At 42.8% G+C, this 144,179-nt stretch overlaps 1 protein-coding gene across 2 annotated transcripts; it reads right to left on the bottom strand.

Annotated features, from left to right (window-relative positions):
* Nucleotides 1-23,574: 23,574 nt before the first annotated feature.
* Nucleotides 23,575-139,478, bottom strand: hivep3b (HIVEP zinc finger 3b). 2 transcript variants are annotated; one of them, XM_029738246.1, is made up of 8 exons: nt 139,219-139,478; nt 64,026-64,073; nt 48,877-53,580; nt 48,443-48,591; nt 30,950-31,125; nt 28,104-28,205; nt 25,796-26,433; nt 23,575-25,351 (listed from the first exon to the last, which is right to left on the bottom strand). In XM_029738246.1, exons 3-8 carry the CDS (start codon nt 53,167-53,169, stop codon nt 24,956-24,958), a joined length of 5,754 nt encoding a protein of 1,917 aa, XP_029594106.1. In that variant the 5' UTR covers nt 53,170-53,580; nt 64,026-64,073; nt 139,219-139,478; the 3' UTR covers nt 23,575-24,955. The 2 variants fall into 2 exon arrangements, with proteins under 2 accessions (XP_029594106.1, XP_029594105.1); XM_029738245.1 differs by lacking the exon at nt 64,026-64,073.
* Between the last annotated feature and the right edge of the window lie 4,701 nt (nt 139,479-144,179).

The following is a 144,179-nucleotide window of genomic DNA, read 5'->3' as shown; positions in this document are numbered from 1 at the left end:
AGGATGCACCTGCGCTCAATTTAGAGTCTCATAGCAAAGGGTCTGAGTACTTATGTAAATAAGGTTTCTGTTTTTTAATTGCAAAAAATTGCTAAAAACCTGTTTTTGATTTGTCGTTAAGGGGTATTGTGTGTAGATTGCTGGGGAAAATGTTATGTAATCCATTAGAATAATGCTGTAACCTATCAAAATGTGTAAAAAGTCAAGGGGTCTGAATACTTTCCAAAGGCACTGAACATTAAATGATTCAGACAAGATGTGTTTTGAGAACATGATGAGAAAATGGGGTGCAATGGAAATTGAACACCAGAATGGAAATAAGCTCTGGGCTTTGTTTTTTAATCCTCAATCATTTTTGATGTATTGAATGTTGTCTCCAGCTGGAGCAACTTACTACTTTTAATTATCCAATCAATTCAGTCAATTAATCTAAAGGATGTGGTTATGATGAACACTTCACCTAATAATGGTAATTGGGTTGAAGAGAGTTAAAGACAATAGATGTGAGGCTAAGGCCAAGGTACAATACTCGCAGTAAATCATGAGACAACCCTTATGACACACTACCTCAAAGTCAGCAAATGTACCACACAAAACATCTCATGCAATACAGAAGCAGTGTTTTGAAAATGAAGGCTACAGACCAACAGCAATATCTCTACTACCATTGCCAGCTATTATGTTGTCGTTGTTTTGACAATAGCACTGTCAAAGAAGTAGCTAAACTGTTTCCGGAATTACATTTGACCAATATATTTTTGGTGCAAAAAAATATCCCTTCGTCTCTTGTTCCGTGATGGCTGGCACTAGCCCATGCACAGATAAACCGACAGCTCTCTTCCCTGCCTGAGGGTAGTGGTGCCCCCAGTGCATTGTGCCACCCACACAGTGCCCGGTGAGTGACTGGCCCAGGAGCCAAGGGGGAATCTTACCACTGCCATGCAGATAGCCAAATGGTAGCACTTACTCATGCAAATGAACTGTGGCGTTAATTTCCCCACACACTCAGATTAGCCAGGTTAGTCAAGAGGGATTTTATCGCTAACTCAATAAAGTTGCTTAGGTGTTCGTTAAAGCCACCGGGGCATGGCCGATGAGTAGATGGTCAATTATCTGATAGGAAAATATGGCAAATGTGTATGTAAATGCTGCGTGGATACAGCTGTCAGTCATGAGCATCAGTGTGGGCTGTGATGAGCTCTGTCAGATTTAGATACTGGAGGCCACATGTCTCGACAACTCTCACACACACACACACACATCTAGAGTATGATGAATGAGAAAAAGAGTTGTGTGTTTTTTGTCCAGGCATATGTGCAAATCTGAATCTGTTTTACTTGTTTAATGTATGACCATAGGAGTCTCGGTGCTCTTCTGAACATTGCTGATCATTTATGATAATAATATACGTATAGTATACTGTGGTTCTTGTTGATGTGAATAAATGTATGTTATCTTTTCAAATTGTCTATTCTTCACCAGTACTGCATCTAGTATGCAGTCTGTTGACAAATATAACATGACATAACACACATACACATTCAGAGGAGCACATGGTCAGCCACAGTATAGTACAGAGATTCGAACCCGCAACCCTCTGCCTCTCTAACGTCTAGGCTACATACTGCCCCACCTATTTGTGCAAATATTCCTAGATATGTTCCCTGAGTCAAAGGGATGGCAACTCTCTGTGAGTACTACGTGTACTTTGTTTTGGTGAAATTGTGTGTGCCTGCTGGAAAATGACTTCGGTGAGACACCTTAAGATATAATCTAACAGAGTGCACGTTCTTTAAACTGGTACTTCTCCTACACAAGGATGCTTGGCATCTTTTGCATTAGACAAATTGTCCATGAAGACATGTATTATGCCACAACAGACAACATTTCCTGGGTAAACGAAACACACATAAATCAAGTATGACATTAACATTAATGAGACATAAACAATGTTTGGTACTATTCTAATTGTAGAATTTACAATCATGGAATAATAATGGGGTAAATCATGGGATCCAAATGCTAGACTGTTGGGAATGAGAAATTAACAGATTTATCTATCAGGATCTCATAGTATCAACTGTCAGAGCTAATCTGCCATATCTACCAGAGGAAACAAGTAAAAACACTTCCTCCTCTATTCCCCCCCCCCCAACAGATAAGTGGAACGTTTGACATGGTGATGAAATTCCCATACTACTGCACTATAGCCCATGATGGCGCCGGAGGGTAGGGCGGCCGTCTTATCGGCTCTCAACCAATCATGCTATTTTGTTAATTTTTTTGTACATAATGAAAAGAGCTTCTGGACATCAGAACTGGGATTATTCACCTCAAATTGGACGAGGAGTTCTTCAATGAGTTGGACGAGAAGGATATACTGCCGACCAGGCCCTGATCCCCGTGATTCACTGGAGAAGGAAACTGAGATTTGGAACAAAAGATCAGGGTGCCTTTTGAGGATTAGGCAACGAGTGGCTAATCTGCCCTTGCCTTCCGTTCTGCTAGCTAACGTTCAATAGTTGGAAAATAAATGTGATGAAGTGAAAGCAAGTATATCCTACCAACGGGACATTAAAAACTGTAATATCTTATGCTTCACTGAATCATGGTTGAACGATGGCATTAAGAACATACAGCTGGTGGGTTATACACTCTATCGGCAAGACAGAACAGCAGCCTCTGGTAAGACACGGGGCGGGGGCCTATGCATTTATCTAAACAACAGCTGGTGTACGATATCTAAGGAAGACTCAAAGTTTTGCTCGCCTGAGATAGAGAATCTCATAAGCTGTAGACCACACCATCTTAATCCAAGATGGCGTAGCAGATCAGACGTCTTTGTCTTTGTCCTGTCGTGTCCCTTGTATATATCATTTTACATATTTTTCTTCGCATATCTTTTAAAAATATTTTCCTAAACCTCAACTTCTAAATATTCTCCTGCAACCCGCCACACCCAATGTGGCGTGGATCTGTTTTTTTTTCTAAAGTATTTCTATTTACTTCAGATCTGGAATCCCTCAACTGAAGCTAGCCAGCTAACTACCTACCAGCTATCAGTCAGTAAACCATTGCTAGTGGTCATCAGCTAACCTTTAGCTTGGAAAGCTCTTGCCAGTTCGAACAACGTGACTGAAACCAGAGCATAACGGACCTATTATATTTTATTTTTTTCCCCCCATATCCCCGGATTCCTACCGCAAACTCGGAACATTTTCATCTGGATCTTCGCAACTCCTGTGCTACCACCGAAGCCCACTCCTGGGCTACAATATCCAGACCCCTTCTACTGCTGGTACGGGGCATGGAACCCCGCCGATCCTCTATGACTGGAATACCGACATAATCTGCCCGAGGATTCCAACAGGCCCCTCAGGCGCGACGTCCTCTGAAGGCCCATTCTGCTAACCGCGGTCTACTAGCTACCTAGAGCTACTTGGAACCCTACTAATTCCACGACTGGTCTATCGACGTCACCGCATGAAGAGGCAAAAACAGACTTACCCCCATCGCGACGTCCCCCAAAGGCTAACTTGCTAGCACCGGTCTGTTAACTGCTAGCTTGCATGCCCCGGTCTGCTAACTGCTAGCTTGCCTGCCCCGGTCTGCTAACTGCTAGCTTTTTTAGCCATGGCCTGCTAACTGTCTGAATCGGCGTGTCCCCAGTCAGCCCAACCACTCACTGGACCCATATGTTCACTTAGCTACGCATGCCTCTAATATCAATATGCGTCGTCCATTACTGTCCTGGTCAGTGATTACTGTCTTATTTTACTGTAGAGCCTCTAGCCCTGCTCAATATGCCTTAACCAACCATGTTGTTCCACCTCCTACATATGCGATGACATCACCTGGTTTAAACGTCTCTAGAGACTCTCTCTCATCATTACTCAATGCCTAGGTTTACCTCCAATGTACTCACATCCTACCTTACCTTTGTCTGTACACTATGCCTTGAATCTATGCTATCATGCCCAGAAACCTGCTCCTTTTACTCTCTGTTCCGAACGTGTTAGACGGCCAGTTCGTATAGCCTTTAGCCGTACCCTTATCCTACTTCTCCTCTGTTCCTCTGGTGATGTGGAGGTTAATCCAGGTCCTGCAGTGCCTAGCTCCACTCCCACTCCCCAGGTGCTCTCATTTCTTGACTTCTGTAAATGTAAAAGCCTTGTTTTCATGCATGTTAACATTAGAAGCCTACTCCCTAAGTTTATTTTACTCACTGCTTTAGCACACTCTGCCAACCCGGATGTCTTAGCCATGTCTGAATTCTGGCTTAGAAAAACCACCAAAAACCCTGAAATTCCATCGCTAATTATAACATTTTCCCCAAGATAGAACTGCCAAAGGGGGCGGTGTTGCAATCTACTGCAAAGATAGCCTGCAGAGTTCTGTATTACTATCCAAGTCTGTACCCAAACAATTCGAGCTTCTACTTCTAAAAATTCACCTTTCCAGAAACAAGTCTCTCACTGTTGCCGCTTTTTATAGACCTCCCTCTGCCCCCAGCTGTGCCCTCGATACCATATGTGAATTGATTGCCCCCATCTACTGAGCTTGTGCTACTAGATGACCTAAACTGGGACATGCTTAACACCCCGGCCATCCTACAATCTAAGCTTGATGCCCTCAATCTCACACAAATTATCAGTGAACCTACCAGGTACAACCACAAATTCGTAAACACGGGCACCCTCATAGATGTCATCCTAACTAACTCGCCCTCCAAATACACCTCTGCGGTTTTCAATCAAGATCTCAGCAATCACTGCCTCATTGCCTGCATCCGTAATGGGTCTGCGACCAAACAATCACCCCTCATCACTGTCAAACGCTCCCTAAAACACTTCTGCGAGCAGGCCTTTCTAATCGACCTGGCCGGGGTATCCTGGAATGACATTGACCTCATCCCGTCAATAGATGATGTTTCTTTAAAAGTGCCTTCCTCACCATCTTAAATAAGCATGCCCCACTCAAACAATGTAGAACTAGGAATATATATAGTCCTTGGTTCACTCCAGACCTGTCTGCCCTTGATCAGCACAAAAACATCCTGTGGTGTTCTGCATTAGCATCGAATAGCCCCCGTGATATGCAACTTTTCAGGGAAGTTAGGAACAAATATACACAGGCAGTTAGAAAAGCTAAAGCTATCTTTTTCAAACAGAAATTTGCATCCTGTAGTACTAACTCAAAAAAGTTCTGGGACACTAAAGTCCATGGAGAATAAGAGCACCTCCTCCCAGCTGCCCACTGCTCCGAGGCTAGGAAATACTGTTACCACCGATAAATCCACTATAATTGAGAATTTCAATAAGCATTTCTCTACGGCTGGCCATGCTTTCCACCTGGCTACCCCTACCCCGGTCAACTGCCCAGCACCCTCCACAGCAACCCGCCAATGCCCCCACCATTTCTCCTTCACCCAAATCCAGATAGCTGATGTTCTGAAAGAGCTGCAAAATCTGGACCCATACAAATCAGCCGGGCTAGACAATCTGGACCCTTTCTTTCTAAAATGATCTGCCGAAATTGTTGCAACCCCTATTACTAGCCTGTTCAACCTCTCTTTCGTATCGTCTGAGATACCCAAAGATAGAAAAGCTGCCGCAGTCATCCCCCTCTTCAAAGGGGGTGACACTCTAGACCCAAACTGCTACAGACCTATATCTATCCTACCCTGTCTTTCGAAGGTCTTCGAAAGCCAAGTTAACAAACAGATTACCGACCATTTCAAATCCCACCGTACCTTCTCCGCTATGCAATCTGGTTTCAGAGCTGGTCATGGGTGCACCTCAGCCACGCTCAAGGTCCTAAATGACATCATAACCGCCATCGATAAGAGACATTACTGTGCAGCCGTATTCATCGACCTGGCCAAGGCTTTCAACCACCACATTCTTATTGGCAGACTCGACAGCCTTGGTTTCTCAAATGATTGCCTCGCCTGGTTTACCAACTACTTCTCTGATAGAGTTCAGTGTGTCAAATCGGAGGGCTTATTGTCCGGACCTCTGGCAGTCTCTATGGGTGTGCCACAGGGTTCAACTCTCGGGCCGACTCTCTTCTCTGTATACATCAATGATGTTGCTCTTGCTGCTGGTGATTCTCTGATCCACCTCTACGCAGACGACACCATACTGTATACGTCTGGCCCCTCTTTGGACACTGTGTTAACTAACCTCCAGACGAGCTTCAATGCCTTAAACGCAAGTAAAACTAAATGCATGCTATTCAATCGATCACTGCCCGCATCTTCTCGCCCGTCCAGCATCACTACTCTGGACAGCTCTGACTTAGAATATGTGGACAACTACAAATACCTGGTTGTCTGGTTAGACTGTAAACTCTCCTTCCAGACTCACATTAAGCATCTCCAATCCAAAATTAAATCTAGAATCGGCTTCCTATATCGCAACAAAGCATCCTACACTCATGCTGCCACACATACCCTCGTAAAACTGACCATCCTACCGATCCTCGACTTCGGTGATGTCATCTATAAAATATCCTCCAACACTCTACTCAACAAACTGGATGCAGTCTATCACAGTGCCATCCATTTTGTCACCAAATCCCCATACACTACCGACCATTGTGACCTGTACACTCTTGTTGGTTGGCCCTCGCTTCATACTCGTCGCCAAACCAACTGGCTACAGGTTATCTACAAGTCTCTGCTAGGTAAAGCCCCGCCTTATCTCAGCTCACTGGTCACCATAGCAGCACCCACTTGTAGCATACGCTCCAGCAGGTATATCTCACTGGTCACCCCCAAAGCCAATTCCTCCTTTGGTTGTCTTTCCTTCCAGTTCTCTGCTGCCAATGACTGGAACGAATTCCAAAAATCGCTGAAGCTGGAGACTTCTTTAAACTTCACTAACTTTAAACATCAGCTATCTGAGAAGCTAACCGATCGCTGCAGCTGTACATAGCCCATCTGTAAATAGCCCACTCAATCGACCTACCTCATCCCCATATTGTTTTTATTTACTTTTCTGCTCTTTTGCACACCAGTATTTGTACTTGCACGTCATCATTTGCTCACCTATCACTCCAGTGCTAATTTGCTAAACTGTAATTACTTCGCTACTATGGCCTATTTATTGCCTTACCTCCTCATGCCATTTGCACACACTTTATATAGACTTTCTTTTTTCTATTGTATTATTGACTGTACGCTTGTTTATTCCATGTGTAACTCTGTGTTGTTGTTTGTGTCGCACTGCTTTGCTTTATCTTGGCCAGGTCGCAGTTGTAAATGAAAACTGGTTCTCAACTAGCTTACCTGGTTAATTTTTTTTATTTTTTTAAATAAAACATTCCTGGATCAGACAGGCATCATGCCCATAGGGGGGCACCAAGTCACATGCCCCCTCAGATTGTCCAGTTTTAAAATTTTCAGATGTCACATCTTTTACTAAACTTTTATTTTCTTAGTCAAAGTAAAGTGAAATAGGGTGGTCATAATTTTTCATAACAGTCATAATGCTTTTATTTTCTAAAAGTTATTTAAAATATGATTTAAAAAAAACATGACTAAAGAATTCATTACAACAAAGGATTTAAGAAACAAACTTTCAAACGAAAGGAAACTTCTTGGCAGAAAAAACTAATTTCAATAAATGTGGGTTTTGACACTCTTACGTAGATGTCATAACCAGCCATAAAATAATGCAATATCTGTCACAACAGGTGTAAATATATAGATCATGAGTGTTATGACCATATTATGACCGGTTATGACAAGTTATGTCAGTTGTTATTACATCTTATGACATGGTAATGCCGTGTCATAACGTGTTATGACACTGGGTGTCAAATAAAGTGTTACTAGAGATGCCTAGACAGGACACTAGATACTCTAGTACAGGGTTTCCTAAACTCGGTCCTAGGGTCCCCCGTTCAAATTCATTAAGTAGTGCATGAAGAAGATGTGGTAGTGGTCCTATACGCACTGATAGGCTTACCATGTGATTTGAACCAATAACACAGTCCCAATATCAGTACTGCCATACCAGCTCACTACACAGAGACATTGTCTGAGGTAAAGGGATTACATAACTTCACCAGGTGGTGTTGTCTCTTTTGGCTCTGGTTAGAGACACAGTCACACTCCCAATAAACCCTGTTCATATTTTCTAACCATCATCTGTGCATGTGGCCTATCTATGATTAGAGGTAGGGCATGTTAATATTTTATCTGAATTACTAATATTCGGCTCCCCTACTTCTTAATACATTTTAACACTTAATTTCCCTACAACTTCTGGGTGACTGCTTGTTCTCTGATAAAGCAGTACCTCTAGATGTCACTACTGATTCACATAGAGATAAGAGATGTTTGCACTTCACATTTCTAGCTACGTTTGCAATTTGTACAGCAGCAAGGGTCTGTCTGAGCTGGGCTGTTTTACTTCGAGAAGAGACACCTCATGGTTTGGCTTTTTTCTAAGTGCAGAAGCACAGTAGAGCAGAGGTCACTAGGGCTTCTCATCTACCTTGTCAAAAGGAGATTATGCTTGTCATCCCAGAGCCATAAAGAGCCTTCAAGATTTAAGTAACAGAATAATAAATCTCAGTATCTCTGTTAGTTTATGGGTAAAGTGCAGTGCACTAGAGCTGGGTGCCATCTCCAGTTATGTTTTATTATGTCACACTTTTCTATCACTCTGTCTAAAAATTAACACTTCCATCACTGTAGCAAATATCTAAATGCAGTAATTGCACTGATTTGTAAACTATTTATCATTACATGCTATTTTCAGGAATATAAAACAATGTTTATATTCACATAAAACTGTGCCTTGCCCACAATGGTGGAAAAAGTACCCAATTGTCCGACTTGAGTAAAAGTAAAGAAACGTACCTTAATAGAAAATGACTCAAGTCAAATTAAAAGTCACCCAGTAAAATAATACTTGAGGAAAAGTATTTGGTTGTCACGGTTGTCGTCAGTGAAAGAGGACCAAAACGCAGCAGGTACGTGTATACTCATCTTGAGAATTTAATAAGTACGAAATGAACACCAAAATAACAAACCAAGAAAAATGAACGAACTAACAACAACTAACAGTCTGGCCAAGCATAGGCTCAACACAGAACAATCACCCACAAATAACAACCACAAACACACCCTAATATATGGGACTCTCAATCAAAGGCAGATAGACAACACCTGCCTTCAACTGAGAGTCCCAACCCCAATCAACACAACATAGAAACACACTCACCAGACTAGACATAGAAATACATAAACATAGACTATAAACCAAAACCCCGGAAATACTAAATCAAACACCCTTTAACCAAACACACCACCCTGAACCACATAAAACAAATACCCTCTGTCACGTCCTGACCAAACTACAATACTAATTAACCCTTATACTGGCCAGGACGTGACATTGGTTTTAAATATTCTTAAAAAAGATATACTTAAGTATCAAAAGTAAATGTATTTTTCTAAAATGTACAAGAAAAATTATTTCTAATTGGTTATATTAAGCAAAGCAGATTGCCACGTTTGAATTTTTTTACTGATAGCCAGAAGCTCAATCCAATACTCAGAAATAATTATAAACAAAGCATGTGTTTAGTGAGTCCACCAGAACAGAGGCAGTAGGGACGACCAGAGGTGTTCTCTTGATAAGTGTGTGAATTAGACCATTTTCCTGTCCTGCTAAGTATTCAAAATGTAACGAGTACTTTTGGGTGTCAGGGAAAATGTATGGAGTAAAAAGTACATCATTTTCTTTAGGAATGTAGTGAAGTAAAAGTAAAATTTGTCAAAAATATAATAGCAAAGTAATGTACAGATACCCGAAAAAACATCTTAAGTAGTACTTGAAAGTATTTTTACTAAAGTACTTTACACCACTGCTTGCCCACCCAACCCCTGTTGTCCCTGTTAGCAGTTGATGTTACTCTTCATTAACACAAACCCCAAAGCAAATCAGGAGGAGGAAAATAGGTTTATTCAAAGAGGATAAATCATAGATGTTATGCTGAGAGGTAGATGGTCATTCTCCTCTGTCATCACTGATGCTCTCTCAGTGGTTCTCTTCAGTTGATCTCTCCAGTGGTTCTCTCCCCAGAACAAAGGGACAGCATGTGGTTTTATAACCCAGCCCTAACCTGTGGTTGACCAATTAGAATTCCTTGCAATAAAACTAGCCAATTGCCAAATAACAAGTATCCTATTTCAGAAGACATACTCCTCCCATGTCTCTGAACCATTGATCAATAATTCCCTATTACAGAAAAAACACTATTTCCATTGATCGTTAGTGCTCTATTGACTCTCGTCCTCTTGAAATCTCGTCCTCTTTCTCTGCGTTGTGTATTTATCTACGACATATTCTTACATCCCCAAGTGTATCCATCCACTCTTTATGATGGTCGTTCACAAATCTACATAGAGACATCAGTAGGGTTATCTACTCTTCAAACAGAATGCGGGCAGTCAGAGCACATCAAAGGGAAAAAAGTGGAATACCTTAGTGACTTGCACACAAAACATCTGGAGACACCCTATTTTGTAGGTTTCATGTCCCAAATAGAAGGGAGGAAGTGATTAGGAATTACTTCATACCTTCTCCACGGCAGTGTGCAGAGGAGGTGAAAGTTCAGAGACCGACAGGGAAGCAGGGGATGTTGGGTTGGGGAGATTATTAAAGATAAGTAATTGTGCATGGGGGTGTGGTAGCTAATTAAAAATAAAATACCAACAGCAAGGAACGAAGATTATTCAGAGACTCAGCCCTCTACTGTACTTTCTAAACAGAAGGGGGTTAGTGTATAAACTGCTTATCTTGCTTTTCCCTGACTTGCAGACACTCCATTGTTATTGATTTGAAGTCGGCTGCTGCCTTTTGGGATGTGTTGTGGTGTGTTGCTGCTGCTGCTATAGAGACTGAGAGGGGTTGTGCTCCTTATGGGATGAACTCATAACCTCTGTCTGCAGAGACGTCATGCCCCCTCAGATTTTTCATTTTAAATTCATTACTTCAATTACTCAACTTCATTTTTAAGCCCAAGTTTTATCATAATTATTTATAAAAAGATCTGTCAGCTGTATTTTGCGGAGGGGGAACACTGACTGGACCAGGCAAAGAGGGCCCATCCCCACTAGTAAGTGGTTCCTTCCAAGGTGCACCAAGCAACAAAGACACACAGCGTTTGATTTGATTTTAGCTGCCGGTGATGGGCTGTCTCTCAACCGTATCACTAGCTACAACCTCTCCCTCAACGTGATCAAGACAAAGGAGATGATTGTGGACTACAGAAAAAGGAGGACAGAGAACTCCCCCATTCTCATCGACGGGGCTGTAGTGGAGCAGGTTGAGAGCTTCAAGATCCTTGGTGTCCATATCACCAACAAACTATCTTGGTCCAAACATACCAAGACAGTCGTGAAGAGGGCACGACAACGTTTATTCCCCCTAAGGAGACTGAAATGATTTGGCATGGGTCCTCAGATCCTCAAAAGGTTCTACAGCTGCACCATCGAAAGCATCCTGACTGGTTGCATCACCGCCTGGTATGGCCTCCTACCGCAAAGCACTACAGAGGGTAATGCGTACGGCCCAGTACATCACTGGGGCCAAGCTTCCTGCCATCCAGGACCTTTATACCAGGTGGTGACCGTGGAAGGCCCAACAAATTGCCAAGGACTCCAGCCACCCTAGTCATAGATTGTGCTCTCTGCTACCGCACGGCAAGTGATACCGGAGCGCCAAGTCTAGGTCAAAAAGGCTTCTTAACAGCTTCTACCCCCAAGTCATAAGACTCTGGAACAGTTAATCAAATGGTTACCCGGACTATTTGTATTGTCCCCACACCGCATTTTACGCTGCTGCTATTCTCTGTTTCATACCCATATATAGGACTCTCAATCAGAGGCAACTAGAAAACACCTGCCTCCAATTGAGAGTCCAACCCCAATAAACTAGACATAGAAATACAAAAGACTAGAGACCACAGAAATACAAACCTAGAACATATCCCAAAAACCTGGAACTAACTAAACCAACACCCTACTAAATAAATCACCACCCCGAACCACATAAACAAAATACCCTCTGCCACGTCCTGACCAAACTACAATAACAAATAACCCTTATACTGGTCAGGACGTGACACAGAGACGCATACAAAGTTCTCCCTCACCCTCCATTTGGCATATCTGACCATAATTCTATCCTCCTGATTCCTGCTTACAAGCAAAAGTTCAAGCAGGAAGCAACAGTGACTACCTCAATATAAAAGTGGTCAGATGAAGCAGATGCTAAGCTACAGGACTGTTTTGCTAGCACAGACTGGAATATGTTCCGGGATTCTTCAGATGGCATTGAGGAGTACACCACATATGTCATTGGCTTCATCAATAAGTGCATCGAGGACGTCGTCCCCACAGTGACCGTACGTACATACCCCAACCAGAAGCCGTGGATTACAGGCAGCATCCGCACTGAGCTAAAGGCTAGAGCTGCCGATTTCAAGGAGCGGGACTCTAACCTGGAAGCTTATAAGAAATCCCGCTATGCCCTCCGACGAACCATCAGACAGGCAAAGCATCAATACAGGACTAAGATCGAATCTTACTACACCGGCTCTGACGCTCGTCAGATGTGGCAGGGCTTGCAAACCATTACAGACTACAAAGGGAGGAACAGCCGAGAGCTGCCCAGTGACACGAGCCTACCAGACTAGCTAAGTAACTTCTATGCTCACTTCGAGGCAAATAACACTGAAATGTGCATGAGAGCACCAGCTGTTCCGGAAGACTGTGTGATCACGCTCTCCGCAGCCGATGTGAGTAAGACCTTTAAACAGGTCAACGTTCACAAGCCCGCAGGGCCAGACGGATTACCAGGACGTGTCCTGCGATCATGCGCTGACCAACTGGCAAGTGTCTTCACTGACATTTTCAACCTCTCCCTGTCCAAGTCTGTAATAGCAACATGTTTTAAGCAGACCATCATATTGCCCGTGCCCAAGAACACTAAGGTAACGTGCCTAAATGACTACCGACCCGTAGCACTCACGTCTGTAGCCATGAAGTGTTTTGAAATGCTGGTCATGGCACACATCAACACCATCATCCCAGAAACCCTAGACCCACTCCAATTTGCATCCCGCCCCAACAGATGATGCAATCTCTATTGCACTCCACACTGTCCTTTCCCACCTGGACAAAAGGAACCTCTAAGTGAGAATGCTATTCATTGACTACAGATGGGCGACCTGGAGGGTGGTGGAGACAAGCACAAAGACAGGTGAAACAGATCAGGGTATGACAGATACAAAATTAAATAAAGCAACAAGTTACAACTTTTATCATTACAACCACAACAATTTCTTCATTCAATCAAAACAACTGCAACTGTCATTCAACACATCTAACACTACAGTCTTGGCGGCACCGGGAATCAAGATGCAAGGAGATCTGCAGGCTATTCCAAGAATGGGGGGCATTAAAAGGCACTGTTTTATGTGAATATAGTTTTATATAAATATGCTTTTACATTCCTGCATTTAACATGGAATGATAAATGGTTTACAAAACCAGTTCACAGCCACTGCACTTAGATATGCCTTTTTAAATGATTGCCATATCAGATATTAGCTACAGTGATGAAAGTGTTAATTTTTAGACAGTGATAGAAATGTATAATGCAGTATGACTGTGTTGACATAACAAAACACAAATGGAGATGGCACCCAGCTCTCGTGCACTGCACTTCACCCATAAACTAACAGAGATGCTGAGATGTATTATTCTGTTAAATCTTGAATGTTCTTTATGGCTCCGGGATGACAAGCATAATCTCCTTTTGACAAGGTAGATGAACCCTAGTGAGCTCTGCTCTACTGTGCTTCTGCACTTCGATAAAAATCTAACTATGAGGTGTCTCTTTCTAAGTAAAACAGCCCAGCTCAGACAGACCCATGCTGCTGTACAGATTGCAAACAAGGCAGCTAGAAATGTGAAGTGCAAACATCTCTTATCTCTATGTGAATCAGTAGTGACATCTAGAGGTACTGCTTTATCAGAGAACAAGCAGTCACCCAGAGGTTGTAGGTAAATGAAGTGTTAAAGTGTAGTAAGAAGTAGGGGAGTAGAATATTAATATATTAAAATTATAATAGTTCACCTAGTCTCAGTGTATGTGACAAAACAAGCAACAAGGGTACCATCTAAACCACTGTGAAATATATTTTTAATTAGCATGTCACGGTTGTCGTACGATGAAGGAGCGGACCAAAGTGCAGCGTGATTATCGTTCCACATTTTTATTATTAAACTGTGAAACTATGCAATAAATATAAATAAACTGAATAACAAAACAACAAACAGTGACGCAGAGTTGTAACACACACCAACTCAAAAACAATCTCCCACAAACCCAGGTGGGAAAAACACCTACTTAAGTATGATCTCCAATTAGAGACAACGATGACTGAATAATTGGAGATCATCCCAAACAAAACCCAACATAGAAATACAAAACTAGAACATGACAACATAGAAAAACTAAAATAGAAAAAAAACCTGTCACGCCCTGACCTACACTACCATAGAAAATAACAGCTTTCTATGGTCAGGAAGTGACATAGTGACATATTTTTCAGCTGTTTTAAACTAGTGTACAAAACCGAAAGTAAGCAAAAATGAAACTTAAGAATGGGAAGCACCTTTCTCCCTATCGAATCATACCTCTTGAGATGTCTGTATCCTCCTGACCAGTGGTTCTTTTTTTATGAAACTAAATATGTTTCTCTGCATCTCTGCTAAAATTTGGGTAAAAGATTTAAAGGAATGGGAGTCTTATTCAATACATGTAGTTATTGCTTGCTTTTCTAAAGTCTAGCAACCTTGCCAGCAGGCTTGCCAGCTACGATAGTTAGACAAGCTACTCTAACTTGATTGATAGCTTGAAATGTCTTGGTAGCTAGTTATGAGGTTGGGAACTTATCTAGCTGGCTAGCTAAAGCCAACTTCATAAAATTGCTAGGTGGCTAGTTTTACAGAGAAACAAAACATTTTTGTTTTATTTATTCATCAAAAAGAAATAAATAGGCTTCATAGCTTAATCAAATTAATTTGCAAACATACCTCCTGCCCATCACCAGCTGCTAAAACCAAATTAAACACTAAGTGTATATTTGTCTGTTTATTTTGATCCCCTTTAGCTTTTCCAGTAGCAGCAGCTACACTTGCTGGAGTCCACCAAAAAACACAAAACATGAAAAGCAACAAAACACTGATACACTGATAGACAAGGAAAGTCACACAAATGTAAAATACAACAATATACAAACAATGCAACTAAAACATTTTTTTTGTTAATGTGTGTCTGTGTGTCACCACCGTTCCATGAGTTGTTTTTTAATAAAAAAATGTAAAGGTCATTTTGCTCTTTGCTTGAGTAATTAAAGATGGAAGGGAGTTCCATGCGATCATGGCTCTGTATAAAACTGTGCGTTTCCGTGAATTCCCTTTTGGACTTGGGGACTGTGAAGAGACCCCTGGTGGCATGTCTTGTGGGGTATGTATGGGAGTCTGAGCTGTATGTTATTTGATTATGGAGAAAATCTGGAATTTTCAACCCTAATATTTCTCATAAAAACTAGGAGAAGCAGTTAATCTCTCGTCAACTCTCAACCAGGAAGACTGGCATGTATGTTGTTGATGTTAGTTCTGTATTCGCAGTTAAAGGCAAGGCGTGCTGCTGTGTTTTGTCACTCTCTCTCCTCCTCCACTGACAATACTGCATGCACTAGAGTGTCTAGCGTCTTGCCTAGGCATCTCTTTGCTCAGTGCCTGGTCCAGGCGGGATCATAAGGCCCAAGTGGATCAAATCAAATTGTATTTGTCACATGCGCCGAATAGAACAGGTGTAGACCTTACCGTGAAATTATTACTTACAAGCCCTTAACCAACAATGCAGTTCAAGAAAGAGTGAAGAAAATCTTTACTGAATAAAAAGTAACACAATAAAATAACAATAACGAGGGTACGTACAGGGGATACCAGTACCGAGTCAGTGTGCGGGGCTACAGGTTAATCAATGTAATTTGTACATGTGTAGATATGGGTAAAGTGACTATGCATAGATAATAGACCGCGCTTAGCAGCAGTGTAAAAACAAATTTATTTATTTATTTTTATTTCACCTTTATTTAACCAGGTAGGCAAGTTGAGAACAAGTTCTCATTTACAATTGCAACCTGGCCAAGATAAAGCAAAGCAGTTCGACAACATACAACGACACAGAGTTACACATGGAGTAGAACAACATACAATCAATGATGCAGTAGAAAAAAATAAGACTATATACAATGTGAGCAAATGATGTGAGATAAGGGAGGTAAAGGCAAAAAAATGCCATGGTGGAGGGGGGTGTCAATGGAGGGGGGTGTCAATGTAAATAGTCCGGGTGGCCATTTGATTAATTGTTCAGCAGTCTTATGGCTTGGGGGAGAGAGCAGTCTATGACAGTCTATGACTTGGGTGACTGGAGTCTTGACAATTTTCTGGGCCTTCCTCTGACACCACCAAGTACATAGGTCCTGGATGGCAGGAAGCTTGGCCCCAGTGATGTACTGGGCCGTACCCTCTGTAGCACCTTACCGTCAGATGCCAAGCAGTTGTCATACCAGATGGTGATGCAACCAGTCAGGATGCACTCGATGGTGCAGCTGTAGAACCTTTTGAGGATCTGGGGACCCATGCCAAATCTTTTCAGTCTTCTGAGGGGGAAAAGGTGTTGTCGTGCCCTCTTCACGACTGTCTTGTGTGTTTGGACCATGATAGTTCATGGTCCGGAGATGTTAATGGGGGCCTGTTCGGCCCAACTTTTCCTGTAGTCCACGATCAGCTCCTTTGTCTTGCTCAAATTGAGGGAGAAGTTGTTGTCCTGGTACCACACTGCCAGGTCTCTGACCTCCTCCCTATAGGCTGTCTCATCATTGTCGGTTATCAGGCCTACCAATGTTGTGTCGTCAGCAAACTTGATGGCGTTGGAGTCAGGTTTGACCACGCAGTCGTGGGTGAACAGGGAGTATAGGAGGGGACTAAGCATGCACCCCTGAGGGGCCTCAGTGTTGAGGATCAGCGTGGCAGATGTGTTGTTGCCTACCCTTACCATCTGGGGGCGGCCCATTAGGAAGTCCAGAATCCAGTTGCAGAGGGAGGTGTTTAGTCCCAGGGTCCTTAGCTTAGTGATGAGCTTTGTGGGCGCTATGGTGTTGAACGCTGAGCTGTAGTCAATGAACAGCATTCTCACATAGGTGTTCCTTTTGTCCAGGTGGGAAAGGGCAGTTTAGAGTGTGATTGAGATTGCGTCATCTGTGGATCTGCTGGTGCGGTATGCGAATTGGAGTGGGTCTAGGTTTTCCGGGATGATGGTGTTGATGTGAGCCATGACCAGCCTTTCAAAACACTTCATGGCTACCAACGTGAGTGCTACGGGCGGTAATAATTTAGGCAGGGAGGTTGCAGGATCGGATGGAAGACAGAGGCATCATACCCATAGGGGGCACAAGGGCATGTGCCCCCTCAGATTTGCCCTGTTTTTTTTTTACATTTTCAGATGTTAAATTAATTACTAAACAGAATTTCTAAGCCCACTTTTTTATCAGAGTTATTTATAAAAAAAGACCTGTCAGCGATATTTTGTGGTGGGGGCACACTGAATGGACCAGTCAGGAGGATACAGATAGCTCAAGAGGTTTAAATGTAATCTAGCACCTTATGATAATATTATATTTGTGTATTAATTCTAATTTTATTTATTTAACTGTTATTTAGTAAAGGGAAACCCATTGAGACCAGGGTCTTATTTTCAAAGGTGCCCTGAGCACAGCAATATAACTATACAACAGTACAAAATGATCACTCTAACAAAAAACTACAAGTTACAGTACAACTTTCAACATTGGGGCGGCAGGGTAGCCTAGTGGTTAGAGTGTTGGGCGAGTAACCGAAAGGTTGCAAGTTTGAATCCCCGAGCTGACAAGAGCTTTGTAAACAAAAAGGGAGTAATAAAGTGATCTACAAGACTTTAGTGAGGGCCAGCCGATCTTCTGATACAGGATGCAGTGATGAGTATTAAACCTGTCACCTGTGATAAAGCGAAGTGCGCTAAGGTAGACTACATCCAAGGGTTTTAGAGTGGTGTCTGCTGCATTTTTATAAATGGTGTCATCATAGTCCAAAACTGGCAGGAATGTTGATTGTACAATCTGCTTCTGCTGTTTAGAGAGAGGCAAGATCTATTTCTAAAAAAAGAAGCCCAATCTAAATCTTAGCTTTTTAACTAGCTCTTCCGTATGTGTTTTAAACGTTAGGTCTTTATCAATCCAAATGTCCAGATATTTATAGGCAGGAACCCGCTCGATGAGAGAACGATCCAATGAGTAAACATGTAGTTCATCAAATAAATGATTTTGTGAATTAAAGAACATACAGTATATTTCGTTTTGCCCACATTAAGTACACATTTTAAATCAACAAGGGCATTCTGTAATGTAACAAAATCAGATTGCAGCTCTAACATAGCTTGGTCAACAGTTGGTGCAATGGCATACATAACCGTATCGTCTGCATATGGATTAATATTACATTGGTCTATCTATATTAATAGATAGACCAATATTATTTATAGAAAAAGTAAAGAGAACAGGTCTCAAAACCGACCCCTGCAATATCATGATGCCATGATATGTGCCTGTGTTGATGATGTGTGGTATTATCCCATGTACTGTTGTAATTTGGATGTAATATCCTAGACATGTTTGTGCAGTATGAGAAGGCGTATGATATGATGTGGAAGGAGGGGTTTTTAATCAAGCTTGATATTATGGGGTAGGAGGAAGAACGTACAACTGGATAAAGGATTTCCTCTTTGGAAGGTCTATCCAGGTGAGGAAGTCTCTATCAGGCAGCTACCTGGTAGATAACGGTACACCACAGGGGAGCCTGATTAGTCCTCTGTTGTTCTCAATCATGATCAATAATGTTTACTCTCAGGTACTGACGGATATTGGGAGGACGTTATTTGCAGATGATGGGGCCTTATGGAAAAGGGGAAGAAATGTGCCATACATAGCCAGGAAGGTGCAGGAAGAAATTGATGAGGTAGAGTGGTGGGCATTAATGTGGGGATTCAGGTTCTCTGTAGAGAAAACTCAGACAGTGTTCTTTACCAGGAGGAAGGTGGGAGATGAGGTACAGTTGAAGTCAGAAGTTTACATACACTTAGGTTGGAGTCATAAAAACTTATTTTTCAACCACTCCACAAATTTCTTGTTAACAAACTATAGTTTTGGCAAGTCGGTTAGGACATCTACTTTGTGCATGACACGTAATTTTTCCAACAATTATTTACAGACAGATTATTTCACTTATCATTCACTATCACAATTCCAGTAGGACAGAAGTTTATATACACTAAGTTGACTGTGCCTTTAAACAGCTTGGAAAATTCTAGAAAATGATGGCTTTAGAGGCTTCTGATAGGCTAATCGACATAATTTGAGTCAATTGGAGGTGTACCTGTGGATTTATTTCAAGGCCTACCTTCAAACTCAGTGCCTCTTTGCTTCACATCATGGGAAATCAAAAGAAATCAGCCAAGACCTCAGAAGAAAATAGACCTCCACAAGTCTGGTTCATCATTGGGAGCAATTTCCATACACTTGAAGGTACCACGTTCATCTGTACAAACAATAGTATGCAAGTATAAACACCATGGACCATGCAGCCGTCATACCAGTCAGGAAGGAGACGCGTTGTCTCCTAGAGATTAACGTTCTTTGGTGCGAAAAGTGCAAATCAATCCCAGAACAACAGCAAAGGACCTTGTGAAGATGCTGGAAGAAACAGGTACAAAAGTATCTATATCCACAGTAAAACGAGTTCTATATCGACATAACCTGAAAGGCCGCTCAGCAAGGAAGAAGCCACTGCTCAAAAACCGCCATAAAAAGCCACACTACGGTTTGCAACTGCACTTGGGGACAAAGATGGTACTTTTTTGAGATATGTCCTCTGGTCTGATGAAACAAAAATAGAACTGTTTGGCCATAATGACCAATGTTATGTTTGGAGAAAAAAGGGGGATGCTTGCAAGCCCAAGAACACCATCCCAACCGTGAAGAACGGGGGTGGCAGCATCATGTTGTGGGGGTGCTTTGCTGCAGGAAGGACTGGTGCACTCAGTCAGGAATCTAAAGCTTGGTCGCAAATGGGTCTTCCAAATGGACAATGACCCCAAGCATACTTCCAAAGTTGTGGCAAAATGGCTTAAGGACAACAAAGTCAAGGTATTGGAGTGGCCATCACAAAGCCCTGACCTCAATCCTATTGAAAATGTGTGGGCAGAACTGAAAAAGTGTGTGCGAGCAAGGAGGCCTACAAATCTGACTCAGTTACACCAGCTCTGTCAGGAGGAATGGGCCAAAATTCACCCAACGTATTGTGGAAAGCTTGTGGAAGGCTACCCAAAACGTTTGACCCGAGTTAAACAATTTAAAGGCAATGCTACCAAATACTAATTGAGTGTATGTAAACTTCTGACCCACTGGGAATGTGATGAAAGAAATAAAAGCTGAAATAAATCATTCTTTCTACTATTATTCCGACATTTCACATTCTTATAATAGGTGGTGATCATAACTGACCAAATACAGGGACTTTTTACTAGGATTAAATGTCAGTAATTGTGAAAAACTGAGTGTAAATGTATTTGGCTAAGGTGTATGTAAACTTCCAACTTCAACTGTATACTTGATGTTATATAGGAGAAACTTGGAGAGGGTGGGGGCCTTCAGGTTCCTTGGGTTATACTTTGACACTAGACTGACCTGGGCAGAACACATTGAGAAAGTGGTGGGAAAGTGTAATAAGGTGCTAAATGTGATGCGCTGTCTGACGGGGAAGAGGTGGGGGGCTGGGCGTTCCTCATTGAGGACCATGTATGTTGCATTGATCCGATCTGTAAGACTATGGAAGTATAGCGTATGGTTCGGCAGCCCGGACATCATTGGAAAGGCTAGATGTCATACAGGGGCAAGGACTCAGAATATGTAGTGGGGCGTTTCGGACATCCCCAGTGGTTGCACTACAGGTTTGAGATGGGGGATATGCCATTGTAGATTAGGAGACAGCAGCTGGCAAATAATTATGGGGTGTCTAATCCTGCAAAAGGGATTTTAGAGGCAGGCATTTTACAGGCATGCCGGGAACATGAGTGAAGACAGAACATGAGCTTTGGGTGGGTTACTGGCCCAACGCTCTAACCACTAGGCTACCTGCCGCCCCCGTGTTCAGTCCTAACATCTTAACATGGTGTCAGAAATGAACGAACTTCGCCAAATATAGATTTGGAACAACATCAATGTTGACCGGAATGTTTATTTGGCAGAAAATAATGATGTAAAGTGAGATTAGAAAGTTTAAAGCTAGCTAACGGTTCCCTCTCGTCATGGTGGATTTCCACATAACACGATAATTCGGAGAGCCACTCTAACTTTGCCCTCATTTTGGTGCTAGGAACAGGCTAGGTATCAACAGTAAACCCACTAGGGGCCAGAAGCTATATTGAGCTTCGATTGGTCAACAGCGTCGCAATATCGCAGAGTATTTGTACATTCAGCTTTCCCCAACTTTTGTCCCACCCTGTTCACGCTCCCTCACCCATGGAAGTTAGGATTTGACATTTAGTGCCATTAAGTTTGCTGACGACATGACGTTGGTAGGCCTGATCACCGACAACGATGAGACTATAATAGGGAGGTCAGAGACTTGGAATTGTGGTGCCAGGACAACAACCTCTCCCTCAACGTGAGCAAGACAAAGGAGCTGATCGTGGACTACAGGAAACAAAGGGCCGGGCACACCCCCATCCACATCGACGGGGCTGTAGTGGAGCAGGTCGAGAGCTTCAAGTTCCTCAGTGTCCACAACACTAAGGTATTAACATGGTCCACACACACCAACAAAGTCGCGTAGAAGACACGACAACGCCTCTTCCCCCTTAGGAGTTTGAAAAGATTTGGCACGGACCCTCAGATCCTCAAAAAGTTATACATCTGCACCATTGAGACCATTTTGACTGGCTGCATCACCGCCTTGGTATGACAAATGCTTGGCATCCGACAGCAAGGCGCTACAGGAGGGTAGTGCATACGGCCCTACACATCCCGGACCTCTACACCAGGCGGTGCCAGAAGGCGGCCTTAAAAATTTGACTCCAGCCACCCAAATCATAGACTGTTCTCTCTATTACTGCATGGCAAGCGGTACCAATGCACCAAGTCTGGAACCAATAGGACCCTGAACAGCTTCTACCCCCAAGCAATAAGACTGCTAAATAGTTAACCAAATAGCTACCCAGACTATCTGCATTGACCTTTTTTGCAATAACTATTTTGCCTAATTAAATATGCTGATGCTACTGTTAATTATCTATCTTGTTGCCTAGTCACTTTACCCCTACCTACCCTCAGTGACCAGTTTATTAGGTACCCGGTTGGAACCCCTTTGTTTCCAGAGCAGCCTGAATTCTTCAGGGCATGGAAACATTGCTCAATTGGTATCAAGGGACCCAACAGAAAAACACCACCAGCATGTACCGTTGACACCAGGCAGGAGGGGCCAAATCCTGACTCTGCCATCAGCATGACACAACAGGAACCGGGATTTGTCGGACCAGGCGATTCCACTCCTCAATTATCCAGTGTTGGTGATCGCGCAACATACTGGAGACTATTCTTCTTGTTTTTAGCTGATAGGAGTGGAACCCGGTGTGGTCATCTGCTGCAATAGCCCATCTGTGACAAGGGCCGATGAGTTGTGTGTTCCGAAATGGCGTTCTGCACACCACTGTTGGACTGCGCCATTATTTGCCTGTTTGTTGCCCGCCTGTTAGCTTGCAAGATTCTTGCCATTCTCCTTTGACCTCTCATCAACGAGCTGTTTTCGCCCACAGACTGTATATTTTTTGTTTGTTGCACCATTCTCGGTGAACCCTAAACACTGTCGTGCGTGAAAAGCTTGTTTTGCCCATTCTAACATTCAACTGAACAGTAACTGAATACCTCAATGCCTGTCTGCCTGCTTTATATAGCAAGCCACAGTCACGTGACTCCCTGTCTGTAGGAGAGAACCATTTTCATGAACAGGGTGGTGTACCTAATAAACTCGCCTCTGAGTGTATATGTACGAATCTACCTCAAATACCTCGTACCCCTGAACATTGACTCAGGGCATATCATTACTCATTGTGTATTTATTCCTTGTGTTATAATTTGATTCTATTATTTTTCAATTTTTCTCACTACATTGTTGGGAAGGGCCCTTAAGTAAGTATTTCACTGTTAGTTTACACCTGTTGTTTACGAAGCAAGTGACAAATAACAATTTAATTGATTTTGTTGATTTTAACTCCAGTTGTTATTTTGTGGAATTCAAACAGAAGCATTCTATATGTATTAATCAATCAGTATTTTGGTTGATCTCAAAAACAAGAAAACAAAACAAGTAAAACAGCCTCACAGAAGTCTGGTGCACTTTTTATTGGTTCAGAGAAAAATAATGTCCTGTGTGAAAATCTTTAGGGCACTTGTTCCTCCTTGTACCATATCCAATCTTAAAAGAGACCTTCCTCTCCCTCTCAAGTCTTGAGAACATTATGAAAAAGACAGGCACATGACTAAATAAAAATGGCATGTTTTCTTTCCCTCCAAAAATGTAAAGTAAAAAAACTTAAGAATGACTTTCATAGTTTAACAAAATAATACATATGGAGCACTCTTCTCTGTACAGAGACATAACATAGACTTATCTTTTTATAAAAAAATATGACTTCAGTGCATTTTCTTTGCAAAGTGCTCACTGTTCCTTCAATATACCCCCTCATATACCATATTTTTAGAATACCCTGACATAAATGCAATGGCCTTAAAGGGATAGGTTGGTGTTTTGGCAATTCATTTTTATGTCTCTGCATCCAGTATGAAGGAAGGTAGAGGTACTCTAGTTCACGAGCCAATGCTAACTAGCTTAGTGCAAAGACTGGACGTCTTCGGGTACAGCTAATTAGCATTGGCTCACGAAACTACCTCTAACCCCAAACTATCCCTTTAAGGATACAAACAATCATCACGCCACACAGGAACCCCCTTCCTGGAAACACAGAGTGTATATCAAAACTTCACAGCCTTTTTTCTTTGTTGTCATCTCAAGACACAAACCCAGAAAGAAAAGGCACAGGTAACTACAGTTTGGGTAATAGTGGACAGAGACAAAACAACATATGAATTTATTGTTCATTAAAGATTTTGGTCATTTACAAATGTATTCATATTTATTTGACATATATATTTAAATATATATTAAGATAGCCGTATCAATAGAGATACAGAAGGTAAGATCAAGAGATTTAAAGAAATCGTCAAAAATAAAAAAAAGTGCATTTTATAACAAACCTGAATATTGCAGAAGAACTAACATTTAAGTTAACAATTGGATTGAAAACTGTATAAAAACAAAGCAATACAAAACCCAAAAACAAGAGTTTCAACCAAAAGCGTAAAGGATGCATGACGTAACAAAGGGTGGAAACTAAGTGCTCTGGCCTTGATTGGTTGAGTCTCCACCTTAGCTCCTTCCTCTACCAATTCTGAACCAGTCGCTCTGGACCGCAACCCTGGTGGCTCCTGCCTCTCAGACAGCTATCCAATCCTGTGTGTGGGAGGGGGGGACTGGCTGACTAGGGGGATGGTCCTGCCTGGCCGTGTGAGGGCCATCGTTTTCTGGTCTCTGCCTCAGACCTGTGGGAGTGGGAGGAGCTGTGTAAGCTGTCCTTTTGCATTGTGTTTATCATCCCTGGATCCATCCTACCCTGGTGCGAGGTGGAGGGTTTGAAACATATGGGTGGGGTTATACTGGCCCTGATTGGCTGGCTCCTACTACTTCCTGGCTGTCAGACCAGTGGTCCCCAGGAGTCCTGAGCCCTTGAGTTATGGGGGTCCTGCACCAGGGGGTTTCCCTCCTGGTCTGGCCCAGTAAAAGCCCCTCCATTGGGGTAGAGGAGGCCGAGGTGGGGATAGTGAGGTGGGAGCGGGGACGAGCCTGCACCATCTGAATGCCCCCAATGGGGATCATCAGGTAGGGCACCCTGGCCTGCTGGGAGTGCAGAGGCAGGTGGCTGAAGATGCGGTCCATGGACTGGGACTGGGCTTTAGGGCTGTCAGTGGGGGACAGATGGAAAGCTGGGGGGAATGACAGGCAGGGCTCTGGACCAATCTGCCCTTTACTTGGTGTTCCTATCCTCTCCTGTACGGGGAGAAAGTACCTCATCATTACTTCACACAGTATAACAAAACACAGAACATGTTTTCACATTGCCTTTGGCTAAACTGGGCTTCCAATGCAGGTTTTAAAACACAGGGGAGGGGAGCAAGCAAGACGTAACCACAGGCATTAAACACCATCAGCCGCGAGCCTTATGATAGGAAAAAAACTCTCAAAAGTACATTTACAAAGTGTTGCATAGTTATGTATTTAGGTCTCTGCTATTCTCATATAGTGAGTGTTAGCTTAGTACCAAAAGGGAAATTACTCTGCAATAAGATGTGTTTACTACTGACCATTACTGACAATGTAGTTATGTGGAGGGATGGCTAATTACATCTCATTTTGTAACTGATAAGAATAACTGTGAATTAAAATAACATGAAAAACTACAGGATCACCAAGTGAATTATATACATAACTTACCATTGAACCCATCTGTCTGCGATCGCTGGCCATCATACTGGGGATGTCCCATGGCAAATGACTGGGAGACCTGCGAGGTCCATGTTGCACCCCCAGGGACGAGGGAGAGGCCCGGGCCCACAACACCCGATACTGGCTAGGGGACAGAGGCCGCAGGGGGTACAGGGGGGATAGAGCTCTGATGGGGGATGGTTCTCTCTTGGAAGAGGGCGAGAGGTGTCGGTTGGGGGAGGCCAGCTCCAGTCTGGGGGAAAGGCTTCGGATGGGAGAGCAGCTCTCACTGCTAGGGGAAAAGGCCCTGGGGGAGGCGGCCCAGAACAGTGCCCTCCGGCTTTCTGGAGAGGAAGTACGCCTGCTGGGCCACAGTCTATGGGTGGCAGAGGGCTCCTGGCTGGGGCAGGGGCTGGGATCTGGCTGGGGTTCTGGGGCTGAGGGGTCAGGCGTGCCCTGCCGTCTTCTGCCGCTGGAGTGCCCCCATGTGGACAGACGGCGGTCGGGTGAGCAGAAGGAGGACGGCTCGTTGTGAGATGAGAACCCCTCTTCCTCATCCTCGTCATCGTCCTCCTCTGAATCATCCACGTCAGAGAACTGGTGCTCATCCTGGTCCTCCGAGCCAGATAAATGCTCTTCAATATCTCCTGATGAGAAAAGGGGGAAACTTACACTAAGCCTAATTCTCCAAACTCCAGTCCTCCAGGCTGCACCTAAATTAACACAGTTGTGTTCAGTAGTCACGAAATGGAAGAAAGCAGTCAGAAACAGAGTGAAACGGGGAGGTACTATCTGAACTTGTCCAATACGTAACGCTTGGTCTCAACTAGTTCCAGATTGAAAGGCAAGACTGAAAACCAGCAGACAATGCAGCTCTCCAGAAACTGAGTTCACCTAAGTCACTATGGACTTACAGTGAGCTCCAAAAGTATTGGGATACTGACACATTTGTTGTTGTTTTGGCTCTGTACTCCAGCACTTTGGATTGGACTACGAGCTTCAATAAAAATAGAATATGTTTCTAAACACTTCTACATAAATGTGGATGCTACCATGATTACAGATAGTCCTGAATGAATTGTGAATAATGAAGAGAAAGAGAAAGTTACAGACACACAAATATGCTAACCTTCCTTGCTATTGTAATGGTGAGAGGTTAGCATGTTTTTGGGGTATATTTGTGTGTCTAACTTTCTCACTGATCATTATTCACGATTCATTCAGGACTATCCCTAATAATGGTAACATCCACATTCATGTAGAAGTGTTTAGAAACTGCTATTCTTATTTACAATAAAAGTGACTCCAAAATGACACAATACATTATTTACCATTCATTCCTATTGGGCAAAAAAAATTCTGAACACAACCAAAATAAACAGAGAATGCATCCAACAGGTTTGTAGAGTCACAAGCCTGATGTAATCATTGCATGCTAGGTACATGGGACCAAATACTAAACTTTTGACTACTTTAAAATACATACCTTTGGTCCGCGAAAATGGGGGGGGACTATGTACAAAGGGTGCTGTAATTTCTAAACGGTTCACCCTATTTGGATGAAATGACCCTCAGATTAAAGCTGACAGTCTGCACTTTAACCTCATAGTCATTGTATCATTTCAAACCCAAAGTGATACAGAGCAAAAACATAAAAAAATTGGGCACTACACCCCAATACTTTTGGAGCTCACTGTATATAAACACACACTCATACACACAAATACATGAAATGGCCACAAGGACCAGGACAGGGCGACTTCCTACCCAACATAACATTCTATCAACCTGATGCTATTAATAGCGAGCAGACGGGTAAGGTTTGATTTAATGGAATCGTGCTGCTGTTCCCATTCATGGAGTCAAACAGCTGGCTTTTGAATGGAAGGGTTGTTTGAATGGGCTGTCCTTGGCTCAGTGTTGAGTGCAGTCTGCTACCGGGAGGGATGGAAAGAGGGATGGGTGGCATTGAGCCTGCACAGAGAGGGGGTGGATGTGAGTGTCTGGAATGCTGTTCTTTATAGGCCAGGACTGCCGCCTTGAAAATAACACTGTACATCTCTCCCATCCTGCACCAGAAACAGACTCTATGGAATGCATTTGGCCATGTATTCTTCATGTATTAATTTAATATTTTTCATTTCTCTTCAGCACAAGAGTAAGGAGAATAGCAACATATAGCCTTACATATCTGACATACATGTCACGCCCAGTTCTAGTTTCTTCAGAGGAGCTGATATAGCTACAAGGCTAGCTATCGTGTCTGGTTTGAGGAAAGATGTTTGATGAGTTAAGTTTCCTCCCTATGGTATTGTACCTGCTTCCTCGGTCTCCGGCTCGTCCAGTGAAGACCCAGACGTTCCCATTGACTGGCACTTCTTCCCATGAGCCTTGGACTTCATGTGCTTGGTAAGGTTCCCTATGAAGACAAGGAAAACAAGAACATAAGACTGAACCAGAGCACGGTAGATGAGGAATAATTGATGGTGGGGAGAGAGACCGGAGTACAACCAAATAGTCGAGCATAGCTAGGTTTGCAAAATTATGGGAACTTTCAATAAATTCCCAGTTTTTTCCAAAATCTCAGTTGGAAAATTCCCGGAATCAGGAGGGAATAAGCAGGAAATCCAGAAACCTCCAACCAGGATTTCTGTAAAACCAGGGAATTTATTGAAAGTTACCTGCATTTTGCAACCCTAAGTCCCAGTCGTTTTTAGACGGAACGTCACTGCCCGCCGATGGGGAAAATCACCTGTTGTTACCTAGGTTGGCTCACAGCAAAAACTTTACCTTTTTCAAACTGAATTTTCTTGTCAGCTTGTTTTAGTTAATTACAAAACTACATTTAAGAAAAATACAACATGTCTAAAGATTACTTTTCAACATTGCCTACTCCCAAGCATTCTCATTACTAAAAGTAATATTGTAGGGCTTCCCTCATGCCCCTTTTCATGACGCAGGAGGGCTTTTGCCTTCTGGTAGGCCGTCATTGTAAATAAGAATTTGTTCTTAACTGACTTGCCTAGTTAAATAAAGGTTACATAAATAAAACATTTGGGGAAAAAATGACGGTGCTAGCAGCCACGTGAGTGAGTGGTAGCTACCTACTGACCAGAACATTATAAGCTAGCAAAAACCAACATAAACAAACAGACTATACAGTTACAAGTAGTGAGTGGAGTTACAAACAGACTATACTAAACAAGTTAAATGTCTTAAACGTGATGAAATATTTTTCACACACACATAGCTACAGTGCATTCGGAAAGTATTCAGACCCCTTGACTTTTTCCAAATTTTATTTACATTACAGCCTTATTCTAAAATGGATTAAATTATCAATCTACACACAATACCCTTAACGACAAAGCGAAAATAGGTTGACTTTTTTTTTTGCAAATGTATTAAAAAAAATACGACCCTTTGCTATGAGACTTTGTATTGAGACCCTTTGCTATGAGCTTAGGTGCATTTTGTTTCCATTCATCATCCTTGAGATGTTTCTACAACTTGAACTTAAATTAAACTGATTGGACATGATTTGGAAAAGCACACACCTGTCTATATAAGGTCCCACAGTTGACAGTGCATGTCAGAGCAAAAACCAAACCATGAGGTCAAAGGAATTGGCCGTAGAGCTCCGAGACAGGATTGTGTTGAGGCACAGATCTGGGGAAGGGTACCAAAACATTTCTGCAGCATTGAAGGTCCCCAAGAACACAGTGGCCTCCATCATTCTTAAATGGAAGAAGTTTGGAACCACCAAGACTCTTTCTAGTACTGGCCGCCCAGCCAAACTGAGCAATCGGGAGAGAAGGGCTTTGGCAGGGAGGTGACCAAGAACCCGATGGTCACTCGGACAGAGCTCCTCTGTGGAGATGGGAGAATCTTCCAGAAGGACAACCATGCAGCACTCCACCAATCAGGCCTTTACGATAGAGTGGCCAGACGGAAGACACTCTTCAGTAAAAGGCACATGACAGCCCGCTTGGAATTTTCCAAAAGGCACTTAAATGACTCTCAGACCATGAGAAACAAGATTCTCTGGTTTGATGAAACCAAGATTGAACTCTTTGGCCTGAATGCCAAGTGTCATGTCTGGAGGAAACCTGGCACCATCCCTACAGTAAAGCATGGTGGTGGCAGCATCATGCTGTGGGGATGTTTTTCAGCGGCAGGGACTGGGAGACTAGTCAGGATCGAGGGAAAGATGAAAGGAGCAAAGTACAGAGAGATCCTTGATAAAAAACTGCTCCGGAGCATTCAGGACCTTAGACTGGGGCAAAGGTTCACCTTCCAAGAGGACAACAAACCTTAGCACACAGCCAAGACAACGCAGGAGTTGCTTCGCGACAAGTCTTTGAATGTCCTTGAGTGGCCCAGCCAAAGCCCGGACATGAACTCAATCGAACATCTCTGGAGAGACCTGGAAATAGCTGTGCAGCGACGCTCCCCATCCAACCTGATAGAGGTTGAGAGGATCTGAAGAGAAGAATGGGAGAAACTCCCCAAATACAGGTGTGCCAAGCTTGTAGCATCATACCCAAGAAGACTCAAGGCTATAATCGCTGCCAAAGGTGCTTCAACAAAGTACTGAGTAAAGGGTCTGAATACTTATGTAAATGTTATAACAGTTTTAATTTTATTTTATAAATTGTTTTTGCTTTGTCATTATGGGGTATTGTGTGTAGATTGATGAGGGGAATTTCTGAATACTAAATACTTTCTGAATGCACTGTACGTGTAGCCTACTTGGGAACCGGACCCCATATTTTTCACGCCAAATAGCATGAAGCCATAGGACTCTTCTCGTAGGTTCCATTTCCTTATGTTGGAGCATTGCGAACCGCAGTTCGGGATTTTTTACCTGGTTATATGCACATTGAACAACACAGCAGTTTTCTGGCATGTTTTGTTATTTCTGTATAATAATAACATTGACAAAGTTGGCTATTTTACAAATGGGTGTCAATGGGGAAGAATGTTTGTTTTCCCCAATTTGTGGGCGTGGTCAAGAGGGATTCCTTCTTATGACGTGAATATCAACTTGGAGTATAGCTAATCGTTACAGAAACTGCTCAACCATATACAAAGACAGAGCAATACTGATGCTGTATTATGATTTGGGTCCTATTTAGAAAGGTCACACCTCCTCCTCCTCACCTTTGGTTTTGAAGGCAAAGTTGCAGTGTTTGCAGATGTAGGGCCGGACGTCCGTGTGTGTTCGAATGTGCTTCCTTAGCATGCTGGGCTTCTTACAGCGGATCCCGCACTCTCCGCACACATACTTTCCTCGGCCGCGACCCCGCACATACACATACTCCTCATTAGACTTGTACCTGATGGGAAAGAGGGGGAGAAGGACAGAGAGAGGAAGTGGGGGGATAGGAAGTGAGAAAAGAAAAACAAAATACATAGAGTTAAAAGTAGGTAAAGATAGATCCCTGGGCCTACTCTACACAAGGCACTCTTTACATCATACAGGGTAGCCCCACCAAATCCCTGCTTCCTCTAAGTCCCCTTGTAGTTCTCTCTCTCCAGTCTGTCTACGCCCATGGCTGGCAGGCAGGTAGGCAGAGAACCCAGCCTTTATCCTCAGTTTGGGTGGCTCGTCCAACAACAGCAGCAGCTACAGAGAGGGAAGCCTGGTTTTAGCCAACTGCCCCAAATAGACAATACATACAAAATCCAACTCTACATTTAGCTCTACTCCTCTATAAAAGACTAGTTTATATGTTGTTTTTAATACTTACGGAATACTATGCACTACCCAACCCGATGTACACTTATCTTTAAATACAGAATTTGTTATACAGTATACTTTATCAACATGAATAAAGATCAGTATTTGCATTAAGCTCCAATGAGGCAACACCAGTACTTCGAACTAGAGGTCGACCGATTCAGATTTTTCAATTGCGATACCGATTATTGGAGGACCAAAAAAAGCCGATAGTGATTAATCGGCTGATATTTATATATATATTTGTAATGATGACAATTACAATAATACTGAATGAACACTTCTATTTTAACTTAATATAATACATTAAAAAAATCTATTTAGTATCAAATAAATAATGAAATGTTCAATTTGGTTTAAATAATGCAAAAACAGTGTTGGAGAAGTAAAAGTGCAATATGTGCCATGTAAAAAAGCTAACGTTTACGTTCCTTGATTAGAACATGAGAACATATGAAAGCTGGTGGTTCCTTTTAACATGAGTCTTCAATATTCCCAGTTAAGAAGTTTTAGGTTAGACAATACATACTATTAGATGTTCTTATAGGCACTATAGTATTACCAGCCTAATCTCGGGAGTTAGGCTTGAAGTCATAAACAGCGCAATGCTTGAAGCACAGCGAAGAGCTGTTGGCAAACGCAGGAAAGTGCTGTTTGAATGAATGCTTACAAGCCTGCTGCTGCCTACCACCGCTCAGTCAGACTGCTCTATCAAATATCAAATCACAGACTTAATTATAATATAATAAACACACAGAAATACCAGCCTTAGGTCATTAATATGGTCAAATCCGGAAACTATCATTTCTACAAAACAAAAAATTTATTCTTTCAGTGAAATACGGAACCTTTCCATATTTTATCGAACGGACGGCAACCCTAAGTCTAAATATTGCTGTTACATTGCACAACCTTCAATGTTATGTCATAATTATGTAAAATTCTGGAAAATTAATTACAGTCTTCGTTAGGAAGAAATGGTCTTCACACAGTTCGCAATGAGCCAGGCGTCCCAAACTGCTGCATATACCCTGACTCTGCTTGCACAGAACGCAAGAGAAGTGATACAATTTACCTAGTTAAAAGAAATTCATGTTAGCAGGCAATATTAACTAAATATGCAGGTTTAAAAAAAATTGTGCTTGTGCATTGATTTTAAGAAAGGCATTGATGTTTATGATTAGGTACACATTAGTGCAACAATGCTTTTTTCGCAAATGCGCTTGTTAAATCATCACCCGTTAGGCGAAGTAGGCTTTGATTTGATGATAAATTAACAGGCACCACAATGTTATATGCAACGCAGGACAAGCTAGTTAAACTAGTAATATCATCAACCATGTGTAGTTAACTAGTGATTATGTTAAAACCTCTAGGAGGCAGTGTTTTCACGGCTGGATGAAAAACGTACCCAATTTAAACAGGTTACTACTCTGTCCCAGAAACTAGAATATACATATTATTAGTAGATTTGGATAGAAAACACTCTGAAGTTTCTAAGACTGTTTGAATGGTGTCTGTGAGTATAACAGAACTCATATGGCAGGCAAAAACCGGAGAAAAAGTCAAGCAGGAAGTGGGAAGTCTGGTGCTTGTAGTCCTTTCAAGTGATTGCCTTGACTGTATACAGTGACTTAGGGTTAATTTTGCACTTCCTAAAGCTTCCACTAGATGTCAGCAGTCTTTAGAACGGTGTTTGAAGATTCTATGGTGAATTTGAGGGGAATACCAGCTGTGGTAAACTGGTGTCCCATTATAAGGCATGGGCTCAAGTCACGCGCAATGACTTGGGAGCGAGCTGAGTTCATATTCACTCCTAACGAGAACGGATAGGTCGGTTGGAATTTTATTGAAGGTATATGATAAAAACAACCTAAAGATTGATTCTATACATCGTTTGACATGTTTCTACAAACTGTTGTCGTGTCTTTGGGCACCATTAAACTGAAGACATGTTTATCAAAATAACTCCCTGTTATTTTTATTACGCGATTAAACTGATTAATCGTTTAACTGCAATTAACTAGGAGATCGGGGCACCAAGGAAAATATTCAGATTACAAAGTTATAATTTTCCTAATATAACTTTCCTATATTATAACATTATATATTATATTATAGTATAGGCCGATTATCTTCTGGTTTAAATGGTGTATTTTACTTCGCGTCCAGTCTCATTCCAAACATCGTAAATTGTTGTATCTGCACGAATCCAGCCTTTACTAAAAGTCATCCATACATCAATTGTCTTAAAATCATTTATTTACTAAACTAAGTAATTCACAGAAAGCATACAAACAGTAATTATCGTCACAAAGAATTGGTAGAGTAATGTGCCCTAGTGGGCTAAACAGGCATGGCTGGTGTCTTGTTAAAACAAAGGGTCATAAAGGGCAGCTGAGAAGGCACACAGAGTTCATTAATATTAACAATTGATATGCTAATCCTTTGCACATGAACTCTCACTCATTCGGAAACAATTGCAATCAATATATATATTTACGCTCAGTGTGTCGTCGTGATCTTCGTTGGAAAGGTCGTTCTGTTGGAGAGTTCTCTCTCTCTCTCTCTCTCTCGGTTAGAATGGATCTTTCAAAGCGACATTCATTAATGTCGTTATAGAATGGATGTTTCGTCGGTCTTCGCGTTCAATGATATAATTTCTAGCTGCAGACTATTAATTAATATCAAAGACTTGTTCTTATTCTTTCGGTATCGGTAGTCTAAAAGTTAACTTTCAGTAGAGGAATTGGATGGTCAAACCTATTGGCCAACTCGCAATGGAGTGGAGGCCTGGTCTGAAGAAAGTAACCCTGGGTGGGGGTTTTATTCGGAATGACAGAAAAAGGCTGTCTCATGACGCCAGGTCTTGTCTGGGGGCGTGCCGATGACTGAGTTAAGCTTTGAACAGAAATACAATTCTATCACATTAACATCAGTACATAGCCTCTCTACATATCCCAAATAGCTTTAATCTTATTAAATACATTTTATACAACCATTTAGATGCAAGTCCCATAGCTGAGGCTATTATATAAACAGTATTATGGTAATATGGCTATATTGTCTCTTCTGAGTATCATAAAATTGTACCAAGCGGACCAGTTCGTAGCTGGATTGTTCACCAATCTTTTATACCTTCTCCAGAACATAAATGTCGTTCGGTTCCCCAATTCTGTGAGTTGGAAGAATTTCCTGTGTCTCTCTATGAAACCTCTCTGTGTCTCAACTGGGCCAGGCGGCAGGACATTTCCTTTGGAATTTACGACCGCCTTCACCGGGCCTGGGTAGGGAGAGGTAGGTAGGGGGATGGTGCAAGGGGGAGGGGGTCAACTGTGCTCCTTGTACTCAAAGAGAGGGCAACGTCATGGCACTGTAGTATAACTTTTTGGACTTTTCGTCTGGACTAAGTAAGCACGCGCGTAGTGGATTTGGATAGTGAACCTAACGCGCAAACAAAATGGATTATTTGGAAATATGAACTTTATCGAACATTTATTGTGGAGCTGGGATACCTGGGAGTGCCTTCTGATGAAGATAATCAAAGGTAAGTGAATATTTATAATGTAATTTCTTAGTTTTATTGACTCCAAGATGGCGGGTTTCTGTTTGCTAGTTGTTAGTGTCATCTGGGCTGTACTCAGATTATTGCAAATTGTGCTTTCGCCGTGAACCTTTTTTGAAATCTGACAAAGCGATTACATTTAGGAGAAGTGTATCTACAATTCTGTGCATAACACTTCTATATTGATCAATGTTTACGATGAGAATTTACGAACTGCGTGTGCTCATTCACCGGAGGTTTGGAGGGAAAACATTTCGCGCCAATGTAAAATGCTGTTTTTGGATATAAATATGAACTTTATCGAGCAAAACATACATGTATTGTGTAACATAATGTCCTAGGAGTGTCATCTGATGAAGATCGTCAAAGGTTAGTGCTTCATTTAGCTGTGTTTTGGGTTTTTGTGATGCATCTAGTTGCTTGGAAAATGGCTGTGTGGTGTTTCTTGTGAAGTTTATGTCCTAACATAATCTAATTTTATGCTTTTGCCGTAAAGCCTTTTTGAAATCGGACAATGTGGTTAGATTAACGAGAAGTTTATCTTTAAAATGGTGTAAAATAGTTGATTGTTTGAGAAAATGGAATTATGAGATTTTAGCTGTTTTAAATTTGGCGCTCTGATTTTCCACTGGCTGTTGTCAAAATCAATCCCGTTAACGGGATGAGAATGGGAAGGGGTCACCAACAGGTTAAGATTGATTGTTTTTTATAAGATAAGTTTAATGCTAGCTAGCAACTTACCTTGGCTCCTTACTGCACTCGCATAACAGGTGGTCAGCCTGCCATGCAGTCTCCTCGTGGAGTCCAAAAATGCCGATTACCGATTGTTATGAAAACTTGAAATCGGCCCTAATTAAATCGGCCATGCCAGTAAATCGGTCAACCTCTACTTTGAACACATTCTTACTCAACTGAGAAACAGTCTCCAGAACGCCATTCTATTGCATTCACTCAGTACAGCCTGTGTCTGAACACTGACACACATTTTGTGGCACAGCTAAAAATATCACTTCACATTTCCAGCAGAGCGAGACTCAAGCTGCACGCATCTGCCTTTCAATCAGGGAGCACTCAAGGAAGCTGACAAAATCATTCTCAGTTGTACAATGGCATCATGACTGATAGAGCAGAGAGCTGTGACGAAGCGCCACTCTTCCTATTACTCTTTTAGATGGGAACTGCGAATTGATGGAATTGATGGAATGCAACAGCGTTTTGAGTCACTACTGTGAGTGCAGGCACACGGCATACACCCAGCAGCAGAAACTGGACAAAATGTGTTAAAATTACATCACACTGACAATTTCAATCTGTTTCTGGTTGTGATGATACTGGGCATGAATGTGACTACGAATTATGGTAAACGCTGCATTCCTACATGTTGAATTTCATACAATATGATAAACATACTGCTCAAGACCTCACAGGTTAACAGTGGAATGAGCAAAGCTGACTATGTCACCAAGCCAATGAGAAAACGTGACAATGTATTTACTCCATAAAAATGTATGTGTCTGGCAGTGTTAAGAGCAACTGGACAGTTGCAGCTGCTCCAAATGCAGATTAAGGAGATTAAACCCAATGTTCCGCTGTCAGAGGACACTCACGGTTCCTTTAGTTTATATGAAAAGCCAACAGTGAGGAAAAGCCTGAGAGAGAGAGCCCCCCAGTCAGTCCCTCCTCCCTCACAAACGTGACTTAGTTGGATCAGGATGAAAACATACAAGTCATTAAAAACAAACAGAGCTGAGCTGCCTTCCTTCCGTGTATTTATAGACAGTGGTGATGTGTGTTGTGTTCCGATGAGGGCAGTCGTGTTTGGAAACAGAGGAGAGAGGTGGAATAAATGACACACTGTTTCTGGAGTGTTACATGCATTGTGTGTGTGTTCCCCAATATTTGCAAGATTTAATTGTCCCAGACAAGTTTTAAAGATAAGGATGAAATATGCACGCCAAGAGACTCGTTTGCGCGTCCTTCTGCTCATAGTGTGAGATTTTTATTTATTTATTTATTTATTTCACCTTTATTTAATCAGGTAGGCAAGTTGAGAACAAGTTCTCATTTACAATTGCGACCTGGCCAAGATGAAGCAAAGCAGTTCGACAACATACAAAAACACAGAGTTACACATGGAGTAAAACAACATACAATCAATGATGCAGTAGAAAAAAATAAGACTATATACAATGTGAGCAAATGACGTGAGATAAGGGAGGTAAAGGCAAAAAATGCCATGGTGGCAAAGTAAATAAAGTATGGCAAGAAAAACACTGGAATGGTAGATTTGTAGATTGAAGAAAGTTCAAAGTTAAAATATAAATAATATGGTGCAAAGGAGCAAAATAAATTAAAGAAATAAATACAGTAGGGGAAGAGGTAGTAGTTTGGGCTAAATTAAAGATGGGCTATGTACAGGTGCAGAGATCTGTGAGCTGCTCTGACAGCTGGTGCTTAAAGCTAGTGAGGGAGATAAGTGTTTCCAGTTTCAGAGATTTTTGTAGTTCGTTCCAGTCATTGGCAGCTGAGAACTGGAAGGAGAGACGACCAAAGGAGGAGTTGGCTTTAGGGGTGACCAGAGAGATATACCTGCTGGAGCGCGTGCTACAGGTGGGTGCTGCTATGGTGACCAGTGAGCGGAGATAAGGGGGGACTTTACCTAGCAGGGTCTTGTAGATGACCTGGAGCCAATGTGTTTGGCGACGATTATGAAGCGAAGGCCAGCCAACGAGAGCGTACAGGTCGCAGTGGTGGGTAGTATATGGGGCTTTGGTGACAAAACGGATGGCACTGTGATAGACTGCATCCAGCTTGTTGAGTAGGGTATTGGAGGCTATTTTGTAAATGACGTCGCCGAAGTCGAGGATTGGTAGGATGGTCAGTTTTACGAGGGTATGTTTGGCAGCATGAATGAAGGATGCTTTGTTGCGAAATAGGAAGCCAATTCTAGATTTCACTTTGGATTGGAGATGATTGATGTGAGTCTGGAAGGAGAGTTTACAGTCTAACCAGACACCTAGGTATTTGTAGTTGTCCACAAATTCTAAGTTAGAACCGTCCAGAGAAGTGATGCTGGACAGGCGGGCAGGTGCAGGCAGCGATCGGTTGAAGAGCATGCATTTAGTTTTACTTGTGTTTAGGAGCAGTTGGAGACCACGGAAGGAGAGTTGAATGGCATTGAAGCTCGTCTGGAGGGTTGTTAACACAGTGTCCAAAGAAGGGCCAGAAGTATACAGAATGGTGTCGTCTGCGTAGAGGTGGATCAGAGATTCACCAGCAGCAAGAGCGACATCATTTATGTATACAGAGAAAAGAGTTGGCCCAAGAATTGAACCCTGTGGTACCCCCATAGAGACTGCCAGAGGTCCAGACAGTAGGCCCTCCGATTTGACACACTGAACTCTGTCAGAGAAGTAGTTGGTGAACCAGGCGACGCAATCGTTTGAGAAACCAAGGCTACTGAGTCTGCCGATGAGGATGTGGTGATTAACAGAGTCAAAAGCTTTGGCCAGGTCAATGAATACGGCAGCACAGTATTGTTTCTTATCGATGGCGGTTACGATGTCGTTTAGGACCTTGAGCGGGGCTGAGGTGCACCCATGACCAGCTCTGAAACCAGATTGCATAGCGGAGAGGGTGCGGTGGGATTCGAAATGGTCAGTAATCTGTTTGTTGACTTGGCTTTCGAAGACCTTAGAGAGGCAGGGTAGGATGGATATAGGTCTGTAGCAATTTGGGTCAAGAGTGTCACCTCCTTTGAAGAGGGGATGACAGCAGCTGCTTTCCAATCTATGGGAATCTCAGACGACACGAAAGAGGTTGAACAGGCTAGTAATAGGGGTTGCAATAATTTCGGCAGATAATTTTAGAAAGAAAGGGTCCAGATTGTCAAGCCCAGCTGATTTGTAGGGGTCCAGATTTTGCAGCTCTTTCAGAACATCAGCTGAATGGATTTGGGAGAAGGAGAAATGGGGGAGGCTTGGGCGAGTAGCTGTGGGGGGTGCAGTGCTGTTGAATGCAGTAGGGGTAGTTAGGTGGAAAGCATGGCCAGCCGTAGAAAAATGCTTATTGAAATTCTCAATTATAGTGGGCTTATCGGTGGTGACAAAGTTTCCTATCCTCAGTGCAGTGGGCAGTTGGGAGGAGGTGTTCTTATTCTCCATGGACTTTACAATGTCCCAGAACTTTTTAGAGTTGGAGTTGCACGAAGCAAATTTCTGTTTGAAAAAGCTAGCCTTGGCGTTTCTAACTGCCTGTGTGTATTGGTATCTAACTTCCCTAAAAAGTTGCATATCGCGGGGGCAGTTCGATGCTAATGCAGAACGCCACAGGATATTTTTGTGTTGGTTAAGGGCAGTCAGGTCTGGGGAGAACCAAGGGCTAAATCTGTTCCTGGTTCAAAATTTCTTGAAAGGGGCATGCTTATTTAAGATGGAGAGGAAGGCATTTAAAAAAAATAACCAGGCATCCTCTACTGACGGGATGAGGTCAATATCCTTCCAGTATACCAGGGCCAGGTCGATTAGAAAGGCTTGCTCGTTGAAATGTTTCAGGGAGCAATTGACAGTGATGAGTGGAGGTCGTTTGACCGCTGACCCATTACGGGTGCAGGCAATGAGGCAGTGATCGCTGAGATCTTGGTTGAAAACAGCAGAGGTGTATTTAGAGGGCACGTTGGTTAGGATGATATCTATGAGGGTGCCAGTGTTTGCGGCTTTGGGGTTGTACCTGGTGGGTTCATTAATAATTTGTGTGAGATTGAGGGCATCAAGCTTGGATTGTAGGATGGCTGGGGTGTTAAGCATGTCCCAGTTTAGGTCACCTAGTAGCACGAGCTCTGAAGATAGATGGGGGGCAATCAGTTCACATATGGTGTCCAGAGCACAGCTAGGGGCCGAGGGGGGTCTATAGCAGGCGGCAACGGTGAGAGACTTGTTTTTGGAGAGGTGGATTTTTAAAAGTAGAAGTTCAAATTGTTTGGGTCTAGACCTGGATAGCAGGACAGAACTCTGCAGGCTATCTCTGCAGTAGATTGCAACACCGCCCCCTTTGGTCGTTCTATCTTGTCTGAAAACGTTGTAGTTAGGGATGAAGATTTCAGAGTTTTTGGTGGACTTCCTAAGCCAAGATTCAGACACAGCTAGGACATCCGGGTTGGCAGAGTGTGCTAAAGCAGTGAATAAAACAAACTTAGGGAGGAGGCTTCTAATGTTAACATGCATGAAACCAAGGTTATTACGGTTACAGAAGTCATCAAAAGAGAGCGCCTGGGGAGTAGGAGTGGAGCCAGGCACTGCAGGGCCTGGATTCACCTCTACATCCCCAGAGGAGCAGAGAAGAATAAGTATGAGGGTACGGCTAAAAGCTATAAGAATTGGTCGTCTGTGACGTCCAGAATAGAGAGGAAAAGGAGCAGGTTTATGGGGGCGATAAAATAGCTTCAAGGTATAATGTACAGACAAAGGTATGGTGGGATGTGAGTACAGAGGAGGTAAACCTAGGCATTTAGTGATTATGAGAGAGATATTGTCTCTAGAAACATCATTGAAACCAGAAGATGTCATAGCATGTGTGGGTGGAGGAACTGAGAGGTTGGATAAGGTATAATGAGCAGGGCTAGGGGCTCTACAGTGAAATAAGCCAATAAACACTAACCAGAACAGCAATGGACAATGCATATTGACATTAAGGAGAGGCATGCTTAGCCGAGTGATCAAAGGGTCCAGTGAGATTCAGACAGCTAGCCGGGCCATAGGTAGCAAGCTGGTGGAAGATGGGAGGGAGGTCTGTTTTTAGCCACCTCGTGCGTTTCCGTCTGTGGGTTACTGGGGTTCCGTGTGGAAGGGGGGACCTGTCCAAGTTGGCAAAATAGTTAGTTATAGTGGCCCAAGAAAGGTGTCCGATAGACCTATTCAGATCGCAGCCGAAAAGACAGCTAACGATTAGCTGGCCGCAGATGGGCGATCAGGTTACGTCGCGACGGAGGGGCCAGTTGGATAACTCCCTCGGGCAGATAACGTCGGTGGTCCAGTCGTGAAGACCCGATGGGGCTCCGCATCGGCAGTAAAACGGGTCAGGATAGGTGAGTTGTAGCCCAGGAGACACTTCAGCTGGCTAGCTCAGGAATAGCCCAGGAGTGGCTGACGGAACTCTTCAGCTGGCTAGCTCCGTAATAATGTGTGTTAATTCCGTGACCGACGTTGCCAATAGTCACTCAGATAGCAGCTAGCTAGCTGCAAGATCCAGGTGTAAATGTCCAGAGCCTGCGGTAGAAATCGGGGAAAGGAGAGAGAATAGGTCCGGTATGCTCTGGTCTGAGTCGCGCTGAACAAAAACTGCCGAAAGCTTTTCGAGCTAATGGATAGCTGAGGACAGCTAACCGTGGCTAGCTGAACTTCAATGTTAGCCAGTGAGAATGGCTAACCTCTGGCTAGCTTCTGTTGTGGAATTCAGATGAGGTAAATAATGGTCAACAAGCCTTGATGAATGCTGTTAAGTTCTCCAGATCAAGACTGGGAAGTCACAAAAATGTTCAGACATGTTTGATATTTTTGCCGTAGTCTGAGATGTGATAAGAGGGGACACCCATATGAACAGCTGCACTAACCCGTAGAAACGCATTTCAAGTGTCTCTGCCGAGTCCCCAACAAACGGTTGTTCCGGTTTTCAGGGTAAATGGAAAAAGAGCCTGTGAGTGGACTTCTGCTCGATCTTAACTCATCCTCCACATTCACTGGATTGGTTGAACAGTGCAGAAGAGAACCTCCCAACAGTTTTTTTTCTTATCCTCAAGACCAGTATGTAGGTCATTGTAGGGGATCAGGTTTCAGGCGTTTATTTTACGCCTGCTACGTTAGGTTAATCTGTTGGCTATGAACCGAGAGAGAAGTCAGCTGTAGCATATTGTATCTTTTGCTGTGCAACTTGGAAATTGGATTTGAGCGCAGTGCTTCTAGAAAAATCTCCCAGAGGTCAAAATTCTGTTTATGCCATTGTGTTGTCTCCCGATGAGCAGCAGCTGTTCCCCATTCCCCAAGTCAATCTTCCCTGTTTAGTATGCATCACATTTCATGCCCAAATCACCTATTAAATTGATTGTGTTACTCAATGAATTGGTCTTTTTTTTTTTGGATTTGGGCAAGGAAAAAAAGGCCTCCCAAAATGCTACTTTTGTTAATTGTTTGCAATGGCTAGTTTCAAAATGCCAAAGTATGGATTGCAGTCACTCCTTTTCCATAGATTGCTTTCAAATTAAACAAATATTTACATATGTAAAATCCCTGAACGGTCTCTTTAAGGTCAACAGATTGCCCACAGCCAGGTCAATTATAAACCCCTGTTCGCAACCACTGATGATAGCAGGGGCGCAACTTTGGTTTTAGATGTGTGGGGGGGGGGGGCATAACCTGGCTGTGGGCAATCTATAGCTAATTCCTGCATTTCTACACAATCCAATATGCTGCCTGTATTTAGAACAAAAAGTAAACAAAAATGGCCACAGTCTTTAAGCTAGTTAAGAGATCATTATTAAATATGTTTAAGTGATTGATAAGACGGAACTAGATCAAAGGTAAATCAATAATCAATTTTGTGTTGCACCTTTAAACAATAACATAACAAAGTAACAAAAATACAAAGACTTGATAGTCTTTATTAAGACATCTATATAACATTTCTGCCAGACCGCCCAGCCAGCCCGAGCCGCCTGCACGCCCGACCCCCACCGGTCTAGTACATAACTCAACTCTCCCCCAACACAATTTCCTTCCCACCCTTTTTTGTGTTTGGACACAAAAGTAAAATAAAATAAATAAAAAACACATGCACCTCAAATATACATTAACACAGAAACAGCAAATCCTCCATATAATTAATCTCATAGGCCTAATAGTACTGTAGAGATCTTTTTACTTGCACACAATATAGCTGGGTCATCCCATCCTGTTCCTAGGGGTCCAACACCCTGCAGCGCCCCAACGCAACACACACCACTCAGCTTTAGGATCTTAGAGAAAAATTAAATACTGGTTTCAGGTGTGTTAGGCCAAGGCCAGAGTGACAACCCACAATCCGGCAGATCCCCCAGGGCCAGGATTGAGCAGTCCAGCAGCTAGGGATTGCCTAAAAAGGTATCTCCGCTGACTTGGGCATGTTTTCAATAGACTCCTTTTGTAGTACTGCATTCCATATAAGGCATCCAGACTAGGGCTGGGCGATATGGCCAAAATCTCATATCCCGATATATGTCATTTCATATCCCGATAACGATACATATCACGATATAGCACATTTTCTGTAAATTCAAGGAATAATTAGTTTATATAAAATTACCACATGTAAAGGTCTATTTCTTATTACATTTTGAATTATACTCAACAAATAAAAGGTACTTACTCATATTTGATTATTTCTCCTTTAAATTAGAACATTTGTGCAAATGTTCAATTAATCATGTAACAAAATATAAAATACGGATGTATAAAATCTAAATAGGTAAATAGAAAACACTTCAACTATAGTTGCAAACAAAGTAAATATAGGCCTAAAATATATAACATATATTTTAGGGGCTTGCCTGTTTTGCATGTTATTTTGGCATTAATACGTGTCACATAGCACCAACTCACAAAACCCCCGTTTCTCGGCCGTGTAAATTGGGGCCATGTCTTTGCAGATGTAAGATGTAACGGCAGCTGTTATCTCCTTCCATCTTCGTAATTCTTTGCCATATGGTGTGCCGATGGCAAAAGCCTTTTGCAACGTCTGAGTCGGGGGTTTGTTTTGAGCACTCGACTGTACTTTTTTGGGTCTCATCCGTCCGTAGACTCTCTCCGTACTGTTTCACATGATTCTTGAATAGGTGGTAAAAGAGGTTAGTGGTGTTTGAGCCTGTTGTTGGGACCAGCCTGTGGCATATTTTGCAGAGGACGGTTTTCTGGTCCGTGTCAGACTTCTCATACCCAAATCACGTCCATGCGACCGAAGTAGCCCCTCTTTTCGATACGAGCTCTGTGTCTCCGTGCTCTGTGTCATGTCTACTCTCCTCCATGTTTGTTTGTGTTGCAAATTGCGTCGTCCAATTGACAAAAAATATTGCCGTAAAGACTGTGATTTCCGACACAACGAAATAAACGAGAGCATAATATGAAATGATAGACGTTTTCGATCGTCACACGATATATATTGTCATATCGCCCAGCCCTAATCCAGACCTTATGAAAGTGCCCAGTATACCCTTAATCTTGTAATAAATCAAATCTGGTGATACATAACTTGATTTTTCTGCTATCCATTGTGACATTGTGGGAGGATAACCAACCTTCCAATTCATGGCAATGCATTTCTTAGCCGCTATAAATGCTTGGTTACACAGTTTCTTCTGTTAAGTCCCCAGTATCAACATTTCCAAGCAAACAAAAACAGGGAGAAGGGAGAATCTGCTGAGATGCTGAGATAAAATAACATGCATACTCTTTGCCAGAATTCAGCCAGCCTTCACAAGACCATAACATATGAGTTTCTAGAGTTGCATAACATATGAGTTTCCGATAGCAGCTGCCAATGTTCAGCTAGTGGTGGGGAGACGACTCCTTGCCCGTCGACTCCCATTTCTGGGTGTCACACTTAGATTTTGCTAGGAATAGACTCCTCGACTCCTAAGATTCAGTATTTTTGCAACAGAGGAAACCATTTTTTGTAGTCTACTAAGAGAACACAAACTCTCGCATCTTTCACAGCAAAGAAAGAGCGAGCTACTGAGGGAGAGAGCGAGAGATGGAAGTGGCACAGCCAGGCATAGGTAGGCATGTTGGCTACCAGGCAGACAGTAAGAAGCGTGCAGGTAATCAAAATCTGTAGGCTATAGGCATGCTGTATTTCGCAATTCCTTGGCTTGCAATGTCTTGCGCAAGTTCACCAAAGTAGGGGCTATCAATAAGTAAGCTAAGCTACTCTACACACAACAACCGAAGACCAAACACACACTAGCATTTTCATAGCGAAGAGAAAGAGGAGCAAGCGAAGGAGAGAAGTTCGAGGCAGGCAGACAGCCAGTAGGCTATATCTTGTCAATCTGTATCTAGCAATGCCTCGTAAATTCACCAAAAGTATATTCAAGTATATATTAGGCTATCAATGAGTATGGCTAAGATATTCTTCATAGTGGAAGTGAATTGAAGTTGAACATCGCGAAATGCATAAATTAAAATAGGCCTAAATTCAGTGGCGGTTCTAGACCATTTCAACTGGGGGGGCCAAGCTGGGGCCAGTTGTACTGTTAGAGGGGCCAGTTACATTAGACGTTATTGTTGTCATATCGTTTTCTTCACTGCATTGCAGGCATTAGCAGGCAAAAGACCATGTTCATAATCATCATCGTTGCCACTGTCTAATAACGGATGTAAAAAAAAGAACGATAGCAAAAATGAGTTATGTAAAAATTATTTCATACTCCACATTTAGGGGGGCCACAACGGGGTCCAAAATTGTTGTCGCAGGGGCACTGACCCCCCCCCCCCCAGAACCACTAGTGCCTAAATATGCAATAAAAAGTATTATTATTTAATGAAACCCTGGCTGGCTGTTGATGTCCTAGATCAGGGCTCTCCAACCCTGTTCCTGGAGAACTATCTTCCTGTAGGTTTTCACTCCAACCCCAGTTGTAACTAACCTGATTCAGCTTATCAACTAGCTAATTATTGAATCAGATGCGCAAGATTAGTGTTGGAGTGAAAACCTACAGGATGGTAGCTCTCCTCGAACAGGGTTGGAGAGTCCTGTCCTAGGAAATAGATCGCAAAACAGGATCCCCACTAAACTTTTTGGAAATGGCAAGTTCGATTTCTCATCCATAAACACGGTCAAGTGCAAATATGGTTCAGCAGCTCAAATCAGCAGGATTTCTATTAGAAAGGAAGTCTACCATGGATGGATCACTAAAATAATGATTACGATCACAATTCATTCATTTAAATATTATGGGGAGACCAATACATTTGAAAGCCAAGCACATTTGGAAGCCAAGCACGAGTTATCAGTGTAGCCTATTATTGTCTGGACATGACGTTGAAATATCTTCATGCCTAAAACAACAACAAAAAACTCCAGGCTACCATCATAAGAGTCGATTCAATTACAAAAATTAACAATTACAGGGGGCAGTTTTGAAAAACTAATCATGTGTGAATTCCTCTGGAGTAAGGCACATGCTTGGATAATAACTACAAAACCAACGTATCTAGTAATATCCGTCCGAATAGCGCAACATGGCAAAGAATAGGCTTATGAGCAGATTGCACCGCATCATCCCATGGGATCAGACAAGGCGGTGCAGAACAGAAATATCACTGAAATATTCGAGTTCCTACACATCACTTTCTATATTCAAACAAAATAGCCCTTTTATAGGCAAATGGGCAGCATCAAGCTCATGTCAGTCCTCTAGAATGCAAATATAGTCTTCCTAGTAGGACTCTGCAACAATGAGGTGTATGTGTGTGCGCATCTGTTTCAGCGTGTTTTGGGAGTCGAGCAAGGGTCGACTCCTATGACTCCAACCACGACTCCTACAACTCCAAAAATCCTGGAGTCGTGCACCACTATGTTCAACTCTCCGGTGCTGGTCCAGCCAGCCTTCCAGAAACTTTGCCTTCACACAGCCTGTCCGTCCGCGCGGTCCTAAATCCAGCCTACCCGCCTATTATGCGTGGGAATACTTGGAAACAGATTACCAAAATTAAAATGAGTTGAAGCTGACTTCCTTGTGTTTTTACAGTCTTTCATGCCCTCCCAAAAATAAAAAAATAAAAAAGGTTTTATTTATTTTTCCTCAGAAAAATTGAGGGGCCATATAAAACCCTGACTTATAATATCTGTATGTATTAAACACATAACTTATTTTCATTATATTTAATGGATTCATTCCTTTTATATTCCAAAACTGTGTGATCATGCCTCCAAAAACATGCTAACCTCTCACCATTACCAATAACAGGGGAGGTTAGCATTTTTTTGGGGGTATGATATTTACTATATGCCTCTAACTTTCATTATTCTTTATTCATTATTCATGATTCATTCATGATTATCTGTAGTCATGGTAGTATCCACATTAATGTAGATGTGTTCGGAACCAACTATATGGAATTCAAATTTTTCAGATTTGCTAATTATAACAAAGCAAGCTCTCAATATTTGAAAATGATATGGTGATTTGTGGAAAGCTCTACTCCTATATATTATTTTAGCTGGAATTATCATTCTCCACAAATGTTATAATAAATCAATGTATAAGTAACAATTTTATGAGAAATCATTATTAATATCCTAAAAGTGTCAATAATTAGACCACAAACAGCATTGTATAAGCTTAATCACTCACCCCCCACCCCTCCGCCCACACACACATCTTATGTTGTCCATCTGTCATTCGTTGTAAAAACTTCTCTATCACACATCTTTTGATCAACAACTATCGGTTTGTATTTCTGTCTCCATCTCTTTCGCACACATGCATGTATGTCCTTGTCTGTCATAAGGAAACTTTCCTTCTATATTTCCCTCTCTCCACCATTTCCCCTCTGTTTTTCCCTTTCAATTCCATCTCTATCACACTCTGTCTTTTACTGTGCTCTTGGCAGATCTCTATCTGTTGGCTAGACTGCAGCAGCTGCCACAGGTAAGGCAGCTTTGTGAGCTGTGATCAGAGGCAACAGTGAGAGCATATACTGCAGTGGGAAGACTCTCACACACCTCGCAGCAATTAGCCGTGTTCAATACCCACACCCAATTATTGCCTTTACTCAAAAGACTTTAGGTGACTTCTTTCCCACATATGTATGTACAGTACAGCAGCTAAACTTCAGTTGCTCTCGTGTCATTGAGAGGAAGGTATACCAACACTAATGAGAATCTCATAAAACAAATCTGGTGGGATGCTTGTCTGCTGCACTGCACAAATCCCAACCCCATTCAACACTCCACTGAAAATCTACATTTTCTACCAGCTATGAATGGGAAAGGCTCTGCTGTCGGTATAAATGAAGTCCCTGGGGGATAGCTCACCTGTTTCTCTGTTATTCTGGAAGACTGAAGTGTAAAACATTCTCCACTGTTACTGCTTTTTTCCCCCTCATAATGGGGCATTTATATTTTGAGACTCCGCATTTGAAGGCAGCCTGTGCTTCCTGGTACTGCTACCGTATCTGAATACAATGACTCACATCTACTGTATTGTTACATCTCTACTGCCTTTATCTGTCAGTAACGTTGAATATCTGCATGATGAATTTTGCAGAAAAATCTATCTGCTCATAGAAAACTAAACTAGTATTAGCTGATCAGGGCTTACCCGCCCTCGAAGATTTGGACACGGAGAAGTTCGCTCTGTTTGGAGGTGGAGGGCCCTTGCTCCTCTCTCTTCCCCTTCTTCTCCTCCTTCTCAGGCTGCTGTGGTGGCTCCTTTACTTCGACAGGGGTGCTGGGTGGGGTAGCATGTACCTACACTCAAAGACAGATACGGGCAAATTCACCAACGCACCCTGACATCTTGGTTGGCAATGATGATATAGAGTACATTGGAACAACAATTAATGTCAAACATTTAATGTATTGGTTGTGTATAATCTAACAGCATAGTGTCTGGTAATTTCCAGCTGTGGAGTTGTGGGGTATGCATTATTCGATATAATTCATAACTAAATCTGAATCAGGGGTTTTGGTAGTTTTGGTCTAATTTGCCCATGCTGTGTTATCCTACATATTGAATATTGCTGTTATATTTACCTCTGAAATGTGGGGCTTTCTGCTGCTGGCAGGGACCACCTTGCCTGTCGCCGGGGTTCGAGCTGTGGCCATGGTGTAGGTCTCTGAGCTGTGTTTCTGCTTAGAGCGCAGCAGGGACAGGGCCAGCTTGGTGGACAGGCCTGGCAAATTGGGGTTGTGCACGCTGACGCTCCAGGAGGTGTAAACGGAGGTTTGTGGCTCCCCCTGGGCAGACGGGTTGGGCTTCACGTAGTTCAAGTAGCACCAGCTGACTGAGGTGATGGTGTGGAGGCTGGGATACGAGGGGGCTTTGGCTCGCTCTGGACTCTGGGGTACAAAGGAAGCACTCATTCCCTGGCCCTCCTTCCCCTTTTCTTTCTTAGATTCAGCCTTCCCTTGCATCTCCCTCTCTTCACTGTGCCCTTCTGTGTCCCATACATTCTCTTCCTCCTCGACTTTCACAGTTACTACTCCTATCTGTGCCCTTTCCGGCTCTTTCTTTTTGTCTTCCCCTGCTTCCAGTTTTCTCCCAGTACCCCTATTTTCCTTTTCCTCTCCCACCTTCTCTTCCTCCTCCTCCTCTTCCTCCTTCACTCGTTTCTGCTGGCGCTGGGCCTCTGTGCTGAGCTCCAGACTGGCTGCAGGAGAGAGCATGCGTTTGCTCCCTCCAGCCCCCAGTGGCCCATAGCGCTCTCCGGACACAGAGCCCAGCTCCAGGGGTAGAGACAGGGGCAGGTAGCTCTTGAAGTCCGGGGTGGGGATCTTCAGGTAGGACCTCTGCAGCTTGTCCTGCTCCAGCTGACCCATGATAACCATGGCCATGCAGCAGATGGGCTCCTGGGAGCGGGCTGACGCCAGGATCTGTGAGAGGGTGGTATACAGGGCACTGGCATAGGTGATCATGTTGGTCTGGAGGCGCACTGGCACCACCAGTGACACGACTGGCGTCAGCTGCGCCAGGCACGTTGCGATGACAGGTGGGGGATGGTGGCAGGGTAGAGGGACTAAGGACTGAGGAGCTGGGGCAGGGAGAACCACGGTGGAGGGTATGGGGGGCTGTGTGGGGACTTGGATGGTGAGCCCAGGAGAAACAGGGAGGTACACAGCCTGGCCAGCCCCAGTGGGGAACTGCAGGGAGAGCAGAGCTGAAAAGGGATGGAGGGGCAGGCCTAGGCGTTCTGCCATGTGAAGCTGCCCTGGGTGGACTTGTATGGTTGGAGGGGAAGGGTGTGTGTGTAAGAAGGCTCTGTGGATGATGTGGGAGGAGAGGACATCTGAGATGGCAGTGGTGACCGGGTGGAGCTGGGCTATCTGGCCAAGAGGGAACCGATCATGCCCAGTTGGTCGCATGGGGAATGGGAGTATCCGGGGCTGGTGGAACAGCTGTACGGTCTTCCCTATGGCCTCCGGGCTGAGCCTTGAGGTGATGGCTTCAGCTGGGTGGAGGGAAGGGTGGCTGGTGTAGGACGGGCCCGGCTTGGGGCTCCCTGGTTGGCCTGAGCGGCTGGCCACGGCCCCTTCCTCGTGGTCTGGCTCACCGAGGGTGGCATGCTTCACCAGTAGGCACTTCCTCCTCTCCCTCCAGGCTGACGCAGATTGCTGCGGGGATAGGGACCCGTAGTCAAAGGATTTGCTCCTGGTCCCCACGATCTCATCCGTGTGCTGGGGGCTGGCCGGGACCTGCTCCGAGGCTGAACGCCGCATCTCTCTTTGGGGTTGGTATTGTTGGTGGAGGCCCGAGGGCACGGTGAGCATGTGGGAGCCCTGGGTGCTGCTGGAGCCCCAGGGAGAAGGCTCAGCAGTTTTTCCCCCCATGTCTTCAAAGAAGGCAATGCGGCTGGGTGAGTGGGAAATGTTGCTCTCCTGGCTGGGGCTCCGGGGCCCCAGCGATACCGACTCAAAGCTGGACTCCCCGGAAGACTGGGCAGCAGCCTCAGCTAGACGGAGACGCTTCTTCTTTGGTGGCAGCTTCTCGGCGGGGAGCTGAGCCATACTCTGGCTGCGCTGAGGCCACTGGAACTCCTCTACCACTCTCTCTGGCTCCTGAGACAAGGATGCCGTCGCCATGGGCGACACTGACACCATATCAGCATCAGGCTCCACCGTCACTAGGATCTCTGGCACTTGGATGTTGTGCTGGCGGACCAGGCGGGACATGGAGGGCGATGATTTTGGCTGCAGCTGTTTTTGCGGTGTTGACTGGCTCTCTCTGAGCTCTATAGACTCCTGGCTCTCCATGGATATACTTTCCTGCTTCTCGAAGGAGCTGGTGTGCTGGATGACCGAGATGCCCTTCCTGTCTTGCTGCTGCTGCTCAGCCTGTGAGGGAGCACCTGAGAAGGCCTCACTCTGCTGCACCAGGTTTGGCACTGCAGTGGTCGTTGCGGGGCTGCAGGTCACAACAGCTGTAGGCCTGGGGCTGGGAGGGTCCTTCTCCAGACTCTCCTCGGTCCTCCTCTTCCTCACTGCCATGGCCAGTGCCCGGAATTTATAGCGCATCATCTGGGGGCGGTCATCCCGGAATGCCCCATCCACCTCTCCTCTCTCCAGCTCCTTTATTGGCTTCCCTGTGCAGAGACCCCTGTGGGCCTCGTAACTCTCCCTTTGTTTACAGCGGGCTCCGCAGGCCTCGCACTCATACAGCCTTGGACCTTTGCGTTGCTGCTGTTGCTGCTTCCTGGTTAGGCCAATTTCTGTAGCTGCGGAGGAGGGGCCAGCCTCCTCCAGGCTGAGCTCAGCCCCGAGGGGCAACTCGATGGCGGGCTGCCGCCTCAGCAAATGGTGCTGCCCACCCACCCTCATCTTGGCCACCATGGCCTGCTGCTCATCAAAGGAGTGGCTCAGATGACAGAAGCCCCAGGGAGAGGTGGTGGAGTGGTTTCCCTGGCCTGCTGAGGTGGGCATGGAGTGGCTTCTCAGCAGAGGCAAAGAGGAGGAGGACTCCTGGACCCCCGATGGGCCCACGTCTTGGATATGGGGACGGAATGATTGGCCTGCCATACTGGGGCCTGGGCTTTCTCCCTTAGGCTCAAACACATAGGGGTCTTTGGAGGAGAAGAACTTGGGTGACTCCAGACTACTCTTCCTGGAGATCGAGGAGCGCCTGGGCTTGACGCTGTCGATCTCGCTGGTGTCCACAACCGCCTTGTTGATGGTGATGAGTTTGGTGATGTGCTCAATGACCTGCGTCTTGGGCACGCTGAAGGGCATGCTACTCTTCTCCTCTATCCCTGATGAAGAAGAGTGGGCATGCTGCTGATGGGGACCGCGCTGCTGCCCTCCAAGCCGCCCATACTTGCCCAAGATGATCTCGGCATAGGTTTTGGCATTGGGAGGGCTCACCTGGGAGTCAGCTCGGCTCATCTCAGAGCTCCTCGAAAGGGAGAAGTAGCCTGACTCTTGGCTGCCTTTACTGCTGGGGCCCAGTGAGGAAGAGGTGGAGGGAGGGTCGCCCGGGGAGGCCATGGGGCCACGCTTCCTCTCGCTCAGCCTCATGGCCAGTCTCTGCTTCACGGCCTGGGAGTCATCAGACCTCTGGCCCTCCTCTTGCCCTGACAGCGCCAAACTCCTGCTGCTCTTCTGCTTGCTCAGCCTCTCCTTCCTGTACTGACTCGTCTCCTCCTCAGAGTCTGTGCCCTCCCCCTCTGTGGGCTCCTCGGGATCCTCTCCCAGGGCGCTCATCTCAGGTCCGCTCAGGCTCAGCTCGTCCCGGCTGGATGCCAGGCCTGCCTTGATGCGGTGGGCGTGGGACTTGCGGTGCTTGTACAGGTTACTCTTGGTCTTGAAGGAGAAGCCACAGGGGATGCAGGGGTAAGGCCTCTCCCCTGTGTGAGAGCGGATGTGTTTCTGGAGAACGCTGGGTTTGGCACATGGACGGCCGCAGTAAGTGCACACGTACTTCCCCGGTTTCTGGAGCTTCCTCTCGCCTCTTTTAGATGGGCTTCCCTCTAGGACTTCCTGGTTGGGCTGGGACTGCACCCCCTGAGTGTTGTGGCCTTGGGTAGAGGAGGATTGTAGGGATGAGGTGGAGGGGGAGGAGAAGCTGCCTCCTGAAGGACCTGGGGTGTCTGTTGAGAGCTGACATGCTGCTTGGGTATTGTGCTGATGCTGGAGCCTGAGAAGCAGGTCGCTACGTTTAGGCTTGCAGTGGTGGAGGCATCCCAGGCCACCATGGACGGGGCGGGGGTTGGATGGCGGCTGCTGTGGCTGAGGTGGAAGGGACCCTGTGGGGGACTCAGCGGCCCCAGGAGAAAGAGGCTGCTGTTGCCTTCCGGATCGCTCCCCATCAGCAGGGTGGCTGGGCTCCGCCTCCATAGAGTGGGGAGGAGGCCTTACAGACACACAGGGAATGCCTCTGGGAGCAGTGCGCCACACAGCCTCATGGGGCTAGCCACAGTGCCGGAGAGATGCCTGGAACAAGGGAACATCTAATGAAGTAACTTTTTTATGAGCAGGCCAAAAGTCATTCAAGAGGACCAAATAAGACATCATTAAAAAGTGCCCCAGAGCAGCATAGAGGATGTAGGTAAACATAGATCCTCTCTCATCACGGAGTAAGTCTGAGCCATTGTGATAGGTCTTCACTGTGGACTGGGAGCTAGATGAGGGTTTGGCTTGGCATACTGCTGGACCGTTCTGACACTGTGGCTCTGGTGAGTAGAAACCTCTGGGTCTTCTCTTGTTCCGCTTAGGCTGTCACTGGTCAAACCTAGTACCTCACTGGATCTGCAGAAACACAGAAATAAGCAGAAGTGAGTCACAGAGCTTAGGCAGACCTGACAAAATACACCTAGGCATTTGTTTCATCATTATTAGTTGTGACTTGTGACACTATCAATGACTAGGTGGCCAGTCCTTAAAGACCCCAAAAACAGACTGTTTGTCATGGGGTTTAGGCCTAGTCAAAGCCCTGTGACCAAACACTGACTCTCACGTTGATATTGCTGCCACATATCATACCCTGACAAATAAGGCCACATTTCTTTGGCCTGATGAGTGGGGGAAGTGCTCTAATGATCACATTAGCGAGGTAATTGCAGTAACACCGTGTTATTGCTCTGATCTGTTCTTGCTCTACCTGTATGCTGAAGGGTCTCTGCCACATACAAAAAAGGTCTATTTCAGTGTACTTCTACCCTGTAATGTTGGTTCTGTACGCGGAAATGTGCTCTAATGGTCTCAATGCACTAACGTGCAACATCCAACATAATACCTCCTAGTTCCAAAAAAGCTCAGACACAGTGAGAGAGAAAACTCTACTACATCACTGTGTATCTATCTCTGACTCCAAACCATCTGGCTAGAGCACAGTCTGCACGAGACACCACTGCTCTAAGAAGGCCAAGCCAGGTCAACATCCAGGGCAGCAGCGCCAACAGAGAGGGTAAAAGTGTGACTCAAGTCAAAACAAACATTTGAAATTTAGCCTGAGCTTATTCGATCTTGTTCTCAAGCTGGGGGAAGAGGGGCTCTTCTTGTAATGAGTAAAGATGAGATGACAGCAAGAGGCCTTCAGCTTCTACCCCTATGTTGCACTGTCATGTACAGCCACTAGGGTGCAGCATGGCAGGGATGAGATGCCAGGTGAAGTAGTTGAAGATAGAAAAAAAGACTGTAGGAAGATAGGGAAGTGTACCTCCCCTCTTTTAACAAGACATATCTGATGTTATATTTCCCACTTTAGGAGAAACCCAGGTCTCAACTCCACAGACATAATTCTTGTACTGCAGCCAATCAAAACACATTCTGGGAGCAGCCAGAGCCAATCAAAAAATGTCACTGAGCTGTCGTAGCCAATTGCTGACAGTCCGAGCTGAGGCCCATCCACTGACATCCATCATCAGAGCAGAGCCATCAAACACACTTCTCAGTAAGTCATATTTCAGAATACCACTTTTCAGGGAGGGAATAGATGTAGGGGTTATAAGCTAGTGCATTTAACACTGTGTCTCCCTCCCACCTTCCCTGGGTAAGGCAAAAGCAGAGGTAGAGAATGAGAAGTTGACAGGGTGAGTGAGTGTGCGAGCGAGAGAGAGAGAGAGATTCCTCTCTGAGAGGCTGTGTGGAGTCATTCAGTGTCCCAGCGGCTGTCTAAACAGGCCTAGCAGAAGACTAGTCTGACTGACTCCAGCTTGGGCAGCGGTGAAAGTTTTTTTTAATGAGCCCGGGTTTCACTCGTTCTCCATATGTTCCTGAAAAACACAGCACAGTCTGGCTTCTTAACAGTGGAAAATAAAACAGAATCACACTTCCTTTTTGGAAGTGAATTCACAGATTCTCGGCTCCATTTCCATGTTCCCCTACATCTGATGATCAGACATTTAGTCTGTTTCTCCAAACAGAAGTTAACCCTTGTGTTGTCTCAAGGGTCAACAATTACTCGACACTGTTTAATAGCAGAGAGAACCCCCTAAATTATATTTTTTCAACTTGAAATTTGATGACTTTTCCTAAAGTGACCCCAACTTTACAAAAAGTGAAACATCGCCTTTGTTCACATGTCCATGAAAGCTGTACACCAACAGGGTACAAACATTTTCTTAAGGTTATTTTTGACCAGCAGTTATAAAATCATTTATACACCACACACACACACACACACACACACACACACACACACACACACACACACACACACACACACACACACACACACACACACACACACACACACAATGATAAATTGAGATTGTGTGCTACTGATTGAACTCAGACAAAACAAACACTTTATTGTGCATGTGCAGCATCTCCCCTCCACGACCCCACACGACTCAAGTTCACAGACAAAATAAAAACAATTTCAGACAAAATACATTTCTTGAAAGCATTGTTTACTAATGTTGAATGCAGTCAGAGGCTATAAAGGTGCTGCAGATGACAGTCCCCCCAGTTCTCTCTTTGCTGAAGCCATGAGTGCACGTTTCAGTGCACAACAGGTCGTAGATCTGATTTTTTCAGATGTCCAGGAGGAACAAGAGATCAATGATTTAGAAGGAGGAGGTATATGAAGAAGAAGATGGGGAAGAATACAACCCAGAGCACGATGCATCATCTTCAGATGAAGAAGAAATCCCCCAAGCTGAAAGAGAGACATTTTTGTCAAAGAACAGCAAAATAACATGGTCCTTGTCACCATATGACAACCAGGGCAGAATGGCAGCAGAATGTCATAAGGATGACCCCAGGGCCCACAAGACATGCAGCTTCCCATGCCCAGGACATCGCCTCAACATTCTACATGTTCATCACACCAGCCATCAAAAAAATCATCCCGGAGATGACAAATTTGGAGGGTTTCCGTAAATATAGAGACAACTGGAAAAGGATGGATGAGATTGACCTGCGTGCCTACATAGGGCTGCTAATCTTAGCGGGTGTGTATAGGTCCCGAGGCAAGGCTACATGTAGTCTCTGGGATGCAGAGGGAAGTCTTCTCATCAACAAGGGGGAGAGAGGACTTCTCATCAAAGTTTGCCTTCACCCCACCACCACTCTAGTTTCTTACCTCCCAAAGAGGAACAAGAATGTGGTCCTCCTGAGCACACTGCACAAAACCACAGAGATCAGTGATCATGAGGACAGGAAGCCAGCCATCATCCTGGACTACAACCACAACAAAGGAGGCGTGGACAACCTGGTCAAGGGGATTGGAACTTACAGCTGCAGGAGGATGACTGCCCGCTGGCCCCTGGTCATCTTCCATAACATCATTGATGTGTCCTCATACAATGCCTTCGTGATACGGAACAAGATCAACCCTACCTGGATGCTTGATAAGCGGAACAAGAGGAGGGTGTTCCTGGAGCAGCTGGGAAAGGTACTTGTAACCCCACACATTCAAATAAGGGAGCGCCTCCCCCGCACAGCAGCCTCTGCAGCGCTTGTGAAAGCTGTTCAGGGGGCGGAATCTTGTCCTGATCCACCTGAGGCTGCAGTTGGGGCAGGCAAGAGGAGGAGATGCAAATTCTGCCCCCCAAAGAATGACTGTAAAACAAATACTATGTGCTGCACATTTGAGAAATACATCTGCAAAGTCCATGCACACACACTTGCATACTGTCCTACATGTGCTAATTAGAGTTGATTGATTTATGTTCTTCACGTTTTTGTTTTGTATCTATTCTTATTTATTGTTGTTGTTTATACACCTTGTGGGTGGGGGAAATGGTAAAAAAAATGGGAGAAGACTAGTATTTTGTAGTTGAATTCCTCATTGTACAGTATATAAGAATATATCACTATGTTGCCAAAAAAGTTCAAGACTGTCATTGTTACCCTTCAATAAAATGCAATCAAAACTATACTCCCCTGCACATTTCTGCTACTTCTTAGGCTATACAAGTGCTATCTCTTGCTAGAAAATGTGTTTACACCTATGCAGTACCTTTAGCAATAATAATAATAATAATAATGATAATAATAAACCTTTACTTTAGTAAAGGAAACAATTATGATATGTGTGTTGTAATAAAAATGAGTGGTGTCCACTGATTAAATACAGTCTTTCTGCATTGTGAAGATGGAAAAGACAGATATTCAAAGTTTGTGATGAATTACAGGTTGTTTCTTCATGCAAAATATATTTGGGCTTTAAAATTCAATTAAGCTGCTTTATTTTAGGGGTTTAGTGAAGGTGGGTCATTTTTTACCCTTAGGACAAGGGGAGTATTTATAATGTTAAGACTACACAAGGGTTAACTTTGTTTACAGCAGAGTACTATTAACAGTAGAAATTAATAAGAATAACAGACTGACGTGACAGCATTAAAATGAACTCAAACGCCTCACAGTAAGAGAAGCAGGCGAGAAAATGTTTTGAGCTGTCCAGCTACATTGTGGTGTTAGCCTTGGAAATTAGCTAGAATAGTTAGAAAAGGGATTGGTTTTATACTGTAGCTAGGTCATGTACCAATGTGGTCTCATCACATAACAATTCCCAAGAAAGAAAAGTGAGGGTGAGAATACTACAGGAGTGTGAGACTGAGAAATAAAAAAGGCATGAGTGGGAGAGACAGGAAAAGACAGGTAAAGAGTGGGAAGATGAATGGGGAGAAAAAAGAAGGCACTATGAAGCCAGAGTGCATAGGAGGGCGATACATACTGTATATAGAAATATACCGGTGAGAGTAAGAACGAAGATAAAGAGCGGGGAGGAAAAGAATCGAGAGAGAAAAAAGAAGGAAAGGAAAGTGTCTTCCCCCTTCCTACTTGTGTTGTTTGACCTGAGCACAAGTTGGTCATCACAGTGTAAGGCTTAATAATCTCTGGCATAGTATTGATGCAGTCTTTAACCAGAGTGATTAGGCGGTTTTAGGGTGGGGGAGAGCACCGTCTGAATTATGCATGGCAGTGCAGTCTAGACTCTAGCTCAGAGCAGGGAAACACGCATTAGGGCTTTGCCAGGAAGATAAGGGGAAAGCCTGCCAGAGTGAGCAAGCACATCATCATCTCTCACACAAGCACACACATTTAAACAAGCATGCATACAGTATGTACGTGCGCACACACACACACAAAAGCATGTGTACACACACACACACACACACACGTTATCTACTAATGAATAGTGGTGGACCACAAGCGTTGGAGTTGACTCCAAAAATCCTGGAGTTATAGAAAAAAAATTGCCTAGGCAGCTAGGCTGACGTAGGCTACCGATTAGCTTTCAATATTTTGGTCAGTAGATTGTCAGACTGCTACATATGCATTGCTAATCAATCACCCAGTTCATTAGTGTGCAAGCACACACTGACAAATTTAGCAAATTTTGGTCAGTTTGGTCAAATTGGAGTCGGCGTCGAGAGAGACTCGACTACAATGACGATAGCAGGAGACGGAGTGAAAGAGAGAGTGAAAGAGAGCATGGGTCCTTTCCCACTAGCAGGAGGGGGCCAAGGGAGACTAGGCAGCCCAGGTAGAGTGCTCTGATGGGAAAAGAGAGGCAGATAGGGGCACAACAGGTTAAGTTGCCATGGTAAAAATTGGAATATACTAAAACATCTAAAAGTAAACAGAATGTATGTCACAAAGTAACATCATGACTTCACATACACTACCGTTCAAAAGTTTGGGGTCACTTAGAAATGTCCTTGTTTTTGAAAGAAAAGCACATTTTTTTGTCCATTAAAATAACATCAAATTGATCAGAAATACAGTGTAGACATTGTTAATGTTGTAAATGACTATTGTAGCTGGAAACGGCTGATTTTTTATGGAATATCTGCACAGACGTACAGAGGCCCATTATCAGCAACCATCACTTCTGTGCTCCAATGGTATGTTGTGTTAGCTAATCCAAGTTTATCAGTTTATCAACTAATCATTTGAAACCCCTTTTTCAATTATGAAAACTGTTATTCTGATTAAAGAAGCAATAAAACTGGCCTTCTTTAGTATCTTCTTTAGATACTAGTTGAGTATCTGGAGCATCAGCATTTGTGGGTTCGATTACAGGCTCAAAATGGCCAGAAAGAACTTTTTGAAACTCATCAGTCTATTCTTGTTCTGAGAAATGAAGGCTATTCCATGCGAGAAATTGCCAAGAAACGGAAGATCTCGTACAACGCTGTGTACTACTCCCTTCACAGTACAGCACAAATTGGCTCTAACCAGAATAGAAAGAGTAGTGGGAGGCCCCGGTGCACAACTGAGCAAGAGGACAAGTACATTAGAGTGTCTAGTTTGAGAAACAGACGCCTCACATGTCGACGCCTCACATGTCCTCAACTGGCAGCTTCATTAAATAGTACCCGCAAAACACCAGACTCAACGTCAACAGTGAAGAGGCGACTCTGGGATGCTGGCTTCTGTATTCTTTCGCCCATCTTAATCTTTTCTTTTTATTGGCCAGTCTGAGATATGGCTTTTTCTTTGCAACTCTGCCTAGAAGGCCAGCATCCCGGAGTCGCCTCTTCACTGTTGACGTTTAGACTGCTGTTTTGCGGGTACTATTTTAATGAAGCTGCCAGTTGAGGACTTGTGAAATTTCTAATTGACCCCACACTTTTGAACTGTAGTGTAAATCACAAGAGAAGGAAGCTTGGATTGCCATAGATACCAGCAATAACATTCTAAACACAGATTCCCAGATTCTCATTTGGCTACATTGTCATTATTGTATTCCTTTCACAATTATTTGAGAATGGATAAGGGATAGGAAACTACACTGTTTAGAAATAATAGGCTAATCCCTAATGGTTGTACTACACACGGAGCAATCACCTTGTGTATGGGGAATATGGCAGAGACTGTCATGTTATTTTCTTGAAACACATGCACGCACCAACTCGCTCACACGTTACACTGCCCAGAACACCCTCCTCTGTAGCCTGTCGGTTTCAAATCCATTCTGACAGTCAGATCAGGTAAAGAGATCCTGCCATTCCCCAGTGGCTCTGGTTGCTCTCAACGTTTCCTCCTGTTGTTTCACAAAGGCTTTTCCTTCCCACTGACCCCCTTACCTTACATTAATGCTTTATGATAACCAGGTAGAAGGAACCATATGAAGGAAGTGAGACTAAAAATGTACAGCAGTTGAAGGCTGACAGTCCAAACACTTCAATGCTGGAACCTCAGGATGGTAATTAGAATTATACTGTGGATGAATGCAGACGGGGAAAGGTTGCTGATTCACTCATTCACAAAGATCTATTTATAGTCTATGGGGTGTTAATGTACTGTTAGTGAAGCCGACGATGCGGCTCTGTTCTCTTTTCTTACAGTGACACATTCCTTTGATAGGAGTTGTCACAAGCAAAACTCCAGAGCTAATATTAGTATCAGGAAATGAAACGGCTAATCCTTTACTCTGCAGAATCAGGTCCTTCAGTACGGGAACCTGTAATGGGACACACCTCTCTGCTGTCTACTAGTGTCTACCTTTAACCTTTGTCTGTACAGTACATTCCTTTGCTGTCATCAGTTGGAAACAGTACCAAGTAGACTTGGGGTGTGGTGTGAGTGTCTTTTTATGTCTGTGTGTGTGCGCATGCGTGTGAGGCGTGCATATCATGGTGTGAAAGGGATTGCCTAGCTCCTGCCTAGCTCAAACTAGGAAGAGAGGAGAGGGGGTGTGGGTGGAGGAGGGGGAGTGTGAGTGTGAGTGCGGTGCACCGTCAGCAGAAACACAAAACAGTGGTGGAGGTACCCAGGGGAAAGGAGACCCAGGAAGAAGCTTTCTGAGGCTCCCTCTCTTCTCTTATTGTTCCATGGAACACTTGCAGTGAGTCTGCAGAGACATACAGTATTTAAATGCAGGACAAGTTAAATATCCCTTCACTCTGGATATGTGTCATGCCTTAAAATGTCCTCAAAGACCTGAGGGGTTACCCCTGAATTCCCAGGAAATTCATCAACAGAAAAGATAGAAGCTTCGTAGGGCATCAGCCTTATCAATATGGCAGCCACGGAGTTAGGGCTCAGCTTACATGTATCAGAGCATTATTATTCAGTACTAATAACAGAAGCACTTTGCTTGATACCTTGCTTCATGTCTTGAGGGGGAGATTAAAACAGATAAAATAGACTGACACCTGACTAGATTTATTTTCCTAGACATTTCCAGGTGAAAGGAACTATGCATTTCCAACTAAAGGCTAAACTCTTCTCTCGAGGTCTGTTGATAAAACAATTTTAACAACATTTCCTAGCAGTTTTAACACGTTGGGCTAAACATTAAATTAGCTTGTGACTGGAGAAGCGATAAACCCTCTTAATAAGTGCGTTCAAAAAAAAAGAAAAATAGTCTGTCATTCTTTCCGCCTCTCCTTTCCTCGCTGTAGCCTGGTGCTGTTGGTTTCCATGGAAACAAGACTACTCTGAGCTACGGCAGATGGAGAGAGAGCTGGAGGGCTACATTTATTACCCAGCATCCTCTCTGGGTACAGATGCACACTGGCAGGAGGAAGTGGTGGAACAACCTGACTTCTGCAACCATCCAGAACAGCCCCTAACCCCTGGGCTTGAGTGTCGCTGAAGGTAGAAAGCAGCCTACAGATCTAGCTTACCTTCACCAAATTGTCACCGTAACCATCAGGCCATGACAATGCAACACTGGTGTTAGATCAGTGTCTCAGGGGCAACTTGTTTACATTCATTACTTAGGTCTGTGGAAGTGACATTAGCTCAAACCATGTTCTTGGTTTTCGTTGTCAGAGAGAGTGTAAGTAAGCACTTTTACCAGATCAAATGCCCAAACCTGAACCTGAGGGTGTTTTTGTAACCAAGGGGCGTAAACACAATAAAGCTCTTTTTACTAAAACTTACAATTAACGAAACCCAGAGAATAGATGCTCTACAAATCAGATGGCATGTAAAACCAAGGTGCCCCAGACCCACCTAGGGTTACTCCCACTGTGTCTAGTAGTAGGAGATGTACACACTCAGAGGGAATTTTCTTAAACTGCATACAAGCAGTCTCTTTGAGGTCTGCTCTGCTGTGCCTCTGAGGCCGTGAGCAGGAAGAGCAGGATTTCAGAGGGCTTTGATAAGACAGGCAGTTCACAGCGATCACCATGTTCACTTTCATTAAACACAAACCGATTGGACTGTAGGTCAATTCTACCCTCCAAATCAAACAAGCAGCACAAAGGCATAGCGAAATGTACAACTAAACTAGGGATGTGACAAATGGAAAAAAAATCTTAATGTTTAAACTATAATAACTACGTGAATTCACAATGCAGCTGCGCTGCTACCAGCAACGGTTTGTGTCTCAGATGGTTAAGCATTGCACCTGTACTACCATTACAGTACCTCAATTTCACTTCGCGAAGTTTGCATTTCGTTCTCATTTAACTTCTTAAAGTATTGCCATACAGGACTTCGCTGCTGATGACGTAGTGGTGGAGAGTAGACTCCTAAATAGTTGATTCCTCGACACCTTGCAAATCGACTCCCATTTCTGAGGGTCATGTGGTGATCATAACTGACCTAAGACAGGGACTTTTTACTCGGATTAAATGTCAGGAATTGTGAAAAACTGAGTTTAAATGTATTTGGCTAAGGTGTATGTAAACTTCCGACTTCAAATGTATATCGCAATGAAATGCTGTGGCTTGCAATGTCTCGCAACTCCAGTAAAGCTGGCCTAGAATCAATGAATAGATATTCAACACGCAACAGACCGAAAAATGGACACACACTCATCATTAGCGAAGAGAAAAAGCAGGCAAGCCAGCGCAAGGAGTTTTGTGATAACTGCAAAGAATGTGACTTAATTTGGTGGGGAACAAAAAAAATCATTTTTTGGGGTTAGGGATTTCTCTTAATGTTAAAAATCCCAATTTAGTTTAAACGTTCACACCCATAATCTTAACCACAAGAAAAGCCCAGGTGGATTTGACAGAAATGTACGAGGGGCTAGGATGAAGGTCATTGATCATGTATTCGGGTAACATTATAAGAGGAAACTGACCAAAGCTCTAACCGAAATGCTGCTCTCATATTTTCACAAAGTCTAGGGATTCAACCCAATCCAGTGGGACCAGGCTGATTAGCCCGTAGAAGCTGTCAATACTTATTTTACTGCCTTTTGAACTTATTAAGAAAGGCAAAGAGACCACCCACACCAGGAAGTGGAGTGAGTATGCCTGTATAACTGTGAATCATGCATATGTAGACCACTCATCACACACTCCCATACACGTGAGCACACACACACACACACACACACTGATTAATCATCCTCTCTCTATCCACCATTAACCCTCCAAAAACAAATGGAGAGTATTGAGGACTTTGTTTTTCAGAGATGCCCTTTAATAAACTCACTCCCATTTAGCTGTACTCAACCATGAGAAAGAACTAGAACTCAGGTAGCTGCTACACTCACATCCAGTACATAACACACTCAAGCAAACTGGAGTAAAGAAGACAATCAGGAATGGCAACCCATTCAGAGAAAGCACACAAATAGAAACACTACCTATGGTACAGCAGCAGATCACACAACAGACAGTTATGAGGACTATCAATCCCAATCTAACAGACTAATTCCATTACAGTGACCATTTAGCCTCAGAGAGAGTGTAGGAGAGAGAGTTGTGAGAGAGAGGAGATCGAGTGAGAGAGGAGAGTGGGAGAGAAGAGTGAGATAGTGAAAGAGTACAGAGAGATTGAGGAAGGAGAGAGAGAGAGAGAGAATGAGCGAGGGAGGATGGAGAGCAGTTTACCTGGGAGAGAGTAGTCTGGTTTCACCCCCCAGAGGAGCTTCAGAGACACTGAGAGACATGCGGGGAGAGAGTGAGTAGATATGAGTGCTTGAGTGGGTGTGTTTCTTAGAGAGGGAGGGGGTGAGGTGAAAAGAGTGATAGAGAGAAAGAGTTAAGTAGAGGGATGAAAAAACTTAAATAGCTAAATAGAGAGCTAGGAGTGACCTACAAAGTTGCAACCTTAGAATAACCATCATCATTACAAACATTATCAAGATCATCATCATTGTTGTAACATCGAAGCATATTAACTAGGGATGCACCGATATGACATTTTGGATCGATACCGATATCCAATATTTTTCCTTGCCAAAAAGAACTATACCCGATATTTAACATTTTAGTGGCCTTTTAAGCATTCTAGTACAGTTAGATAGTTGAAACACACACACACACACACACACACACACACACTCTGACCAAGAAGTTATTTTGTTGGCATTTACGTATGTCCCCATTACCAGTAAAAAATAATCAAAACCTATTTCATTCACTTACTTGCTGTGCTGTTTCGTTGTTCATTTGCTCAGTCGTTTCATTCTCAACCAGGATTTCATCATACATGTCAAGCAGTGAAGTTTCACCTGTCTGTCTGTCCGTGGCCTCTCTTCCTCGGTGCTCAATGTCACTGTGTCCGTTTCCATTTTGTCCAGTTATGTCTAACATTTAATGTAAACCCTTTTTCTTGTCTACATCAAAGTAGCGGTCCTTATACCTAGCATCGAGCATGGTGGCGACACAGTAAAGAGGCTCAGAGAGTCCACCGAATCCCTTGTTCACAGCCTCTAGTAGAGTACTTTTTCAAGTTTTAACCCCACGGTCTGCAGTTTTGTTGAGCAGGCGTTTCAATGCCATGACAGAGGGTATCACATCTGCTGCAGACGCAGTTGATGAGCTTACTTCTCGAGTCAGTTGATCGAATGGAACTAGGAGTGTGTTCATGTTTCGAAGTTTCAAACATGTTCTCAAATGCCATTGCAGCAGCGGTATGAGAACCAGCACATTCTTGAGCATGCAATAAGGTTTTCCTCGGTACGAAATCCTCGTCGACCCACTATGCTGTCAGACCCAGCATGCTCATGGGGCTGACACAGCTGGTCCAAATGTCAGTCGTGAAGCTAATAGCAGTGATGCCCATAGCAAGTAGCTCATGGATGTGTGTTTCAATAATACTGTGTAACTCCGGTATAGCGCCTACTTGGTAGTGTGTAGCGGGGCTCGAGGTGCTCGATCAGTCAGCGAAAGCCAACATCCACAGAGAATGGTTGATTGTCAAGGGCAATGAATTCCATTATCTTGGCATTAATGGATTTCACCTTTGAGTTGTCTCACTGAAATGTTCTTACTCTTTCAAATGACTGCTCAACTTCAACTTGTTTAGTTGTTGGAAGTGTGCACTTAGGTTTTTTTTCTGCTTTTGTAGTCGCTGAACTTTCAAATGAGTAATTAGGTTTGTGGTATTCAATGATTTCACTTTCTCCCCTCCTCGAGAAATAATAGCAGCACAAACGTTGCATATGGCCTTTTAGTTATCTTCCTTTGAAACTTCAAAATAGATCCACACAGCAGACATTATGGGCTAGGTTAGGAATGCTGTATTGCACATGTAGCATCACTACGTTATCTATCTACGTTATATAGGTATGCACATCAGCTTTGACATCACTTTTGCAGATCGGCATTAAACTAGATTTTTAGCTAATATTGGCCGATTCCAATATGCTTACCGATATATCGTGCATCCCTAATATTAACGTTTGTGGTCAGACTTTATGAGGAAAATAAATATAGTACCAGGACTATGAATGAACACACACTCATTCAAACAGGTCTGAATCCTCTTGCTTTGAGACCTCTCCTCACAATTACTCCTCTTTGCACCTTTAATAAACACTGGCACAGTCGGCTGTAGATTCCATTACAAACATGTCTTAAAACAGGTCTTTCCCCCGGAGAGGAGCGCAGGCAGGACACCGAAGGGAGACGGATCCTGGGGAAAAACCTAGCAAACCGTCATCATCGCCAACCATTATTGACTAAGTAAGCGGAAGTAGTGATGAAGGCATGATGAATTCCCAGAAGATTTCTCTCAAGAAACAATGGAACATACAATGACTGTGTCTAACGACGGTCTTTACCCGCTAACAAAACATCTGTCGTATAAGACTGTGCTCTCTCCTTTACATATAAAAAAATGTACTTTCCAAAGAAATCTACCGCGGTGCCTGTGCACTAGTAAATGAATTCCAGAGCCACCTCATCCATTCAAGCCCCCGCACAGTATTTCCGTGTGGAATTGAGAATGAGAGGAGGCCCTGCTGATCCATTGAGGCTTGCCTCACTGACAGGGCACAGGAAGTGTGAGTCACACTCGAAAATAAACAGTCGCACACAGCGAGCCGCGAGCCCAACCGACACACATACAGACAAGGGAGGAAGCGCTGTCTGCTAATTACTACCCAGTGGGGCCATTACCATTCTCCTTATTGGGCAGCAGGCATGAGATACAGTGAAAGACAGTGCAGGTCACTATGGGTGTTTCTACAGTCTCTCAACCTTGGACAAAAACATATTTTCCTCTCACTCTATATCCTTTGTCCCCTTGCTAGTTTTCCATTATCCACCTTCTCTGTCCCTCTCTCTTGCTCTCCTCTTTTTATCCACATTCTCCTCAACCCTTTCGCTGTCCCACTCTCTATTTTTAGTCCCATTCAATGCTAAACCTAACCCCCAACTCTGTGTAGCAGGCAGGCGTTGTGGTGCTGTGGTGGCCTGGGGCCAGTCCTGTCCTGGCCGAAGGGCCTCTATAGTATTGTACTGTATTGTGTTTGGGTTGAATGTGATCTTTGTGGCCGTCGTACGGCAGCCCCAGCACACACCTCCCATACTGTACTTCCCAGAGAGGGAGTTCACCCATCCTTTTGTCCTGTGTTCTTCAAACTGGGAAAGGAGTGGGGCTTACAGTGGATGGGCGGTAGATAGGGACAATACAGCCTCTGTTGACAGGGAAGCTGCTACACATTGGCATGATGATGAGAAGGGCTGGGGACCAGGCTGCAAACTCAGTGACTCTTTGGAAAATAGGATACAGAAAGTAGGAAATTCCATAATGCCACAAATGACAAAGGAATTTGGACGAGGACTTTTACTGCAATGAATCAGAGGCAAAGACATTGATTATCCTGGACCAGGCCCAAATCACCAGACACTCGAAGGAGGAGACAGAGCTATAGAGGCCGGCGTGCAGGATACCTGACGAGATTACGTTGGAAAGTGGATAAATCGTTCCCCCTGACAGGTGTGGCATATCAAGAAGCTCATTAAAACAGCATGATCATTACACAGGTGCACCTTTTTCTGGGGACAATAAAAGGCCACAATAAAATGTACAGTTTTGTCACACAACTAAATGCCACAGATGTCTCATGTTTTGAGGGAGCATGCAATTTGCAGGAATGTCTAGCAGAGCTGTTACCAGAGAATTGAATGTTAATTTCTTTACCATATAACGCATCCAACGTCGTTTTAGAGAATTTGGCAGTACGTCCAACCGGCCTCACAACCGCAGACCACGTGTAACCACAGCAGCCAAGGACCTCCACATCCGGCTACTTCACCTGCAGGATCATCTGAGAACAGCCACCTGGACAGCTGATGAAGCCCTTTTGTGGGGAAAAACTCACTCTGATTGGGTGTGCTTGGCTCCCAAGTGGGTGGACGTATGTCCTCCCAGGCCCACCCATGGCTGTGCCCCTGCCCAGTCATGTGAAATCCACAGATTACAGCCTAATGAATTAATTTCAATTGAAGGATTTCCTTACATGAACTGTAACTCAGTAAAAATCTCTGAAATTACATTTATATTTTTGTTCATTATAATTACGAAGAGAGCTTTCATCTATATTTTTCATAGCTGTCTATTTACCACCACAAACTGATGCTGGCACTAAGACCGCACTCAATGAGCTGAAAAGGGCCATAAGCAAACAAGAAAATGCTCACCCAGAGGCGGCGATCCTAGTGGCCGGTGACTTTAACGCAAGAAAACTGAAATCCGTCGTACATAATTTCTACCAGCATGTCACCTGTGCAACTAGAGGTGAAAAAAATGTACTCCAAACACAGAGATGCATATAAAGCTCTCCCTCACCCACCATTTGGAAAATCTGACCGTAAGTCTATCCTCCTGATTCCTGCTTGCAAGCAAAAACTCTAAACAGAAAGTACCAGTTACACGCTCAATACGGAAGTGGTCCGATGAATGGGATGCTAAGCTACAAGACTATTTCGCTAGCACCACAACAGATCCACAGATGACGCAATCTCGATTGCACTCCACACTGCCCTTTCCCATCTAGACAAAAGGAACACCTACGTGAGAATGCTGTTCATTGACTACAGCTCAGCATTCAACACCATAGCACCCTCCAAACTCATCACTCAACTAAGGACCCTGAGACTAAACACCTCCCTCTGCAACTGGATCCTGGACTTCCTGACAGGCCATCCCCAAGTTGTGAGGGTAGGCAATAACACATCCACCACGCTGAACACAGGGGTCCCTCAGGGGTCCGTGCTTAGTCCCCTCCTGTACTCCCTGTTCACTCATGACTGCGTGGCCACGCACAACTCCATTACCATCATTAAGTTTGCCGACAACACAACAGTGGTAGGCCTGATCACCGACGATGATGAGACAGCCTACAGGTAGGAGTTCAGAGACCTGGCAGTTTGGTGCCAAGACAACAACTCTCTCTCAATATCTGCAAGACAAAGGAGCTGTTCGTGGTTTAACAGAAAGCGGAGGGCCGAGCACGCCTCCATCCACAGCGATGGGGCTGTAGTGGAGCAGGTTGAGAGCTTCAAGTTCCTCTGTGTCCACATCACTATGGAATTATCATGATCCATACACACACCAACACAGTTGCGAACAGGGCACAACAACGCTTATTCCCCCTCAGGATGTTGAAAGGATTTGGCATGGTCCCTCAGATCCTCAAAAAGTTCTACAGCTGCACCATTGAGAGCATCTTGAATGGCTGTATCACCGTTTGGTATGGCAACTGCTAGGCATCTGACCGCAAAGAGCTACAGAGGGTTATGCGTACAAGCCCAGTACATCACTGGGGCCGAGCTCCCTGCCATCCAGGATGTCCATACCAGGTGGTATGTCAAAGACTCCAGCCACCCAAGTCGTAGTCTGTTCTCTCTGCTACCGCATGGCAAGTGGTAATGATGCACCTCGTCTGGAACCAACAGGACCCTGAACAGCTTCTACACCCAAGCCATAAGACTGCAAAATGGTTAGTTAAATAGTTAACCAATAGTCCAGGTAGCTATCTGCATTTACCCTTTTTGAACTAACTCTTTTGACTCATCACTTATGCTGCTATTACTGTTTATCCTGTTGGCTGTTTACAGACAGCAATACAGATGGCATATTTTCGGACTTGCACCCCGTAAACTGGAGACATAGACCGTAAAAAGGGCCAAAACGGAGCAGACTGAAGAATTCCTCCAATCCAGAAGGCAGCTTATTTAAGATGTGTGCGTTTACGTTAAGCCGACCCTCTCTGTGCACAGACTGTGGTGTTATGATATAACAGGATCCATTTAGACTGTGCCCACCTAGTTTACATTTACATAGAGGGCCACTGCCTGGGTCTGTCCCATTTTCTGCCTGTTTTTTTGTATTTGTGTAGGCTGGGGGTGAAAAACAGATATCCCTTACAAGAAGGCCTACCTCAACGCTGCAGATAGACTATCCTCAAGGAACTGCCACTGAGGGATGTCGTAGCTTTTTTGTAACACATAGGCCTACAGGGCAAAGTATTGCCTTAACTTAGTAGGTAGAAAGCACAAAAGTAAACACACAAACACACAGCTCCACTCCAGTGAGAAGGGAAGAAAGGTTCAAGTCGACCAGCTTCTCTGGCAGCTAATGGAGTCCTGCATGTGAGTCTTTTGTTAATCCCAATCAATAGTTATTCTCAGCCAGATCTGACATCTGATCCGGTAAAACACAGATTGACCACCCTGCCTCTCTCTCTCTCCCCTTCTCTTACTACCATTATCACCCTCTGGGGACCCCACTCTCATTTTCCCTTTTTCTTTTCCATCTCACTGGAGCAGTTCTATGCCGCAGAAGGTTCCTACACTTGACAAAAAAGGACAGAATAACAAACAGAAATAGGGAGAAATAGACTAATAATATTATTTAAAACTCCCTAGTGCTGGCTAATTAGTGCTTTTGAGGTCGGTTCTGTAATTTTTTCTTTTTTTGGTTTCGAAATAAAACATTAAACATTGTGTGTTGAATGTTGTACCACCAAAATATAAAACAATACAATTATTTTTTTCTAAATAAAAGCATTTGTATTTGTATTTATTAGGGATCCCCATTGGTTGCTGCCAAGGCAGCAGCTACTCTTCCTGAGGTGAAGATACCTCTGGTGGCATGTCTTGTGGGGTATGCATAGATGTCCGATCTGTGTAGTTTAACCTCTCTAGGGTAGGGGGCAGTATTTGCACGGCCGGATAAAAAACGTACCCGATTTAATCTGGTTATTACTACTGCCCAGAAACTAGAATATGCATATAATTATTGGCTTTGGATAGAAAACACAAAGTTTCTAAAACTGTTTGAATGGTGTCTGTGAGTATAACAGAACTCATATGGCAGGCAAAAACCTGAGAAGATTCCTTACAGGAAGTGGCCTGTCTGACCATTTCTTGGGCTTCTACACTCTCTTTATTGAAAACTGAGGATCTCTGCTGTAACGTGACACTTCCTACGGCTCCCATAGGCTCTCAGAAGGCGGCAAACCGGTGAATGATGTCTTTGCAGGCCCTGGCTGAAAAACGCTAGCGCATTTGGATAATGGTCGATCAGAGAACAATGAGACTGAGGCGCGTGCACGAGGGGACACCATGTTTTTATTTTTTCGTCTTTGAACTAAAACAGGGTTTCCCGGTCGGAATATTATCGCTTTTTTACGAGAAAAATCGCATAAAAATAGATTTTAAACAGCGGTTGACATGCTTCGAAGTACGGTAATGGAATATTTAGACATTTTTGGTCACAAAACGCGTCGGGCGCGTCACCCTTCGTCACCCTTCGGATAGTGTCTTGAACGCACAAACAAAACAGAGGATATTTGAACATAACTATGGATTATTTTGAACCAAACCAACATTTGTTATTGAAGTAGAAGTCCTGGGAGTGCATTCTGACGAAGAACAGCAAAGGTAATCAAATTTTTCTTATAGTAAATCTGACTTTGGTGAGTGCTAAACTTGGTGGGTGTCTAAATGGCTAGCCCTGTGATGCCGGGCTATCTACTTAGAATATTGCAAAATGTGCTTTCACCGAAAAGCTATTTTAAAATCGGACATAGCGAGTGCATAGAGGAGCTCTGTATCTATAATTCTTAAAATAATTGTTATGTTTTTTGTGAACGTTTATCGTGAGTAATTTAGTAAATTCACCGGAAGTTTGCGGGGGGTATGCTAGTTCTGAACGTCACATGCTAATGTAAAAAGCTGGTTTTTGATATAAATATGAACTTGATTGAACAAAACATACATGTATTGTATAACATAATGTCCTAGGCGTGTCATCTGATGAAGATCATCAAAGGTTAGTGCTGCATTTAGCTGTGGTTTTGTTTTTTGTGACATTATATGCTAGCTTGAAAAATGGGTGTCTGATTATTTCTGGCTGGGTACTCTGCTGACATAATCTAATGTTTTGCTTTCGCTGTAAAGCCTTTTTGAAATCGGACAGTGTGGTTAGATAAAGGAGAGTCTTGTCTTTAAAATGCTGTAAAATAGTCATATGTTTGAAAAATTGAAGTTTTTGTATTTTTTAAGAATTTGTAATTCGCGCCACGCCTATCATTGGATATTGGAGCAGGTGTTCCACTAGCGGAACGTCTAGATGTAAGAGGTGTTGGAGGCATTTCAGCTGCTGTAGTAGCTGACGTGTATAGTGTTGAGTCATCTGCATACATAGACACACTGGCTTTACTCAAAGGCATGTCGTTAGTAAAGATTGAAAAATGTAAGGGGCCAAGACAGCTACCCTGGGGAATTCCTGATTCTACTTGGATTATGTTGGAGAGGCTTCCATTAAAGAACACCCTCTGTGTTCTGTTAGACAAGTAACTCTTTATCCACATTATAGCAGGGGGTATAAAGCCATAACACCTACATTTTCCCAGCAGCAGATTATGATCGATAATGTCAAAAGCCACACTGAAGTCTAACAAAACAGACCCCAATTTTTTCATCATAAATTTCTCTCAGCCAATCATCAGTTATTTGTGTAAGTGCTGTGATTGTTCAATGTCCGTCCCTACAGTATAAGCGTGCTGAAAGTCTATTATCAATTTGGTTACTGTAAAATAGCATTGAATCTGGTAAAACACCATTTTTTCCCAGATGCTTACTAAGGGTTGGAAACAGGGTGATTAGTCGGCTATTTGAGCCAGTAAAGGGGGCTTTACTATTCTTGGGTAGCGGAATGACTTTAGGCCTGGAGGGAAGCCCATGGGCATATACTTTCTAGTAGGCTTAAATTGAAGATCTGGCAAATAGGAGTGGCAATATCGCACGCTATTAGTAATTTTACATCCAGATTGTCAGACCCTGGGGGCTTGTCATTGTTGATAGACAACAATACTTTTTCACCTCTTCCACACACACTTTACGGAATTTAAAAGTACAATGCTTGTTTTTCATAATAAGGTCAGATATACTTGGATGTGTAGTGTCAGCATTTGTTGCTGGCATGTCATGCCTAAATTTGCTAATCTTGCCAATGAAAAAATAATTAAAATAGTTGGCAATATCAGTGAGTTTTGTGATTAATGAGCCATCTGATTCAATGAATGATGGAGCCGAGTTTGCCTTTTTCCCAAAGTGTAATTTAAGGTGCCCCTAAGCTTTTTACTCTCATTCTTTATATTATTTATTTTTGTTTCATAGTATAGTTTATTTTTATTTAGTTTAGTCACATGATTTCTTAATTTGCAGTACGTTTGCCAATCGATTGGGCTGCCGACTTATTTTCCATACCTTTTGCCTCATCCCTCATCAATCCAAGGGGATTTGACAGTTTTTACAGTCATTATTGCTTATTAGTAACTGGAATAAGCATTTCAGAAATGTGTCAAGTGTAGTGTCTGGTTGCTCCTCATTACACACCACAGACCAGCAAATATTCTTTACATCATCAACATAAGAATCACTACAAAACTTCTTGTATGACCTCAACAAGCTTCCATTCCCCTTGTTACAAGGGAATTTATGGCTGATTTAACCTCTTATGGCTAGGGGGCAGTATTTTCACGGCTGGATAAAAAACGTACCCGATTTAATCTGATTATTAGTCCTGCCCAGAAACTAGAATATGCATATAATTATTAGCTTTGGAGAGAAAACACTCCAAAGTTTCTAAAACTGTTTGAATGGTGTCTGTGAGTATAACAGAACTCCTATGGCAGGCAAAAACCTTAGATGGTTCTGTTCAGGAAGTACCCTCTCTGACCATTTATTTTCTTTCTTTGACATCTCTTCCAAAAACTAAGGATCTCTGCTGTTACGTGACAATACCCACGTCTCCAATGAGCTCTCAGAGCCCGGGAAAAACAGGAATGACGTAATTCAAAGCCCTGGCTGAAACAAAGGAGAGCAAAAGCTAAGTGGTCTCTCAGTGGAGTAAGCCTTACGCCCCGCCCCGCCCCCGGCTTTCGGTTTTTCCCTCAGTTTACAGGCATGCACTTTCCCGGTCGGAATATTATCGCTTTTCTACGAGATAAATTGCATAAAAATTGGTTTTAAACAGCGGTTGACATGCTTCGAAGTACGGTAATGGAATATTTAGAATTTTTTTGTCACATTCTGCGCCATGCTCGTGACCGAGATTTAGCGTTGGGATAGTGTCTAGAACGCACAAACAAAACGTCGTTGATGGAACATAACGATGGATTATTTGGGACCAAACCTATATTTGTTATTGAAGTAGAAGTCCTGGGACTGCATTCTGACGAAGAACAGGAAAGGTAAGAACATTTTTCTTATAGGAAATGTGATTTTGGTGAAGGCTAAACTGTGTGGGTGTCTAAATAGCTAGCCCTGTGATGCCGGCTATGTACTTAGATTATTGCAAAATGTGCTTCATCCGAAAAGCTATTTTAAAATCGGACATATCGAGTGCATAGAGGAGTTCTGTATCTATAATTCTTAAAATAATTGTTATGCTTTTTGTGAACGTTTATCGTGAGTAATTTAGTAAAATCACCTGAAGTGTTCGGTGGGAATGCTAGTTCTGAACATCACATGCTAATGTAAAAAAGCTGTTTTTTGATATAAATATGAACTTGATTGAACAGACATGCATGTATTGTATAACATAATGTCCTAGGTGTGTCATCTGATGAAGATCATAAAAGGTTAGTGCTGCATTTAGCTGTGGTTTGGGTTTATGTGACATTATATGCTAGCTTGAAAAATGGGTGTCTGATTATTTCTGGCTGGGTACTCTGCTGACATAATCTAATGTTTTGCTTTCGCTGTAAAGCCTTTTTGAAATCGGACAGTGTGGTTAGATAAAGGAGAGTCTTGTCTTTAAATAGCTGTAAAATAGTCATATGTTTGAAAAGTGGAAGTTTTCGGATTTAGAGGAGTTTGAATTTCGCGCCCCGCCCATCATTGGATATTGGAGCAGACATTCCGCTAGCGGAACGTGTAGATGTAAGAGGTTAAGAAGAAATGGTCAACCCCTTTTACTATCAACCCTGTTACTTTATTTGCCACTTAATAGCCACATTTTTTTATTTAACCTCTTGACTTGGGAAAACATGCTTTTTTATGAAGCTGAACATGTGCTCTTTATGATAGAATTTTACCAAATTACACTTCTCAACAGGCACTGAATTGGTGAAACAACCCAGCTGTGAGCATGCACTGGCAGACAACCAAAGAAGGCCCACACAGAAAGCAAACAGAAGTAAACCAAACACTTACTGTCGGTCTAAGTCTTTTCAACTGCCACAGTAGCTGTCTGAACCCAACCCAAAACAACCCAGAGACATAGAACTGACAAAAGAGATACACAAAGGAAAGAAAGAAAATGTGATGCGTCATGGCATGATAGAAAGATAGAAGACAAAAATAGAAAGAGGAAGTGTCATTTTTAGACGCCCCCCCCCCTCCACCCACAGGTTTCGTTGTTGTTGCGTGGGCGTCTGGACAGCATGCAAATATTTTTACACTTTCACCCCATCTTTCACACTCCTCTACTTACACTCTCTCAGTCTAGAGAAAACTCACTCTCAGCCTATAGTCCCACAGAGCCAATAGTCCCCTCTGTTCCCGCTCTGCCCAGGCCAGTACACTGCATTGCCATAATGCAGAAATAGTGTTAGGGAGAGATATTCTCCTATGTCCTTAACAGTACCATCTAGTGGTCAGAACCTGGTAATACCAGGATGTATGATGGGATAATAAACCTAACAACTCTGAACATGGATAGAAAACTATCCCCAAATTCAATGAGAATACATTACATAGGATAAAGAAACAATACTCCGAGCCGCAGCTCCATACTACTTGTCAGACATAGAGAACTGACACTGCATACTTATTGGGTTGGGATTGGAGTGGAGTGTCCGTGGGTGGCTTTTGACCATTTGTTTGGATTCCATGTCTTACTCATAACCACGTTTCCATCCACAAAAGTCATATCGTATAAAAAAAAAATTATGACAGCTGTGATGGAAACTGGAAGTTTCGGTACAATTTTATAAATGGCGACAGATAATTTGGTGGGATGTTTTTGTGTCTGTAAACTTAATTACGTAAGAAATGACGTGGAAATTTCTTTACGCGCAAATATTGATATAATAACCATCATGTCACGTGATGATATGGTGTGTGGTCCTCCCACTACAACTCGAGACATCCAGTTTATTATGTTACAGATTAAATAAGTTATGATGCTTCACAGGGTGCTGAAAGTGCATGGATGATGAGCTTGATGCTCTGTTCCAATAAACATTGAGTGTCTTATTCTGGTGACATGATAATCGATTCTTGACTGCCGTTTGACAAATACTGTAAGGTTCGCGTAACTGGTGGCAGGGAAGTCAGACGCAGGAGAGCAGAACTAGGTAATAGCCGGAGCAGTTTAATTGCAAAACCAACGGCATGAAGAATAACAAACATGGATACAAAACCCGTCGCGCACCAGTAAACATGTGCACAAGCACTTACAACAAACAATTCCACACAAAGACATGGGGGGAACAGAGGGTTAAATACACAACACTTAATGAGGGATATGAAAACCAGGTGTGTAGGAAAACAAGACAAAACAAATGGAAAATGAAAAGTGGATCGACGATGGCTAGAAGACCGGCGACGCCGACCACCGAACACCGCCTGAACAAGGAGAGGAACCGACTTTGGTGGAAGTCGTGACAAATACAAAATATTCTTGCTCTTATCCATAATATTCTCATAATGCAGACTTGCCTACCCGCACAGTTTCTGCGAGCTGTTTTTCCACAGTGCACGTGCCTAAACCATAGTAGGCACATTTGCTATTTAATGCAACAGTTTTTGGGACTAAACTATCGGTAGAGTTGAAAAAGTGATAGAAACACATTGAATTTAGCTCTTTATTCGGTACATGAAAACTTAAGCAAAAAAGTACATTTTGTGTATACCACGTCCTCACACATTGACATTTTTAATATATAGATAAAAAATAAAAAAACTTTTACCCCTTTTTCTCCCCAATTTCGTGACATCTAATTGGTAGTTAGTCTTGTCCCATCGCTGCAACTCCCCTACGGACTAGGGAGAGGCAAAGGCCGGACGCTAATAAGAAATCCCGCTATGCCCTCAGACAAACAAACAAACAGGCAAAGCTTAAATACAGGGCTAAGATTGAATCCTACTACACCGGCTCTGATGCTCGTCGGATGCGGCAAGGCTTGCAAACTATTACAGACTACAAAGGGAAACCTAGCCGCGAGCTGCCCAGTGACGCAAGCCTAACAGACGAGCTCAATGCCTTTTATGATCGCTTTGAGGCAAGCAACACTGAAGCATGCAAGAGAGCACCAGCTGTTCTGGACGACTGTGTGATCAAGCTTTCCGTAGCCGATGTGAGCAAGACCTTTAAACAGGTCAACATTCACAAGGCCGCAGATGGATTACCAAGGCGTGTACTCAGAGCATGCGCGGACCAACTGGCAAGTGTCTTCACTGACATTTTCAACCTCTCCCTGGCCGAGACTAATACCTACATGTTTCAAGCAGACCACCATAGTCCCTGTGCCCAAGAACGTGAAGGTAACCTGCCTAAATGACTACCGCCCCGAAACACTCACATTGGTAGCCATGAAGTGCTTTGAAAGGCTGGTCATCGGCTCACATCAACACTATCATCCTGGAAACCCTAGACCCACTCCAATTCGCATACCGCCCCAACAGATCCACAGATGACGGAATCTCAATTGAACTCCACACTGCCCTTTCCCACCTGTACAAAAGGAACACCTAGGTGAGAATGCTGTTCATTGACTACAGCTCAGTGTTCAACACCATATAGCCTAAGGACCCTGGGACTAAACACCTCCCTCTGCAACTGGATCCTGGATTTCCTGAAGAGCCGCCTCAGGTGGTAAGGGTAGGCAACAACACATCTGCTACGCTAGTCCTCAACACTGAGGACCCTCAGGGGTGCATGCTTAGTCCCCTCCTGTACTCCCCGTTGACCCATGACTGCGTGGCCAAGCACAACTCCAACACCATCATTAAGTTTGCTGACGATACAACAGCGGTAGGCCTGATCACTGACAACGATGAGACAGCCTATAGGGAGGAGTTCAGAGACAGCAACCTCTTCCTCAATGTGAGGAAGACAAAAGAGATAATCGTGGACTACAGGAAAAGGAGAGCTGAACAGGCCCCCATTAACATCGACGGGGCTGTAGTTGAGCGGGTCGAGAGTTAAGTTCCTTGGTGTCCACATCACCAACAAACTATCATGGTCCAAACACACCAAGACAGTTGTGAAGAGGGCACGACAAAAAATGTTCCCCCTCAGATCTTCAAAAAGTTATACAGCCGCACCATTGAAAGCATCCTGACCGGTTGCATCACCGCCTGGTATGGCACCTGCTCGGCATCCGACCGTAAGGCGCTACAGAGGGTAGTGCGTATGGCCCAATACATCACTGGGGACAAGCTTCCTGCCATCCAGGACCTATATACTAGGCAGTGTCAGAGGAAAGCCCCAAAAAATGGTCAAATACTCCAGTCGCCCAAGTAATAGACTGTTCTGTCTGCCACCGCACAGCAAGTCCAGGTCCAAAAGGCTCCTTAACAGCTTCTACCCCCAAGCCATAAATACCCTCTTTGTTTTTACACTGCTGCTACTTGCTGTTTATTATCTGTGCATAGTCACTTTACCCCTACCTAAATGTACAAATTACCTTGACTAACCTGTACCCCCGAACATTGATTCGGTACCGGTACCCCCTCTATATAGCCTCGTTATTGTTATGTAATCTTTTGTTACTTTTTATTTCATTTTTTACTTTAGTTTATTTAGCAAATATTTTCTTAACTCTATTTCTTTAACTGCACTGTTGGTTACGGGCTTGTAAGCAAGCATTTCACGGTAAGGTATACACATGTTTTATTCGGCGCATGTGACAAATACAATTTCATTCGATTTTTTGATATGCATTTATAAGTACCAGACCACGCCCACGTGAATGTTCATTGCTCAATAGCAGCCATGTTGTTTTAGGTACAAGTCTGAAATATAATGAGTTGAGAGACCTTTGTAAATAGATGCCACATAGGAAGTTTTGTGCAGATCAACCATTCCATGCCAGAAGAGTAGTGTTTTAAGTGTTTTTTTTTTACAAAATTCTAAATGGTGGAAAATCCATCATGGCAGACATGGTTCTCAAGTCAAATTTGTTCCTTGTGAGGAGAGGAAAGCATGTACCAAATTTCATGACTTTAGGTCAAATGGGGTAAGGGGCGTGACCTTTCAAAGTTTGAAAATGCTAACTTTGAAAGATCACGCTCCTCACCCTGTATCTCATTGTAGCGCCACCATCTGGCCAATCAGTGTAATTTTGGAAATGCCGGATTTCTATGGCAAGACGCATCATCCACATATGTTTAGTCAAAATTGGGCCAGTGGTGTCTGAGCTATCGTGTGGATTAACTAAACTCATATCCTTGAGCATGTGTGCCAAATTGAATCTTCGGAGTCAAACAGATCATAAGATATAAACACGTGCCTGTTATAGCGCAACTGTAAGGTTGATATGAATGTTCTTGCACATGTTGATTCTTGACAGTGTTTGCAGCATGTGTACTGGAGCGACCAAAAGGCTCCTGAATAGCTGCTACCCCCAAGCCATAAGACTGCTGAACAGTTAATAAAATGGCTACCATGACTATTTGCATTGACCCTCTTTTTATTTGCTCTCTTGCACCGGCTCTATGCATACTCGCTGGACTCTACCCACACACTCAAACATACTAGACTGACACAACAAACACACACACATTTTGACGTCACACACACCCACCAACATAGGAACACTTTCACACTGTTCACGTATGCTGTTGCTACTCTGTTTATCTATCCTGATCGCCTAGTCATTTTTACCCCTGCATATTACCACAACTACCTCGCATTGACACTGTACCAGTAGTCCTTGTATATAGTCACATAATTGTTATTTTATTGTGTTATTTTCTTTTTTGCTCTGCATTGTTGGGAAAGGGCTTGTAAGTAAGCTTTTCACTGTGAAGTCTACACCTGTTGTATTCCGCACATTTGACAAATAGAATTTGACAGAGCAACCAGAGAGGCTGCACATGTGCAATTGTTGTTTGAGTATACTCAAGTACACACAGAGGGCTTACAAACGCACGCACGCACGCACGCACGCACACAAACACTGTTTACAGTAATGTAACTCTTTCTGTTAAACATTAAAGGAGTTCTGGGAAAGACATTTAGAGTGAGAGAGCGAAATGGAGAGGGAGAGATGTAGGGAAGGTGAGGCACTGTATCGAAGTAGAAGAGATGTTACATGCATTGATTTTCTGTTAGCTCTTTCCAAGGTATGCACGGCTGATCTGCCGCCCAATACTGACCGACTGTGAGCTGGAGTCTTAATCTGAGGCAGTAGGCAGGTTGAACTGAACCACAGCCTTCTGGGCTGCTGCATCCCTTAAACCTACACTGCATATGTTCACTGAGCTGTCCCCGAGGTCATATCTATCAGCTTATATGAAACTGAGCTTGCAGAGTTTAACTACACCAGGGGGCATAGAAAACAGAGTGGCTTCGGGACAAGTTTCTGAATGTCCTTGAGTGGCCCAGCCAGGAAGGACATGAGCCTGATCAAACATCTCTGGAGGCAAAAAATAGCTGTGCAGCGACGCTCCCCATCCAACCTGACAGAGCTTGAGAGGATCTGCAGAGAAGAATGGGAGAAACTACCCAAATACAGGTGTGCCAAGCTTGTAGCGTTATACCCAAGAAGACTCGAGGCTGTAATCGCTGCAAATGGTGCTTCAACAAAGTACTGAGGAAAGGATCTGAATACTTATGTAAATGTAATATTTCATTATTATAAATTTATCTGAAATTGAAAAAATATAATTTAAACCTGTTTTTGCTTTGTCACTATGTGGTATTGTGTGTAGATTGGTGAGGGGGGGGGGGGGGAAGGATTTAATACATATTAGAATAAGGCTGTAATGTAACAAGATGTGGAAAAAGTAAAAAATTATACTAACTTTTTGCACTTGGTGGCCTATAGCAACACCCTAAAAGAAGACTTTAGGTGAGGCAGGTCAACCTGCAACCACAACTATGTAGATTTTTTTATTTATTTCACCTTTATTTAACCAGGTAGGCAAGTTGAGAACAAGTTCTCATTTACAATTGCGACCTGGCCAAGATAAAGCAAAGCAGTTCGACAACATACAAAAACACAGAGTTACACATGGAGTAAAACAACATACAATCAATGATGCAGTAGAAAAAAATAAGACTATATACAATGTGAGCAAATGATGTGAGATAAGGGAGGTAAAGGCAAAAAAATGCCATGGTGGCAAAGTAAATAAAGTATGGCAAGAAAAACACTGGAATGGTAGATTTGTAGTTTGAAGAAAGTTAAAAGTTAAAATATAAATAATATGGTGCAAAGGAGCAAAATAAATAAAATAAATAAATACAGTAGGGGAAAAGGTAGTAGTTTGGGCTAAATTAAAGATGGGCTATGTACAGGTGCAGAGATCTGTGAGCTGCTCTGACAGCTGGTGCTTAAAGCTAGTGAGGGAGATAAGTGTTTCCAGTTTTAGAGATTTTTGTAGTTCGTTCCAGTCATTGGCAGCTGAGAACTGGAAGGAGAGACGACCAAAGGAGGAGTTGGCTTTAGGGGTGACCAGAGAGATATACCTGCTGGAGCGCGTGCTACAGGTGGGTGCTGCTATGGTGACCAGTGAGCGGAGATAAGGGGGGACTTTACCTAGCAGGGTCTTGTAGATGACCTGGAGCCAATGTGTTTGGCGACGATTATGAAGTGAAGGCCAGCCAACGAGAGCATACAGGTCGCAGTGGTGGGTTGTATATGGGGCTTTGGTGACAAAACGGATGGCACTGTGATAGACTGCATCCAGCTTGTTGAGTAGGGTATTGGAGGCTATTTTGTAAATGACATCGCCGAAGTCGAGGATTGGTAGGATGGTCAGTTTTACGAGGGTATGTTTGGCAGCATGAGTGAAGGATGCTTTGTTGCGAAATAGGAAGCCAATTCTAGATTTCACTTTGGATTGGAGATGATTGATGTGAGTCTGGAAGGAGAGTTTACAGTCTAACCAGACACCTAGGTATTTGTAGTTGTCCACAAATTCTAAGTTAGAACCGTCCAGAGAAGTTATGCTGGATGGGCGGGCAGGTGCAGGCAGCGATCGGTTGAAGAGCATGCATTTAGTTTTACTTGTGTTTAGGAGCAGTTGGAGACCACGGAAGGAGAGTTGAATGGCATTGAAGCTCGTCTGGAGGGTTGTTAACACAGTGTCCAAAGAAGGGCCAGAAGTATACAGAATGGTGTCGTCTGCGTAGAGGTGGATCAGAGATTCACCAGCAGCAAGAGCGACATCATTTATGTATACAGAGAAAAGAGTTGGCCCAAGAATTGAACCCTGTGGTACCCCCATAGAGACTGCCAGAGGTCCAGACAGTAGGCCCTCCGATTTGACACACTGAACTCTGTCAGAGAAGTAGTTGGTGAACCAGGCGACGCAATCGTTTGAGAAACCAAGGCTACTAAGTCTGCCGATGAGGATGTGGTGATTAACAGAGTCAAAAGCTTTGGCCAGGTCAATGAATACGGCAGCACAGTAATGTTTCTTATCGATGGCGGTTACGATGTCGTTTAGGACCTTGAGCGTGGCTGAGGTGCACCCATGACCAGCTCTGAAACCAGATTGCATAGCGGAGAGGGTGCGGTGGGATTCAAAATAGTCGGTAATCTGTTTGTTGACTTGGCTTTCGAAGACCTTAGAAAGGCAGGGTAGGATGGATATAGGTCTGTAGCAATTTGGGTCAAGAGTGTCACCTCCTTTGAAGAGGGGGATGACAGCAGCTGCTTTCCAATCTATGGGAATCTCAGACGACACGAAAGAGAGGTTGAACAGGCTAGTAATAGGGGTTGCAATAATTTCGGCAGATAATTTTAGAAAGAAAGGGTCCAGATTGTCAAGCCCAGCTGATTTGTAGGGGTCCAGATTTTGCAGCTCTTTCAGAACATCAGCTGAATGGATTTGGGAGAAGGAGAAATGGGGGAGGCTTGGGCGAGTAGCTGTGGGGGGTGCAGTGCTGTTGAATGCAGTAGGGGTAGTTAGGTGGAAAGCATGGCCAGTCGTAGAAAAATGCTTATTGAAATTCTCAATTATAGTGGGCTTATCGGTGGTGACAGAGTTTCCTATCCTCAGTGCAGTGGGCAGTTGGGAGGAGGTGTTCTTATTCTCCATGGACTTTACAATGTCCCAGAACTTTTTAGAGTTGGAGTTGCACGAAGCAAATTTCTGTTTGAAAAAGCTAGCCTTGGCGTTTCTAACTGCCTGTGTGTATTGGTTTCTAACTTCCCTAAAAAGTTGCATATCGCGGGGGCAGTTCGATGCTAATGCAGAACGACACAGGATATTTTTGTGTTGGTTAAGGGCAGTCAGGTCTGGGGAGAACCAAGGGCTATATCTGTTCCTGGTTCTAAATTTCTTGAAAGGGGCATGCTTATTTAAGATGGAGAGGAAGGCATTTTTAAAAAATAACCAGGCATCCTCTACTGACGGGATGAGGTCAATATCCTTCCAGGATACCAGGGCCAGGTCGATTAGAAAGGCTTGCTCGTTGAAATGTTTCAGGGAGCGTTTGACAATGATGAGTGGAGGTCGTTTGACCGCTGACCCATTACGGGTGCAGGCAATGAGGCAGTGATCGCTGAGATCTTGGTTGAAAACAGCAGAGGTGTAATTAGAGGGCACATTGGTTAGGATGATATCTATGAGGGTGCCAGTGTTTGCGGCTTTGGGGTTGTACCTGGTGGGTTCATTAATAATTTGTGTGAGATTGAGGGCATCAAGCTTGGATTGTAGAATGGCTGGGGTGTTAAGCATGTCCCAGTTTAGGTCGCCTAGTAGCACGAGCTCTGAAGATAGATGGGGGGCAATCAGTTCACATATGGTGTCCAGAGCACAGCTAGGGGCCGAGGGGGGTCTATAGCAGGCGGCAACGGTGAGAGACTTGTTTTTGGAGAGGTGGATTTTTAAAAGTAGAAGTTCAAATTGTTTGGGTACAGACCTGGATAGCAGGACAGAACTCTGCAAGCTATCTCTGCAGTAGATTGCAACACCGCCCCCTTTGGTCGTTCTATCTTGTCTGAAAACGTTGTAGTTAGGGATGAAGATTTCACAGTTTTTGGTGGACTTCCTAAGCCAAGATTCAGACACAGCTAGGACATCCGGGTTGGCAGAGTGTGCTAAAGCAGTGAATAAAACAAACTTAGGGAGGAGGCTTCTAATGTTAACATGCATGAAACCAAGGCTATTACGGTTACAGAAGTCATCAAAAGAGAGCGCCTGGGGAGTAGATGGCTCTGAATACATGCAGAAACACCTTCCCGTATATATATCCTTGTATTGTTTCCTTGAAGTTTTATCCTTGTATTGCTAGTTGAAGTTTGAAGTTTTATTAGTCATAAGTATGCGATACACATTTTAATATATTTTACTTCATGGTCTCAGGGCACCATTGAAAATGAGACCCTGGTCTCAATTGAGCTCCCCTGATAAAATTTTAAGTGTTACGTTAAAGTAGGGGGATGGGTGCAAGTGTATACATTGAGCGGTATAATAAGAGTCTGGTAGCAGCAGGACCTTTCCATGAGATGGACTGACCAGGTGAATCCAAGTGAAAGCTATGATCCCTTATTGATGTCACTTGTTAAATCCCCTTCAAAAATCAGTGTAGATGAAGGGGAGGAGATGGCTTAACAATCATTCTTTATGTGTGCTATTAAGGGGGGGAATGAGCAAAACACAATATGTAAGTGCCTTTGAACGTGGTATGGTACTAGGTGCTGCTGTTTTTTTTTAACGCTCAACAGTTTCCCGTGTGCATCAAGAATGGTCCACCACCTAAAGAACATCCAGCTAACTCAAATGAACTGTGGGAAGCATTGGAGTCAACATGAGCCAGCATCCCTTTGGAACACACTCTCGACACCTTGTAGAGTCCATGCCCCGACAAACTGAGGCTGTTTTGAAGGCAAAAGGGGAGGGGTCAAACTCAAGGTGTTCCTAATGTTTGGTATACTCTGTATGTGGGTGTGTGCATGAGCGAGTGCATGTGTGCTAAGGTGTAGAGAATCAGAGCAGGTGGTCAGTCCATTTCAAGTGTTCAGCAGTCTGATGGCTTGTAGATAGACACTGTCTCTGAGCTGTTGGTATCAGACCTCATGCGCCGATACCGTCTGCCCGACGGTAAGGGAGAGAACAGCTTGTGGCTGGGGTTTGTGGGGTCCTTGATGATGCTGTGTGTTTTCCTCAGGCATTATTTAGTGTAGATGTCCTGGATGGGTGGTCCCAATAATGTACTGGATTGTCTTCACCACCCACTGTAGGGCTTTACAGTCCTGAACGGAGCAATTCCCGTACCAGGCCGTGATGCAACCGGTCAGGACGCTCTTGATGGTGCAGCAGTAGTATTTGGGGCGGCATGCCGAATTTCGAATTCCAGCTACTGCTTTATCAAAGGAATTATTTAACTGAGTTTCAGAAAAGGCTAATATATAAACATTATCTGATGTTAGCAAGTTATTGATTTCATTAACCTTATTTCTAAGGCTACATATATTAATGTGGGCTATTTTTTTGCCCTTTCCTGGATAGCTTATCAGAGATAGACATAATATGGAAAAGAACAAACAAAGCAAGAGAAGAAAAAAAAAGTCAGCAGTACATCAACCAGTTGGTGTGTGTAAGTGTGTGTGTGTGCTGCAGGGTTGATGCTACAAACCCACAGGCTTGGCTTTCTCATCCCTTCCAGGCTTTTGGACAATGAGCCTGTCATAGCGGATATAAGCAATGTCCCCACGCGTTCTGGCAGCTTTCATAGCTGGGATAAGTTATTTCCTATTCTGGCGCACAGCTTCAGGATAGTCCTTGTTGAGGAAGATGTACATTCCTCTCAAGTTCTTGGCTCTTTCTAGAACAGCTACCTTGTCCTTGAACCCCAAGAACTTGACCACTATGGGCCGGTGCCAGATTTTCCAGTCCTGTGGGTGCACTCCACCTCAATCTTCCTTTGGTTTCTCAGTGATCATTTCCCTCACTTTGTCCTCAGACTCCGTCCAGGTCTCATGTGGAGATTCTGCAAATCCATCCACAAGAATGTTGTTCCACCTTGATTGTTCCTTGAGATAATCAGTTCTCTGTCATTGTCATCATGGATTCACAGAGAACTGATGTCCTCTCTCAATGACTTACATATTGCTGTCATCTTGCTCCTGTTTAAACTCATCGAGCTGCCCCTGTGAGAACTGCAAGCTGTTCTTCAGGTCCTGGACCTCTCTGGTCAGATCGTCCATTCTTTTGTTAGTCGTCTCCACCAGTATTTGGACAACACTTGAAACAATTTTCTTCTTGTAACAACTGCTTGTAGAACTCTTTGTTCTTCTAAAATTGGGGTGACCAACCTTTTCCGAGCAAAGATCACTTTTGCAGTCAAAAAGAAAGATTTATCGCTCAGATAATTTTTAAAACGTGACTTATTTTTTTTTTTACATTACCTCCAAAAAAACTGTTCTGTAAGGAATGAGGTTCATGCAGAAGGCAGGCGTTATACATTACCACAGAATATTGGCTATATGCCTTGCCGGCCAATATTGTTCTTCTCAGACCATATTATATTTCAAAACTCAAGCTTTGGTAACAAAATAGATCAGTTCAGGGCCCGAAACAAACTTTTTGGTCTACTGTGGCAGGTAGATTTTAAAACCAAAAAAAAAACAATTACACCAAAAAACAAAAACGGTTGAGCATGCATTTTAATGTTTCTAAAACAATATGTGTACTACTAGTAAGAAGTGATGTGTTATATTGCAACAATTTATTTCATTTTTTTGTGACTAGAGTAACCAAAATATCACAGATGAGACAAATGTTCAGCTGCCCCTTTAAGGGCAGGAGGTTAAAGTGGCAATGAGGGCACTTGAGCCGCATGGAGTCGCCAGTTAGTGTCCCTGCCTGTGAGATATGAGAATCTGACCAGTAGCTGATATGTCTTCGCTGAAGCATACACTCAAACATTGAAAAAAAACTTGTGAACAAAACAATGTAAATAGCCAAGAAACAAAGGTTCACATTAGTAGACTTTCAAGTAAATATGCCTGTGCGCAGCTCTTCTAAAAATGTATCTTCACTTCAATCACAGTGCACACAGCTCACAGCCAGGCAGTATTGATGTGTGTCACGTGAGGTGGGATATATAGGATTAGGTCTTTGTGTGATTAGCTACCAGCAATGAAACAAAAACACTGAAACACTTAGAAAAAAGCTACTGCAGAATTTATTTTGCTATACAGTAAACGTGCTCATCCTTGAATTCTAACTATTTTTATTAGCAAATATGAGTGAAATGCTTGAACTGTGGAACCCTGACCACCCGCCAACAAAGCTAGTGAAATAGACATTTTACCCACCAATTCCAAAATCTACCTGCATTTGGGTGGTGGCGGGTGTTAGTTTTAGGCCATGGATCAGTTGGTGTAGCACTTGCGAGACACAGCTGAGTATAAATAAAAAATAATTAGCAAATAATTGTATTATTATTATGTAGGCTACCTGCATCTGATGGTCATGGTGCTTTCAAGAGAACTAGAAACTCGGACTCGAACGAGGGCAAATCGCAACATTAGTGATGTTCAGGTCAGAAAGTCGGGGCTCTAGAAAGATGCCCGAGTTTCCAACTTGGAATTACAAGTTGGATGACCGTTCAAATGATTTTTCCCAGTCATCTCGTTTCTTTCCGTGTTCCCAGTTGTCTTGAACACACTGAAGTTGGAGATGAGTTGAGTTCACAGTTGTTTTGAACATTGCATTAGTCTCAACGGAGGGAGGGAGAGCAGCAGAGGGTCAGCCTCTAGTGGTCCCTTCTCTCTCCTTCCTTTCTGCTGAGACTGACCAGAGAGAGCGAGGGGAGAGTCTTCCATCTGATGGCGAAACTTGAGTTGCACCGCATCCACCTCAAGCACAAATTTATGTTTTTCCTATGACCAAAGAAAGTGAAATATTCCTCGATATTAAAATAGACATGACGAGCTGCTAATAATAATAAAACACAGGGCTATCGATACACTTGGCTACTAGTTCATTGTAGCTGTAGCGCGAGCGGGAGTAAGGAGAAGGCGTTTTATGTTTTGTATTAGTCTTGAATAAAAAGTGTTGACAGCCCTGAATATATATATTTTTTTACATTAACTCACATAAAAACAGCAGCTATTTTCTGTATTCTTTGACAGTCTCGCTCTGGTCATGGTTTTAAAAGTTATGAAATCTCACGTAGCCTAGTATCAAACTTGTAGGCACAGTGATTTGAGCGATCAGATTGGCCTATATTTAGTAACAGACTCCAGGTCCACCGGGTAGGCAGTTTGTCTTTTCAGACAAAGGAAAGGGTTTAAAATGGGAACTATTTGCCTACCCGGTGCGCATGGCTACAGTGCAACATGATTATTCATGTTGCACTGTAGGTGCACTACAGTGCAACATGAATAATCATTTTAAAAACCAGCGCAAGCCTTTATCGTTGGCTTTTTTACAAAAATGTTTGGTGATCGACTAGGAATGCCTTGGAGATCGACCGGTTGGTGACCACTGGTTTAAAAGGTCTTTCACCTGTGATAGAGACACCACTGTCAAATCAAATCAAATGTATTTATATAGCCCTTCGTACATCAGCTGATATCTCAAAGTGCTGTACAGAAACCCAGCCTAAAACCCCAAACAGCAAGCAATGCATGTGAAAGAAGCACGGTGGCTAGGAAAAACTCCCTAGGAAAAACTCCCTAGAAAGGCCAAAAACCTAGGAAGAAACCTAGAGAGGAACCAGGCTATGAGGGGTGGCCAGTCCTCTTCTGGCTGTGCCGGGTGGATATTATAACAGAACATGGTCAAGATGTTAAAATGTTCATAAATGACCAGCATGGTCAAATAATAATAATCATAGCAGTTGTCGAGGGTGCAACAAGCACGTCCGGTGAACAGGTCAGGGTTCCATAGCCGCAGGCAGAACAGTTGAAACTGTCCTCAATGGTACTCCCACCGGCTTTGGTCTTGGTAGCAATGTAGGCAAACACTGGTACTCCAAGCAATGCCAGCCAGCACAGCTCGCAGGGCCGATGGAAACAGCAGGGCTACAAGCCCAGGACTATCCACAGTCCCAGCCACTAGGGCTAACCACGTCACGAGCTGTGTTCAAACAATCAAGGAGACCTGCTATTTCTCAATTACCTGAAAAACTGTCAATCAGCTACAGTCTGTTTTTCTAGCTTGGCCCAGGCCTGATTTCTCATCATAACAACATCTTTAAGTTCTTTACTCAGGTTAAAGTCAAGCTAAATATTCTTAGTATGGCCTTAAAATCCCCTGAAATGTTATCAGTTTTTTCAGTCGGTCACACCTGAAGATGTTGTAATCAGCCATGTCAATGTCCTTATCTGGGACCAAACCTTTAAGTCTCTGAGAGAACCAAAATATCCAGGCTTGCATCATGCACCCAGATATCAAGAAGGTCCATCTTTGACATCAAACTTCACACGTTAATACGTAACAGCCCAAGCCCTCTACGTGATTTCAAAACAGCGGGGGTATCCATATTTATGGTATTTTAAATAATATCACTGGACGAGCTTACCACAGTGGGCTTCCCAATTAAGCTAACAGTAACAGAGTGAACAGTGGAATTCAACTTCATGGTCACAAGATTATTACTGACAATACCCCTGGGAATATGGTTGTAGAAGTACGATGATGAGTAGGGCTATGACGGTAATTTAATAACGGTGTAACTAATGGTTATGGATGAAGACTGTTTAACACTAGACCCACTAAAGCAGTCATTTTGACTGCTCATTAATTTATATTACTCTGCCATTTTTTAAGTCATGCCCCGCTCCATCCTTCACTTTCCCTAAATTAGTCTATAACACACTGCCCTTGTTAGAATCGTAATATCACAAACAGAACTGGAGTTATAACCAGGAAGGCATTTCATTATTTTAATGATTTTCCCCTTTGCCCCTCCTTTTCCCAACAGTAGGACCAGCGCCGCTCTTTCTCCCGACATTGGAAGGATAAAGTGCCCAGCTGATAATCACCCCGATAATTGCCTCGAAACTGAACGTGAACCTAATCCGAAACTAATTTCACACATAACAGATGAAAAACATGAAGTAAAGTATAATGTGGGAGAAAAAGGGAGAATGGGTGAGTTGATGAGCGAGGGGAAGCGGATAATGCATTTGTATTTATTAGGGATCCCCATTAGCGGCTGTCAAGGCAGCAGCTATTCTTCCTGGGGTCCAAAAACATTAAGGCACTTACATCACACATAAAACAAAAGATAAAAACAGTACATCATGTAACATTATTACACCACTAAATATCAACAATGCAAAATGTACAATACCAAATTTCCAACAATATTACAATGAACGTGTGTCTAGAGTGCGTGGGCTAGTGAGCGTGCGCATATGCGTGTCTGTACCTGTGTACATGTTCCATAAGGTGTATTTTTATGTTTTTTTTTAATTTGATTCTACTGCTTGCAGTTACCTGATGTCGAAGAGAGTTCCATGTAGTCATGGCTCTATGTAGTACTGTGCGCCTCCCTTAGTCTGTTGACTTGGGATCAGACCTCTGGTGGCATGTCTTGTGGGGTATGCATGGGTGTCCGAGCTGTGTGCTAGTAGTTTAAACCGACAGCTCAGTATATTCAGCTTGTAAAAACCTCTTAAAAAACAACTAGTGATGAGGTCAATCTCTCTTCTACTTCAAGCAATGAGAGATTTACATGCATATTTTTAATGCTAGCTCTCCGTGTACATTTTAAGGGCCAGCCGTGTTGCCCTGTTCTGAGCCAATTATAATTTTCATAGGTCCCTCTTTGTGGCAACTGAACACACGACTAAACAGTAGTCCAGGTGCAACAAAATGAGAGCCTGTTGGACCTGCCTTGTTGATAGTGTTGTTAAGAAGGCAGATCAACACTTTATTATGGACAGACTTCTCCCCATCGTAGCTACTGTTGTATCAATATGTTTTGACCATGACAGTTTACAATCCAGGGATACTCCCAAGCAGTTTAGTCATATCAACTTGCTCAATTTCCACATTATTTATTACAATATTTAGTTGAGGTTTAGGGTTTAGTTAATGATTTGTCCCAAATACAATGCTTTTAGTTTTGGAAATATTTAGGACTTACTTATTCCTTGCCACCCATTCTAAAACGAACTGCAGCTCTTTGTTAAGTTTTGCAGTGATTTCACTTGCTGTAGTAGCTAGCATGCATAGAGTAGAGTCATCCGCATACATAGACACACCGGCCTTTACTCTAAGCCAGTGGCATGTCATTAGTAAAGACTGAAAAAAGCAAGGGGCCTTGACAGCTGCCCTGAGGAATTCCTGATTATACCTGGATTATGTTGGAGAGGCTTCCACTAAAGAACACCCTCTGTGTTCTGTTAGAAAGGTAACTATTTATCCACAATATAGCAGGGGGTGTAAAGCCATAACACATAAGTGTTTCCAGCAGCAGACTATGATTGACAATGTCAAAAGCCGCACTGAAGTCTAACAAAACAGCCCCCACAATCTTTTTATTATCAATTTCTCTCAGCCAACCAGTAATTTGTGTAAGTGCTGTGCTTGTTGAATGTCCTTCCTTATAAGCGCGCTTGAAAGTCTGTTATCAATTTCTTTACAGTAAAATAGCATTTTTTCAAAGGTTTACTAAGGGTTGGTAACAGGATGATTGGTTGGCTATTTGAGCCAGTAAAGGGGGCTTTACTATTCTTTGGTAGCGGAATTCCTTTCGTTTCCCTCCAGGCCTGAGGGCACACTTTCTAGTAGGCTTAGATTGAAGATATGGCAAATAGAAGAAGTGGAAATATCGTCCATTATTATCCTCAGTCATTTTCCATCCAAGTTGTCAGACCCTGGTGGCTTGTCATTTTTGATAGACAACAAAAAAAGTCACCTCTTCCACACTCACATTACGGAATTCAAAATTTCAACGCTTCTCTTTCATAACTTGATCAGTTATACATGGATGTGTAGTGTCAGCGTTTGTTGCTGGCATGACATGCCTAAGTTTGCTAATCTTGCCAATGAAAAAAATCATTAAAGTAATTGGCATGATCAGTGGTGGCATTATTTTGTGATGAATGAGCCAACTAATTTGCCTTTTTTCCCAACATTTCATTTTAGGTGATCCAAAGCTTTTTACTATCAATCATCTTTGTTTCATAGTATAGTTTCTTGTTTTAATTCAGTTTAGTCACATGATTTCTCAATTTGCAGTACGTTTGCCAAATCAGTTGTGCAACTAGACTTATTTGCCATTCCTTTTACCCCATCCCTCTCAACTATACAATTTTTCAATTCCTCATCAATCCATGGAAATGTATCAGTTTTCACAGTCATTTACTTAATGGGTGCAAGCTTATTAGTAACTGGAATAAACAATTTCATAAATGTGTCAAGTGCAACTTCTGTTTGGTCCTCATTACACACCAGCAAATATTCTTTACATCGAAAACAGGAATCACTTCAAAACTTCTTGTATGACCTCTTGGAACTTTGGTTTCCCTAGATATGGCAACTATATTGTGATCACTACATCCAATTGATTTGGATACTGCTTTAAAGCAAATTTCTGCAGCAGCAGTAAAAATGTGATCAATACATGTTGATGATTTCATTCATGTGCTGTTTGTAACTACCCATGTAAGTTGACTGACAACCTGAACCAAGTTGCAGGCACTGGTTACAGTTTGAAGCTTTTTCTTGAGTGGGCAGCTTGATGAAAGCCAGTCAATATTTAAAATCACCCAGAAAATAAAACCTCTTGATATCAGATACATTGTCAAGCTTTTCACACATGTTATCCAGATATTGACTGTTAGCACTTGGTGGTGTATAGCAGCTTCCCACAAGAATGGGCTTTATGTGAGGCAGACAAACCTGTAGCAATATTACTTCAACAGTATTTAACATGACACCCTCTCTAAGCTTTCCAGGAATGTAGTTGTGAATATAAACAGCAACACCATCATTGGCAGTTCTGATTTTCCTGTAGATGTTATGACCATGTATTGCTACCACTGTATCAAAACTATTATCTAAGTGAGTTTCAGAGATAGTCAGAATATGAATGTCATCTGTTACTAGCAAGTTATTGATTTCATGAAACTTGTTTCTTAAGCTATATATGTTAATGTGGGTTATTTTTAGCACTTTTCTGGGATGCTTGATCATTTTCATTGCTTTACTGGGAAGCTTAGCAGAAGTAGACAAGCTTATGTTGTTTATGTTAGTGCAGGGTGAGCTGCACACAGTGGACTTCCTACTAGGGCACACCGCCTCAGTGCTAACTGTATAACTCTGGTTAAAAAGGCACATAATTGCTGCATACAACAGCTGTAGGATCAGCAGAGGCATTCAGGCATTCAGTTAAAGGGACATAAAGTGGCATCATACTGCAGAATTCTATTGCACGTTATTTAATTTAATTAATGCTAGTTCGTGCTAGTTTGACCACCAGAGGGCATCTTTGAGAAGCATTTGACAGTCTTTAATATTGGCTGTACTAGAGAATTTAAAACCTTTTTTGTAAGAATATAGTAAACTCAGCAAAAAAATAAATGTCCTCTCACTGTCAACTGTGTTTATTTTCAGCAAACTTAACGTGTAAATATTTGTATGAACATTAGATTCAACAACTGAGACATAAACTGAACAAGTTCCACAGACATGTGACTAACAGAAATGGAATAATGTGTCCCTGAACAAAAAAAAGGGGGGGGGGGGGGGGGGGGTCAAAATCAAAAGTAATAGTCAGTATCTGGTGTGGCCACCAGCTGCATTAAGTACTGCAGTGCATCCTCCTCATGGACTGCACCAGATTTGCCCGTTCTTGCTGTGAGATGTTACCCCACTCTTCCACCAAGGCACGTGCAAGTTCCCGGACATTTCTGGGGGGAATGGCCCTAGTCCTCACCCTCCGATCCAACAGGTCCCAGACGTGCTCAATGGGATTGAGATCCGGGCTCTTCGCTGGCCATGGCAGAACACTGACATTCCTGTCTTGCACAGAACGAGCAATATGGCTGGTGGCATTGTCATGCTGGAGGGTCATGTCAGGATGAGCCTGCAGGAAGGGTACCACATGAGGGAGGAGGATGTCTTCCCTGTAACGTACAGCGTTGAGATTGCCTGCAATGACAACAAGCTCAGTCCGATGATGCACACCGCCCCAGACCATGACGGACCCTCCACCTCCAAATCGATCCCATACCAGAGTACAGGCCTCGGTGTAACGCTCATTCCTTCGACGATAAACGCAAATCCGACCATCACCCCTGGTGAGACAAAACCGCAACTCGTCAGTGAAGAGCACTTTTTGCCAGCCCTGTCTGGTCCAGCGACGGTGGGTTTGTGCCCATAGGCGATGTTGTTGCCAGTGATGTCTGGTGAGGACCTACAACAGGCCTCTCTCAGCCTATTGCGGACAGTCTGAGCACTGATGGAGGGATTGTGTGTTCCTGGTGTAACTGGGCAGTTGTTGTTGCCATCCTGTACCTGTCCCGCAAGTGTAATGTTCGGATGTACCGATCCTGTGCAGGTGTTGTTACACGTGGTCTGCCACTGTGGACAAATCAGCTGTCCGTCCTGTCTCCTTGTAGCGCTGTCTTAAGCGTCTCACAGTTCGGACATTGCAATTTGTTGCCCTGGCCACATCTACAGTCCTCATGCCTCGTTGCAGCATGCCTAAGGCACGTTCACGCAGATGAGCAGGTACCCTGGGCATCTTACTTTTGGTGTTTTTCAGAGGTCAGACTTTTGCCCCGGCAAAACCCAGATGACGCTGGGCCAATTATGCGCCACCCTATGGGACTCCCAATCACGGTCGGATGTGATACAGCCTGTATTCTAACCAGGGACTGTAGTAATGCCTCTTGCACTGAGATGCAGTTCCTTGGACCACTGCACCAACTCGGGAGCCATGACCAATATATATATACTTTTTTTTCATAACATTAACCATGTGTGTTCTCTTGTTTTGTAGTTTCAACCCAATGATTCGTCTGACAAACAAGAAGCCACATTTTCCTCGGGATCCATCCCAGTTGGTATTCTGTGGAACCATGCGTTTTTCCGGTGCGGCCCGTTGTCCAGCCCTTTGTCCACTGATCTCCACGGATGGTTGTCGGTATGGTCGTAAGCTCTGTCAAAACACGTTCACGTTTTTAGTAAGCAATTATCAATTTTATTATACAGTATGCCTACACATTGATAGGCTATATACATTTTATTTTTAAAGAAAATGCACTGAAACCAAAATACCTTTAGTTTTGGGTGATCCTCTCAGCTCCGGCTCATTTTCAAGTCCTCTGGCGGTTACAGTCCTAACCCTGGAACGGGTAGCACCAAAATAAATAAATAAATAAATAAATAAAATACCTACAACACCTACGGTAGGCCTACAGTATATCTAAAAATATTTTTGCATCTCTACATGTAGGTCTCCTGATTTAAACCTGATCAAACTCGTTTGTCATCAACTGAAAACATTCATCCGTAACGATACAATTCTCCCCCTACCCTCCTTGGCAAGAGTCTATTGTCCTGCTAATTGCCCATAATGGCTGGATGGATGGCTTATTTTGTATTCCAATGTATTGAATCATTGTATTACAGTCATTTACCATTCTCGGAACTGGAAACGTTGTTTGCAGAGTTCACGATCTTTAAAATATAACGATATTTTGAAGATTATTTATTTTTCAAATAACCGGAAGTGAGTGGTTGTAATCTGAACACAAGAAAGAAAGTATTGTCCTGCTAATGGCCCATTCTAGAATTCACAGCCTGCTACGCTTGTTTTCTCTCCCTGTTTTTAGAGGGAGAGAAACCAAAAGCCTACCGCCCGGCCAAACCCGGTCGACGCTAGGCCAATTGTGTATTGCCTCATGGGTCTCCCGGTCGCGGCCGGCACAGGTATCGAACCAGCATCTGTAGCAATGCGTGTTTTAGACCACCGCGCCACTCGGGAGGCCCCATCCAAAGTTTTTAATGCTCATCAACTGCCTTGCAAAGTATCAAAATACTAACATACTACTTGAAACAGGACTCTTAAAGACTAACTTGTTATGGATAGGGGGCAGTATTTTCACGGCCGGATAAAAAAACGTACCCGATTTAATCTGGTTATTACTCCTGCCCAGAAACTAGAATATGCATATAATTAGTAGCTATGGATAGAAAACACTCCAAAGTTTCTAAAACTGTTTGAATGGTGTCTGTGAGTATAACAGAACTCAAATGGCAGGCCAAAACCTGAGAAGATTCTGTACAGGAAGTACCCTGTCTGACCATTTCTTGGCCTTCTTTGTCATCTCTATCCAAAACAAAGGATCTCTGCTGTAACGTGACACTTTAAGGCTCCCATAGATAGGCTCTCAGAAAGCGCCAGAACGTTGAATGATGACTCTGCTGTGCATGGCTGAAAAACAGTAGCGCATTTGGTAAGTGGTCGATCTGAGAACAATGAGACAGGCTCGCGCTTGCACGTGAACTGTCCATTTTAGATTTTGAGTCTTTGAACGGAAAGGACGTCTCCCGGTCGGAATATTATCGCTTTTTTACGAGAAAAATCGCATAAAAATTGATTTTAAACAGCGTTTGACATGCTTCGAAGTACGGTAATGGAATATTTCAAAAAAAATTGTCACGATACGCGTCCGCGCATCACCCTTCGGATAGTGTCTTGAACGCACGAACAAAACGCCGCTATTTGGATATAACTATGGATTATTTGGAATCAAACCAACATTTGTTGTTGAAGTAGAAGTCCTGGGAGTGCATTCTGACGAAGAAGAGCAAAGGTAATCCAATTTTTCTTATAGTAAATCTGAGTTTGGTGAGTACCAAACTTGGTGGGTGTCAAATTAGCTAGCCTGTGATGGCGAGCTATCTACTCAGAATATTGCAAAATGTGCTTTCACCGAAAAGCTATTTTAAAATCGGACACCGCGATTCCATTAATTTAAATATTTTTTGATCACAGAAACAATGAGAAAATATGGAAAAATTTATAAATAATGAAATGTTAATTATATAAAAGCAGCCTGTGTAATCATCTGCCAGAGAGTAGCCCCAATCAGCCCGAGCCCCAAGTAATACATTTGGGCCAGATAACTCACAAAAGAATCAGCCCGAGCATTATCGAGATATGCTGGACCTTATGTCAGAGAGGTGTTTTTGGGACCACATCGTGTCTATTGTCCTGCTAATAGCCCTTGTGAAAACATGTTTTCAAAAGGCCTCCAGGGCCGACAGAGAAGTTCCTCACTCCCCCCCCCTTCTACTTGCCTCTTCCATTTATTCCCCTAGTAATTCGTTATGGTTTACATTGCAAATGAGGGCATAAACTGGGTCAAGACGCCAGCAGAGTAAGTACACCATTATGTAGTAAAAATAAAGGTGAACTAAAAATAAATAAAGACCTACAACACTTTTAACACATTACTCAACACTAGTGAGACTTGTGTCGCCTACGGTAGGCCTACAATATATCTACAAAATATTTTTTCCAATGAGAAAGGAAATGGCTCCCCTGGTGAATGAACTCTCCACCAATAATTCACTTTAGAGGATTGGAGGATTCTAAAGTAATATCTAAGGGGCATTTTTGTTAGGGCAAATCTGATCTGTGAGAATATCTAAGGAGCTTTTATATAATTATAATGCAGGGTTAATAATAATCACATTGTTTAAAAAAATAATATTTTGGAGATGATTTTGTTTCAAATAACCAAAAGTGAGTGATTGTAATCTGAATAAAGGGAGAAATGACATTCTTCAACATGGGTTGAGACGTTCTTACTAATTTCCATTAATTGCCACAGTTGAGACTACTGATAGATCAGCGTTCTAACTCCCCCTTGTGATCGTACGGTGCAATGACAGAATGCCACCATCTACCACAAACAGTCGCAGCATAAGCTCATAACTTAAATTGAGGAACCACTGTAAATTTGGTTACTTACATTGTGTCTGCCAACGCCTCTGGGATAATGTACATTTGCGCAAGCATTATGACAACTCAGCGAAACAATGGAAGGGATTAACTGAGCTGGGCTTGGGTCAATAAGTCATTGTCTTGGGTTATTGATAAGTCAACGCAGCATTATAGTGCTGTGAAAGCAACCCAAATTATTTGGTTGGATCCCATCCTCCTAATAAAAAGTTACACCCATTGAGCTGCAATAATCACGTAGCCAGTTGAAGAGAAAGAATCCTGCTAATGCGTTCAATGCCATGATTCAGAGGGCACAGGGACGGATATGATGGGTCTTTATTAGTGTCTAGCAGAGTCAATCAGCTCTTTAAAATCCAGTTTCAACTGTTCAGAGCTGCCCTTCATAATGTCATTAAAACCCACATGGACTACAATAGAATCAATTTCCATGTCCTGGCATAGAACATTTGGGAGCAGTTTAGGAATGTAATTTACTCAAGCTCCAGGATAAGTGCTTTTGCACCAGGAACAGTGACATTTCTTACCATGGAGCTACCCAAAATCACAGCTGACAAGGAGGATGAGGAGATCCGCCCACTCCCATGCTTCACAGGATTCGGAGAACCTTTAAGGACGACGAGAGGCAGGATAACTTGAGCCCGTAGCTCCGACAGATGGAGAAGCCCTGCTTGATCCAGAGCAGGGACGGAAGGTTGCCGATGTTGACTTGGAAATCTTAGGGGAAGGAGTAGGCACAGCGGCAGCAGACACAGGTATGCGATGAAGGTGCAGGAAGATCAGGCTACAGGGAGGCAAAACTATTAGTTGTTTTTATCCATTCCGGGCGTCTGGTTGGGAGTGTAGCCTGTTTTGCTGGAGGCCGCTGTCACGAGCTGAAGACATACGACCATCATTGATCGGCATGCTCCTCTTGCTGTACTCCTTCAACTCTGTTATCAGATGGGGGAGGAGAGAAAGGAAATGGCTCCCCTGGTGAATGAACTCCAGGGAACAACGCCCAGTTGGACAACGACAAGGCAGAGATGCATCCAACAAGCCCGAACGCCGTCCAGCCACCGGCGTAGAGAAGGTAAACATTCGTTTTCCCCAGTTTCTTACGTAGACTGGGGACCTGCGTGATCAAGGAAGCCATCTCCAGCCTATAATCCTCGGCAAGCAAACAATTGCTGCACTGGAACTTCGAGTGATCCAGTTTGTCCCAAAACAAAGCGTAGTACTTCTCCAGACAAAAAGGCCTCCATTGCAAAACTCAGCTGGGACTAAGTCATTTTTTTCTTCACCTCAAAGTATTTTATTTTTTTTACATCCATTCAAATGATAATAGTTTCACAGTATTTCAAAATATTTTCCAACACACTCCCCCTAGATAATCAGCATTGCTGACAAATGAGCTATGGACATTTTAATTTGTGTCAATTTCATCTTCATACTATAGCATAGCTGTCGCTTTCATACTTTCATCTTCAATTCAGTATCTTATAGTCTACTTTCAGAGAAGCCTAAGGTAGGCCTAGGTTTATTAAAATTTGCTGGTGTGTCTGACACACGCTGGTGGCTTTGATTGACGGGTGCTTTTACGGGGGTGTGTGTGTGTGTGAGTTAGCGGATTCTCTCAATAGGCCTATATGTCCATTCAAAAAGTTTCCTAAATTACCCTTTCTGGACTCCATCTCTTTAACAAGAATCAAACACTCCCGTCATGATTTCATCTGGTAAAAAGACTGTTTTCAGTAGCTCAGGATACATTATTTATTTTAAGGCATCCGCTATTTCAAGAAAATATTTCGATGCCACTGGAGCACGGTTTGTGACAATATGCGAATATTTCGAGAAAAACCCAACGTACTTTGTTTGAATGGTTTTGTGCGTGGAAATAGGATCGTCTCTCAGATTTGAATCAGCAACCTTTTGGTTACTAGCACAAAGCTCTTAACCTCTAGGCTATTACTACGATTTACGAAGACTGATGTCGTTTGTACCAACACGAATGACTACGGTGTGATCATTTGGGTTCTTCTCCATCACAGCAAGGACCTTGCTCCCATGACCACCACATCCTTAACTATGGAGCTCCCTATAACAACCACCAGTGGAGGACAAAGAGAGGGTCACTGCGAGCCTGTGGGACGTCCTATGGGGGCTGATCCAGGGGATGGCCGGCTCAGTAACCCAGGCCCAGATCCAGAGAAGCTACCGCTGGGTGCTGAAGTGGAGTGGGAAGGATGCGAGGGCGGCCTCGGAGAGCCCTGGTGAAGTCAGGGGGCTCAGAGCCGTAAACCAATTAGAGAGCCGCTGGTCTGGACGAGACAGCAGAGAGAGGATACGTTGGAATATTCCTACCTCTAATTAGATGCAAAATTGCCTCCGATGATGTAGAGCAAGACGCAGTAGTCCTCTGGTTCTCATTGGTGGGATGTGTTAATACGGGAAAGTGGTCCAAGATAGTATCCTCAGTGGCCCAAACTAGTAGAGCACCCTAGATTATCCCCTCAGTCATTTAGAATTGTCTTGTTTAAAACAGAATGCAATCTTGAAATCTCCTTAGCAAAAGCGATACATTCTCTTAGGACCCTGTGCTCCTCTAGTAGTTCAATGAATCAGTCTTGCAAAAAAAATTGCAAATAAACTAACAAAACTAGTTTACACAAGTGTATTGCACAGTAAATTCTTCCTCGTTTACTAGGGTGAACAGGTCTCACATTTCATGGTTTCACTGTCCATCCCCGGGTCCGACTCCAAATCAGAGGAGTCCGACCTGCTTATACTCAGGTCAGAAACAGCGGTCCCAGCTACAAGAGCCAACCGCGACATGAAACAAGCCTTGCTGGTGACAGCTAGGTAGCTTAGCTAGCCGGAGCTAGCTGGGGCTAACCTGCTAACGTTAGCTCAAGGATACAGTAACATACAGTAAAAAAATGGTGTGTTAAGAACAGCAGGTCATTTCCATGCAAAAGGACCCATGAAAACCAACATAGTTGGTAGACCCATGAAAACCAACAAGTTCATAGGAGCATGTCAAAATGGGTGTCAATTGAAAGTGAAGAGTGTATATATATATATTTTTTTAAATAAAGGCATATACACATTTTTCTAATTTTTCCAAAGGCTTTGATTGCTGGTCTACCAGAAAAAGTCTTCAATTATTAGAAATACATCAAAAACACAATGCTGAAGCAAAGACCCCTGCCAACTATTATTAACACTTATATTTCATTTTGGAGAAGAAAAAAAATTCTGCCTTCTGTAAGTGTAAGAAGCATTACCTTATGCCTTGAAATTCCTTTACCAAAAACGTTGATATGTTTAGAATGTGTCACCCTCATGATGGAGGGAGGATAATGAAAGTTCACAGAAGTAACAAGGTAGACCTATCAATTAGTTCATTTTTACTGATTAAAAAAAATTGGTAACGGAATTTTTACAACTTACCCTTCGCTCAGCCCCGCCCCCCTTGGTTAGTGTTAAAATTTGCCACTGCAGTGGATAGTTAGTTGTGTGCTGCATTGGAGAGAGTACATTGCCCAGGCTGGAGACTCGATGTACTCACTGTTGGGACATCGGTCCGAGGAGGTGAGTACAGTTGGCTGTGTACCTCAGTGGGAGATTTGGGTAGGGTAGTGGACACTTACTACCCGGAGCTATAGCCTTTTTCCCCTGTTAGGCTTAGCGACGCGTTTCATTTTGGAATACATTGGGCATGGTTATTTTATTTGTTATTTTTTTGTGTGGTGTCTGGACTGAGCAGTTGCCTTGGGGCCACATCTGTGGATTGGGGGAATCTGCCAGCGTGCTGGGTGGTTTATTTCCTTGCCAGCGGGCTACAGTGTGTAATTACCCACTGCAAATCTGCACGAAGACTAGGGTTGAGTTACTGTATGTTTTGTGGAAGCTATATATTATATTTCTCTCTCTTCTGTGGTGCCCAGTGTGATTGTCACTTCTCTTGTGGTCTGGTGTTTTCAGCAGAGGGGAAGCGTGAGATTTTTTTTTTTGTATTTACTTCTGACTATGGTGTCTAATGTAGACGAGTTCATTCGCTTTCCATCAGAGGCTATTAGAATTATGTACTGAAGAACAGCTGTTGCAGGTTGCAGAACACTACAAGGTTGAAATTAGTGATAAATGTAAAAAATTCTATTAGGTTAATATTGAAGGCCAATGGAGAGTGGTATTCTTGAAGTTACCACTGGGGCAGCCTCTGCTGAGGACTCGCCGTCTCCCCGTAACGTTACAATGGCCGCTCCATCTGTTAGTCCTAGTAGTCTTCTTTTTGAACAGCAGAAAGAACTGCTTCTGTTACAGCTAGAGCATGATCGTGTAAAATATGAAAAGGAATTGGAATTTAAACAGGATTTGGAGCTTGCTAAAATCAAGCTGCAACAAGAGTGGCTAGAGCTGGTTAGGGAAAGAAAGCTCTCAGGGGAGAGTTTGCTCTGGGAAGGTGACTCAGATTTACCTAGGGGTCGTTCCTCTTTTGGTCGTGCCCCAGACACATTTGATATGGTTGGGAATTTACGGTTGTTGCCTAAATTTAATGAGGACCCTGAGACATTTTTCGCTGCTTTTGATGTGCTTTTCACCTGTGGGAACCATGGAAACTAAAGTTGCAACTAGACAACGGTACACACGGGAAAGCCTACTTCCTTTAACAGTGGTTCCCAAACTCTTTATAGTCCTGTACCCCATCAAACATTCAACCTCCAGCTGCATACACCCTTTAGCACCAGGGTCAGCACACTCAATGTTTTTTGCCATCATTGTAAGCCTGCCACACACTATACATTTATTAAACATAAGAATGAGTGTGAGTTTGTCACTTCCTACAAGCTGGGTTGTGACAAAGAGCTCTTATAGGACCAGGGCACAAATAATAATTTTCCTGTTTTCCAGAAGAGGATACTTTCCTTAATTGACCCCCCCCCCCCATAAACGTAACGGACATAAACAAGGAGCTGTGCCAGGCCGGCCACGTATTTTGACTCATCCAGCTGTAACGCATAGAATTCACTGGCTTGTATGCGACACAGTAATTGTTTCAAAACATCTCTTGCCATGTCACTGATGTGTCGTGAAACAGTGTTTGATGGAGGCATTGTCTGTAGTTTTTGGCCTTTTCCCCCAGCATTGTCCCAGCCATATCCACGGCAGCAGGAAGAATTAAGTCCTCCACAATAGTATGGGGCTTGCCTGTCCTAGCCTCTCAGTAGCTCACCATATGACGCTTCTAGCCCCTTGTTATTAACCTCTCTAGGGTAGGTGGCACCAAATCGTCCCACCTACGTAACAGCCAGTGGAATCCTGTGGCGCGTTATTCAAATACCTTAGAAATGCTATTACTTCAATTTCTCAAACATGACTGTTTTACAGCATTTTAAAGACAAGACTCTCGTTAACCTGTTAGGGCTAGGGGGCAGTATTTACACGGCCGGATAAAAAGCGTACCCGATTTAATATGGTTACTACTCCTGCCCAGTAACTAGAATATGCATATAATTATTGGCTTTGGATATAAAACACCCTAAAGTTTCTAAAACTGTTTGAATGGTGTCTGTGAGTATAACAGAACTCATATAGCAGGCAAAAACCTGAGAAGATTTCATGCAGGAAGTGGCCTGTCTGACAAGGTGTTGTTGTTCTTGCCTCTGTTTATTGAAGACTGAGGATCTTAGCTGTAACGTGACACTTCCTACGGCTCCCATAGGCTCTCAGAGCCCGGGAAAAAGCTGAACGATATCGAGGTAGCCTCTGGCTGAAACACATTATCGCCTTTGCCAAGTGGCCGATCAGAGGACAAAGGGCTTAGGCGTGTGCCCGAGTCGACCCAGTGATTTATTTTCTTTCGTCTGTTTACCTAATTGCAGATTCCCGGTCGGAATATTATCCCTTTTTTACGAGAAAAATGGCATAAAAATTGATTTTAAACAGCGGTTGACATGCTTCGAAGTACGGTAATGAAATATTTAGAAATCTTTTGTCACGAAATGCGCCGTGCGCGTGACCCTTATTTACCATTCGGATAGTGTCTTGAACGCACGAACAAAACGCCGCTGTTGGAACATAACTATGGATTATTTTGGACCAAACCAACATTTGTTATTGAAGTAGAAGTCCTGGGAGTGCATTCTGACAAAGAACACCAAAGGTAATCAAACTTTTCTAATAGTAAATCGGAGTTTGGTGAAGGCTAAACTTGCTGGGTGTCTAAATAGCTAGCCCTGTGATGCCGGGCTATCTACTTAGAATATTGCAAAATGTGCTTTCACCGAAAAGCTATTTTAAAATCGGACATATCGAGTGCATAGAGGAGTTCTGTATCTATAATTCTTAAAATAATTGTTATGCTTTTTGTAAACGTTTATCGTGAGTAATTTAGTAAATTGTTAGTAAATTCGCCGGAAGTTTGCGGGGGGTATGCTAGTTCTGAACGTCACCTGCTAATGTAAAAAGCTGGTTTTTGATATAAATATGAACTTGATTGAACAAAACATGCATGTATTGCATAACATAATGTCCTAGGTGTGTCATCTGATGAAGATCATCAAAGGTTAGTGCTGCATTTAGCTGTCTTCTGGGTTTTTGTGACATTATATGCTAGCTTGAAAAATGGGTGTCTGATTATTTCTGGCTGGGTACTCTGCTGACATAATCTAATGTTTTGCTTTCGTTGTAAAGCCTTTTTGAAATCGGACAGTGTGGTTAGATTAACGAGAGTCTTGTCTTTAAATAGCTGTAAAATAGTCATATGTTTGAGAAATTGAAGTAATAGCATTTCTAAGGTATTTGAATATCGCGCCACAGGATTCAACTGGCTGTTACGTAGGTGGGACGATTTGGTGCCACCTGCCCTAGAGAGGTTAATCTAACCACACTGTCCGATTTCAAAAAGGCTTTACAACGAAAGCAAAACATTAGATTTGTTTAAAATGTTAATTTACTCAGTCTCCTGCCAAAAATAGATGAGATTTGCTTGCTCGCCAGAAAGAGTAATGCATGGGTTTTAAGTTTCACAGACTTGGCTAGATCCTTCTGTGAAAAACATCCCAATTACTCAAACGGACAGAAACTGGAGAGGGGGTGTGCGCGCATCTATTTCAAAGTGGACATATGTTTTAACATGAGAACTGATTTAAACCATGATCACATGGAAGCAGTTTGGCTGGATATATTATTACCAGAGAGCAAACCAATCTGATGTACTGAAAATGAGCTGTCCCCTGTATAAGGCCTCGTCTAACTTTTGCAAAACTGACTCGGTTGATAAATGAGCCCACAAGAATCTGTGTAACCAGTCTGACTGCCATTGATCTCATTATGGTATCCGATAATCACAAGATATCCCAAAGTGGTGTAATTGCATAAGGGAATAAACTGCACTAGGAAAGTGAGAATAAAAACCTGGTAAATTGTCACAATACCATCAGGACCAGATCACTCAAACTGTCATAGAACAATTGAATAAACTGCTAGGACAGGTAGACTGGTCTGTTGTTATGGAAAGTGAGGATGTTGATAGAGCATAGGAACTCTTCCAGGGTAGATTTCTCAGCACTGTGGACAAGCTGGCACCCCTAAAAGTACAGATGCACGATATCAGTGAAAATTTCGGAATCGGTTGATATCAGCTAAAAATGCCAACATCGGTATCGGCCATATGTCTAGTTTAACGGCGATGTTAAAAACCGATGCCAAAGCTGCTGTGCATACCTATAACGTAGGTACGACGTAATGACGCCATGTAAAATTTTGCACTACACGTGCAACACAGCATTCCTAACCTAGCCCACAATGTCTGTGTGGCTCGAGCAGTCATTTGAAAGAGTAACAAAATTTCAGCGAGACAACTCAAAAGGAGAAATCCATTAAAGCCAAGATAATGGAATTCATTGCCCTTGTCGGCGAAAGCCAACATCACCCACTAACCATTCTCTGTCGTGGGTGATGTTGGCTTTCGCCGACTGGTCAAGCACTGATACACACTACCAAGTATGCTATTTTTCAGATGTTACCCTACTGGAGTTACACAGTAATAGTGTCACTGCTATTAGCTTCACAACATACATATATACATTATGGAACGCTGTTTGGGTCTTTGCGTGTCAAAGATGCTGTACAAAAAAAAGTCTGTAAACAAGCAAACACTGGCCACAAACAATGTGTTTACAACACCGCGTTGGTAATAAAGCATAATTTGTTCAACCACAGCTTCTGGGGTAGCTAGCTTTAGCTTGGTACCTAGCTAGCACCAAATACAACCTGCCTGAAAACAATGACCAGTAGAAACTGCAGTAATTTTCATTATTCTTAGGAATGATTTAGGAATCCTTGTAAGTATTAGCTAGGTTTCCACTTGTTGTTCGCCTATTGAAATTGAACTTCAGTTCATGAAAATAAATAGCTAGCCAGCTACTTAACTCTGTTGCCCAAAGCTAAAATTATAAGCAGCCAGCTAGCTTCATCTGGCTATTGATGCTCGACCGGACCGGGTTAGTTGTTGTGAAGCTAGCCACAATAAGGATTAGGCACAATAGTGGAATTTGCGGTTTGCCTTCAAAATAAAAGTATGTCATTGACAGTAATTCAAATAGAATTATGCCATACTTTTATTTTAAGGCTAACCGCAAAGTCCACTATTGTGGCTAGCTTCACAGATGGGTCCGACCACCATTAATCAAATAAAAACTGTCTTATAAATTAGGGTTATTTTAGATGACACCTAGATTGTTTTGCTATGTTTTGGGGGAAGAACATTGTTTGCATCCAGGAGCTAGCTAGCTTTTTTTATGACCAGCACTGTAGGTGCGCGAGACAACTTTACCAGCATCATAGCATACCTATCGATGAATCGGTGTGACATATGAAACATGAGTGATATTGTAATCAATATGTAATAACTACGTATTTTTTTTATGAATGCGTTAAATTATGTGACGTGCAGTTATATTTCAGGTCCTGATTGGTCAAATAGTGTTATTTGACACAAAGACCCAAACGGCGTTCCATAGAAATCCTGGTTGAGTATGAAACGACTGAATAAATGAATAAATGAACAATGAAACAGCACAACAAGTAAATTAAAGAAATAGGTTTTGAATATATTTTACTGGTAATGGGGAAATACGTAAATGCCAACAAAATAACTTTGTCAGTGTGGTGTGTGTAACCTTTATTTAACTAGGCAAGTCAGTTAAGAACAAATTCTTATTTACAATGATGGCCCGGACTACGCTGGACCAATTGTTCACCGCCCTATGGGACTCCCAATCAAGGTTGAATGTGATACAGCCTGGATTCGAACCAGGGACTGTAGTGACACCTCTTGCACTGCAATGCAGTGCAGTGCTTTAGACCGCTGCGTCCGTGTGTGTGTTAACTGTAATGGAATTCTTAAAAGGCGGCTAAAATGTAAAATATCGGTATCGTTTTTTTTGGCAAGGAAAATAACGATATCGGCCAAAAATGTAATATCGGTGCATCACTACCTAAAAGTGATGAGGATCAAACAAAGGACAGAACCCTGGACTAGTAAGGAAATGCTTCACTCCATCAAATCAAAGTGTATTTGTCACATGCGCCAAATACAATAGGTGTAGACCTTACAATGCTATAAAAGACTAAGAGGTCAAAATTGCTAGATTCCTTCACTCAATACAAACACCTAAGGAATACAGTTCAAAGGCAGGTTGATGAAATGAAACAGCCCTTCTATAAGAGCAAGATCCAGGACATTAAAAATAACCCGAGGGAGCTCTGGAAGACTCGGATCTTGGCACTAGCAACAATCCAAAAACAAAGTCAGACAGCACTGGACTTAACATCAATGGTACTTTAACCTTTGACAGGTTGATCATTTTAATGAGTTTTTCCACCACCATTGCCAGCAACCTTGTTGACCAACTCCCAGGCTGCTCTGGCACCTTTGGAAACCATCATATTCAAACCTATTATTCAGCCAAGGGCATCTCGGAAGGACAGTTTGCATTTTCCCAGGTTTCAACTTCAGATGTTACAAAGGTGCTTAAAGATCTAGACAAACAGAAAGCCACAGGACTGGATAACATTCCCAAGTGAAGCTGCTGATCGTATTGAAACTTATGTAAACACATGTCAACCTTTCCGTTCAACATGGAAAGGTACCACAAGAGTTGAAACATGCAAAAGTTGTTCCTTTATACAAGAAAGGAAGCAACGTTAAACAAGGGAACTACAGATCAATCTTGTGTGTCGACAAAGGTTTTAGAAAGAGCACTCAATGAACAGATCCTAAAGTACATTGATGACATAACATTTTATATAACCTTCAAATCCTTCTACCAACACTTGTTTACAGATTTGATCAAGAAAGAAATTGACAAGGGCAACTTATATGGTATAGTCATGCTTGACCTACAATAGCATACTGTGAACCATGCAACTGCAGGCAATTGGTTTTGGCACCAACTCCTTATTATGGGTGAAGTCATATGTAACTGATGGGGTTAAAAAAAGGGGCATGTGGGCAGGACAGTGTCTGATGCTAAGGAGAAACTGTGGTGTGTCCCCCAGGGGAGCATTTTTGGACCTTTGCTTTTTTTGCTCTACATAAATGACATGGACTTTGACTGTTCATACCCTCTGTTCCTGTATGCGAATGATTCTTCCCTCTCGGTTTCACATAAGAATAAAAAGACCGTTGAAAAGACCCTAAGCAGCAAACTGACTAAAGTTAGTAAGTGGTTATCTGACAAACTGTCTCTGCATTTAGGCAAGACGAAATGTATCCTGTTTGGTTCCAAACACAACACAAAGTGAGAAACTCTTCCAACGTCTGGGTGTGAATTGGACCAACACATGACTTGTGAACTCATGCCTCTGAAAGGTAACTGGAAAGGGTCACTCCAGAACAAAGTTCCTGGCAAGGGTAGCCAAGTTCCTGGATACAGAGACTACGAAGACCCTGGCAACATCTCTGTTACAGTGCAACTATGACTATGCTTGTGTCTCATGGTTTAGTGGCATTATAAAAATTCTGAAGGACAAACTTCAAAACAGCCCAATGAGAATTATACTCAAGCTCAGCCCTAGGACGCACATTGGCCATCATTTCAGGGAACCAAATTGCTTCCAGTTTTTCTATGGGTGGTGCAGGTCAAACTGATGTTTTTTTAAAGTTATACATGACCTTGTCCCCAGTTACCAGTCTGGTTATTTTAATTTCATTAGAGTTAGCCATCACACCAGAGTCAGTGCTGAGCATGGCTGGGAAAAGCTATTTCCTTAACACTGGTGCAGAGGAATGGAATACAAATCAATATAAAATCCATCTCCATTCTGCTCCTACCCACCTATTTACTTTATTTTACTGTACTTGTAATAACATCTGCACATTTTTGTAAGTGACCAATAAACTTTCATTTGATTTAGATTTTTGTTTTTGTAATGCCCTCAAAGGCTTTCATGTATTTCAAACGTGAGCTTGTCCGAGGTGTTGGACTCGACAACAGTTGCTATCCATTGGAGTGCTGCGATTGGTTGCCCAAAATTCTGGGGCGGGACTTAGCGGAGTTCATTGAATTGGCTACAATGGGAAATCATAGTAGTTACAAACCACAGTTGTGTTCACAGCACAGTACGTTACAGTATAGTAAAGAAAATAAAAGTAGAGTATAGTTCAGTACACAGCAGTTGAGTACACAAGGTATTGTATTGTACTCTGTACTGTGCTGTACTTTGATGTCTATGTTTAACAAGTTTGGACGTCTATAATTGGTTTAGATTTGGTCTGGTCCGGACCAACCAAATTTGGTCTTGTTTGGGGGCAGTGCTCATTAAAATAATAGCCAGTGTGTAGAATAATACCAAAATATGCAAAGGAGAATATTGCATATTTATACCTTTGTGTACCTATTTAGGATACATCACCATGAAGAGAATGACATTCATATCCATAATTATGCATTTCTGTGTAGTACAGATCATCAGGGACCCATGATGAAATTCCATTACAGCAATTCCGTTACCGGGTGTAAATCCACTTCACTTACTGTAGTTCAATAACTAAAATAGATTTTTTTCAAAGTTAATGTGTCATGGCATAGCTGACACCCCTTTCTTTCTGCAGGCATCGTTGAATCTTAATTCGGAGCAGATATTTAACTGAGTTATTGACAGAAACTGAGGGAGATTTTACCTCAATTCTGTTACCAAACTTTGCATCTGCACAGTTATTCCAGTAAACGTTTCTGTACATTGTGTAAATTGTTAAAAGTAGTCCATGTGCGTAGAGTTGCATGGTTTGTTAAACTTTGAAATCGATGGTTTTTGTTTGTATAGATTTTAGGTGAAAAATCTTAGTGCAATTCCATTACGGTGGAATTGACCAGCACTAACATGGTGGTACCAAGATAAAACACTTAAATGTTTAAACAAAGGCATAACATGTATAATTGTCTTAAAAATAACTTTTAAAAAGTATAAAACACAGAAGCGCTGTATCGCCACTCAAACCTTCTGCTTCCTACTTCCTGGTCATGTGATTCCACGAAACAGTTAGCTTTTAACAGCTAGGACCTCTATTTTTTGTCCTGGAATCCCGCTTAACAGACAGGTTGAAGCCTGCTTGACAGAGCCGCTAAGCTGCTAGCCATCAAGCTAATAAAGTTAGTCCCAGATGAGTTTTGCAATGGAGCCCTCTTTGGAGAAATAAATGAATGGTTGCAGCGCTGTAGGAGCTGTATCTACTATGCTTTTTTTCGGGACAAACTGGATGACTCGGAGTTCCAATGCGGCAATTGTTTGCTTGCCGAGGATTATAGGCTTGAGGTGGCTTCCTTGATCACGCAGCTCGCCAGCCTAAGTAAGAAACTGGGGAAAGCACAGAGTGGAATGTTTACCTTATCTACGCCGGTGGCTGGACGGCGTTCGCACTTGTTGGATGCATCTTATCCTTGTCGTTATCCAAATGGCCGGTGTTGCCCGGAGTTAATTCGGCAGGGGAGCCATCTCCTTCCTCTCCTCCCCCATCTGATAGCGGAGTTGAAGGAGCACAGCAAGAGGACCATGGCAATCAACAATGGTCGCATGTCACGAGCTGTGGAAGACGAAGACAGCGGCCTCCCGCAAAGCAGTCTACACTCCCAACGAGAGGCCCGGAGCAGATACAAACAGCTAATAGTTTTGCCGTCCTGGAGCCTGATCTTCCTGCACCTTCATCGCTGGGAGTATGCGTCTGCGGCCGCAGTGCCTACTCCTATGATTTAGCAGCTCCATGGTAAGAAATGTGACCGTTCCTGCTGCAAAAACAATGTCCTACCCCGGAGCTCGAGTAAATTACATTACTAAGCTGCTCCAGAATGTAGTCTGTGGGTTTTAATGACATAATGAAAGGCAGCTCTGAACAGTTGAAAGTGGATTTTAAAAAACTGATGAAAGACTAATGACCCATCATATTTGGCCCTGTGCCTTCAATCTTGGCATTAAACACTTTAGCAGGATGCTCTCAAATGGGTGTAACGGTTGTTGACAATTTTGAAACAACTCGTTTTATAAGGAGGATGGGATCCACCCAAATAATTTGGGTTGATGGATCCTTTCACAGCATTATAAGCCTGTGTTGAGACAACTTATCAATGACCCAAGCCCACCTCAGTTAACCCCTACCACCATTGTGACGCTAAATTGTCATAATGCTTCAGCAAATGTACATTATATCAGTGGCGGTGGTAGACAATGTAAGTAGCCTAATTTGTCCCAACTGCCCTGAAATAGCCCACGTTAACAGAGGTATTTTCTGGGTGATTTAAATATTGACTGGCTTTCATCAAGCTGCCCACTCAAGAAAAAGCTTCAAACTGTAAGCTTCAAACTAACTTCTAAGTCAACCTACCAGGGTAGTTACAAACAGCGTAGGAATGAAATCATCAACATGTACTGATCACATCTTTGCTAATGCTGCATAAATTTGCTTGAAAGCAGTATCCAGATCTAGGAAAACCAAAGTTCCAAAGGCTGGGCCTAATACTGTGTATAATATGTCACACAAAAAGTTTTGTAGTGATTCCTATGTTGTTGATATAAAGAAATGTGTTGGTCTGTGGTGTGTAATGAGGAGCAAACAGACACTGCACTTCACACATTTATGAAATTGCTTATTCCAGTTATAATAAGCATGCAACGCATTAAGAAAATTAGGGTAAAACTGTTAAATCACAGTGGATTGATGAGGAATTGAAAAATGTTATGGTTGAGAGGGATGAGGAAAAAGGAATGGCAAATGAGTCTAGCTGCACAACGGATTGGAAAACTTGTGACAAAACTGAAAAAAATAAGAAACGACACTATAAAACAAAGATAAATGACAAAGAATGACAGTAAAAAGATTTAAAGCACCTTAACCTCTCTCGGGTATGTGGGACGAAATCGTCCCACCTAGTCAACAGCCAGTGGAATCGAGTGCCGCGAAATACAAAAACCTTAAATGCTATAACTTCAATTTCTCAAACATATGACTATTTTACACCATTTTAAAGACAAGACTCTCGTTAATCTAACCACATTGTCCACTTTCAAAAAGGCTTTACAGCAAAAGCAAAACATTAGATTATGTTAGGAGAGTACCCAGCCAGAAATAATCACACAGCAATTTTTCAAGCTAGCATATAATGTCACAAAAACCAAAACCACAGCTAAATGCAGCACTAACCTTTGATGATCTTCATCAGATGACACTCCTAGGACATTATGTTATACAATACATGCATGTTTTGTTCAATCAAGTTCATATTTATATCAAAAACCAGCTTTTTACATTAGCATGTGACGTTCAGAACTAGCATACACACCGAAAACTTCCGGTGAATTTACTAAATTACTCACGATAAACGTTCACAAAAAACAAAACAATTATTTTAAGAATTATAGATACAGAACTCCTTTATGCAATCGCGGTGTCAGATTTTAAAATAGCTTTTCGGCAAAAGCACATTTTGCAATATTCTGAGTAGATAGCTCGGCCATCAAGGCTAGCTAAACAGACACTCGCCAACATCGAGGCTCAGTAAACTCAGAATTACTAGTAGAAAAATTGGATTACCTTTGCTGTTCTTCGTCAGAATGCACTCCCAGGACTTCTACTTCAACCACCAATGTTGTTTTAGTTCAAAATAATCCATAGTTATGTTCAAATATCCTCCGTTTTGTTCGTGCGTTCAGGTCCCTATCCGAAGGGTGACGCACGGACGCATGTCGAGATAAAAAAATTCTAAATATTCCATTACCGTACTTAGAAGCATGTCAAACGCTGTTTAAAATCAATTTTTATGCAATTTTTCTCGTAAAATGGCGATAATATTCCAACCGGGCGACGTTGTTTTCGTTCAAAGGCTGAAAGAAAAACATGGCCACTTCTCGGGGCCGCGCATCTCCTGTCTCTGAGCTACCAGCCTGACCACTCAAACAGCGCTCCTGTACCTAGCCCAGAGACAGCAGAGATCTCATTCCACTTTCAGGCACCTTCAGAGAGCCTATGGGAGCCTTAGAAATTGTCCCGTTACAGCAGAGATGCTGTATTTTCGACAGAGATTACTATTGAAGATGACTACAGAAGCACAAGAAATGGTCAGAGAGGGCACTTCCTATATGGAATCTTCTCAGGTTTTGGCCTGCCATATGAGTTCTGTTATACTTACAGACACCATTCAAACAGTTTTATAAACTTTAGGGTGTTTTCTATCCAAATCTACCAATTATATGCATATTCTCGTTTCTGGAAAAGAGTAGTAACCAGTTTAAATCGGGTACGTGTTTTTTATCCGGCCGTGAAAATACTGCCCCCTACCCTAGAGAGGTTAAATTACATTTTGGGGCAAAAGGCAAACTGAGCTCCATCAGTTGAGGCTCATTCATCACAAAACAAACTCATATTGCCAACTACTTTAATGATTTTATTCATTGGCAAGATGTAGGCATGATATGCCAGCAACAAACAAACACTGACACTACACATCCAAGCACAGTACCAGTCAAAAGTTTGGACACACCTACTCATTCAAGGGTTTTTTCTTATTTTTTGTTATATTTTCTACATTGTAGAATAATAGTGAAGACAAACTATGAAATACCACTGCCGATCATGTAACCAAACAAAGTGTAAAACAATTCAAAATACATTTTGTATTTGAGATTCTTCTAAGCAGCCTTGATGACAGCTTTGCACACTCTTGGCATTCTCTCAACCAGCTTCACCTGGAATGCTTTTCCAACAGTCTTGAAGGAGTTCCCACATATGTTGAACTTGTTGGCTGCTTTTTGTTCTGTTACATGTTTTTACCTTTATTTAACTAGGCAAGTCAGTTAAGAACAAATTCTTATTTTCATTGATGGCATACCCTGACCAAACCCGGACGAAATTGGGCCAATTACGCGCCTCCCTATGGTACTCCCAATCACGGCCGGATGTGATAGAGCCTGGATTCGAACCAGGGACTGGTTGGTGACACCTCTTGCACTGAGATGCTGTGCCTTAGACCGCTGTGCCACTCGGGAGCCCAACAAGCTCTAAAAGAAGCTGAGAGGTATTAGAAACCTTCAGCCTTACATGTATTGGTGGCATGCAAATGCAGGGATTTTCCTGCCATTGTAATCCTTGGGTGTGAAATATAAAGTACACTACCGTTCAAAAGTTTAGGGTCACCTAGAAATGTCCTTGTTTTTGAAAGAAAAACAAATGTTTTGTCCATTAAAATAACATCAAATTGATCAGAAATACAGTGTAGACATTGTCAATGCTGTAAATGACTATTGTAGCTGGAAACGGCAGAATTTCTTTTTTAATGGAATATCTACATAGGCGTATAGAAGCCCATTATCAGCAACCATCACTCCTGTGTTCCAATGGCACGTTGTTAGCTAATCCAAGTTTATCATTTTAAAAAGGCTAATTGATCATTAGAAAACCCTTTTGCAATTATGTTAGCACAGCTGAAAACTGCTGTTCTGAAAAAGAGCAATAAAACTGTCCTTCTTTAGACTAGTTGAGTATCTGGAGCATCAGAATTTGTGGGTTTGACTACAGGCTCAAAATGGCCAGAAACAAAGAACTTCCTTCTGAAACTCATCAGTCTATTCTTGTTCTGAGAAATGAAGGCTATTCCATGCAAGAAATGACCAAGAGACTGAAGATCTCGTACAACACTGTGTACTACTACCTTCACAGAACAGCGCAAACTGGCCCTAACCAGAATAGAAAGAGGAGTGGGAGGCCCCAGTGCACAACTGAGCAAAAGGACAAGCACATTAGTGTCTAGTTTGAGAAACAGACACCTCACAAGTCCTCAACTGGCAGCTTCATTAAATAGTACCCGCAAAACACCAGACACAACATCAACAGTGAAGAGGTGATGCCGGGATGCTGGCCTTCTAGGCAGAGTTGCAAAGAAAAAGCCATATCTCAGACTGGCCAATAAAACAAAGATTAAGATGGGCAAAAGAACACAGACACTGGACAGAAGATTGGAAAAAAGTGTTATGGACAGACGAATCTAAGTTTGAGGATCACAAAGAAGAACATAAGTGAGACGCAGAAAAAAATGAAAAGATGCTGGAGGAGTGCTTGACGCCATCTGTCAAGCATTGTGGAGGCAATGTGATAGTCTGGGGGTGCTTTGGTGTTGGTAAAGTGGGAGATTTGTACAGGGTAAAAGGGATCTTGAAGAAGGAAGGCTAACTCAATTTTGCAATTGGAGCCAATTTCCTCCTACAACAGGACAATGACCCAAAGCACAGCTCCAAACTATGCAAGAACTATTTAGGGAAGAAGCACTCAGCTGGTATTCTGTCTATAATGGAGTGGCCAGCACATTCACTGGATCTCAATCCTATTGAGCTGTCGTGGGAGCAGCTTGACCGTATGGTACGTAAGAAGTGCCCATCAAGCCAATCCAACTTGTGGGAGGTGCTTCAGGAAGCATGGGTGAAAATTCCTTCAGATCACCTCAACAAATTGACAACTAGAATGCCAAAAGGTCTGCAAGGCTGTAATTGCTGCAAATTGAGGATTCTTTGACGAAAGCAAAGTTTGAAGGACACAATTTTTAAAATTCAAATTTTTTTTATAGGCTTGTCAACATCTTGACTATATTTCCTATTCATTTTACAACTCATTTCATATATGTTTTAATGGAAAACAAGGACATTTAAGTGACCCCAAACCTTTATATATTTGTTACTTTTCGGGATGGAAAAACACTTTCAGTGTCAACTTAAACCAGAAACTATGAGAAAATATAGAATTGCGTAATTTTGACAGAGTCAGATGAACTCGTGGATACCATTTATATGTTTCTGTGTCCAGTATGAAGGAAGTTAGAGGTATTTTCGCAAACCAATGCTAACTAGCGTTAGTGCAATGATTGGAAGTCTATGGGTATCCACAATATAAAAATGGTATCCACGAGTTTATCTACTTCTCAAGAGTCAGGGCCTCATTGCCAAAATCTCAAAGAATCACTTTAAAACAATTCTCTCTGCTCCATGGTGAAAATTGTAGCATTGCAGGAAAATGGCTTAAAAACGCAAACATTTCTCTACAACGCCAAGATGAGGGTGTAAGATAAATGTAGCCGTGACGATTGGCTGACCGTGCCCATTGCCACGCCCCTTGCCACACCCACCGCCGACCCTACAAATGTGTGGTTGTGTTGAACCAACATGGATTAACTCTTAAACTGTGTTAAATCAAGGTTTAGCTATCAATCATGTTGTGCCAACCTAGTTGTAAAATAATCATCATTCAATGTAGTACTTCTAAAATAAGTTAATTTAATCCAAACCAAGATCAAATGTAATATTTTTGTGCCATTGTTATAAAATTCTCAACTATTTTTTATTTTAATCTAAAACTGCCACTGGAGGAGGTTCAAAGGGTCAGTGCAGTTAAATGAAATTCTGCAGTTTTTTTTAACCTTTTCACACCTGAGTTCCAAATATCTCTAACAGTCACCCCTGCGTGAGTTTTTTTATGCGCTTAATGTCAGAATGCACTCACTGTTCCAAAATGTGATTGCTACGCAACAGGACAGTTAACCCCCACTGCCCTCAAACCAAGTCATGCTGCCTGCTAATTATTTATAGGCTATTTCAAATGATTTTCTGACTAAGTTATTTTCTAACAGTTTGAATTGAGGTGTGTTCCACCTCCTCATATGTAAATACTTTTTTGAAGGTTGTTGCTAACGTAACAATCTGGCCTTAATGGCAATGTACTCTTATAATCTCCACCCAGCACAGCCAAAAGAAGACTGGCCACCCCTCAGAACCTGGTTCCTCTCTAGGTTTCTGCCTTCCTATGGAGGTTTTTCTAGCCACAGTGCTTCTACATCTGCACTGCTTGCTGTTTGGCATTTTAGGCTGAGTTTCTGTATAAGCATAATCTTCTCATGTAAAAAGGGCTTTAAAAATACATTTGATTTGATTAAATTGCCAGCTACGTGTGACGCCATGCATTCCGGTTGTCACAAACGTCAGTCAGACTAAAGATGTTGACATATGAGGTGAAGGGATGGTTCACTCGTTTGGCACAGACAGCAGCACAAAGGGCAAGAAGGAATAGACAACAATACATCACTCAAAGCAGCCACAACTGTCATTAAGAATGTCCATGATTGAGTCTTTGAATGAAGAAATTGAGATGAAACTGTCCGGTCTGAGTGTTTGTTGCAGCTCGTTCCAGTCGCTAGCTGCAGCGAACTGAAAAGACGAGCGACCCAGGGATGTGTGTGCTTTCGGGACCTTTAACAGAATGTGACTGGCAGAACAGGTCTTGTATGTGAAGGATGAGGGCTGCAGTAGAGTGAGGCCTAAGATGGTTTTATAAATAAGCATCAACCAGTGGGTCTTGCGACAGGTATACAGAGATGACCAGCTAACAGAGGAGTATGGAGTGCAGTGATGTGTCCTATAAGGAGCATTGGTGGCAAATCTGATCACTGAATGGTAAAGCACATCTAGCCGCTGTGGGGGCTTTTCTGGAGCGTCTCCCGTCAGCAAGATTCACTCAGCAGATCCCGACATGACCGGAATATCAATTAGGCCTATAAGTTTAGTATAGACACTTTTTCATAACATTTTAGTTTAAGTAGGTCTAACGTGATGATATTATAAAAAAACAAAGTGCATATTTTTCTCAAATGACCATATAATAAAAACATTGCAACTCACCATGTCGCTGAATCAGTGGGAGCCCTGAGCTTGTTTCCCAGCAACAAGACGGTTCCATCTAGGGGCAATGGGAGAGTGTGACACGGGTGTTCCTTATGTCCAGTCCAGTAATTTCGGTTTTGTTGCCGTCATTGCGGAAAACCCTGCTTCGCAGAGATAGGATGTTGGAAATGGAAGCAACGTTGTCAGTGCTTTTGTGGCTCTCTCAGGATATTCAGCCTTTATTTTAATCCAGAAGGTTGGCAGAGATTAAGAGGTTCTCAAACATACTTAAAACCTCTTATGGCTAGGGGGCAGTATTTTCACAGCTGGATAAAAAAACGTACCCGATTTAATCTGATTATTAGTCCTGCCCAGAAACTAGAATATGCATATAATTATTAGCTTTGGATAGAAAACACTCCAAAGTTTCTAAAACTGTTTGAATGGTGTCTGTGAGTATAACAGAACTCATTTGGCAGGCCAAAACGTGAGAAGATTCTGTACAGGAAGTACCCTGTCTGACCATTTCTTGCCCTTCTTTGTCATCTCTATTCATTACAAAAGGATCTCTGCTGTTACGTGACACTTCCTAAGGCTCCAATGGGCTCTCAGAGCCCGGGAAAAACCTGAATGACGTAATTTAAAGCCCTGGCTGAAACACACTAGCGCTTTTGCTAAGTGGTCTATCAGAGGACAAAGGGCTTCATGCTCGTGCACTGGCCGCCCCCGCCTTTCTGTTTTTCCCTCTTTTTACCGAAACGCAGATTCCCGGTCGGAATATTATCGCTTTGTTACGAGATAAATTGCATAAAAATTGATTTTAAACAGTGGTTGACATGCTTCGAAGTACGGTAATGGAATATTTAGAAATTTGTCACGAAATGCGCCATGCGCACGACCCTGATTTACCATTGGGATAGTGTCTAGAACGCACGAACAAAACGCCGCTGTTTGGATATAACGATGGATTATTTGGGACCAAACCAACATTTGTTATTGAAGTAGAAGTCCTGGGAGTGCATTCTGACGAAGAACAGGAAAGGTAAGACCATTTTTCTTATAGTAAATCTGATTTTGGTGAAGGCTAAACTTGCCGGGTGTCTAAATAGCTAGCCCGTGATGGCTGGGCTATGTACTTAGAATATTGCAAAATGTGCTTTCACCAAAAAGCTATTTTAAAATCGGACATATCGAGTGCATAGAGGAGTTCTGTATCTATAATTCTTAAAATAATTGTTATGCTTTTTGTGAACGTTTATCATGAGTAATTTAGTAAATTGTTAGTAAATTCCCCGGAAGTTTGCGGGGGGTATGCTAGTTCTGAACGTCACATGCTAATGTAAAAAGCTGTTTTTTGATATAAATATGAACTTGATTGAACAAAACATGCATGTATTGTATAACATAATGTCCTAGGTGTGTCATCTGATGAAGATCATCAAAGGTTAGTGCTGCATTTAGCTGTCTTCTGGGTTTTTGTGACATTATATGCTAGCTTGAAAAATGGGTGTCTGATATTTCTGGCTGGGTACTCTGCTGACCTAATCTAATGTTTTGCTTTCGCTGTAAAGCCTTTTTGAAATCGGACAGTGTGGTTAGATTAACGAGAGTCTTGTCTTTAAAATGCTGTAAAATAGTCATATGTTTGAAAAATTGAAGTTTTCGGATTTTAGAGGAATTTGTATTTCGCGCCACGCCCATCATTGGATATTGGAGCAGGTGTTCCGCTAGCGGAACATCTAGATGTAAGAGGTTAGGCCACCGTCATTTGGAACCTCAAGGAGTTTCTTCTTCCTGCACGGACATGGACGATTCACCTGGGATATTCACAAATGGGTCGCAGATCCATTCCTTCGCACTTCATGGGTCTTTGGAGGTTGGGAAATAACGCTCGAACGCTGTTGACAGCGAAGCTAGGTGATCACGCACCAGCTGGGAGAAAGACGGCCCAGTCTCAGTCTCTCCCAAAATCCTGCTAATGTTTGGAACATGTCAAATATGCCCCTGTCCACTCGCCGTCCCCACAGTTCCAGTTTGGCTTTGAATGCAGCCACTTTATCTGCCAACTTAAAGACAGTTGTCATTCTCCCCTGAAGTGACAGATTGTTAAGCAGGTTGAATATGTCGCACAGGTAAGCAAGTTTTGCGACCCATTCCTCGTCATTGAAATGTGCTGCCAGTGGTGACTTTTTTTCTGAAAGAAATCTCTGCAGTAACTCAAACACTCTGGCAAGCGATCTCCACATACTACGCACAGGGGGCTTGGAGCATGCGAGTCACCTGTTGCAATAAAGCCATATTTAACTTCACTAGGGTAGGGAGCAGCATTCTGAATTTTGGATGAGCAAAAGAAGCTAGGCCCAGAAGCTAGGTTATGCATATTATTGGTAGATTTGGATCAAAAACACTCTAAAGTTTCCAAAACTTAAAAAATGTCTGAGTATAACAGAACTGATATGGCAGGCAAAAACCTGAGGAAAATCCATCCAGGAAGTACTATTATTTTGAAAGGCTGTTTTTCCATTGAAAGCCTATCCACCATACAAAGACTTAGGACCCAGTTCACAATCTCTATGGCTTCTTCTACATGCGGCCAGTCTTTAGGCATTGTTTCAGGCTTTTACTCTGAAAAATGAGGGAGATACAGCACTTTCAATGAGTGGACAGTGGAAATTTCCATACATGAGTCCAGCGCGTGATCGGGAGCGCGCCTTTCTTGTTTCTCCTTTTCTATTGACGAAGCTTTTGTCCGGTTGAGATATTGATTATTTATGACAAAAACAACCGGAGGATTGATTTTAAACATCGTTTGACATGTTTCTACGAACTTTTATTATACTTTGACTTTGTCTGGATGTTGAGAGCGCGCTTTGTGCCTTTGGATTACTGAACTAAACGCACCATCAAAACTGAGGTTTTTGGACATAAAGGGGGACATTATCGAACAAAACAAACATTTATTGTGTAACATGGAGTGCCACCAGATGAAGATCAAAAGGTAAGTGATTCATTTAATTGCTATTTCCGACTTGAGTCCTCTCCTTGGCTGGAAAATGTCTGTATGGTTTCTTGTGGCTAGGCACTGTCCTAAAATAATCGCATGGTGTGCTTTCGCCGTAAAGCCTGTTTGAAATCTGACACAGCGGCTGGATTAACAAGAAGTTTATCTTTTAATCCTATGTATAAGACTTGTATCTTTCATCAATGTTATGATGAGAATTTCTGTAATTTGATTTGGCTCTCTGCAATTTCACCGGATGTTATTTGAGACAATGCATTACTGAATATAACGCGCTAATTTAAACTGAGGTTTTTGGACATAAAGAGGGACTTTATTGAACAAAACAAACTATTGTGTAACATGGAGTCCTGGGAGTGCCACCAGGTGAAGATCAAAGGTTAGTGATTCATTTAAATCGCCATTTCTGACTTTTGTGAGTCATCTCCTTGGCTGGAAAATGTCTGTATGGTTTCTTGTGGCTAGGCGCTGTCCTAACATAATCGCATGGTGTGCTTTCGCCATAAAGCCTTTTTGAAATCCGACACGGTGGCTGGATTAACAAGAAGTTTATCTTTAAAATGGTGTATAATACTTGTATGTTTGAGTACAAAGTTGGTGGGCAACACAGCTCAAGCAGACCGTGATGAACTCATTTTTTTTTATTTAACTAGGCAAGTCAGTTAAGAACAAATTCTTATTTACAATGACGGCCTAGGAACAGTGGGTTAACCTGTTGGGGATAGGGGGCAGTATTTGCACGGCCAGATAAAAAAACGTACCAGATTTAATCTGGTTGCTACTCCTGCCCAGTAACTAGAATATGCATATAATTGTTTGATTTGGATAGAAAACACCCTAAAGTTTGTAAAACTGTTTGAATGGTGTCTGAGTTTAACAGAACTCATTTGGCAGGCCAAAACCTGAGAAGATTCCAAACAGGAAGCGCTCTCTCTGACCATTTCATGGCCTTCTTGATCATCTCTAACCAAAACAGGGGATCTCTGGCATAACGTGACATTTTCTAACGCTCCCATAGGCTCTCAGAAGGCGCCAGAACGATGAATGGTGGCTTTGCAGGCCATGGCTGAAAAACATTAGCGTATTTGGATAATGGTCGATCTGAGGACAATGAGACTGGAGGCGCGTGCACGAGCCGACACCATGTTTACTTTCTCTCTCTTTGAACGAAAACAACGACTCCCGGTCGGAATATTATCGCTTTTTTACGAGAAAAATTGCATAAAAATTTATTTTAAAGAGCGGTTGACATGCTTCGAAGTAAGGTAATGGAATATTTTGAAATTCTTTGTCACATTATATGCTAGCTTGAAAAAATGGGTGTCTGAATATTTCTGGCTGGGTACTCTGCTGACATAATCTAATGTTTTGCTTTCGTTGTAAAGCCTTTTTGAAATCGGACAGTGTGGTTAGATTAACGAGAGTCTTGTCTTTAAAATGGTGTAAAATAGTCATATGTTTGAGAAATTGAAGTAATAGCATTTCTAAGGTATTTGAATATCGCGCCACGGGATTACACTGGCTGTTGAGTAGGTGGGACGCAAGCGTCCCACTGGCCCAGAGAGGTTAACTGCTTTGTTCAGGGGCAGAACGACAGACCTTTACCTTGTCAGCTTGGGGATTCGATCTAGCCACCTTTCGGTTACTGGCCCAACACTAACCACTAGGCTACCAGCCACCTCAAGTTCAAAATCTGTAAACTGTTATAGACGTGACAGAGATATTAGAGTGGTGAAAAAAGGACCAACAGACTACATCAAGTTCAATGTAATTACTGCACAAATAGCCTATAATTGTATATAATTATTATTTTACAGATTTAAAAAATACATTTATCCTTTCCGTACGGACCGGTAGTGAATGTGCCGCGGACCGGTACGTGGCCCAGTGGTTGGGGACCACTGACCTAGACGGCTTCCACACAAGCACAAAGGAACACAGAGGCAGCCTTGCTCAGAGCACTGCTACTCTCACAGGAGAGACAAGTTACAGAGGAGTGGAAAGCTTGATCGGGAAAGAGAGCGACACTGAGGAGGTGTAGCCTAGTCTGCTTGGCTCCTGTATGTTTTGGTAAGTTCTCCTTTTTCCTCTGGTATGCAGACAGACAGACACAGACCTCCCTCACTTAACTACTGAGGTGTGACCAGGCTGAGCCTAAAGAGGACATGCAGATACTACATATGGACAGAAAAGGGGGTGTGGGGAAGAAGGGTAGAGGGAGAGAGTTTGGCAAAGAGAAGAGAAAAGAGAAAGTGAGAACATATTTGAGAAGAACAGATTAGGGAGGTAAAGTACAAGACAGCTGACATTTTGTCCAAGTTTTGGCTTCGAAACAAGCTTTTTTTTCTTTGCTTTTTTGCGCAAAAAATTGCTTTACTTGATTTGTCATTATCTTCACTGAATAGTGTGTCACTAGTCAGGAAGTTAAATGGTACAATTAAGATGAACAATGAAGTCTTGTTAAAAAGGTTAAGTTCTGGGAAGTTGTGAAAACAGGGCGTACCCTCCAACACACTCAGCTGAGGGCCTGTGTATGCTGGGACCTATAAAACCTCTGTCTGTCCCACACTGAAATGCAATGCCTTGCCTGCAAGACCAATCGATAAATTTGCAAGTCATGCATCTGGCCTGATCTCTCAATGCAATACAGAGTATCCCCAGCACCTCACACAGGAGCAACGGACACCCTCCCAGACCTCCTCCTGAAGGACCTGAACTGAGAGAACCACGCCAAGGGGACCTACACCCAGACCATAGCATCACCAGCCACACTCTAACCAGCTAAGACCACCAAGCAAACCCTGGCCACACCCTATATAGCGCCCCACCCAATATCAGACCTATACCCCTTCTGGCCACCCCATGCCCCCCTCCCCTGCAGCAAGGACCTCAACATGACAGTAGGACCATTGCCCAGGTCGTGAGCAGAGCAACAGGCCCAACCCCCAATATTACACCCGCCCAAGCCCCATCCTGCGACCTAAGAGGTATGTATGTATCAGATGCTCAACATGCTCTGCTCACACCTACTGTGATGGTCCGATCCTAAACCACACAAAAACAACACTAGACACTGTGGAACACAAAGCTTTCACCATCTCATCCTGGAATATACAAGGTCTGAGGTCATCTGCCTTTGGCCTAAAGAGCAGGAACCCAGACTTCAAAGAACTTGGAAATACAGACATTGTCATCCTACAAGAAACATGGTATAAAGGAGACAGACCCACTGGTTGCCCTCCAGGTTACAGAGCGCTGGTAGTACCATCCACCAAACTACCAGGTGTGAAACAGGGAAGAGACAGGGGGCATGCTCATTTGGTATAGAGCAGACCTAACAGACTTAAATTAGTCAAAACAGGAACATTTTACATCTGGCTAGAAATTAATAAGGAAATGATCTCAGAGAAAAATGTCCTCATGTGTGCTACCTATATCCCCACAATAGAATCCCCATACTTTAACGATGACAGCTTCTCCATCCTAGAAGGGGCGATCAACAATGTTCAGGCCCAGGGACATTTACTATTCTGTAGCAACCTAAATGCCAGAACCTGACACCCTCCGCACACAGGGGAACAAACCTCTACCTGGACGTGACAGCATTCCCTCCCCCATATACCCCCTAGACACAACTATGACAACATAACCAACAAAAACAGGTCACAACTCCTGCAGCTCTGTCGGACGCTGGGTATTGTCGTGACTCTAGTACGATTCAATTATATGACATGCTATTTTATCAAATCAATTACATAATGTTTAATTGATTATGTGATTGAATTAAACCATTAATAACCTGGGGTACCATGGAACCATTAATTTATATAGAGTTGTTATCTCCCGAATCCACTCTCTTAAAGATCTTTTTACATCAATAGCAGTCAATTATTAATCGTCACCTCGATCGGTCTCATTCTGATTATCGTAAGTACTTGGTTATCTGCACAAACCCTAGCTAATAAGCTAAATAATCACACACGAGGATAGATCACACATCGATTACTAATGTCATGAAAAGCCCCTAGTGGACTAACCTGATATGATGGCTGGCTACACAAAGGAAGGGGGTTGGGTTTGAATGAAAGAGCGGGAAGACTGAGGGACAAAGGGATTGAATCTCTATCAGATCTTGAGAAGCTATGCTACAGTAAATACAGAATCTTACGCATTCTAATAACAAGCCCATTCGTAAGAGGAAAATGCAAGCAATATATATGAGCTGCGCTTCGATAGATGGGTCAAAAATGGAAGACTGGTTTACCCAGCAGAGATCACCATTGTCTTTTGAAGAATATTTCTGGTCGTGGTGTTGTAGAGCGGATACGTTAAAGTACCCTGTCGCTCTTCTGAGATTGTCTGTCCTTTCCTAGGCCACGTATGTTTACAGCTGATAACTCGACGTCTAGGAGGTATCACTTTTTCTTCAGTGAATAATCATTCAAAGTTCATACCAAGTTGCCATAATCAGCTTGCGCTGTATTCTGGCTGGTCTAGTTGAAATTCTCCATTCCAGCGTGGTGATAGTCGCCTCCACGTTGAAATTAGCCCTTTTAAACATATGGACACCAGTCCTCACATCGTCGGGAACGGAGTTTGACTTCCGTCAACGGGCTTTGGTACCGGGGGAGAGAAAGGCGTGTTTTATACTTCTCAACCAATGTCTGTTCACTTGGGCATGGCCACTGAGTGGGCCTATGTTTTACTATGAAACAATTCTTATTTAGGAGGCTAAAATTACATTTAATCTTTCACAAATAGTTTCATATTTAAACATTTCAATTGCACAACAATTCCATGTGAATCTGATAATTAGAACGTGTAGACTTTCCAAGATACAATTTGTCGTCCTATCATCAGATATAATGTCCCAGAAACAAACTGATCTGACGTCATATTCTTTAAGTACCAACGGACACTTTCAACTGGTTGAGAAAGGGAAATTGTTCCATTCCCCAAACTTTTGATGTTACCATGGTATTTATTTGGGGGGGGGGGGGGCATAAACCTCCAACAGGGCAACGTCATGACAGTATGTACATACTCAAATGGTAGGCTTTGAGGGGACTCCTACGGTAGGTACACCTTTAAGTCATATCTTGGCATTAGTACTGTAGACTACTTTATCACTGACCTCAACCCAGAGTCTCTTAGAGCATTCACAGTCAGTCCACTGACACCCGTATCAGATCACAGCAAAATCACACTACTTGAACAGAGCTATGGTCAATCATAAGGCATCAAAGCCAAAAGGAACTGAATAATTTTAAGAAATGCTATAGGTGGAAGGAAAGTAGTGTGGAAATCTACCAAAAAAACGATTAGGCAACAACAAATGCAATCCCTTCTAGACAATATGTTTTACTGTAATAGTGAAGGTGTAGACTTGGCAGTAGGAAACCTAAACAGTATATTTGACCTCAGCTTCCCTAGCAAATCTACAACTGTCAAGCAGACAACGTAAGAAAATTAACAATGACAAATGGTTTGATGAAGAATGCAAAAACCTGTGAAAGAAATTGAGAAACCTATTCAACCAAAAACAAAGACTCAGAAAATCTGAGCCTACGCCATCACTATAACACAGAAATACACTACGGAAAAAGAAGGTACAGCACATCAGAAATAATCTCAATGTAATTGAAGAATCCATAACCACTTCTGGGAAAATTGTAAAACTAAACAAACATGAAGAGTTGTCTAACCAAAACAGAGATGTATGGATAAACCACTTCTCCAATCTTTTTGGCTCTATAACAAACAGCAAAAATATATACATGATGAAATACAAACCTTAGAATCAACTATTAAAGACTACCAGAACACACTGGATTCTCCAATTACATGTAATGAACTACAGGACAAAATACAAACCCCCCAACCCAAAAAGGCCTTTGGGGTTGATGGTATCCTAAATTAAATGATAAAATATACAGACCACAAATACCAATTGGCTTTACTTCAACTCTTTAACAGCATCCTCAGCTCTGGCATATTCCCCAATATTAGGAACCCAGGACTGATCAACCCAATCCACAAAAATGGAGACAAATTTGACCATAACAACTACCGTGGGGTATGCATCAACAGAAACCTGAGCAAATGTCAAATACGCTTTTGATCAATTTACCGTAAAACAGACCACATATTCACCCTGCACACCCTAATTGACAAACAAACAAACAAAAACAAGGTCTTCTCATGCTGTGTTGACTTTTTAAAAAAGCTTGAGACTCAACTTGGCATGAGGGCCTGCTATACAAATTTATGGAAAGTGGTGTTGGGGGGAAATAAAAACGTACATTATGAAATCCATGTACACAAACAACAAGTGTGAGGTTAAAATTGGCAAAAAAACTTGCTCTCATGAGGACCGCCATAGGGAAGGAAGACCCAGAATTACCTATACTGCAGAGGATAAGTTCATTAGAGTTACCAGCCTCAGAAATTGCAGCCCAAATAAATGCTTCAGAGTTCAAGTAACAGCCACATTTCAACATCAACTGTTCAGAGGAGACTGTGTGAATCAGGCCTTCATGGTCAAATTGCTGCAAAGAAACCACTACTAAAAAGGACACCAATAAGAAGAGACCTGTTTGGCCAAGAAACACGAGCAATGGACATTAGACCGGTGGAAATTTGTCCTTTGGTCTGAAGTCCAAATAGGAGATTTTTGGTTCCAACCACCGTGTCTTTGTGAGACGCGGTGTGGGTGAACGGATGATATCCGCATGTGTATTTCCCACCGTAAAGCACGGAGGAGGAGGTGAGATGGTGCTTTGCTGGTGACACTGTCTGATTTTTTTTTTTAAATTCAAGGCACACTTAACCAGCATGGCTACCACAGCATTCTGCAGCGATACGCCATCCCATCTGGTTTGGGCTTAGTGGGACTATCATTTGTTTTTCAACAGGACAATGACCCAACACACCTCCAGGCTGTGTAAGGGCAATTTTACTAAGGAGAGTGAGGAGTGCTGTATCAGATGACTTGGCCTCCACAATCACCCAACCTCAACCAAATTGACATGGTTTGGGATGAGTCGGACCGCAGAGTAAAGGAAAAGCAGCCAACAAGTGCTCAGCATATGTAGGAACTCCTTCAAGACTGTTGGAAAAGCATTCCAGGTGAAGCTGGTTGAGAGAACGCCAATAGTGTGCAAAGCTGTCATCAAGGCAAAGGGTGGCTATTTGAAGAATCTCAAATATAAAATATATATTGTTTTGTTTAAGACTTTTTTGGTTACTACATCATTCCACATGAGTTATTTCATAGTTTTGATGTCTTCACTATTATTCTACAATGTAGAAAATAGTAAAAATAACAAAAAACCCTTGAATGAGTAGGGGTTCTAAAACTTTTGACCGGTAGTGTATATCAACGAATTGGCCAGGGCACTAGAACAGTCTGCAGCACCTGGCCTCACCCTACAAGAATCTGAAGTCAAACGTCTACTGTTTGCTGATGATCTGGTGCTTCTGTCCCCAACCACACAGCACTATCAAGCCATGGTCATTTGGACCCTGCATCCACTAAACACATTAAGGCTATAGGATTCCATTAAAAATGTTAACGTGTGAAGGTTAAAGTTAAGCCTCCATTTCAATGGTATCCCATGTCAATGAGATGAAAGAGACCAGTCACCAGCTCTGGACAGTGGACACTGCATGGCAGTAGCTTTCTTATCCATTCCTAAAACAAGACACCCCTCCAAACACTGTTCTTACCAATAATAGCCTGTCACTACAGACATACAGTAATTGTGGTGTATGACACTGCAGTCACACTGCCACTGTTGCACAAGAGACTAAGCACACACACACACACACACACACACACACACACACACACGTTCTCTACATTCCCTCTCCCAAAAGGAGCCTATAATATGAGGGATTGTAACAGCCAACTTCAGTTTACACAAAGATATTGCCCAGGCAGAAGTAGGACAGACAATATTTTCCCCACACACTAAACCTCAGTGGGAGAGCTGTTACCTAAAGGCCTTGTGTGGTTACAGGCATTGGGTACCAATAAGACCATTTAATGTAGGAAGCTATTTGACAACTGAGCCATGCAAAAGCCCTCATATGAGCCCATGTTCTGTTGGTAAATATGAGCACATGTAATGATTAACTACTGTGGGAGTAAGGAGTGTTACAGTAACATCCTCCCCATCTACACTTACTGCAGAACCAACCACAATAGCATCAGTCGAGTCTACTACCGAAGACTCTTTCGTTGAGGTAGCCAACACACTAGGATAGGTCTGGGCCATGGATATACAAGGCATTTGGAGAGTATTCAGACACCTTCCCTTTTTCCACATTTTGTTACGTTACAGCCTTATTCTAAAATGGATTAAATAAAATGTTTTCCTCATCAATCTACACACAATACCCCATAATGGCAAAGTGAAAACAGGTTTTTAGAAATGTTTGGCCCGTGGCTGAATCTAATTGATGATCCCTGGTCTACATTTTAAGGATGCATGTTGTGCCTTTACAATTAATTAATGACCTTACTGAAACAAAATCAGGCTAGTGGGCCAGTTGGGTTCCTGAACCGTGCTCCAGGTCTCGTTTTCAGCCCCCCCCCCCCCCCACAAAAATGTGTGTGTCCAGGGCCTTGTTCCTGGCTCCCTCTTCTCTGAGGGACACAGTGGTTCTATTATTCCCTTGTGTTTCAGAGAACAGGATTAATGACCAGCAGCGGGGACATGAAAAGGTTGTGTCCGCCTGTTTACATCTGTCCCTAGGACCAGTTTCTGGGAATAAACACTGTGTGTGTGTGTGTGTGTGTGTACTTTTAATGAACACTGGCAGGCCAAAGCAAGGGAAATGTACAACTACAATAGCAGCCACAGAGTCATGGTCACAGTTACTCAGACACGAACATAAACACAAGCTACACAGTAAGAAGAGGACAGACAGCATTTAAATCAGCATGTTGTCACCTGTTTCGCTGTTCGGTGTATGAGAGATGAGGAGGGGGAGGTGGATGCAAGGTGTGTGTGTTTGAGAGAGAGGTTCTGTGTTAATAGGCAGAAAATCGCTGTCACCCATCTGTGTGAGCCAGGGACACGAGAACTACAGGGAACAGACATGATGCACGTACATACCCATGCACGCCCCACCCACCCACACACGAAATACCTGTACCTATGTGCTGCACAGCCTGCGTGCTCATATATTGGGACTATTCAAATTCCTATCAAACAGTGAATGCCAAAATCTTGAAAAGCTAGTATATTTAGCATTCACCCCTATGAAAATCACCCACTGGTAAAGTTACGAGAGGTTCTCCAATAACATTTAGTTGAAGTTTTATATCAAAGTAATCATACTTAACAAGTCTAGTTAAAAAGGTTACACAACAAGCCAGTATCCCTCCCGCTTCTGCCAACTTATAAAAATAAAAACTCAACCTATACGTTTTGACCATTTTCACCACAACCATTTAGTGCTTATCGGAGTAAGCACTAAATGGTTTTAATGATCAAGTGGTTTACTTTACAATGACTTCAAACAATTGACCTTCCTGAAGAAACAAACCCAAAACCTCCCAGGCTTCATGCTGAGCTAGCGCTGCTGTCCCCCGCCAGCACAACAAGTGGGTCAAACACAATTCTCTGAGGAAATAATTTCATGTTGGCCTCTACACTGATCCCCCTCAGCACGAGAGCATGACTGTACTTCACTGCAGCCTCAGAGCTGAGGAAAGACTGTGTAGCAAGGCCTGGATCTAGGCCTGTAGTCTAGGGGCCATTGACCATGCTTTTTAGTTCCGAACTAGGCTTAATCTGTATCAGGGAAACTGGCCCCTAGAGGTTTCAACTGTTGTCTCTATGAAGTTTAGAGGTGGTGTGGTGTTAGTGCAGTATCGGCAACCTTGATCATGGCATGGCAATGATATCATATCCAGATAATTTCTCTTAAGAAAACTGGCTGCTTCATCATGGACGGTTGGAAACTTAACCACTAAATTCTTCTTGGGATTTTGGCAATGAGGGTCTTTCTCTACCTCCCCAGAGTCAGATTAACTCATGGATACCATTTGTATGTCTCTGCGTCCAGTATGAAGGAAGTTTCTAACTAGCATTATCACAATTGGCTCGCAAAACTACCTCTAAACTTCCATCATACTGGACACAGACACATAAAAAAAGGTATCCATCCACGAGTTCATCGGACTCTGGGGAGGTAGAAAAAGGGCTTCATTGCCAAAATCCAGAACTATCCCTTTAAGAGAGAAAATGCACTCTTCCTCTGTTCATTAGCTTAAACTGGTATTACCAGCCAAGTGCCACCTTACCCGGGGTGCTTAGGGAGAGCTAAATTAGTGTATATATCACTCCACATAACTAGTGAGTATGTTCTTAATCTGCCCAGTTAGTTCAGGGCTGTAAGGCCCATGTCTGACTCAGCACTGCCTCTCTTAAAATGAGACCAAGGCCAGATATCCAACAAGTGGCGTTGACTGATCCTGTCAGATCACCAATTATTTCCACTTTCACTACAAAAGGCTCACGTGTCCAATATATATATAAATATATTATATTTTTTCAGCTAAGCAAATCAGTTAAGAACAAATTCTTATTTACAATGACGGACTACCCCGGCCAAGCCCTAACCTGGACGACATTGGGCTACTCCCAATCACAGCCGGTTTTGATACAGCCTGGAATTGAACCAGGGTCTGTACTGACGCCTCTAGCACTGAGACGCATTTGCCTTAGACTGCTGTGCCACTCGGGAGCCCATACTGCTAAATACAGTATGTGTATGCGACCAACACATGAGTGTCTTCGTGAATGTTGCATCATGGTTGTTGCTTATTGTTTATCAAATCAAATCTTATGTCACATGCGCCGAATACAACCGGTGTAGACCTTAGTGAAATGCTTACTTACAAGCCCTTAACCAACAATGCAGTTAATAAAAATACCAACGAAAAAGACAAGTAACAAATAATTAAAGAGCTGCAGTAAAAATAACAAAAGCGAGGCTATATACAGGGGGTACCGGTAGAGTCAATGTGCATAGGTTAGTTGTCTACATTTTTATTTTGGTTAGTCAAGGTAATATGTACATGTAGGTAGAGTTATTAAAGTGACTTTGCATAGATAAGAGAGCAGCAGCAGCGTAAAAGAGGGGGGGCAATGCAAATAGTCTAGATGTTCAGGAGTCTTATGGCTTGGGGGTTGAAGCCTCTTGGACCTAGACTTGGCGCTCCGGTAAAAGTTGCTGTGCGATAGCAGAGAGAACAGTCTATGACTAGGGTGGCTGGACTCAGAACATTTTTAGGGCCTTCCTCTGACACCGCCTGGTATAGAGGTCCTGGATGGTAGGAAGCTTGGCCCCAGTGATGTACTGGGCCGTAAGCACTACCCTCTGCGGTCGGAGGCCGAGCAGTTGCCATACCAGGCAGTGATGCAACCAGTCAGGATGCACTCAATGGTGCAGCTGTATAACTTTTTGAGGATCCATGCCAAATATTTTCAGTCTCCATGGGGGGGAGGGATAGGCTTTGTTGTGCCCTCTTTACGACTGTCTTGGATCATTCTAGTTTGTTGGTGATGTGGATGGCAAGGAACTTGAAGCTCTCAACCTGCTCCGCTACAGCCCCGTCGATGAGAATGGGGGCGTGCTCGGTCCTCCTTTTCCTGTAGTCCACAATCATCTCCTTTGTCTTGATCACGTTGAGGGAGAGGTTGTTGTCCTTGCAGCACACGGTCAGGTCTCTGACCTCCTCCCTATAGGCTGTCTCATCGTTGATCAGGCCTACCACTGTTGTGTCATCGACAAACTTAATGGTGTTGGAGTCGTGCCTGGCTGTGCAGTCATGAGTGAACAGGGATGACAGGAGGGGACTGAGCACGCACCCGAGGGGCCCCGTGTCGATGATCAGCGTGACGAATGTGTTGTTACCTACTCTTACCACCTGGGGGCGGTACGTCAGGAAGTCTAGGATCCAGTTGCAGAGGGAGGTGTTTAGTCCCAGGGACCTTAGCTTATTGATGAGCTTTTAGAGCACTATGGTGTTGAACGCTGAGCTGTAGTCAGTGAATAGCATTCTCACATAGGTGTTCCTTTTGTCCAGGTGTGAAAGGGCAGTGTGAAGTGCAATAGAGATTCCATCATCTGTGGATCTGTTGGGCCGGTATGCAAATTGGAGTGGGTCTAGGGTTTCTTGGATAATGGTGTTGTGAGCCATGATCAGCCTTTCAAAGCATGTCATGGCTACAGACGTGAGTGTTACGGGTCTGTAGTCATTTAGGCAGGTTGCCTTAGTCTTCTTGGGCACAGGGACTATGGTGGTCTGCTTGAAACATGTTGGTATTACAGACTCAGACAGGAAGAGGTTGAAAATGTCAGTGAAGACACTTGCCAGTTGATCAGCGCATGCTTGGAGTACACATCCTGGTAATCTGTCTGGCATTGTGGCCTTGTGAGTGTTGACCTGTTCAAAAAAGTTCTTACTCTCATCGCCTGCGGAGAGCATGATCACAGTTGTCCGGAACAGCTGATGCACTCATGCATGTACCAGTGTTATTTGCCTCGAAGCGAGCATAGAAGTAATTCAGCCCGTCTAGTAGGCTTGTGTCACTGGGCAGCTCGCGGCAGTGCTTCCCTTTGTAGTATGTAATAGTTTGCAAGCCCTGCCACATCCGACGAGCATCGGAGCCAGTGTAGTACTATTCGATCTTAGTCCTGTATTCACGCTTTGCCTGTATGATGGTTCGTCGGAGGGCATAGCAGGATTTCTTATAAGCTTCCAGGTTAGAGTCCTGCTCCTTGAAAGCGGCAGCTCTAGCCTTTAGCTCAGTGCAGATGTTTCCTGTAATCTATGGATTCTGTTTGGGTTATGTACGTAGTCACTGTGGGGACGAAGTCACTGATGCACTTATTGATGAAGCCAGTGACTTATGTGGTGTACTCCTTAATGCCATCGGAAGAATCCCAGAACATATTCCAGTCTGTGCTAGTAAAACAGTCCTGTAGCTTAGCATCTGCTTCATCTGACCACTTTTTAAATTTTATTTACAGAGTCACTGGTGCTTCCTGTTTTAATTTAAGGAGGATAGAATTATGGTCAGATTTGCCAAATGGAGGGCGAGGGAGACCTTTGTACGCGTCTCTGTGTGTGGAGTAAAGATGGTCTAGAGATATTTTACCTCTGGTTGCATATTTAACATGCTGGTAGAAATTAGGTAAAACGGATTTAAGTTTCCCTGCATTAAAGTCCCTGGCTGCCTCTGGATGGGCGTTTTCCTGTTTGCTTATGACTGTATACAGTTCATTGAGTGCGGTCTTAGCGCCATCATCGGTCTGTGGTGGTATGTAGACAGCTATGAAAAATACAGATGAAAACTCTAGGTAGATAGTGTGGTCTACAGTTTATGAGATTCTCTACCTCAGGTGAGCAAAACCTCGAGACTTCCTTAGATATCATGCACCAGCTGTTGTTTAGATAAATGCATTTGCCCCCGCCGTGTCTTACCAGAGGCTGCTGTTCTGCCGATACAGCTGTATGTTATTCATGTTGTCGTTCAGCCACGACTCAGTGAAACATAAGATATTACAGTTTTTAATGTCCCATTGGTAGGATGTACGTGCTTTTAGTTTGTCCACTTTATTCTCCAGCGATTGTACGTTGGCCAGTAGTACCGATGGCAAAGGCAGATTAGCCACTCGTCGCCGGATCCTCACAAGGCACCCCAATCTCCTTCCGCGAAATCTCAGTCTCTTTTTCCTGCGAATGACGGGGATGACTGCCTGTTCGGGTGTCTGGAGTAAATCCCTCTCGTCCGAATCATTAAAGAAAAAGTATTCATCCAATTCAAGGTGAGTAATCACTGTTCTGATGTCCAGAAGCTCTTTTCGGCCATAAGAGACGGTAGTAGCAACATTAAGTACAAAATAAGTTAAACAATGCGCCCAAAAAAATGTAAATATAACATTTAAAAAAATAGCACAGTTGGTTAAGAGCTCATAAAATCGACAGCCATTATCCTACATATTCTTCAGACACACACTATATCCTACTGCTGCTAGCTAGTATTGTGAGCATTGCATTGTTAAAAGCAATTACGTCATCTGAGCGAGAGACCTCGGTATATTGTTTTTGTAAAGTTCTGACAGTGTTTCATTGTAAAGTTTGATTTCATAGTTTTTGATTTTGGATCCCGCGGCTCAGTTGAAGTGAACGCTACTACAGTGCATTCGGAAAGTACTCAGACTCCTTGACTTTTTCAACATTTTTTTATGTTACAGCCTTATTCTAAAATGAATTAAATAAAAATGTCCCCCTCAATCTACACACAATATCCCATAATGACAACGCGAAAACAGGTTTAGATTTTTTTTGCAAATGTATTCAACATAAAAAACAGATACCTTATTTAAATAAGTATTCAGACCCTTTGCTATGAGACTCAAAATTGAGCTCAAGTGCATCCTGTTTCCATTGATCATCCTTAAGATGTTTACACAACTTGATTGGAGTCCACCTATGGTAAATTCAATTGATTGGACATGATTTGGAAAGGCACACACCTGTCTACAGTATTTTAGGTCCCACAGTTGACAGTGCATGTCAGAGCAAAAACCAAGTAATGAGGTCAAAGGAATTGTCCGTAGAGCTCCGAGACAGGACTGTGTCGAGGCACAGATCTGGGGAAGGGTACTAAAACATTTCTGTAGCCTTGAAGGTCCCTAAGAACAGTGGCCTCCATTCTTAAAATGGAGGAAGTTTGGAACCACCAAGACTCTTAGAGCTGGTCCCGCAACCAAACTAAGCAATCGGGAGAGAAGGGCCTTGGTCAGGGAGGTGACCAAGAACCCGATGGTCACTCGAACAGAGCTCCAGAGTTCCTCTGTGGAGATGGGAGAACCTTCCAGAAGGACAACCATCTCTGCCGCACCACCAATCAGGCCTTTATAGTAGAGTGGCCAGACGGAAGCCACTCCTCAGTAAAATGAAAATGGCAGCCCACTTGGAGTTGCCTAAAGGCACCAAAAGGTCTCTGACCATGAGAAACAAGATTCTCTGGTCTGATGAAACCGAGATTGAACTCCTTGGCCTGAATGCCAAGATTCATGTCTGGCGGAAACCTGGCACCATCCCTACGGTGAAGCACGGTGGTGGCAGCATCATGCTGTGGGGATGTTTTTCAGAGGCAGGATTGAGGGAAAGATGAAAGGAGCAAAGTAAAGAGATCCTTGATGAAAACCTGCTCCAGAGCGCTCAGGGCCTCAGACTGGGGCAAAGGTTCACCTTTCAGCAGGACAACGAGCGTAAGCAAACAGCCAAGATAACGCAGGAATGACTTCGGGACAAGTTTCTGAATGTCCTTGAGTGGCCCAGCCAGAGCCCGGACTTGAACATCTCTGGAGAGACCTTAAAATAGCTGTGCAGCGAAACTCCCCAACCATCCTGATAGCGCCTGAGAGGATTTGCAGAGAGGAATGGGGGAAACTCCCCAAATACAGGTGTGCCAAGCTTGTAGCATCATACCCAAGACAAAGTACTGAGTAAAGGGTCTGAATACTTATGTAAACGTGATCCATTTTATTTTATACATTTGCAACAATTTCTAAATACCTGTTTTTGCTTTGTCATTATGGTGTAATGTGTGTAGATTGAGGATTTTTTATTTAATCAATTTTAGAGTAAGGCTGTAATGTAACAAAATGTGGAAAAAGTCAAGGGGTCTGAATACTTTCTGAATGCACTATACACACACACACACACACACACAGCTCCTCCTAATATTTCTAAATTCCATTTAACTTTTTTGTGTGTGTCTTATTACTGCACTGTTGGAGCTAGGAACACAAGCATTTCGCTACACACGCAATAACATCTACAAAATACAGTATGTGTATGCGACCAATAGTTTTATTTTAGTTACTAGAGGAACAAGATTGTTGTTTTACAATACAATGTTTTTGTTTCAATGCAGTACACATTGTAAGTGAAAGAATATATTTCAACACATTATTGAAGTGACATCCTCTACTTAGCTGTAAGGAGAGGAGGCAGAAATCAATTATAAATCAAATCGAACAACAAAAGGAAGCGACCAACCAACCAATTGCAGAGGGCGATCAGAGAGCATCTTGGACACATTCTGTCAGAAAATGTCTTGGTGGTGATAGTCAGTATTACACTTCAGCTGTAATGACAGTTGTACAGGGAAAATAATAAAGACGAGGCAACAGATGATTGAAATGGGTAGATTTATTTGTAATGAAACACTGATGGGTTGTGAATGAGATTATTAGGAATATGCACAGTGAAAATTCTAAACTTCCAAAAGAGCGAGCTACTTCTCTCTGAAGGACAGTATAAAAAAAATGAAAGAAATGTATGCAGATTTTAAAATTACACACACCAATAAGTAATGACCCATTAATATGAGGTAATAGAAAATATAAAGGAAATAAGGAATAGATGCAAAGCAAACGCTTCAGGATTTCATTCAAAACATATTTTTATATCATGGGCATGTCATGTAGGCCTACAGTATAGTCTAACTGTTTGTCCTAAAATGCCCATGATGGCAGTACCTTTTAGCGTGCGTAAAAAGGAACCACGAATGCATCGCACCAAATGCGGACAATAACAAAAATGTATTGACCATGTCCTTTGACCAATGCACAGAAAATGTCATATCACCAGTATAAGAAGATCTCATACGATCAGCATTATTGTAATGTATGTTTTCAGCCAGGCGACCCACTACAGTGCACCGACTCAAGTTTCCCAACAAAGCAGCCCATCACTAGGCTATGCGTAATTACATTCTGGGCAGTGGGCGCTCTCCAGAATTCATCATCAGATGACTGGCATATAGGTAAGCCAAAACTGGTTGAATGCATTCTTTGCTTTCACATTGCAAGATATTTCTAGAACTCGCATCTTGGCAGATGTAGGCCTATGTAGACTATTCTAAGCTATTATTCATTGTATAACATGATCAACTGCAATCATCAAGACTACGTTGAGCAAGGTAGCACATGAATTCATATAAATGGTCAGACTTGACGTTGGTGAAAGAAGGCAGGTAGGCCTTTTTTTTCTTTTTCCCGATTGCACAAGAATGTAACAAACAACAAAACAAACAACAACAAAAACAATTTTTACGCACGGTTATTTTACGCACACAATTGATACTAGAAATGCACGATATTAGGCTATATGTCAAATATATAGCATATTCTTATTTTATCCTATGTCAAAATACAACACATTCAACATTCCTATCAATAATAACATATTCAGAATTTGATCAAAGACAGTACAGTATGAAGATAGGCAGAAACTGCTTCTTCAGTAGAGATCCACGATCACACTTGGCGATGTCATGGCGATGTTAGCTCGCGAAACTCGTACGCAGAAACACGTAAAAACGGTCTCTCGCGCCAAACTGCGCATGTGCAAGCCGTCAGATAAAGGCCCTCCTTCGATATGAAGTTGTTTCTGAATTAAATGAAAACGTCAGTTTGTCACCTCAAGAGGCTGGAGTGTTCAACTACTTAAGACATTGGCTCGAATCAATGTTGTGCCTTTAAATTTCGAGAACATTAACTAAGGAAGAATTACTCTCATTGAGTTGTCAAACACCAAACCTGGAACTGGTCTGTTGGTCTGTTTCGCAAACGTTCCCGAAAGTCTTGCGATGTTGTGACTCTGGGTTTAGAAACTCTGTGATTTGACAGTCAGGAAGTGCAATTCAATTCACGGCATGTACTACAGTTCCAATACCGTTACTGTAGCAATATAATACTGTCCACTTCACACTGAGATTAGGCAACTTGAATCTTGAGCAGCTCAAATATTGGAAAAATACAGTGAGTGCAAAAGTCCTCCACTTCACAGCATTAGCCTACAACTGCCACATTTCTACATATTTCACAGAGCTTGGGCATAATGGCATCAAAATATTCACGAACCCGGTCATTCGAAAGACTAAAATACATAGCGTGAAGTTACACCGTTTAGCACTACTTACCAGCTTGCTACGGTGTGGGTACTGTAGCGAAAGGGCCAGAAGTCCGCATTTCCTCAGCTGTATCGCGGTGTGTACAGTGCAGATCTTGCACTAAGCAAACTGGGGGGCTTTCCCTACGCCTTGTCAAACTGGAACTACGAAGCCACATTCAGCTGATTAGAACAACAAAAACACTCAGCGCCGCCGCACGAGACGTCAAAAGGATCCCGCCCCCTTTCCTCGTCTCCCATTGGCCTGGCTTGCTAGGACGTTTTAAATAGATGGAACTTGTGAAGCAAAAGTTCCAACTTTAAATCTTCATACTTCTTATTAATGGGGCTTGCAAAGCAAGAGTCCCCACTTTAAATATTCGTCATACTTCTTATAATTACTATCTGGAAAGCGATTCCTCTTACACCGTTTACCTAATTTCAGTTTATGTGACAAAAAAAAGCAAGTATAGTGTAGAAAATCATTGTACCATCTAAACCGCCGTGAAATATATTTTCCATAATCAAAAATATTGCATTTTAAGGTATTTGAAGCTGGTGTATTAAACCAAAAGCAAAAGATGCAAAAACGAAACTTAATCACATGAATCATAGAAATAGCGCACATAGAACATATCTACTATCGCTTCTTAGACTTGCTGTCAATGAGAATGACAGATCAATAATTAATATTTCTACGTGAATATGGTCGCCCATAAACTTACATATTGCAGCTGTAAGCTAAACAAGCTCATTCAAACTTTAAAATGTGAAGACCGGTCAGGACCTCTGTGTGTGTGTGTGTGTGTGTGTGTGTGTGTGTGTGTGTGTGTGTGTGTGTGTGTGTGTGTGTACAACTTTTTGATCTTTTATACTTTTAAAACGTTTAAGCTTTTTGTCCATCTTCATTCACTTTCATGGGATTCCTTCAACATTCTAAAGGTCCTGTTGTGATATAATCAACTCCCAGACTTCCAACATACCATTCACTGTGAACAACACAACTTTTGACAAAAATATGCTACTCTGAACAAGTTAAACAGAAAGCATACGAAATCTAACCTCTACTTCCAAACAATTGACATTTGTACAACTGTCACAGAACTTTAGACAAAAACTTATGGTGTGACATATTGGTCTTCTTATCTGCTATTCAAATCAGGAATCAGAACATAATTATCTGCTACCAATAAAAAAAGAGCTTAGTTACCACATCAACTACTTTTTGTCTCAACTTTTACAAATTTACATTTTCACCACTTTCCCAGCACTTTAGAGGGTATAACATATTGGTATACTTCTCAGCTATTTAAGAGTGTTTTCACATATAGTTCTCTTTAAAAGAACCGATCTCAGTCCTCTTTAGAGTGAACTCTGGGGTAAAAAAAAGAGCAAAATAACTCAGTTCTCTTTGTATTCACATTGCCCTTTCTTTTTGCCAGTTCACAACTATTTTGTGGACCAAGTCCTCTTTGCATTCACATTACTATGTTTAGAAAGGAAAGTTTGTGGTCATACACACATCCTTAAAAACATAGGTGCTGGGCTAATAAAGAACACTAGTATAGAACAAGTTAAAGCTCCTAATTGAAACGCTCATCCAGATGGTCAGTTTGTTTGACATAGTCACACTGTGTACTACAAATCCTACGTATGCGACTGTATTGGCTAATGGGGAGGCTCTTTTTTAGGGGAGTAGGGTGGAAGCTGTCGTCAAGTAACAGGGAATTCCTGTCCGTCGGCTTCCTGTATAGATCCGTTCTAAACCCCCCAATCCCTCTGAATCAAAATGTCAAGAAAACGTATTTCATGCTCATCAAATGTGAGGGTGAATTTCAAATGTTAACTGCTTGTATTGATGAAGGAGTGGAATCAATGAAGTTCTTCTGCTGTGCCCTGAAATAGAACGAATGCGTCATCAATTAAGCATTTTCATAGTCTAATATGTCGCAAGAATGGATTATCAGGGCTGAATTTCTTTAAAAAAAGTTTCTTCTAAAAAAGAAAAAACACATACAGATTGGCATAATTCGGTGACATTTTACTACCCATAGCAGTTTGCCAGTGGGTCGTTGACTAGGCCTCCCTGGTGGGGGATGTTAGTATACAGTGATTCAACATCAAAACAAGCCATAAACATCTCCCCATTGATATTGTGCATTGTCTTGAGGGTGTTAATCATGTCCATAGAATCGCATACATTTCTGATAGAAAGTGGTGTTGTTCAATTGTCCCCGGATCTCATTCACATAGACATCACGGTTTAACAACACCACAGCTCCGCCCTTGTCAGCATTATGCACTATCAAAGTGGAATAATTTTTTTTAAATGTCCAATGCTTGCCTCTGTTCTTTAGGGAGATTATTGTAGACTCTGCATTCTCGTTTCTTATTCAAAATCTGAGATCTTTTTCCACCAATCTGCAGTATGTTTCTAGGGAGGGATTTCTGTATCTGGGTGGACAAAAAGTGGATTTAACTCGAAAAGGGTATTTCGTTCTATGGAAAATGTCATTCTCTACTGTGTCACCCATGGTCTGAACACTCGTCTTACCCATACTTGACACATCCACATTTGGAGTTTTATCATTTATGGGACAAAATAACTCCCTAAGTCTCGCAATGTACGAAATCATTTCTGAAACCCTATTATTATTAGAGATATACAAATGTTTTTTGCACCCACTATGCATCATGTCTGCAATGGTCATGTGAGGTGAAATGTGTATATTTTGGGATGTGAACACTAAGTCTGTTTGACCTGACCAAGATCCGTTTCGGATCGAAACATTGTTAGTAACGTGGTGAATTGGGAGCCTTCTTGTTCTATACTATATTTAGAAAGGAACCAATATTTTTTCCCAACATGCAATCTGGGTTTTTACAAAGTGCAGGACAAGCCATTTAATCAGAATCCATTATCGGACAGCTAGATAATGTCTACTTACATTTTGGAAGCTAATAAAGTGCATTTAGTTAAACTATGACATTTACGGTATATTTGGAAAGTATTCAGACCCCTTGACTTTTTTCAATTTTTTTTACCTTACAGCCTTAATCTAAAATTGATTAAATAAAAAAATGTCCTCATCAGTCTACACACAATAACCCATAATGACAAAGCCAAAACAGGTTTTTAGAAATTTTTGCAAATGTAGAGAAAAACTAAACAGAAATACCTTATTTACATAAGTATTCTGACCCTTTTCTATGAGACTCGAAATTGAGCTCAGGTGCATTCTGTTTCTACAACTTGATTGGCGTCCACCTGTGGTCAATTCAATTGATTGGACATGATTTGGAAAGGCACACGCCTGTCTACAGTATTTTAGGTCCCACAGCTGACAGTGCATGTCAGAGCAAAAACCAAGCCATGAGGTCAAAGGAATTGTCCGTAGAGCTCCGAGACAGGATTGTGTCGAGGCACAGATCTGGGGAAGGGTACCAAAACATTTCTACAGCATTGAAGGTCCCCAAGAACAGTGGCCTCCATCATTCTTAAATGGAAGAAGTTTGGAACCACCAAGACTCTTCCTAGAGCTGGCCTCCCAGCAAAATTGAACAATCAGGGGAGAAGGGCCTTGGTCAGGGAGGTGGCCAAGAACCCGATGGTCACTCTGAAAGAGCTCCAGTTCCTCTGTGGAGATGGGAGAACCTTCCAGAAGAACAACCATTGCTGCAGCGCTCCACCAATCAGGCCTTTATGGTAGAGAGGCCAGACGGAAGCCACTCCTCAGTAAAAAGCACATGAGAAGCCGCTTGGACCAGAGCCAAAAAGCACCTAAAGGACTCTGACCATGAGAAACAGGATTCCTGGCACCATCCCTGGCACCATCCCTACTGTGAAGCATCATACTGTGGGGATGTTTTTCAATGGCAGAGACTGGGAGACTAGTCAGGATCGAGGGAAATATGAACGGAGCAAAGTACAGAGAGATCCTTGATGAAAACCTGCTCCCGGTTTACCTTCCAACAGGACAACGCAGGAGTGGCTTCGGGACAAGTCTCTGAATGTCCTTGAGTTGCCCAGCCAGATTCCGGACTTGAACCCGATCGAACATCTCTGGAGAGACCTGTGCAGTGACACTCCCCATCCAACCTGACAGAGCTTGAGAGGATCTGTGGAGAAGAATGTGAGAAACTACTCAAATACAGGTGTGCCAAGCTTGTAGCATCATACCCAAGAAGACTCGAGGCTATAATCGCTGCCAAAGGTGCTTCAACAAAGTACTGAGTAAACGGTCTGAATACTTACGTAAATGCGTGTTTTTTTTTAATAATTATTTTTAAATAGCGTGTTTTTGCTTTGCCATTATGCGGTATTGTGTCATCATCATCTTCTCTCTTTTGTGGGCGCCAATGTGAGGGTTTATGGCGAGTTCTGTACACTAAATTCACAAAAAGTGTCTTAAAAGGGACCAAATGTGAAAACACCCTAAATATGGAATTGGAACAGAGTTATCTTCTACCAATCAAAAGCTACAGCTGTTTGTAGGAGTTTAGAATGACGAAAAGTAGCTAGCTAATGTCAAGTAACAGCTTTGTCATGTCTCATCATTGAGCAGCCCAATCGGAGCCATTGCTATGGTTACTGACAGATTGAAGAGGGTGAATGAATTTAGAACAATAGGGTAATGATGATGAAGAATTGTAAACACCAAGAAAAGCAGTTAGGAGGCAGCGCGTCGTCTTCCTCAGCATTGTGCACCATTCTCTAAATAACTAAACTGCCTAGCTTGCCTGTCTGTAACGTACAGCCCGCCCTTCTCTTTAATCCTGCAACTCTGATTCAATAGAGCGAAGGTGCCTCCATTCACCCAAAAATCTAAATGTCTTTAATTTGTCCCAGACACTTTTTCCCAGACCTCAAAAGAACAATGCCTGACAGGCAACACTGTGCCACCCCCAAGACCACAGCCAATCGCATGCAAGCAACAATGCATCTAATTTGGCTAGTCTTGTGAGCAAGCTAATCTGCATGTAGTTTATATT

The sequence above is a fragment of the Salmo trutta genome, chromosome 37 (genome assembly GCF_901001165.1).
Source record: "Salmo trutta chromosome 37, fSalTru1.1, whole genome shotgun sequence".
Lineage (NCBI taxonomy): Eukaryota > Metazoa > Chordata > Actinopteri > Salmoniformes > Salmonidae > Salmo > Salmo trutta.
This window is presented reverse-complemented; position numbering and strand designations above follow the sequence as displayed.

Coding starts and splice junctions, on each gene's coding strand:
- hivep3b (XM_029738246.1), bottom strand. CDS start 53,169: ATGGAGGCGGAGCCCAGCCACCCTGCTGATGGGGAGCGATCCGGAAGG. Junction 48,592..48,876: donor GAAAGCCCCACATTTCAGAG/GTAAATATAACA, acceptor CTTTGAGTGTAG/GTACATGCTACCCCACCCAG. Junction 25,352..25,795: donor GCAGACAGATGGGTTCAATG/GTAAGTTATGTA, acceptor CTCCCCGTACAG/GAGAGGATAGGAACACCAAG.